This window comes from Sorghum bicolor, chromosome 4 (genome assembly GCF_000003195.3).
Source record: "Sorghum bicolor cultivar BTx623 chromosome 4, Sorghum_bicolor_NCBIv3, whole genome shotgun sequence".
Lineage (NCBI taxonomy): Eukaryota > Viridiplantae > Streptophyta > Magnoliopsida > Poales > Poaceae > Sorghum > Sorghum bicolor.
The window spans coordinates 56,513,553-56,635,448 of NC_012873.2; the positions used below are offsets into that span (position 1 = coordinate 56,513,553).

Consider the following 121,896-nt stretch of genomic DNA (forward strand, 5'->3'; position numbering starts at 1 on the left):
GCTAATTATTAATAATAATTGTCTTCGTATATTCTTCATCATGCGTACTCCCTTCGTTCTAAATTATAAATCGTTTTGTCTTTTTAGCTAAGTAGTTTTTATCTTTTACTATGCGCCTAAATATATGCTCAATGAGATAATATATGCTCCACATCACTTAGGGCCCGTTCGGTTAAGCGTTCTCGGCCTGGAACGGCCCAGAACAATTCCAGCCCAATACAATTTATCGAATAGTTCCAGGCCCAGAACAATTCCAGGCCATTCCGGGCTGCAAACGAACAAGCCCATAAGCTGGCGAAGCTTTTGCTGTTCTTGCTCATTAACAACGAACGAACTATGTGAAACGCAGAAACAGCAGATCCCACCATGGAAAGTTTGGCTCACTACATTTTGCCGACAAAACTTCTCATGAACTGCACAATTGTCATGTTCTCATCTACCAGATGTTTATAGACCTCGTAGTAATACAAGCAGAACCAGCTACATAGAGAATCAGGGGGATACGGCGACGAACAACCGGAGTAGCTGCAAAACAGGAGCATACACAAACCAGCTGCTCCCTGGAAAGTTTTACCAGTTACAATCGATATCTCATCATTGAAAACAAACTGTGAAAATCCAGCACCGCTTCTTCAACCAGCTCCTCCATTACTCCCCCCTCGAGCTCCTCAGTGATGTCAACCACCTGCGCCATCATCAGTTTCACCCACCCTCTTGCTTCGACCTCCTGCTTCACAATTCTATCCAATATGATCCCAGCATTATCTCTCTTGCTCACCACAAACATCCTGGCCCCATATATCCAGTCCTTCAGGATACTCCAGACTTCTACACCCAGATCAGGAGATGAGGTGCCTCTCCATGTCCTGGAGTGTCTTTTACTCCATGGGAATGCACTCAGTAAAGTGTTCTCACCGATCTCAATTAGAGCAACATTCACACAGTCAAATAGAAGCCTTCTGTATGAACTTTTCTCCTGCAGCTCTGATAATTTGTTGCACAGTACCGGGTCAAGAGGGTGATCAGGTAAATGCCAACCGGTGAAAACCATACATGATTGCGAAGTGCCTAATCCAGCTGATGACATTATATTTTGCACAAGGACATGGCATTCTGACTCATCATCATCTACATCAGGGAGACGAGAACTCAGCCTTGGGTTACAAGGTGACTGTGACTCTGAGGTGGTGTCATCCCATGATAAGAAACGGGTGACAGTTTCAATTGTTGAAGATCTTGATGCTGTTTCAGAGAATAGAACGGAAGACACAATCAATATATAAAACATAATGGAGAGCTTTGTTGATACAGAAAAACAAGACTTACTAGCATTCTTGGAAGTAGTTATTCCAGGTGCTTCAGGTTCATTACAACTGCTATCTTCAGATGGTGCATCGAGAACTGAGGTAGGGCTGGGTTGATCACGGTTACTATTTAGGCCTTTATTTACTCCTTGTTTATCCAGGTTTCCACTTGAACATTCCAATGATACAGATGCACCAGACGTTGTTCTCTGTCATGCAATTTCTTATCAGTTGTTTTGAGGCCAAGAAAATGGAATGCAGTAATATAGAGTTCTTATGCAGGAATAAACAGGTAGTAAAAAGTCAACAAACTCAAAAGCAAAGGCACTCCAACCGTGCGGTATGCTTCTTATGCAAGAACAGAAGAATATAACATTGTATTAAACTTGTGTGCTACTCGAGAAATGCTTACATCAGATGTGCTAGTTGATATTCGTGTCGAAAAACTATCAAATCTGTCCTCACAATGCATTGCTTTCTCAATGGCATCCATTTCATGATTGCAATCCTGTCTACTATGAAAAACACAACCTTCAAGCCTCTCAGCAAAGCAATCAGATGGATGATAAGTGGACATCTTCCTTCTTGGCCTTTTACTATTAGACAAGAAAAAATCTGAAACTCTTCCCTTGAAAGCTGATTTTCCTTTATTTGACACAACAGCCACCTTCAGTTTGAGGCTCTCAGGATTTGAAGCTTGCACATTCACCACCATGTTATCAGACGTGGATGAAATCACTGGAACAGATTTTGATCTTGGCAACTTCCTAGAAGATCTCTCCCCATTGTTATCATTCTTTCTAGAAATAGTTACATTTGTAGAACGTGTAGTCAGTTCATTTTCCAGGCCACATGACTGTTTACTGGAAACAGAAAACATCCCAGTGGTGGCCTCATCTTTCTTTGCTTCCTTAATGGAGAGCATCTCACCCAATGTGCATTTTCTCCTCGACGGTTGCACTTGGCTGTTCTCATCGCAGGTAACCATTGACCATCGCTCTGAAAGCTGTTTTTTGGCTTCCGTGATTACTGATGACTCAGAAAAGTGGGAGATCTTGCTAAAGGATGAGCTTGAGCATTGACCTTCGTATCTTCTTATGTAATTCCATGAATGTTTTGACAGAGGGCTACCTCCCTCAGAGTCACTGAGGGCATCACCATCTTCAATATAGTTGATTTCAGAACCACTGGTATAATCAACTTCTGAATCACTGAATGAGCTTTCATCTCCCCCATATCCATTTGAGTATGCAGAAGATAATAAAGAATCATCTCTTTGGTGACATCCATCTTCCCGGCACTGCATGATACCATGAACTAGTCCTGCAGATCCTATGGATGCCTGGTTACCATCTAATGATCCATTGAGACTGTTACGGTTAGTTAACTGAAATGAAGTTGCCCTGGAGGTCAGCTTTGCCTTTGATATGCCAGGCTTCCCTGGGGTAGGCCTCAAAAGTACTATTCGACTGTGCTGGGAAGGTATCTCTTCCTTTGGACTAGGAATCTGATGGAATCTTCTCATGTTCAATACATTTTGCTTACCAATTTCTGCTCTGTACCGTCTTATGCTATTAATATCAACAGATCTAATTGGTCTCAGCACTGTAATGCGTTTTGTCTGAGGCGGTGCTCGGTTTGTGTGAAGCCCACTCGACTGTCTTGAGAATGTGGGGTTATGTTCTTCAGGAAATTCAAGAAATAAATCTCTATTTGAACATGGAAAAACAAGAGCTTCAGGTAACTCCTTTGTACAAAGGACCTTCTCTTCAATGCCAAAGTGTTCTGGTTCCATGATCTTGTCTTGTGCAATGTCGAATTGCTTACTCTTGTTCTCCAAACACCATCCTTTCTGTGAAGTTCGATCATGAAAATAGCCTGTTCCTGATTGACCTTCAGATACTTCATAAACATCATTGTATTCAATTTTTTCATAACAGGATTGGTCATTTTGTGTCTTCAACATTATGAATTGATGCCGTTCTTTTCCCTGTAAGGTGTTGTTTGTGGCATTTAAATCTCTACTCAAGTCACTTACGGTATGGTGAACAATTGGTTCTTTAGTAGGTAAGTCCTCCTCAAGACCCATTAATCTGGCAATGACACTTGGAGGTCTTCTCTTTGACTCCGCTTCTTTAGACATCTCCTTCTCTAATAACATTTTTAATGATGTTGCATTAGATTTTCTGCTTGAAGAATTGTCATCAGCACCCTGTAGATAAACCCACAATATCAAAAACAATAATCAAGACAAATATCAATTGTATATATTATTTTTCCTCAGGCCCTTATGGAGAATATGATACCATAAATTCTATTAGCACTAACTGATAGCTAATCTTTACATGTAGGGATATATATTTCCCTTTCTTTTTATTTTCAAATTGTATCATATCAAAAGGTCCCTACAGTCCTTCTTATCAAATGACATTCACCAATATAAGTGTGAGGGAACAAAATTCTAAAATAATATTGTATATGACACTCACAAGTTTTTCCTCAACAGGATTGGTAATGTTCTTCAATTCTGACATGATCTTTTGAACAGATAATCCTGAGAGGAGAAACACTGAATAAGGTATTTTGATGTAAATGATACGAAGTAAAAGATTAGTGCCTCGATAAGCTTGACTTATAAAAATACACCAAGCAATAAAAAAACAGGAATGGCTATAATTTATCCCAACATAAAGCAGAATGGTGACATTTTGAATACAGCAATCCTGACAGGTCTTGTTCACAATTAATCCCATGATTATTTTGTAAAAAATAACCGCCCACCATTACATCCAAATGTCACAAAAATACAAAAGTAACACAATAAATATAGGACCTACTCAAGAAGCGCCAAAAAGATATTATAAGTGATACATACCATCTCCACGAGCGTGATCAATTACTGGCTTTACTTCAGACATTCTGGTACACAGTTCAAACTTCAAACCAATTGATCAATTTCTCCTGATAAAAGGTAGCTCACCCAGCTTAAAACAGTCCATTTGGAACATGGAATCCTGAAAAGCAAACAAAAAGATGTGAAACTCCATGAACCTTATGTGAGTTGTATACTGAAACCATGTAAATTAACCATACGATCAGACCACATCCCTTTAGGTGGCTAGGTAAACTCTAGGAGCAGGAAATTTTGAGTAGAATAGTGGCCAACTAGCACTAACATAGTAACACTCGCCACGAATGGATAACTGCAATGGATATATTTCAGGAGGCCTTAGCGTCTAAAGCCCTTAGGATTAAATGTAAGGGACACTACACTAGATACAAAATGTCTGTTGCCATTACTGTAGGAAGATCCTCGTTGGAAAAACTTCAAGAGACACATGAACATTTTGCAGGCACTTGTAGGCCAGATTAGTGCAAAAGAGAAGCACAGTTTATGGCCTCTTATTGTCCAAATTTACTTATGAAAAGAAAATCAACACAGAGAACTAAAATATTCGAGGTGGACAGAGCAGCACTTGGCAGTATGGAATAGTGACAGTCTAGCAGAGAGGCGGATAAAAGGACAGAATAAAAAGCAAGTCCACAGAGCCAATGAACACAAATAACAACGAAATGGACGCATAAGGACATGACATTAACGAGTTCGTACGTACTCCCAAAAGGAATCTTGCAGAAAAGACAACAATCTCTGAAAAAACTGCATTTTTGTCAGGTAATAGAAGGCAGAATGGCAATAAGAGTGACCTGAAAATACCAATCAAGAGCACAGATTTCGAATGTTTTACACTTACTCAGATCAGACAAGTGTGAAAACTAAAAAATGAATTGGCACAGAATATAACTATGAAGCCATGGACAACCAAAATAATGCCAAGATTTACAGGTGACAGAGGAATCTCTGCAGTCTGCACCAACACCTTCCTTAAAGGCTCCAGATTTTCTCTGGAAATCTCGTCAGCACCTTGAATCTTGACAGAGTAATCCAGGAAAAGAAAAGGGCAATGATGTTGTGATAAAGTAGAGGGCATGCACTCTACGTTGAATAAAATATGCAATCAAGAATGAGAATAACGAGATGTTTAGGTCTGTACGTCTCCATATGTGCCCTGAAACCGAGACAATTCCCCCATGCAGTAATGCTGCAGTGTCTACAGATTAAAATACACCATGAACCATAAACTTTGTCTTGGTTTGCTCATCATTCCTGACTCTTAGGCCTCTCCGGCTTCTCCATGAGCAAGAAACCCTTTTTATCTATATCTCTCTCACTCTCTCTCTCTCTCTCAAAATAAATTTGAGCAGTGAAGCCATTATTTTTTGCTTCACTGGCTCTAGCTCCGAAACCGGAGCCATTTGGATCAATGCTAAATGGCCCTTAGTATATTCTAGTACCACATTAGGCCCCTTTGGTAGGGCAGAAAAACAGCTTCGCACGAGAAGTAACCATGAAGCTGGAGCGGTTTTGTACTAAACATCTGGAAAAAAAATAGCTTCTACCGGCTCCTCCCCTTTCCCCAGCTCGTGGCAGCTGTTCTGCCAAACACTTTTCCAGACGAATTCAACTCCATGGAAGAAGCTGTTCAAAGACACGTACTGAAGCATACAGGTAACTGAAGAGTACAGTCTACAGCGCTCAAAATTATAGCCATATCACCATGTGGTACATAGATGTGCCAAAAACAGCATATGCATGTCTGAATTTTTATTTATTATCCCTTTTTGGAAAATTAAGGAGTGCATAGTGAGGTGACATAACAGGTGCCATATGCAAAAAGATGGGTACTGCATTTCACTCACTGAATCCTAACTCGGGTTTTCTTATTTCTCCGACCAAGTACTGAATCATAGCTCTCTCTCAATTTATCTTTCCAACCAAGCACTAAATCATAGCGATGTTTTATTAATTTATCTTCCAAGAACCAAGCACCGACTCATAAGTTCGCCTGAAATTACTACATGTATGATGTATCAGTATCCCTACTTTCCTAGCAAGAATTCAGAGCAAAAGGAAATGACCGGACTCTAGAGAAGACAACTCGAGCTGAACCGGGAGGTGGCATTTCAACATCAAACTCGATTGCCGTACCCCGCGGAAGTCACAGCAAGAGAGCGAACACAACCACCCTCCAAGCAACCAAGCACCGTCAGCACGTCGCGGCGAGAGAGCGGGAGCTGGAGGGGCGGGGGCAGAGGGAGAGAGTCTATGGATGATAGGAGCCGGATGCTAACCTCACGAGACGCAGAAGCCGAGCATTCGCAGCCCAGTGGCGACCGGGAGAGCAGTCGGCGGCGGCGGCGGCGGCGGCAGGTTTAAGTGGGAGGGACCGAGGGAGTGGGAGAGTGCTGGAGCACAGTTAGGTAGCGAGCAGTGTCGTTTGCGAGCGAGCCGTTCGGTTTGGCTTGTTTTCTTTCGGTTCCTCCGCGGCCGCGGGTGGGTGCGTGCGTTTCGTTTGCTTTTGCCGTTGCCCCGCAACGCGTCGAGCGAGGGCTGCATGCGTGCGCGCGCGAAGGCAGCACGGGACCGTGGGTGGCGAGTGGCGTGACGAGTGACGACTGACCGACGGCGAGTTGCCGGTCAAAGAAAAGTTGGGTTCAGTCAAGCTAGCGCAAGAGACGTGAGTTCCTAAAAAAAGATTGACAAATTTGACTTAAGGATTCCTTTAGAATACATAAGAATTTTCGAGTACTGAATTCATTTTAACAGAAAAATGGAAGAGTTTCAGATTTTATCTAAATACCATGGACCGAATACATAGGCTTCAGTTTGATACCATGGACTATTCTTCATAAGTTTAACCTTAGCTAGCATTCATTAATTGGCAAATGTGAAGTCACGTGGATTTAAAGGTGCACATGAGTCTTTGTTCACACAAACATCGAATTAAATTTTAGCAACTTAAATTTTACTCCACCTAAACTTTTAGTTCTCGGTGATCCAAACATGCCTTTAATTGTACTTCTTCCTTAAGGTCTTCCATTGAGTCAACTCTTGTAACTTTTACTAAAAAACCTGTTAGTATTTTTGAATGTTTGAAGTGATAGGAGTGGATTTGTCTTTATAGTATAATAAATTAATAGTCAAAGTTAGTAGTACATTTGCTATCATAAAACATCAATTTATCACTTACTTTTAACTAGAGAGTTATTATTCATTAATGATCATCAACCAAACCATGAACGTATGCATATTATTATTCTCCTTCCTCATCAAGGAATGCCTGGCCCTTGGCCGTACAGTCCCCCACCCAACTGGCCTGGGGTAGAGTTCTAGCGCATTCCTTTATTTAGGCCTTGTTTAGTTGGCAAAAATTTTACATTTTGGGAACTGTAGCACTTTCGTTTGTTTGTGGCAAATATTATCTAATCATAGACTAATTAGGGTCAAAAGATTCATCCCGCGGTTTACAGGCAAACTGTGTAATTAGTTTTTATTTTCGTTTAAATTTAATACTCCATGCATGTGCCGCAAGATTCGATGTGACGGGAAATCTTGAAATTTTTCGGGAACTAAACAAGGCCTTAATTAAAGGTTAATTTGGACGTGAATTGGATTTCAAAAGCACAAAAGTGCAAGTACAGAGTTTCTACGGTGCCAGATATATTGAGATTTGTGAACTTCTAGCTGGTACGATCGACCATGGAGTAGGAAATGAATATTTCGAGTCTCGGGTTTCAAATTCAAATTGCATCATTGCTTGTTTAACTAATTAACTGCAAAATAACTAATAGCTTTTTAAATTTGGAGAGAGCTTGTTGGGGGTCGCCTAACCTGGACAGTCGGAAATGGAATGTGGCGGTGAGAGACAGAAGAAACGGAGGAGGTGATGCGGTAGAGCAGCTAACATCCAACGTGCAAAAGGTGATGGGATGCAACGGCATTGGATTCGCATTCTACATTTTTACCGGGCTGTAAAAACAGAGCGTCAATATTTGCCGAACACAAGCTGGGAAATCCACCTATGACTGGAGAGAACTCGTAGCGAATTTCCACTTCACACGACCAGGGTAACTTGGGCCTTGTTTAGTTCACTCCGAAAACAATAAAGTTTTCAAGATTTTCCGTCACATCAAATCTTTCGGCACATGCATAAAACATTAAATATAGACGAAAATAAAAACTAATTGCACAGTTTACTGTAAATTAGGAAACGAATCTTTTGATCCTAGTTAGTCTATAATTGAATAATATTTACCACAAACAAACGAATGTGCTACAGTAGCGAAATTCAAAATCTATTCACATCTAAACAAGGCCGAGGATCGATCAAAGAAAGATGAGACGAACCGGTCCACTCGTTGAGCAGTAGTACGAACTGCACGGCGGTGGAGTGGATCCGACCGTAGCTGTAGGTCAGGTGGTACCCCCCATCTCCATCTGCCCAGCCTCAGCCCTCGCTCCACCGCATCCATCCATGTACCCGTTCGTCGCTGGCAGTTCTGCCCGAGAGACGCCACTGTTCCGTGCGCAGACGCCTCCGATCCGCGCGCCCCGACGCGCGGGCCGCGCGCTGGCGGTCCCGCCGTCCGTCCCAGCACACGTACACCAGCACCACCGCCGCGCAGTGATCACTGATCACTGATCAGTAACGACGGCGTGGCCGCGCGGCAGGCAGGCAGCCACGGCAGGCACGGGGCACCCGCCCACCCCACACCCGGTTCGCTCGCCAATTCGACAGGCACAAGCAAGCAAGTGCAGTCGCAGCGCACAGCAACGCCTGCGACCCACCGGGCACCGCCCTCACCAGGCGCGCAGCATGCACATCCAACCGCACCCAGTTGCGCAGGTCCGGCAGCACTGCACGCGAGTGCCACCACAGTTTTACGCCCCCGCGCTACGCTACGCGACGCGCCCGGGGCGCGAGGAGACGGGACGAAAGCACAGGCAGGGTCGACGTGCTGCTGCTCCCGGGCTGCCGGCCCCCCGGTGCACGCCGCTTTGCCGGCCCGACCCCCGGTCAGGCCAGTCACATGCTCATGCGCTATTGGCATCGTAAGCGTCCCTGTGTTGCTCGCTGAGCGGCAACAGCAGCAGCGGCAGTATAGACAGGCGCTTTCCGGCACGATCGGCGTCTTTTGGGATTAAATGACGAGCGGTCAAATCGTGAATTTTTTTGGCCACGTAGTAGCCGTTGTCGTCCTTCGCGGGCGTGAGATGCAGACAAGATGTGTGGCAGCCGGTGAGATTCGCGTGCGGCTGGATTCATACTCCACTGTCGTTTGGAGAGCGGTACACGTACTACAAGCAGCAAATCTGGTGGAACAATCACGGAGATCAAGAGCATGGAAGTTGTTGAGAATATTTTGTTCATAGGATTCTTGAAGCATGGTTGCTGGCCGGTCCGCCACCAAGAATAAAATCCCTAGCACGGAAATTCAAGTGATACGCGAGCGCCGCCGCGTGGTATCTTCTTGGGGGAGAATACAGCTGTTGATTTTGTTACATGTTTCTCCCATGATGGCATGTTGCTCGTTCTCGACAAGAAAGCGTCATGGTTTCCGTCCTCGAACAACAGATTTCTCTCATATTTTACGACTTGCGCTTTTCGCTTGGAATGATGGCATCTCGCATATGGAGATGATCACCATTCACCAGTTCAATGTCAGTCACGCTGGCGTGGATTTTTGGAATATCTCTGCCATACCAGAGCTGCATGAGGGACTGAGGATGAGAAGCGAGAGCGAGACCACGCCTTTGGGTCTAGTAAAAAGTGGTTTTGGTCGCCAGGAACTGCCAAGGAAAGCAAAGCGTTCAACTGTGCAGAGAATATGTAGCTTTTTACTGTGGAGAAGTACTGTGTCCCTATAAATAAAAATTCCTTAGAACAAAGCCTCACGTGTTTAGGGTAAAAATCTTCATCAGTCAAAAAGCTACGGAAGCAACTCCCTTCACACGGACAAAGCTCGAGATTTACCTCGATCTTGGAGGTTCTCGATGTACTTTAAACATAGCTAATTACGGTATCGATATAACAGCAAAGAAAGTAGCTAATGTCAAAAACAAAGAGAAACCTAAAAGGAAGTGTTATTTAAAAAGAGCGTTTCAGTTCAACGGAATTTTGAAATGGAAGAAGTCACTCCTTTAGCCCCTCTTTCCATTCTGTCCATCAAGGCCCATAGAAAAATGAAATTGGATTTTCAGAAGAATTTTAGAATAAAAGCTAAATAAAGCATTTATTTTATAAAAAATCTTTTGATTTTGGATTATTTCTCTCTAATATGATGGATTTCATTCTCTTTCTGACCAAACGATCGAATATTCAACTATTTTTTTTATTTTAAGTGAACATTTCTTCTCATTTTAACTTATTACATCCCATATGGAAAAAGAGGAGAAGAAAAGCATTCCATGACCTTGAGGGCCCCTAAAAAAAAGGAACTCTTAGAATTTAATTTTTCTATTTATTTTTATTTGTTTTTTGAACCCAACAAAAAATGATTCAAAGTTACTTTAATTATCCTTTCCTTTTAAGTTCTTATAAAGTTCCATTTTGCAGTTTGGTCAAGAAAGTAAGACCCAATCCAACAAACAAGACACGGATTTATTACGAATCTTGATTTGTCAAAGAATGTATTATGTTCCTTTCATAATTGATTAACCACTGTTCAATTTTCTATTTAGTAGGTATTATTATACACTGACCAATTTAATTTTCTATTTATTAGATATTATTTTATGCTAACCAATTTATTTCCTTAACACGTTTGGAATCCTTGCCGTGGTTAGCTTCGTCAGACTGGAAAGGTGCCTTATGCTTGTCAGACTGGACAAGACAATCGATATTTGGTTGATGCTTGCTACTAGCGTTTTGCACACTTCCTTGGATTCGTCTCTCCAACAAGAGCGAGCCAAAAACACTCTCGGGCCCCGGCAAGGCTGACCTTGCCAAGTGAGACAAGGGAAGCTGGATTACCAAACTTACCAAACGCGCCCAAGAGGTGACGATTAGAGCTGCTATCCTTCAGTAATTAAGTACCAAAATTCAAGTCAAAATTTTGGACCTCATGGTATCTCTTCATGTTAAAGTGTCCTTTGTCTAGTAATGGTTGTAGATATCACACATCTTTCTGGTCATTGTTTCCAACTTAAATTAAAGCTAATAACTTAACCTATACGTGCAACTTCAAATTTAAACTTTCATACAGCAAACCTGGTCTCCAGTAATACTATCAAATTGAAAAGGTTCATCTGGATGGAAATTTCAGAGTGGACCAACACAACTACCACGTTATGCCATCGGAAGATAACATAGGAGCCTCTGTGATGTTATCCAAAGCTAAGCAAGAACCAAAGAATGATACATCAGTAGTACCAAGAATGTCACTGTTCAGGTTCCCTTGGGCTAGCATGAGGCTGTGATGACGTTCCACCAAATTACTGTAAGCACTTCCATTTGGCATGAAACCAAACACAGCTCCCGAATCAGCATGAGATTGGAGTTGATGCACTGATGGCCATGTAGAAGAATCATGTAAGCTACCCAAATCTTGCTTACAAGCAGGCTCTGCATATAAAGACTGATGGTCCCAAATTCTGGAATTGTCGTTTGCGAAACTTGAAGGGATGAATTTCACAGGTAACTGATCCAACACCTGAAGAAGCCTATCAGAATTATCAGGCAGTTCTACCTCCGTAGAGTACTGCTCCAGTCCAGCCAAACAAGATATACCAAATGAAGAATCAAGCAGGCTCTTTGCGCCAACCTTGTACGACTGCTCTGGAGTTGACATGGAATTCAGACAACTTGAGTTTGAGCTGAACATGCCATTGCTTTGACTTACATGGAAGTTGGAGATACATCTGAAATCATTGTGATCCAGAATTTCATTCCCACTGTCCAAAATGCTTGAAATAGTTGGTTTCACAACTAACTGAGCAAGCCTGGTTGAAAACCCAGCATCAGAATTACCACACAATCGAACTGAACTAGAAGTATATTGTTCCATGGAGCTGCATAGGTCAGGTTGCCCAGAAGTATTTGAAATTCCAAATAGTACTGCATGCTGCTCCTCCTCATTCTGACAGGGGAAATACAATCTGTCACGAAATGACTTGGAGAGTGTTACTGACAACATAGGGTCCCATCTATGTTGATCATATGAATCAGTTTGAACATTCAAACTCAATTCATTAGCAGAAGTGCATCTTCCATGGACGTATGGATTGACATCCTCCAGTAATGAGTTTGAAACCTGGTTGTGATCAATGTCCCACTTCCGATCAGAACTCAGAGCATCATTAACACACACCCATGGCAATGTCATGCACTCACGTGCTTCACTAACCCCATCAGATAAGTCATTTTTCCGATGAACAGAGCCCTGATTGTATCCCCATGGTAAAGCCATGAACTCACATTCTTCATCACTTGCATAAGAGGATGACACTTTACCAGTTCTTCTCAGCTTAGCTAATGAATTAAAGTCACTTCGCTTGTAATCTAGCAAGTTATCAAAATGGCCTTTGGGAATAGTAAGAGCTTGTCTGCAGTCCATTTTCCTGTGCCTCATGGACCCTTCTTGCTGCAGCATTATATTAATAATAATAATCAATGGTGTAACTATAACAATAAATGTACCAGTATGTTGCACCAAGTGTTGAATTACAAAGCACAAAGCATACCTTTCTCATGATGTTGTCGGTGCCTAGTCTCTGCAGGATGTCACCTACAAATTCTGACCTGAGAAATTTGCTATAGTTATGCAACAGTATAAGAAAAAATATATATAAGCCAATGGCTTTCTGTAATATAGAATCACAACCTTCTTTGAAACAACTCAGCAGTTCCCATTGACACTGTTTTTGCTGCTATCTTCAATAAATTGCTTCTCTTTTCTGAAAAGATCTGTCCACTGACAGGCTCTCTGTCTATAAACATAAGTGTAAGTGACTAAGTGTCATGTGCTTAACATCCCAGCTTAGTGCAAGAATGTTAGTTTGTAGAGAATACTAATGCACACACATATTCTGAGATATGCAACAAAACATAAGTAGTCAAAAGTAAGTACCAATTTCAAAAGAACCTATTACAAATTAAGAAATTTTCCTCAACCAATACATAGTGAATCATCATGTCCGACGATGAGAAACTTTCAGACTTGTCAGCAACCTTTGCTGGTATCAGCCCATAGTTGCAAAGCATACGAGCATTGCAGAAATACTAATTCGTGCATGAGTCAAAAGCAGCAAGGCAAAAAAACACTTTTAAGAAACAGCCCATGATTGTGGGCATAGTTTAACTTTATTCTCATTTATCAAAATATATATTTTTATTCTCTCCTATAAACTTCTAAATAAAGAATCAGGGTGATCTTTATGATTGTCTTGTCTCGGAACCTTTTTCATGCAAGCGATATGGCTGAAAAGTTTCCAGAAATGTGAATACTAGATATGGTAAAACTTCAGCAGCAGCAACTAAATTATGTATGTATGCTGAGATCTGAGAGATTAGCACATGCTCACCAACATTTCCTGAAATCCCTGTAACATCAAATGATGCCTGAGCTATTGGTGTGAGAACATGAATCCCCAGCAGGCGATCATGTGGGCTGACTTGAGGTGTATCTTTATCGCCACAATCTGTGTAGAAGAGGATCCACAGTTATAAGAGTCTAGAACTCTAGATATGCATTATTCAGTACTCATAAACAGAGGGGCCTGATAAAGATATCAGACCAGAATGGGAGGATTCCACGCTAATTTTCTCGCCAGGAATTTCCTTATTCTTAGCTGGTGTAGCAGGAGGGTCATCACAGTACACAGTATTCTCATGGACATAGTACTTTTCCGGGGCAGTCACATTGCACGATCCTACAAGACACAGCAATAACACAGGAGTTCATTCTACTCACCCACTGCAGGTCATTATAATGTTTACAGTAAGAAGGAACAACAGAACAGCAATGAAAGAGTGTATAAACCCAATCCCATACCTTGTTTTAGCTTGGAAACCTTTGATTCAAAGCTTTGATGAGAATGTTTGTATGAACGAGAGCTATGGCCAGACTGTTCACACAGTCTCTTAAAGAATTTATATTCTGCAGTTTTCGCATCACAAACTGCATAGAATTGATGGATTTAGCATATAAAACGAAAATGTTAAAATGCTCAAGCATCTAACAGCTACAGGCAGAAAAATACTTATGATTATTACAATTTACAACTGAAAATGTTGATAGAATTTTTGTTATTACAGTAGTACTCCTGGAAGTACTGAAATGCCAAGAAGTGAAGATGAAGAAACAGATTGCTAATTAAAACGACATTGATCTAATACGAAATTCCATGGGAGGGATATTTGCATGCAGCAATGTAGAAAGGAGGCGAGTTACGCTGACACTAGGGGTGGTGCACCTTGAGGTTTGTTTTTTGCATCTTGGCGTATGTTCACAACTTGTTTCCCGCCTATGCAATGACTACCAGCTTCATTTGCAAATCGAACCCTTTTCCTTTGCCTTCCATCTGCTATCAGGTAATCATTGCATCAGACCAAAAAACGCAGAACGATTGCTAGGAGGGAGGGATGTCCATGGATGTAGGGATCAGAAGCATACGGCCTTAAACAACACCAAAATCAACGAAACCAAGAAAAACAAATCCATCTACGCATAAAATCGGTCTTCTTTCTCCTCATGAGCAAACCGCAAGAACTCATCATGCCTTGCGTTCCAATTCAATTGCAATCGAACTTCTGAGTTATCTCTAATCCAACCCAACCGAACTAATCCCAGCTCAACCACAAGCCAGTGATTTCGGCTCCGATCCAAAAACACATTTCCGATTACATACGTCAAAAGAAACTAGGGAGATTCCTGAAGACGAAACAAGAAACGGTGGGAGTTAAGCAAGACCTGGGGAGGAGGGCTCCGGCTCCAGTAGGGGCCTCGAGGCCGGCGGGGGCTGAAAGGGTGGCCCTCGCGGAGGCCGCGGGGGCTTCAGCGAAGTGGAATGGGTCCGGCTGCTAGGGTTCCGGCGCTGGAGTCGGTCCATCGACGCCGCCGCCGCGCGTTTTGGTCGGCGCGCGCCAAAACTCGGGGCGGCGTTGCGGACTTGCGGGTTGACAGTTGCGGTTGCGGCTATAGATGGCCAGATGGGCCGGGCTAGCTGGGCTGGCACGATGCCCGAAATTTTAGCCCGGCCTTAAGCACACTGACAACGGTAGTAATACGTGGAAACAAGACGTATTTGAAAAAAAAACAAGACCAAGTGTTTAGTACGACCTATTTCATTGTACTCAATCCATCCCAAATTATAAAATATTTGACTTTATAACACCAAATTTGACCATTCATCTTATTAAAAAATTTATATAAAATATCACTTCTTTTTTGTCGTTGTTTGGTTTATTAACAAAAGTTCTACAAGTATTACCTAAATTTGACTATATTTGTATAAATTTTTAAATAAGATGAGTGCTCAAATTTTTTTTATACACAGCTCTCTTGTGTATTCAAGAAAAATAAATGGAAGAACATGCAGAGAAGTAAAAAAATATACCCTCTGTATGGCAGGATCAAATGACATGAAAAGCCAGTGTGAACGCTCAGGCCATGGTTTTGTGAACATCCTATAGCAAGTCTTTGCCGTTGCATGGACCTGTATATGCAAATATGGCATTAAATATAGAACATGTACAGAGCAATTATTCAGGATCCCAACACTGAACATTAATATGAACTAAGTCAGGAAATTTGGATGGTGTTATTCCAACCTCAATACCTCACTCATTGCATCTGCAACACAGGACTTTATTAGGTCTTCATACAAATCAGCTCAGCAGTGTATTTCTGGAGCATCTGCCCAATACTCCAATGTTAAGAGTGCATATTCGCAGCACCTGCCATAGTAGCAAATAGGCATGAATTGCTAAAATATGATGCTAAAATACGAATACCTAGGCCTTGTTTAGTTCACTCCGAAATCCAAAAAGTTTTCAAGATTCTCCGTCACATCGAATCTTGCGACACATACATAGAGCATTAAATATAGACGAAAACAAAAACTAATTATACAGTTTGTCTGTAAATCACGAGACAAATCTTTTGATCCTAGTTAGTTTATGATTAGACAATATTTGTTAAATAAAAACAAAAGTGCTACAGTAGCGAAATTCGAAATTTTTTTGACCTAAACAAGGCCCTAGCACGGAGGACTGCACTGGAAGAATACCTAGCACAGGATCAGCAAGATAATACATGTCAAAAAAAGGAAATATGTAATATAAGGGGGGGGGGGGGGAGCACGACTCAATGAAGAATGTAGATGTATTACAGATTTTATGCAGTTTGTCCACAGATTCGGCAATCACAAGCACAGTTATGATAAGGGCACTCACAATGCAGACTCTATCATAGAGTCTAAAATTATTTATTATCTCGAACAATGTGGACTTGGAGTCTAAATAAGACTTGAAGTCTTATTTTTTCTACCTCTTTCTTCAATAAATATGCTGCCACGTCAGCAAAATACCATAAATAATATGTAATTAATTGTCTTGGACTCTGGGATAGAGTCTTGCATTGTGCGTGCCCTAACAAGCGCTTAAAAAGTAACTGACAATTTCATTGTATATTAACCGTAGTGAGTAATGGTTACATTAGTGGGTGGTTTTCCACCACTAAATAATAAACTTCCTAAGTCACTGCAGAGTGCTGCTTTCACCGTAGTCCTTAGCTACAAAATGTTGGTGCTGCAGTCTCCTGGCACAGTCTCTCCTCGCTACAAGCTACAGCCCCCGAGCATATCTCCGAACAGCTTCTTGACCAATGACCAGAGACTACAAACTGTTGCTCTATGCTCCTTGGCTCCGAATGATTCATATGTTGATATGTTATCTCATATAAATATTTTGTAGAACTTAAGACTATTGGATATATTATATTATTACTATTTTTAAACTTTAGATAAATATAAATATTATATTTTATATATTTTTTATACCTGGCTCACGAGCTTAACGAGCCAGCTCGAGCTTTTAACGAGCCGAGCCGAGCTGGCTTTCTAGCTCGTTAAGATAACGTACTGAGCCGAGCTGGCTCGTTATTAACTTTTATATTAGAAATCCCTAAATTTCTCGAGTTCAATTTAGCTCTTTCCATCTTTTATTTCCCTCTTGTACTTTTGCATCTGGAATAATCCTTCCTTGTCTTATATTTCTTTTTTCTCATCATTTACTCTATCTATCGTAAACCGGGGCATTTACATATTTACCATTATTATGGATTATTATGGATGACGTCTTATATTGTGTCACTGACACATTAGTCAAGAGTAGCCATATGTTAGGCCTTGTTTAGTTGTGAAATTTTTTTAGATTAATTTCGCTACTGTAGCTCATTTGTATGTGGCAAATATTGTTCAATTATGTACTAACTAGGCTTAAAAGATTCATCTCGTGATTTACAGGTAAACTATGTCATTAGTTATTTTTTTTATCTACATTTAGTGCTCCATGCATGTGCTGTAAGATTCGATGTGATAGAGAATCTTGAAAACTTTTTGGATTTTGATAGGAACTAAGACCTTGTTTAGTTCCCAAAAAAATTTACAAAATTTTTCGGATTCCTCGCCACATCAAATCTTTAGACGCATGCATGGAGTATTAAATATAGACGAAAATAAAAACTAATTGCACAGTTTGGTCGGAATTGATGAGACGAATCTTTTGAGCCTAGTTAGTTCATGACTGGACAATATTTATCAAATACAAACGAAAGTGCTACTATTCTTATTTTGCAAAAAATTTTGGAACTAAATTAACAAGGCCTTACAATCAAAGTGAACTTATGTCCAATCAAAGTTGATATTTCTGGTGGAATCTCAGATGGTCTGTGTTGCTTGTGAATATTTTCAGCAGTTTCTGCAACCAATTCTGTTTCTCTGTTTCTGAAGAACATTAAACTCAAGTCAGTAGGTTTCATCAGTACTAAAATGCATCCATAATGTCCTGACCACACAGAGCGCCAAGCTATCACTTATGTAGTTGACAGAATTAAGAAAACCTTTTATGTGCTGAGCTTGCTCTTCAGATAGTTTACCTTCAACGTGCAGGTGCATTAGATGCTACCAATGAGTCAAGATTGCTCCAGGTCAGTGAAGATTATTGTTTTAAAATCTTAAAATATTTGCATTATGAGGTAGTTTATTAAGATTTATTCTGATTGAAATGGAAATTTGTATGCATTCCTTGTGCATACATGTAATGTACTAATGTCTATAACTCTTGATTACCATTCTGCTGAATTCTTTTTCTCTACTACTCACTCCATTCCAACTTATTTAACTTTGACTAGGTTTATAACAAAATGCACAAACATCTAGAACATTAAATTAGTTCCAGTCATTTCTTCATGAAATAAATTTTATTAGAGCATTTGTTTCAACCGTAGATGTTTATTTTTTTTCTAAAACTTGGTTAAAGTTAGAGAATAGTTTGTTTGTTTCCATTTCAGACACATATTAGACGCCCCAAGCTTGTTTCAACATGGGAGGGCAAAATCTATCTCACCACTCTAGGACCCGGAGGAGGGTACGGATACCCTCACCCTCCACCCTTCTACAGGTGTGAGGTCTGTAGGGAGGAGACGGCCTTCTATAGGCTCAAGTGCTGCCATAAAGTGGTATGTAAGTGTTGTGGTTGCGGATGCGTCTCTGTTGAAGCTGAGAAAGATAAAAGGCTGCAATATCAGAGAGAAAAATTGCCTAAAGTCAAGCTCGAAGGTTCAGATCTTTTCTTGTGGCAACCATGTTCATTTCCAGATAGACAAATGTTGTGCATGGCAAGGAGGACAGAGAATCACCTTCAGTATTACTTTGCCCCTATTCACCAGCTTATGGACCCTAACTTTGATCCAGTGGAGGTTTGTGTCTACGACTTCTGTCAGCAAGGACACGATGTGATTTCTCTCTCCAAAACAGAGCAGCGCCTTGCGCGCAATCTGCTGTGCTTGTAAACATGTTTCTCCTTGATGTAGAAGAGTAGCCATATGTTACAATCAAAGTGAACTTATGTCCAATCAAAGTTGATATTTCTTGTGGAATCTCAGATGGTCTGTGTTGCTTGTGAATATTTTCAGCAGTTTCTGCAACCAATTCTGTTTCTCTGTTTTTGAAGAACATTACTCAAGTCAGTAGGTTTCATCAGTACTAAGAAGTGGTATCTTAGCCTGTACCTGTTCATTACAGCAATGCTACAGCAGGCAAAGATTCAAATTATTTAAATGCATCCATAGTGTGACATGCTACATGAATCGGTACAATACAATACTAGCACATCAGAATGCCTAAGTATAATACATCAAATTATTAATAAAACCTAGAACTGCTATTATGTAGGAGTACATTATTATACTTCACACCTTCAATGTGAAGGGCTGTAATGAGCTAACATAAACAGCTGATAGTCCTGACCACAGAGCGCCAAGCTATCACTTATCAGCGCAGAACTTTATACTTGTGCATACGAGGATAACTAACTATACTTCCCTCGTAAAGCATGGGAACAAGAGGCATAGCTTGCTCCTGTAATGGAGCTCCTTGACAATAGGCTCCTGTCATTTTATATGTACCCAAGATCTCATCAGCGTCATACAATTCCCCAACAGTCTCCTTCACTGGATCATAGAATCCCATCTTCCTTCCGGTGCTTAGCAAGATGCTGCCATCCATTGGATCAACTGCCAACGGCACTACAACATTGGAACGAAGGGAATAATCAGGCGACGCTTCCAAGCGTACCGTGTATATTTCATCCCACTCGCCATTTTCCAACTCCCATATCACTAATTCATCTCTCTTCAGGTCTGCAAGAACAACACATAGCTTTCCTCTAAGTTCTGCCACAAACAAATTACATGTGCCATGGATGCTCCAGTTCGTAGTGTTAATTTCCGGTGGGCAAGAAGCGACATCAAATTCGTTGGTGGCAATGTCGAAACACAAAATGGCATACTCACTTATTGGGCCCAACATAGGGTCACTCATCCAGAACAACATCCCATCCACATAAGCTGGTGGCATGTTATTCACAGGAAGCAATGGGACCAAACCTTCTTGAAAGAACCCAGTTCTGCAATGCCACATCGAGCATGTCAAGTGATACTGTCGGGATTTGAAGTCCTTATGTTGGTAGAGCATTATCACAGAAACATGCTCCTGTTTAAATGGGTTGAACCCCAGGCCAACATTCTTATTGCCTATAGCAAAGGCGTGGTCCTGTAATATCCCACCACCAATAGGTGTCGGTGTCTCCCATGGTGGACAGGGAAGTGACCCTGGATAGGCATTGGTCGTGCAGTAACCCGTGCATGGGTTGTAGAGATAATCCATTCCTGCAGTGATTATAAGGTTCAGGCCATGACAAGGCTTGGAACAAACCACCTTTGAGTCGAGCCATGCCCATGCGTCTTTGTCAGCAGCATCTGAACGCCAGTTTTCCAAGGGAGCAAAACGGAAGAACTTTCTTCTGCCGGTGCCGGTGCCCTTACCCACAATCATGATCTTTGCTCTGTTTTCCAAGCTCTTATGTGCAAAGTAGGAATGGGTAAAACCCGTATCCTCGATCAATCTGCGCCACTGGCTGCAGACACGCTTGAACTGTACAATGGATCTAGGAGGGAGGCGGAGCAGGATCTCCCTAGTCGCCTTGGCCACAGGAGATGAAAAAGATATCTCCTCTTGTGTTTTGTGAACAGGAGCAAAAGTTTCTTTATTAAACAAACAAATACGAATGGCAGTGCGGTTGCTTGGATAGCTTATTTCTGTGTCGTGTGCCACTGAGAGGATGGTTTCTACATTCTTTGACATGGTGTCATAGGCGTGAACGGTGTGGTTAGATGTTGCCATGACTATCTTCTTCACTGGTGATCTGCCATCACCGGTGGCACCAAGGACTCTGATAGCCTTGGGCGTAAGCAAATTTACTCCGGCATGTGACAGATCAACGCGAGTATCCGGCGACCAAATGCCACTGGTGTAGTCCTGCAGCTTCCAAATCTCCACTGCGCTATTGCAGACATCATGATCAAGTGAGCCACGGCGAAGGTCTCTAACCATGCACAAGCAGCCGTCAAGCTCCACCAACTGCACTCCTAATAACGTACCACATGGAGGTGCCTGGACCCAACCAAAGGTCTCATCGGTGACTGAAAATGTGATGGCGCCAACTGCTTTATCTTTGGGCGAAAACCTTCCGTCGATCAGCAGCCAGTGCAGCGAACCATTCGAGAACACCGGCGGGAGATTACGGGACTCAGCGTCCAAGATGACACATTGAGCAGTGGTGCAGAGGCTCGAAGGCACTCTTCCTGCGGCCAGCATCCAGCGATCGCCATGCACGCCGCCGAGCGTGTACACTTCGCACGTGACATCTTTGCCTATTCTGAGTAGCCTCGTCACCTTGTGCTTGTTCGTCCGCGCGTCGTAGCCAAGGCCAGCGCTGGAGCTGACCACGTCCCGACCAGGGGGCAGCCGCGTGACCGCCCTGGTGGCCGCGTTGACGACGTAGTACGCCGGCGCCACCGCGTCGTACAGGAGGACGAGGCCGCGGCACGGCGCGGCTATGCCGTCCACGAAGTCGCCCCTCAGGTCGCCGAGCGTGAGCAGGAGGCTCGCGCCGGGCTCCGGCGGCGAGCAGGAGTACACCGCCGTGGCCTCGCACGCCGCGGACGTGGGCGCGACGACCAGCAGCCTGGGCTGCGCCGAGGCCGCGCCTGCAGCTGCCTCTGCCCTCGCCATGTGGAGGGTGTGGAATTCGTCGGAGGAAAGGGTCGCGGCCCAGGCGCGGCACACGGCGCGGAAGCGGAGGGTGGACTTGACCGGCAGCCGCAGCAAGACCTCCATCATGATCTCGTCCGGCAGCTCTGCCCATGTGCTCACGAGTGCCTCCGTCTTCGTCCTCTTGTTGGTTCCCATATCGGCACCACGCCTCCAGATCACAGCGCTCGACAGGATAAAAAATCGAATCGAACTATAACGAGGCGATTTGTGGGCTGAACGAGAGATATGTCGAGAAATTTAGATCGTGGCCAAGCGAAGGAAGCTTTGGTTCTTGGCTGGTGCAAGGCGTGGTAAGGTTGTACTGTCATTATATTGTACCCGAATCGGAACAGTATTAAGCCCCGGGCCTAATAAATCCGATCAGGTTCAGGTTCAGGCAGGAGTTTGACCGTGGGGCGTGACCCTTTCCTACGTGGCACCGATCCCTTCCCACGCTCCCAGCTGTCCTACTCCCATCCACAGCGCCGGCACGTCGGGCTCGGCAGGTAGTCACCGACTCACCGTGCCAGGTGGCACGTACCGACATACCGTTGCTCTTCCTGGCACGATGCGCCCAGCGAGTCCGAGTCCGAGTCCGAGTCCATTGCCCGATCGATTCGTAAAGAAGCTACTCCATCCAGATCCAGGCTAATAAAAAGGAGGCGGCGCCCTTGGCTTCTCTCCACCAAACCAAAGGCAACCGTTCGCAAAGCCTTCAGCAAACGAACGCGCAAAGGTCCAAGCCACCAAACCAAGCCCACGACACGAACACTGTCTGCGGCTGCGCCCTCGAAAACCGCAGAAACCATGGCGATCAAGCTTGCTCGGGCATTGGCGATCTGGTGCCTCGCCGTCCTGCTTCTACTCCTGCCGTGCACGGCTCGCCCCATCTCCGAAACGAGCACCATCGACGGGAGCCGGAGCAAGCACCTGCCGCTCCGCGGTTCGCTGCTGCGCGGCCCGGAGAGCGTGGCCTTCGACGGCGCGGGCGCCGGTCCTTACAGCGGCGTCTCCGACGGCCGCGTCCTCAAGTGGAACGGCTTCGCGCGCGGGTGGTCGACGTACGCGTACGGGCCGGGCTACGACGCCGCGGCCTGCACGGCGTCCAGGGCTCGGCCGGCGGAGCTCACCGAGAGCAAGTGCGGCCGCCCGCTAGGCCTGCGGTTCCACCACGCGTCGGGCAACCTCTACATCGCGGACGCGTACAAGGGGCTGATGCGCGTCGGCCCGGGCGGCGGCGAGGCCACGGTGCTGGCCGCGGAGGCCGACGGCGTGCCGCTCCGCTTCACCAACGGGGTCGACGTCGACCAGGTCACCGGGGACGTCTTCTTCACGGACAGCAGCATGAACTACCCGCGGTCGCAGCACGAGAGGGTGACCGCCACCGGGGACTCGTCCGGCCGCATCATGAAGTACGACCCCAAGACGGGCCAAGTTCGCGTGCTGCTGGCCGGCGTCACGTACCCCAATGGCCTCGCCATTAGCGCCGACAGGACGCACCTCGTGGTCGCGCTCACTGGGCCGTGCAAGCTGCTTAGATACTGGATCGAAGGTCCCAAGGCGGGCACGGCTGAGCACCTCGCTGACTTGCCGGGCTACCCTGACAATGTGAGGGCCGATGGCAGAGGAGGGTTTTGGGTGGCACTGCACCGCGAAAAGATGGAGCTGCCCTTTGGTCCGGACAGCCACCTGCTCGCCGTCAGGGTCGGAGCCGACGGACAGGTGGTCCAGGTGATGAGAGGGCCCAAGAGCGTGAGGCCGACGGAGGTGGTGGAGAGGGGAGGCGGCAAGCTGTACATGGGCTCGGTAGAACTACCCTATGTCGCCGTTGTTAGGGAATAGTGACTTCGTTTTGTAGTTACGTTTTGTGTTTGGAATTTTATATGTCGTGCTATGTTTTACGTTTTGTGTTAGCGAATAGTGACTTTTGTTTTGTAATTATTACGTTTTGTAACTACGGTCCGTGGGCACAGGCACGGTGTATCTTCAGAGATACTTCCTCACCTGAGTCACATTAAAAATGTCGTTTTTAACTTTTGAACTTCTTATTTGACCGTTTTTCTTATTCAAAATTTTTATATAAATATTATTTATTTTATTATGACTTATTTTGTCAATAAAAAATACTTTAATAATGATTTATTCATTTTACTGTTTGTATAAAAAATTAAATAAATTAAACGGTCAAACAAGAATTTGACGGAGGGAGTTAGCATTCAGTTAGACACAGTACAATATAGAGTCATGTCTTTCCATCGCATTCAACTGGTGGGCTGTAACAGAAGGTCCAGAATAGCTTCAGATTGCAAGCCTTGGATCTTTACTGTTTTCTCCTTGTAATCAAACTGGAACCACTTCTCAGCCCAATGAATCTCTACCCAATATAATGTCATAGCAAGAGGAATGATATTCCTCAAGAATCTGACCAGAATGAAAATCTCCCTCAAGTGCTCAAACCATGCTGGCATCAGGCATGCTGCAGACTTAGACTAACCTGTCACATAGCCTGGCCCAACAGTAGCGAGGCCTAGTCCAGCAATCCTAAAGCGTACACACATCCTGCCAATCTTCCCCCACTGTTACTCTGTTAGGAATTTAGGATACAGGAATGCGGTTGCGCTTCAGAATAGCACGGGATATTCAGTCGAACAAAGATTTTAAAAGTTTAGTCAAACAGAGAATTCAGATGTTCAGTTGGTAAGTCGTCGCCGCTTGCCTGAAGCCGACGCCGACTTCACCGCAAGGGAAGCAGACTTCGCTACATCGTCAATGACTCAATGCCGTCATCCCACGAATTTGCATAAGTGTATGACTAATATCTCTGAAATTCTCCCGAATTTACCTGTTAATTAACCTGTTATATTGACAGCCGGGTGTTCGGCTGGCGCTGCGCCGGCTACGCAGAGCCTTAGCTAGGCGCTAACGCACCGACGCACGGTACACTCGCACTTGGTACGAGTAAAAACTCCCACTCGCACCAGCTTGCAGCAAATCATCATCCTCTGATGGCTGATGCCGTGCCAGACTGCCAGCTCCGGATCTCTGTACCGCGGCCCTTTCCTCCAGACTCCAGTGCACTGCCAGTCGTCGATGTCAGCAGCAATGAATCGCAGGACGACGCCACTTACTCCGGCATAACTCGTTGCTTGGATTGGAAAGCTTTACGACGCCTTCGATGCGTCGTTCCTCAGGCTTCCTGAAGCGGGATCAGGACCGCTTTTGGAACGGCCATGCTGATATGGCAGTAACTTTCAGGCCTGGAAGGAAGAGGAACTCAGGGCCTGATTAGATCCAAAATTATTTTAGATTTAGACATTGTAGCACTTTTATTTGTATTTGACAAATATTATCCAACTATAGCCTAACTAGACTCAAAAGATTCGTTTCACGAATTACAGACAAATTATGCAATTAGTTATTTTTTTATCTATATTTAATGCTCCATATATATGCCGCAAGATTCGATGCGATGAGAAATCTTGTAAACTTTTAGAATTTTGAAGTCATCTAAATACGGCCACAGTGTAGTTTCTCTCGTGTCCACTCGATTAAAATCACCATGGACCAAGCATGCGGAGTAGTACAGCACACGTAGCCGGGGAAAGGCTGTTCATGAGACCAGATCTGAAACAAACAAGGAATCAGAGTAATTTAGATGCCACTAGTGTGACTGACCAATGGCGATCTGCCGGTGCGATGCAAGGAAGAAACGAACAAGGAATGCCACTGTAGGTGAACAGACACACAGGTAAAACCGCCAGAGTACAATCGGAGTTTCCTGCACTGTCATAGTGCCTGTAAAGACTGTAGCACAGAATTCTATCCGGGTGACATCTGATCTAATCAGATCAGATCAGTCCTCGGTTTCACCAGTCACAGCCACCCGAAGGTGAAAACCAAAAACTGGATCCCCACCCCACAGCCACAGGTCCCAGCGTGAGGCCGGTGCTCGCCCAGTATTGGCAGTTTTTATTGCAAGGTACAGGACGATCAGTAACTCAGGACTGTACTGTACTGTTCCAATGAATGCAGATCGTTGTTCTTGCGTGGAACCACCAGTCGTCCTTCGCTACTCGTTACTCTCACTCCAATTCCCAGCTCAATTTCACCGGCCGACAATCGCTTTTCAAAAACTACAGCAGTACAAACTAACACTCCACGTACACTGTACACGGTTCAGAGAAGGTTCAGTAAAGGAGCATGAACTGGCAGCTGTTGAATTGTGAAGGGGATCGAGTAGTACAGGCAACTGTGGCACCACAGTGGATTTTCAAAGCGTCATGAGGGTGGAGTGGAGTGGCGTGGCGTGGTGGTGGTTAATTCATCTTTAACATTCTACCCCACCGATTTATGGATTTCACATGGCGTGTTAGTTATACTTTGCTCATGGCTTGGCCCTGGCAGCGTGATGAATGAAAAGCGGGGTGTAAAGTACTGAGCACGGTGTATCTTTCTGGTAAGTTCTTGATGTTAGGTGTCTGCTGAATCACCCTTGTTCAGCAAAATTGAATAGTCGAACCAAACTCGGTCTACTTGTATGAGCAGTAGTGCACATTGATTTCAGCGAGACGGTGAGATGGTAGGAACGTCTCTGACAGATGCAGTCTCGCAACTTTAATTCTGCCTGCCTGTCTGTGAATCGTTGGATTCACGAATTGGTTAGAGATGAAAAAATTAGAGAGGAAAGATTCATGGTCTCATGCTGAACCTTTATGATCAGTTCATTCGGTTCAGTGATTACTGAAAAGAACACTGGTAAATAGTGAAATACTTTCATAGCATTATGCAACAAGGGCATGGAGTATCTGGCAATTTCTCTTCTCTTAGTATTTCATAAACTTTTTTTTACAGCAATTCCCTATTTCCGGTACTACAAGTTGTACATTTGAGTAATAACTAAATGGGCCCATAATCACTGAATGAATAAGTTCAGCTGTAGTACTGTACTAGATTGTTTTAGCATTATAGATCCTTCTTAAATAACTGAAAAAATGTCTCTTCCCCAATGTTTAACAACACACTAACGACGAGCAAATCAGATTTTCGGTGGTACAGTGTTAGGAATTGCAATTAACTACTCATCATCCAAATTCGAAGCCCACTCCGGCCGTGCAGCCCATTCCGATTGGTTGTGGACAAAAGGCTTCTGCGACCTGTGCTGCAACCACAGGCTGACAGTCCTGCTGGGCTAGCTGTTGGGGCACATGATCCAAGGCTGCCGGGGGTACTAAAAGTGGCAACCACACAACCACCTCGCATGTGTGCATTTGCTAGGGGGTGCCCACTGCTGGCCTAGTGGCCTTCCTCCTCGTCAGCTTTGGTGCAATGCATGCAAAGATGGCGATCATCGCCAGCCGGCTGGCCTCTATAAAGCACACTGCACACGGCCACGGCTGGCTCACCACTCACCAGTCACCACCTCTCTACTCCGACGAGACTTCCGCGATGGATGCTGCTGCTCTCATGCCTCCGCTCGTCGTCTCCCTGCTCCTCTGCCTGCTGGCGGCGGCTGCCCCGGCGGCGTCCGCGGCGCGGGCCTTCTTCGTCTTCGGCGACTCCCTCGTCGACAACGGCAACAACAACTACCTGCTGACCACGGCGCGCGCCGACGCGCCGCCCTACGGCATCGACTCCCCCACGCACCAAGCGACGGGGCGGTTCTCCAACGGGCTCAACATCCCCGATATCATCAGTATGCATCCTTCAGAGAATGATATGTGTCGCATACGTACGCGCATGCAGACGGACGTGCTGTTGTGTTACTGCAACTGACACTTTCGCTTTCAGGCGAGCACCTCGGGGCGGAACCTTTGCTGCCGTACCTGAGCCCCGAGCTCCGAGGGGAGAAGCTGCTCGTCGGCGCCAACTTCGCGTCTGCCGGCGTCGGGATCCTCAACGACACAGGAATACAGTTTGTACGGGGAGGATGCATGCTTAGCTACTACTACTCATCGTTTCACTGCATGCCCTGTCACTCACACTCACACCGCACACATTTGTCGAGCTCCGAATTCTGACGTCCTGCCATGCATTCGCGGTGCGCGAGCAGGTGAACATCATCAGGATCGGCGACCAGCTGCAGTACTTCCGGCAGTACCAGCAGAAGCTGAGAGCCCTCATCGGCGAGCCGCAGGCGACGCAGCTCGTGAACCAGGCCCTGGTGCTCATCACGCTGGGCGGCAACGACTTCGTCAACAACTACTACCTGGTCCCCATGTCCGTGCGGTCGCGCCAGTACGCGCTCCCGGACTACGTCCGCTTCATCATCTCCGAGTACAGGAAGATCCTCTCGGTAAATTAAGTTCATCTCGTCGGTTATCCACACTCTAGCAACTACCACCAGCAAACTCGATGACTCATCACTTGAATGTCCACCAACAACTAGCACATGGTCGTCAAAGGATTCGCTCCTGGCAGGGTCGTCGCCGCAACATGTGTGTGACTACTGACCTGGTATATATGCTGCGTGCAACGCATGCGTTTGTGCAGAGGCTGTACGAGCTGGGCGCGCGGCGCGTGATCGTGACGGGGACGGGGCCGCTGGGGTGCGTCCCGGCGGAGCTGGCGATGCACAGCCAGAACGGCGAGTGCGCGGTGGAGCTGACGCGCGCCGTCAACCTCTTCAACCCGCAGATGGTGGACATGGTGCGCGGCCTCAACCGCGACATCGGCGCCGACGTCTTCGTCACCGCCAACACCTACCGCATGAACTTCGACTACATCGCAAACCCGCAGGACTTCGGTGAGATCAGACACGGTGACTACGGTCATTTGCATTGGGAATAAAACAAGCGGGGTCGATCGGTGACAATTGGAACTCGTGTTGCAGGGTTCACGAACGTGCAGGTGGCGTGCTGCGGGCAGGGCCCGTACAACGGGATCGGGCTGTGCACGCCGGCGTCGAACGTGTGCGCCAACCGGGACGTGTTCGCGTTCTGGGACGCGTTCCACCCCACGGAGAGGGCCAACCGCATCATCGTCTCCCAGATCATGCACGGCGACACGGACTACATGCACCCAATGAATCTCAGCACCATCCTCGCCGTGGACCGGGAGGGCCTGTAGAGTGGAGCGTATAGCTTGATCAGCTGGCCACGAGATGTACGTACATGTGTGATGTGTCACGTACCTAGCACGCTAGTCATGTGCTGCTGGATGATGGCAGCTCAGTTTGCCATTCGTGCCTTAATCCAATTAAGCGACAGTGTTTCCCTGATGTGTTACTATATGTTATAAACAGAATTAGTAATTGGCTAAGATTGATCGATTTGTGTCATATATGCTCGGTGCATTTGTTTTGTTTGTTCTTACTAAAAAGACCATTTGCAGTCGTGGCCTCAGTTGTCACGGTGTCAGTGTGCTTTCCTCTGTTCTCCTACTTCTCCCTACGACCCTGCCTTCATGGACGGCCGGACGGCCAGACCTGACCTTTTGGCACGGACACGGACACGGACACGGACACGAGTAGTGGAGTCCGGGAAGCCGTGCCAAACAACGAGCCCCCGCCCCGCCTGCAAAATCCACGGCACAATTTGAATCTCTTCTTCTCTTCCACCCCACAAGTCCACAACACCACAAACACCCGCGCGCTACGCTCCTCCCGCTGCGCCCAAGCCCTTCTCCAAGCTAGCAGACGCTTCTCTGATCCTCTCTTCTCTCCGCCATCTCGTCAACAGCCTCTCCCGCCTCTCGCCGCGGTCTCCTCCGGTCCGATTCCACCACCGAGTAAGTTCCCGCTCCCCCACGTACTCGTCTCCTACACTACACTCCAACCTCGCTCTGCAATTCGGTTCGGCATCCCGCCGACTCGGCTCGAAGCGACGTCGCGCGCGCAAGGTGTTCGACGATACTCCTCGCGATGGATTCCTCGCCACCGATCGCTTGGATTTTTTCGCTAGGGATTTTGATTTCACCACTGGTCACTCATTCACTCGGATAGTCGATTGCTCACCGCGATCGGTCGGATTCTGCAGGAGGCGGACTCTGTGCGGCATCGATCTCAAGTGACACCCGCTTGCGTTCAGGTCATCCCGACCGAGGATGGGTTCTCTCGCCGATCCGTACGCGCTCCGCTGTGTCTCCGACCTGCCCCCGCCATTCCGCTCCGTGTTCAGGTTCCGGTGCGACCCGTGCGCTGATTATCAAGCTACACGTTCGAATTTTGTTCTTAATACGCCGTGTTTCTGCATTATTGTCTTCGTTCAGTTGCGTGACTGCAGCACCCTCATGTAGATGGTTCGAATTGAGTAGTAGTCTCGCGTTTTGCATGGGATTATAATGCTAGGTTGATGAAATTTGGGATTATGGGATATGTGAAGTAATATTGAGATGCTGTGGTGTAGAGGTGCGATTTATTAGTAAAGTAATAATGTTTTGGTTTCTCTGCAGATACTTCAATTCCTTGCAGAGCGAGTGTTTTCATGTGTGCTTCTTCTCGGATGTGAACATGGTTATCTCGGCACCCACGGGGAGCGGGAAGACCGTACTCTTTGAACTCTGCATTCTGAGGCTCCTCTCAAGGTTCCTTTCACCAGATTGGAGGTTCAATTTGAATAAAGGAACTCTGAAAACAGTATGTGCCGATTCTGGATGCCATTCCTAAAAAAACTGGGAGTTTAGTATTCGGGTATTTTATTGTTATCGTGTGGTTCACTGGATTTATATGGCAGATCTACATTGCACCCTCCAAGGCATTGGTGCAGGAAAAGCTGCGGGACTGGAACATGAAGTTGGGCCCATTGGGGATCAATTGCTTGGAGATGACTGGTGACAGTGAATTTTACAACAATAAAGCCATACATGATGCTGATTTAATCCTCACCACTCCTGAGGTCCATGTCACTACTTACTTTCATCTGTAGAAAGTTAAGATGATAGCCTGCTAACCAATATCTTGCTTTCTCACTGGAATTGTAACACATGCAGAAATTTGATTCTATGAGTCGACATGGTATAAAAGGTGGTAGATTGGGTTTCTTCTCTGACATTGCTCTCGTCCTTATTGATGAAGTTCACCTTCTCAATGATCCACGTGGAGCTGCATTGGAAGCAGTTGTGAGTAGGATAAAAATGCTTTCGCGAAATGACAACATGAAATCTTTTCCTCTGGCTAATGTTCGATTCATAGCTGTTTCTGCTACTATCCCTAATATTGAGGACATAGGTTTGTAACTCTACACAGTAAATTCTCAACATACCACATTGCCATAGCATGCTCCAGCAAAGAAAGTTATGTTTCTATTAATATTACAAAATTTCAGCACAGTGGCTCCTAGCACCCCCAGAAGGAATCAAAAGGTGACTAACACAATTTATTTTGAGGACTTTGTGGAGTACTCCCAATAAATTTACCTTATTTGTGGTATCCACCTTTTGCAGATTTGGAGAAGAAATGAGGCCAGTGAAGTTGACAACCAAGGTCTTTGGTATGATTGAGACTTATTATATATTAGAATCAAACTGACCATATGTCAATTGTCAAGGGCTCATGTCTGTAACAAACACTGATGCAATACATTGCCAACCCTTAAAGCTGCTCCAACTTAGTTATGCTGCAGCAAACTTTTTCTGCTAATCTGGCAGTAAATGCTCTCCTATCATATGTTGCTTGAAGGATCAACACCAAGTCATTAAAGTGTTTCAGTTTTTATCAATAATGATTTACTTATGTAAAACACCTCTTGTACAAAATAACCACAATTTTCCTTTTTCTAGATAAACCTGTGTTTTTCTTGCTACTATAGGTAAAATTTATGAACAAATATACACATGGTACAAATTGCTAGCATCTTCCTAATGATCTTTCAGCTTCCACTTTGTCAGCCATTTGTGTGCCGCTAATTCGTTTCTTTTTCTTTGTGTGCTATTTAGGTTACGCTCCAGCTAAAAACGACTTCCTTTTTGAGAGGGTATGCATCTTTACTATCCAAAATATTCCTTCTTCACAGTTAGAATAAAAATTGGCAAGGAGGTTTTAAGTCAGAACTGCATTTCCCTGAGTTGTATCATATCGTGTCAAATAGTTGTACTTTATATAAAGCTAACTACTTAATTCTTTTTGTTTGTTTCAACTTGTAGAGGTTGCAAAGTTTTATTTATGGTAAGTAAAATCCCCACATCACTCAATAGCATTGCACATCATGTAAATTACAGTTTCAAAATCAGTATTAGAAATATAAATGAAATATTGATTACAGATATACTGATGCAACATTCAAGAGGGAAGTCTGCACTTATTTTCTGTTCTACAAGAAAAGGTGCACAAGAAGCAGCGCAGTGCCTTTCACAAACTGGAGCATCGCTTGGCTATTCAAATCCATTTATGAAATCAATGCAGCAGTATGAACATCTAAAGGAGGCTTCCCTAACCTGTAGTGACAAGCAACTGCAGGCTTGCATTGTACATGGAGGTTATTTGGAATCTTGTTCCCTGGGCACCCATAAATACCTTCCTTTACTTTGCAACCTCCATTTTTTTAGTAATGTCTTTTTAGGTGCCCATGTTAGTTGATACACTTAGCCTAAAAACTTTAATTGATCGCTTAACTGATGCAATCCGGTTCCATTTTCAGTTGGTTTTCATAATGGTGGTCTTTGCTTAAAAGACCGAGGCCTTGTTGAGGGGCTTTTCCTCAAGGGTGATCTTCAAGTTCTATGCACAACGAATACTTTGGCACATGGCATCAACTTACCTGCACATACAGTTGTGATAAAGTCAACGCAGTTTTTGTGAGAATCATTTTTAGATATGGCATCAATTAATTTTTTTTTTTAAAACGCATCAATTAAATTGAACTTCTAGTTTTTGACATAGATTCTATTATGCAGCAACAAGGAGAAGGGCCTATATGTTGAATATGAGAGGTCCATGGTGCTTCAGGTGTACTACTAAGTCTATATGTCCTAGGAAACTCTTCGCCTAAAAAAATCCTATAAAATTATTATCTTTGATATGCAGGAATAGATATCCCATCTTGCTTCTCATCTTACTGTGATTTTGTATGGTTAACATCTAGCTTTATTGTTGTATGTTAATTGCTTAATTTCTTTTACTTCTTTCTGAACTAATAGGTCAGATTTGATAATTTGAGACATACAAACTACTGAATTTGTTTAAAGTTATAACTTACACAGTTGTGTGCCCTTTAGCAAAAGATGGTTCTGGAATATATCATTGTCACTTTTGTTTAAGAAAGCAGGAGTGCTGTATATCTTACCTTATCTTATATATTTATATATAGGTTATGCTGAAATACTTCAAGATTTATATCTCTTATTCCTGGGAATAAAGGGTTTCACTTACCCTACATTTGCATAGGGTTCAACAAGGCTTTTAGATTTCTATTTAATTGACTGGACTCCGTAGTTTAGTTTGCTAGTGCCTCTGCCTATGCTTGTACTGTAGTTATTTTCTTTGTACTCTGTTGTTATAGATTACACATAAACAATAGTAGGGTCCTCTCCTATGGCATTTCTCTAAAATATATACAAATTTATATTTAAATGTATACCTGTCAAGGGTCTCAAACCCTAGGATAGCACGACCCTGACTACGTAGTTCGTAGTCGCGATCCGTCTTCTCCGGCGATGTTTTCCCCTCCGCCGTAGGCTTAGGTGAACGAGCGAGAGAGAGATTTTGGATAACAAATTGCTTGATCCCAACAGGTCCTGGTTACAAGGTAAATAGGCCGGTGGCCAACAAACTAAGCAACAACTTTTTGGAAATAAACTAATTATGGAAATAAACCCTCCTAATATTATGGCCATGCCAAACTAGCCACTAATCCCGGCCCTGCCTCCTGCGCGTTACTAGCGCCAGCAGCCTGGGTCGCGGCTCTATGGATGTCTCGAGCTCGCCTGCGGCGCCCGTAGTGTTGGCCCCACATGACATCTCTCCCCCCTCGAGATCCAGCTCGTCCTCGAGCTGAAACGCCGGATACTTGTCACGAAAGTCATCGAGGTCCTCCCAGATAGCCGAAGACGCCGGTTCACCGCACCAGTGAACCAAAACCTGATGGACACCTCGCGCCAGCCGAGCCTGCTGGACCTGTTCTGGCTCAGGGACCACCACGCCATGGTGGATGTCGGGCAGTGGGGGAGGAACAACCGGAGGCGTGCCAACGAACTTCTTGAGAGTGCTCACATGAAACACGTTGTGAATGCGAGCTTGTTGGGGCAGCTCAAGACGCACGGCGGCCTCATTGACGAGTTGCACCACCTGATACGGTCCCAGGTAGCGAGCCTTGAGTTTGCCTGACGTAGACGGGGACAGGGAGGACGGGGGGCGTTGGCGCATACGAAGGAACGCCCAGTCACCCACTGCATATGAGACCTGATGGTGGCGCTTGTCGTAGTGCCGGCGTTGTACAGCCTGCGCCTGTTCGAGCCGGTGACGGACATCGGCGAGGAAGGCCTCGCGTTCCTCCATGTCGCGAGCGATCGCCACGACGTGCGTCTCACTAGGCTCATACGAGCGGATGGATGGCGGGTCACACCCATACACCACACGGAACGGTGTCTCGCGGAGCGAAGACTGGTAGGCGGTGTTGTAGATGTACTCAGCCCACGACAGCCAGCGAAGCCATTGTCGAGGACGATCGCCGGTGAAGTAGCGGAGGTACATGACGATGACGCAGTTGGCGGCCTCCGTCTGCCCATTGGTCTGCGGGTGGAACACTGAGGACATGCACTGCTTGGTCACGATGAGACGCATGAGTTTCCGCTAGAACGTCGACGTGAACACCGTGTCACGATTGGACATCATGGACTGTGACACGCCGTGGAGACGAACAATGTCGGTGAAGAACGCCTAGGCCACGGTCTCGGCGGTGTACGGGTGGGCGCGGGCGATGAAGTGGCAGTACTTGCTGAAACGGTCGATGACAGAGAGGATCACCGACTTGCCGTTGACCCGGGGTAGCGCTTCAATGAAGTCGAGGCCGATATCCGCCCACACGACCGTCGGAATGGGCAGCGGCATCAAGAGGCCTACCGGGTTGAGGTGCTCCAACTTGTACCGTTGACAAGTGATGCATGCGCGTACGAAGTCCTGCACAAAACGACGCATATTGGGAAAATGAAAGTCACGGCGAAGGCGGTGTAGGGTACGCTGGACGCCCTCATGGTCGTCGTCGTGCACCAACGCGATGCTCTCCTGCAACAAACGTGACGAGGGGGGTATGTAGATGCGCCCCTCGTAGAGCACCATGCCGTCGGCCACGGTCCAGGGCACGGCGCGGGACCCTGCGCGGACCTCGTCGTGGATCGCCACCAAGGCGGGGTTGAGAGCTTGAGCGTGGCGCAGCCGGTCGATGAAGACGAAGCGCGGCGCCGAAACCGCACGGAGACCGCCTGTGCTGTCCTCGTCGTAGTCGCGGCAGGACAGCGCGTCGGCCACGGTGTTGGACGCCCCCAACTTGTATTCGACGGAGAAGTCGAAGCCGAGTAGCTTCCCGATCCAGTGGTGCTGCGGAATGGTGGCGAGGCGCTGATCGAGCAGGAACTTGAGACTGTAGTGGTCCGTCTTCACGTGGAAGCACCGGCCCCACAAATACGGCCTCTAGTGCCACACTGCGAGCACTAAGCCGATGAGCTCCCGCTCGTAGGCGGCGAGGGAGCGGTGCCAGGGCGCCACCGGCCTGCTGAAATAGGCAATGGGGTGTCCCTCCTGGAGCAGGACCGCCCCGAAGCCACACGTGGAGGCGTCGCACTCGATGATGAAGGATTTGGAGAAGTCCGGCAAGGCCAAGACCGGTGCTGACGTCACAGCGGCCTTGAGAGCGCCGAAGGTTGTCTCGGCGTCCGTGTTCCACGCGAATCCCTCCTTTTTGAGGAGAGTCGTGAGGGGAGCTGCGATGGCGCCATAGTTGTGGACAAACTTCCTGTAGTAGCCGGCCAGCCCGAGGAAGCCGCGCACCGTGCGTGCGGAGCGTGGGCGCGGCCAATCGTGGATGGCATGGACCTTGGCAGGATCCATAGCGACGCCTGACGCCGAAATGATGTGGCCGAGGTATGCGACGGAGTCGACGCCGAAGGAGCACTTGGACCGCTTCATGAACAAGCGTGCTGGCGGAGCAGGGCGAAGACGACGCGGAGGTGGCGAAGATGGTCCGCCTATGAAGTGCTGTAGATCAAGATGTCGTCAAAAAAGACAAGGACGAACCGACGGAGGTAGGTGCGCAATATGTCATTCATCAGCGCCTGGAACGTGGCCGGGGCGTTGCACAGCCCGAACGACATCACCAAAAATTCGTAGAGGCCATCATGGGTCCGGAACGCCGTCTTGTGAATATCATCGGGGCGCATCCGCACCTGGTGATACCCGGAGCGCAAATCCAACTTGGTGAAGAAGCGCGCGCCGTGGAGTTCGTCAAGGAGTTCATCGACCACGGGGATGGGAAACGCGTCCTTGACAGTGAGGGAGTTGAGGGCGCGGTAGTCGATGCAAAATCGCCACGAGCCATCAGCCTTCTTGACGAGAAGGGCGAGTCGCTGCGTCGGATGACGCCCTGTGCGATCATGGCCGCGCACTGGCGTTCCAGCTCATCCTTGTGGGCCGCTGGGTACCGGTACGGCCGAACGGCGACGAGGGCGGAGCCGGGCTTGAGGACAATGGAGGGGTCGCGGGTTCGCTAAGGTGGCAGTCCCGTGGGCTCGGCGAAGATGTCCCCATAGGCGGCCAGGAGCTCGTCTAGGAGCGTCCCACTAGCCGCAACGACGGTCCGTAGGCGGAGAGTGGCTTGTGATGGCGCCCCCGACCAGCAGACGGTGCACCCCTGCTGCTGGAAGGAGATGGACCGGGTGGCAAAGTCCCACACGATCGGCCCTAGCGTGCCCAGCCACCTGGTGCCCAACACGAGATCATATCCTGCAAGAGGCATCACAAAGAGATCGGTGGCGAAAGAGGTGGCGTCGATGGAGAACGGCGCGTGCCGGATGACGCCCGGGCAGGCCACCCATTCGCCGTTGGCTACCGTCGCCGTCATGCGCGGCCGGTCCTCAATGGGCAGCCCCGTACACCGGGCCGCGTCCTCGCTGATGAAGCTGTGCGTGGATCCGCTGTCGAGTAGGGCGAGGAGGGAGGCAGCGCCGACGGACATGGTGATCTGGATCATGTCGGCGACGGGTACGCCCGCGACGGCGTGGAGGGAGAAGACAGGGGACTCCGTATCCCCTGACTCCTCTCCTGCAGCTGCTGCGTCCTCACTGTCGTCATCGTCCTCCTCGCAGTCCAAGAGGAAGAGGCGTTTGCCCTTGTTGTGGTCGCGACTATATTTTTCGTCGCAGTTGAAGCAGAGACCCAGACGGCGGCGTTCATCTTCCTCAGCTTGGTTGAGCCGGCGCACAGGCCGCCCCTCGACGGACGTGACGGCCGGTGCTGCCTTGATTGCCGGTGCCTGGGGTTGATGCGGCCGCGGTCCCGGCACGGGTAGGACGCCCCGTGCAGCTGGCTCGAACTGCCAGGCGAGGCTCATGGCGGTCGCGAGATCCGGTGGGTTCTGTTGTTGCACTTGGAGGCTGAGCGGCGGTAGGAGACCCCCCGTAAAGAGTTGCACCCGCTGGTCCTCATCGAGACGACTGGCGCGCGGCAGCAGAGCTTGAAACCGATCCTGGTAGTCCTCCACGGTCCCCGTGCGACGGCACGACGAGAGCTCGAAGAGGGGGACCGATTGGAGCGGCGGCCCGTAACGCAAATTTAGGAGCTCCTTGAAGCGCTCCCATGTCGGTGTCTCTTCGGTCTCTTGGACGTGCACGTACCACAGCTGTGCACCGTCCTGGAGATTGTAGGAGGCCATCCACGTACGCTCCGCCGCCATGACGCGCTGCTGGATGAAGAAGGATTCACACTTGTTAATGAAGACGAGCGGATCCGATTGCCGTTGTACCGCGGAAACTCCGGGCACCAGTGCTTAGACGGTCTGTCTTGATGGTGTTCTCCCGCGGGCTCCTTGCTGGTAGACGTGGAGGACCGATCTGCAGTGAGGGCCGCTAGGGCCTGGGTGTTGGCCTCAAGCACCTTGGCGGTGGCCTCAGATGAGGCTTGCAGGGCGGCTAGGGCCTTGGCCAGCGCGTCTAGGGTGGGCTTCAGGTCGCTGTTGTCGCCCATGGTGGAGACACGCGATGTAGCAGTAGTAGGGGATGGTGGCGCAGCGGCGGAAGGGGTGGTGGTGGGCGGTGGACTAGGGTTTATGGAGGTGGACGGGGCAGCGGCAGGTGGAGTAGAGGATCGAGAGGAACGTGATACCAGGTTGTCAAGGGTCTCAAACCCTAGGATAACACGACCCCGACTACTACGTAGTTCGTAGTCGCGATCCATCTTCTCCGGCGAGGTTTTCCTCTCCGCCGTAGGCTTAGGTGAACAAGAGAGAGAGAGATTTTGGATAACAAATTGCTTGATCCCAACAGTTCCTGGTTACAAGGTAAATAGGCCGGCGACCAACAAACTAAGCAACAACTTTTTGGAAATACCAATGTTTTAAATAGCGAGCTAAGGTCAAGGTGTTTAGCGTTTTATAAACCATAATTAGCGCACTTTAACGGTAAAATAGCGGCAAAATTGTATATGAACGCAAATAGCGGCAAATTTTTTTTTCAAGCTATTTCGGGATATAGCGGCAAAAATAGCGGGCTATTTTTTTTTCCATGAAATAAACTAATTATGGAAATAAACCCTCCTAATATTATGGCCATGCCAAACTAGCCACTAATCCCGGCCCTGCCTGCCTCCTGCGCGTTACTAGCGCCTGCAGCCCGGGTTGCGGCTCTCCGGATGTCTCAGGCTCGCCTGCGGCGCCCGTAGTGTTGGCCCCACATGACAATACCAAATTTAACAGTTCAACTTAACACATTTAGTGATTTCAATTTTAAAATATAAAATGTATTATATGACTATCCTCTTGTTTTTGAGAAAGCTTCTGTTTGGGGTGATCCACAGATGTGTGGGAGGGCTGGACGTGCACCATTCGATGATACTGGAACAATTATAATCATGACAAGAAAAGAGACAGTAATCATCATTTGTTTCCACTCTTATTAATTTTGTCAGTTGTGCAATAATTTGACAGGATAGATTTCCTGGCTTATTGAACTAACATGTTTTAAGTTTTCCGTTTAGGTTCATCTATATGAGAACCTTCTAAATGGTTGTGAAATGGTGGAGTCTCAGTAAGTGCTTGATGTCTAATCAGAAATTAGTGTCTCATGTGATATTTCACCTAAAAGAAGACCGTGATATGCACTGCATATAATTTTGTACTTCTGACCAAGTAGATATACTACATAACTACCACCAGGTTGCTGCCATGTGCAGTGGAGCATCTAAATGCAGAAATCGTTCAGCTGACAGTATCTGACATCATTCTGGCAGTTGAGTGGATCAAGTGCTCGTATTTGTACACCAGAATAAGGAAGGTATGTATGCATACTCTTGTTTAGCATTTAAATTTAATGCATGGAATAACTTTGATGAAATAAATTGCTAGAATCCTGAGAACTATGGAGTTAAGAGGGGGACTCCTCAAGATCTCCTTGAAAAGCAAATTCAAGGTACCTTCTTTTGGCATAATGGTTCTGTTATGATGCCTTATGCTTTGATCCTAAGCAACCGAATATACAGATATATGTGTCCAGAAGATTCATGAGTTGGTGGACTATGGACTGATTTTGACAGATGAAGGAGCTTTCGTTCTACAACCACTAGGTAAAGTTTTCTTCTCTCTACCAAAATGAAAATGCAGAAATCACAATTGCAAGATGTCATATGGTCCAGCTCTCAATATGCAGGGATAAAACACTTTTTTTTGGTTGCAGTGTACTCTCCTCCATTCCAAATTATAAGACGTTTTGGCTTTTCTTGATACATTGCTTTTTTATTATGTATCTAGACATAGTGTAGCCTAAAATCATATGTTAAAAATATCAACCAGCCAGATCCTGAGATCCATGAAGGCTAACTCATTATATTGGTCTGGATACACTCTCCCTACCTCTGTTCCACATTTTAGGATTGTCAAACAATAAATAGTATTCTGTGAGCTGGATTTGTATATCTAAATCCCTAGGGTTCTGATCCCCCCTTCCTGCCCCTATTTCAGGAACTGCATTGTGTTACTGTATGTATCATCTAGATTTAAACAGTGCATGGATCAATTTCGCATACGCATCGCATCATGCATTGTATTTGTGAATCTGTGCCAAGCTCACTATATTTTCTGCAATGACTGCCACGTTTCTTGAGGCCCTAATACCCTGGCAGACTTACAGTAAGACTCTGACTGTTTATCAAAAGAACTCCTTTAAGATCTAATTGTTTGTCAAAAGGACTCCTTTGAGATCTAATTGTTTGTCAAATGGACTCCTTTAAGATCTAATTGTTCATTCTCAGAACCAGGGAGGCTGATGGCAAAATTCTACCTGAAGTTTGATACAATGAAGCTTATCGTGAAAGCTTCTGCCAGTTGCAGTATGGAAGATTTATTGCATGTCATCTGTCACTCTGCAGAAATAACTTGTAGGTAGCTGTACATATTTTGAATTGATTATTAAGTGTCAAGCATTTTATTTTATTTTTATTTTTTTGGTGTATCAAGGGATCCAACTACGCCGAAAGGATAAGAAGATTCTAAATGACATAAACGCTGACAAAGATGGTAGACTCCTATTTCATATTGTCACGGAGAATGGAAAAAGGAAGAAGCGTGTTCAGACAAGAGAAGAGAAAATATTCTTGCTAGCAAATGACTGCTTAACTGGAGACCCCCTAATCCATGATTTATCCCTCAATCAGGTTGTTTGCTTGTCTAGTTGCAAACACCCCTTGATTTTCTCCCCTACTATGTTGACTGAAGTGGACTCCCATGCAGGAAACAAATTCAATATGCTCAAATGGATGTAGGATTGCCAAATGCATGCGAGAATATTTTATATACAAAAAGAACTACAGATCTGCCATAAATTCTATGATCCTTGCAAATAGTCTACATCAAAAGCTTTGGGAGAGCAGTCCATTTCTGCTGAAACAACTGCCTGGGATTGGAATTGTAACAGCAAAGGTTATTAATTTTGTGGTTGTTTATTGTTATGTAGCCCCTGCTGTATCTGCAGCCAGCATAATTAATTCTTGAGTCACTTGCCACCTCAGGCTCTGAAGACTGCTGGAATTCATAGCTTTGAGACCTTGGCAACTGCTGATGCAAGAAAGATAGAACTGGCCACAGGACGCAATTATCAATTTGGGAATCATATCAAAGAATCAATGTCATCATTACCACCCAAAATTGACATAGACATAGAAGAAACTGGAAACAGATTTGGGAAAACGACCATTACTGTAACATTAACTCGTCTATCACAGGCAGTTCCTTCCAGTAAACGCAGTTGCGCTGACATGGTACCTTATTTAACTTTGCTTTGGGTCATTGGGTGCTTTAAAACCAACTAAATGTTATAACATTAATTTTCAGGTTGTGGCCTCAGAGGAAGACAATGTGATCCTCTTTCATGAGAATATAAGGTTAGTGCCTCTCCTCTCTAACTGATCTAATACTTTTGACAGTCTATTTTTCATCTGCTGATGTCGATGGTTGTTTGTTGTTCTTTTGGTTCTTTCTTCCAGGACTCGAGAATTCCACAGGTCACTTTTCAACTTTTGTTATTCTAGGATATGTTAATCCATTCTTCTTCACCAGCATATCTTATTCCAGAATTGCTCACTGGCCAATTTTTTAAAATGCAGCCCATATTCTGTAAAAGTTTTTGTGCCATGCCCCCAGAATGCACGGGTCACTCTGAAGGTTGATCTAATATTTGAAGGATATGGTAATATCACCATCTGAGAATACTTTCCTTTGATGTTGAGTCTCAATAGAGATTGTGGTTAAGGTTGTTTTTCTTTTAGCATTGGCGAGTCTGTAACCTTTTATAATATAATGATACACAGTCCTCCTGCTTTTTTTCCAAAAAAAAAAGAGAGAATACTTTCCTTCAAAAGTTTTATGCACATATCACTTATATGCTCACATAGTTTTTGTTTTCAATGCTATGGTGAAGTTGGTCTTGATGTGCACAAGAAGCATGTAGTAAGCAGGGAAGATGGTTTGTACGTGACCAAAGAGCATGTGATAGATAAGCTTGAACCTGCATACAATCTCCCTTCAGAGATTTGTTTGGTTAGCTCCAGGACAACTCGAACAAGCCGATCTCAATCTTACACTGAACAGAGCCCTCTTTCCAAAGAGGTTTATGTCATAGAAGATGATGGTGTTGCTGTCAGTGCTCTCGAGAAAGCTGATAATGTACTGGGAACCAGAAAATTTAACAACTTGGCTTCACTGTGAGTGCTTAATCTTTTTTTTGGTTGGCTAATAATATATGAATTGATTGCCATCCACCAGCATAACCTGAAATACTGATCAGACTAGGGATTATCCAACCTTCACCATGTGGCAGATCAGCATACACCACAACTTTATACTGAATGGTTTTGGTCCCTAGATGGTTTTCTTGGGGGGATTTATTACTGGATCCTTTGGTCTTTGGGATCAACCTGTTTTAAATACTCCTCTCTCATAATTGAATGGTAGAGCTCCTGCCATTTTTGTTCCAAAAAAAAAACTTTGTACTTAATCTATTGACTCAAGTCATGTTTTCTGAACCTTGGTCAGTATTTTGTAACATGCTATTTTCATGATTATAGGGAGGTCCCAAACTTTGATCTACTGCCTGAAGAAGAGTATGGAGGTAAGACAATGCTGCAAATAATATACAGTTATATGCACTTTATGCTTCATTTGTGCTCCTTAAATTGAAATCTGGAAATTTATTATTAGCTACTAGCTGAAATGTGCATTATCTTGCTTACATATGCAAGCTGCATCAGCTCCTGGACCAGAACAGGCAGAATGCAAAAGTGCCACAGACAACACAATTTTCGATCACATACGCAAGAAATCCAAAGAATTCCCCACTCTGATGGTATCGAAATCCATGGATAGCTCTTATGAACCTCTTATACTTAAGAAGATGAAGATATCAAGGGACCAGTTTGAAGTAGAGCATGGCTGTCTGCATGCGGATGAGGCCACCACACTGGATTTTGAGCCTGTTGAGCCTAGGGTCTCTCTAACCAATACTGCTGAGAAGTGTCGCGGGATCCTGGGTAGAAGTTCAGAAAAGAGCCGCATGCTGTTTGGAATAATGGATAGCCCATCTGAGAAGAGCACGATGCTGAGCACGACACCAGACAAAAGCTCTCTTCGGAATGCAGGTGGAAAGGAGAGCCCATTGGAGAAGAGCAAGGTACTGAGCACTTCAGCTGAAAACTCTCTCCAATTTGCAGTTAGGGGTGTCAACTCATCTGAGAAGAGCAAGATGCTGACAACTCCAGATAAAAGCTCTCTTGTGTCTGCGGGTGGAAAGGAGAGCCCATTGGAGAAGAGCGAGGTAGTGAGCACTTCAGCTGAAAACTCTCTCCAATTTGCAGCTAGGCATGTCAACTCATCTGAGAACAGCAAGATGCTGACAACTCCAGATAAAAGCTCTCTTGTGTTTGCGGGTGGAAAGGATAGCCCACTGGAGAAAAGCAAGATCCTTATTAGTACTCCAGTTGAGTATCCTTTAAAGAAAGGAAATCCAGGTGAAAATCCTTTCAAAACAGGAACTCCAGTTGAAAACTCCCCCCAATTTGCAGCTCAATGTGACAGCCCATCGAAGAAAAGGAAATCCTGCATCAGCAGTCCCCTTCCGTGCCTCCAGGCTGTTCAATGCATAGAGCAAGTCAGAGCTGCAGGTCAACCCTTCGATATTCAGGAATATGTCAAGGAAATATCGAGAAGCAGAAAGAACAGTCAAGGAGGCGATCCTTTTGCTGGTTACAAGAGTATCTTTTCCTTCCTATACTAGATCTGCTAAAGATCCTGAAAAATGTACAGTCAGTTCAATATCCTGCTCACAGTGGCAGAGTCAGGATTTGAGTCTTGGGTATTCCTTGTTAGTGTTTGGTGAGTCGTCACTTAGCTGTTGCCTCTAACCTAGCCGATGTGGCCCTCGTCAGTCATCATGTAGGCATAGCATAGAGATAGAGGCCGCGCCCGCGCTACATGTCCCGCGCTGCCACGAACTTAGGATACTGGGAACCAGCAGTGCCGCCACCACGTCATGCCTGGTCGGGTAGGGTTAGAGATTTAGGAATGAGGATTATGGAATTGTTTCTCACTCATGCCTCGTTCACTCACATGAAAAAATACTTTTATTATACATGCTGCTATGTGCATATTTCGATTTATCTTGGAAAAGAGTTTAGAAACAAGATATGATTTGTACTAATATTTGGTGGCATGAGTTAATAAGTATGTGGTCTGAAGATAAATAATTAGGTTCTCATTTGCAGAAACAACAAAATAAAATAATTTCGGTAATCGAGCTAACATAGAATCTGTGTAGAAAAATGAATACAAGAATAGATTAAAAAGAATGAGAGAGAAATTTTATTTTCTAAATATAGAAATGCTAATACATTTGATATACATATATATAAATATACCTATATATACTTAGTGCATAAAAAAGTTGGGTATTCCTGAGAATACAAGGAGTACCCGGTGTATCCGCCGTGCCTGCTCATAACATGCACTGTAACTGTAACATGGAAAAACATCTTCTTTTCTGGCTCTAATTTGGTTACGAATGCTATTCTGTGGTTTGCACCCTGTACACATTACTGGAGTGTGCTTATGTATGGTACATGTGCAAGCTGTTATTGGCGGCACAAACTATGAAGTTTTTCTGCCGGATGCCATGCTAGATGCTTCACCTTTGATGCCATGTTGCATGAAACTTCGTGCTTGCCGTCTGACCTCGGACCATCCTGACCTGCGCGACAAGAGATTTTCCAGAGCAACCTATGAGGGGCTTCACTGATAACCTCTTGGCTGAGACATCTCGAAGCATACATGAAAAACTTGGCAAATAGATCTTCCCAAACCTTTTCTATTAACTCCAAGAGAGAAATTTTTAAGCAGCGATGGAATCTTTGTAGGAGCCCGTAATTGTATCCTGCGTGCGGCCAAAGTGCAAGGTTCAGTAGGCGCCGAAACTCTATTCATGTATTAGTCATGAACTTAGGATTTTTGGAGTTTGATGTTATTTGGCAGCAAACCACCCCCATATAAAAACTTGGCACGGCGTGAAAACTTTGGAGTTTGATCTTATTCAGATAAACAGCACGCTAGATTGTTCTCTCAAAATGAAGAGAAAAAACATTAATCTTTGATGTAATGTATTTCCACCATCCCAAATTACAAGATGTTTGACTTTTTTTATTTTCAGTTTGACCACTTAGCTTATTAAAAAAATATACAAACATAGTCAAAATTAAATCATTTTTGAAGAAATTTTATTAATAAACCAAGCCATGACAAAAAAGTAATATATTGCATAAAATTTTGAATAAGATGAGTAGTAAAACTTGGTTTAAAAAAAGTTAAACAACTTATAATTTGAAACATATTGAATACCTATATCTAGCTGTCGTCTAAACGCATTTTTAAAATGTTACGCAACAAGACACAACTAGCACAAGTGCATTTAACATCAATGTGCATTCATGCTTGTTGCATCTCATTTTTTTTTCCAGAGTTTTTTTAAAACACTGCAGACATCGATTATAATGTTTTGAGGATTTTTCAATATATTTTGGGTATTTTCTCATTTTCTAAATATAAATATATGTTTTGAAAATTCCAGAGATAATTTTATAGTCTTGAACTATTTTATTGGGGTTTATAGTGCCCCAACTTATCTCTAGGATTTTTCTCGGGCCTTTTAAAAAATTGTGATTTAAAAAGCTTATAATATATTTACTGGATTTTCATATATATTAACTAAAAAGGTGATGAAAAATAACTTGCATAGTAAAAGATAGGCTCTAATAGTTATATTATCTAGCTTTGTAAAATAAAAAAGTTAACTATCCTTTAATTTTCGATGTTCATATATAGCCAACTGCTGACGCTAGTTATATAATTTTGTAAAATAGTATGGTGGTTGTGAATTTATTATTTTTTTTTTAAAAAAATATTTTATAAAATAGCTAAAAAATAAAATTTAGCTATTAATTTTAGCTAAGGGTCTGTTTAGATCCCAAATTTTTACATCCCAAAAGTTTTGGCTGTAAACTTTACATCCAAATAGGTGTTTAGATGCTTCCAAAAGCTTTTTGGTCTACAACACATAAGACAGATTTGCCCTTATTTAATGCTTGATTTGGTTCATTAATTGAAGTAAATGCACATGATTGCTGGGGGTATACCCGTCCAACTCGGATCCCTAGGCACTTTTTGGACAGTTTTGGGACTCAAGAGTCCCAAATTCCAAATTTTTACAGCCCATGATTTACAGAACTCTATTTAGATCTATTCTTCCAAAAAGTGTACATTTCTCTGAAACACTTTGATTTTTAACTGCATCTAAACAGCCCCTAAACTCTCGAGTCTCGAAGTTAGCGCGAAATTCCTTCTAATATTCTATGTCCGGTGAGCTGTGACCCAGCCCATCCCGTACACCCCGATCCCCGAGTGGCCCAACTAGCCCACGTATATACTCCAAACCTAACCCTAGCAATACATTTCGCTCCCCAGCGGCGGCGGCCACAGCCACACGCCCACACGTCTCGCGCGGGATCTAATTCGAAACAGCACTGCCCTTTCTTCTACGGTTCCCCAAGGGCACGCTCTCTCCCTCGCGGCGACTACTGGGCGACCGCTGCCGCTGCCCAGGTGCCCATCGGTCCGTTCGCCAGGTCTTCTTCGGGCTCTTCGCCGCCGACAAGCGCTGCCAGGTACCCGCCCTTCTCTTCCGTTCCTGCTGTGCGAAGCTGAGCACTCAAACCCTAACTTGAGCTATATGTCTCCGGATCTGATCAAATTAGAAGTGTATACTGTAGTCTTTATGCTAACTTCGTTTTTTTTTTCGCAAAAATTATCGGCTGCACACCTATGTCCTTTACTGCATTCACCCCTGCTAGTCTGTTTGGTTCAGTTTAATTGGTTAGTATTGTTGGTTTGTTATTGTGTTTTTTGCTACTGCCATATCTTATGTTATCAAAGCAAGGCCTTTCGCAAAAAATTATCGGCTGCACACCTATGTCCTTTACTGCATTCACCCCTGCTAGTCCGTTTGGTTCAGTTTAATTGGTTCGTATTGTTGGTTTATTATTGTGTTTTTTGCTACTGCCATATCTTATGTTATCAAAGCAAGGCTAGTTAATCATGTTATACTATCACAGGTTGCTGTGTTAAGTCCAAACTTGTCACATGGATTCAACACAAGATTTCCAACCCAGGACATTCTCTATAAAGTTGTGGCCACCAAGTGAGAGCACACGGCTCATGCTTGTTGAGAAGATGACAAAGAATCTGTCCACAGAGTCCATTTTCTCTCGCAAGTATGGTCTTTTGGGCAAGCAAGAGGCTCATGAGAATGCAAAAAGGATTGAAGAACTTTGCTTTGCCTCGGCTGATGAGCATTTCAAAAGGGAGCCAGATGGTGATGGGAGTTCTGCTGTCCAGCTATATGCAAAGGAAACGAGCAAGCTGATGTTGGAAGTTCTGAAAAAAGGCCCAAGCACTACTGCAGAACTGGAGACACCTGTAGCTGATACACCTCTTGTGCCTGCTGATACTGTACTGGATATATCTGGTGGCAAGCGTGCTTTTATTGAGGCAGATGAAGCAAAGGAACTGCTGAGTCCACTCACCAAACCAGGAAATTCGTATAAAAGAATTTGCTTTAGCAACAGGAGCTTTGGTATTGGTGCTGCTAATGTTGCAGGGCCAATTCTTGAGGCAGTTAAGAATCAGCTCACAGAGGTTGATATCTCAGATTTTGTGGCAGGAAGGCCTGAGGATGAAGCACTTGATGTGATGCGCATATTCTCCAAAGCGTTAGAGGGTTCTGTCCTGAGATATCTGAACATCTCTGACAATGCTTTGGGTGAGAAGGGTGTCAGGGCATTCAGTGAGCTCCTGAAATCACAGGAATCCCTGGAAGAACTCTATGTGATGAATGATGGTATATCAGAGGAAGCTGCAAAAGCTCTATCTGAGCTTATTCCTGCAACTGAGAAGCTCAAGGTTCTTCACTTCCACAACAATATGACTGGAGATGAAGGTGCTATGTATATCGCTGAGATGGTTAAGCGTTCTCCAAATGTAGAGAGTTTCAGGTGCTCAGCAACAAGGATAGGATCTGATGGTGGAGTCGCATTGTCTGAGGCATTAGGGACATGCACTCGTCTGAAGAAACTTGATCTCAGGGACAACTTGTTTGGTGTTGATGCAGGGTTAGCTCTCAGCAAAACCCTTTCAAAGCTTCATGATCTTGTTGAACTTTATCTCAGTGATCTCAATCTTGAGAATGAGGGCACAATATCAATTGTCAAAGCCCTCAAACAGTCAGCACCGCAGTTGGAGGTCCTTGAAATGGCAGGAAATGAAATAAATGCCAAAGCAGCCCTAGATTTGGCAGAATGCCTAACAGCAATGCAATCACTGAAGAAGCTGACCTTGGCTGAAAATGAACTGAAGGATGACGGTGCTGTGATTATTGCAAAATCATTGGAAGATGGCCACACAGATCTCAAGGAACTTGATGTGAGCACGAACATGCTGCAGAGGGTTGGAGCTCGGTGCTTTGCGCGGGCAGTCGCAGATAAACCAGCTTTTGTGCAACTGAACATCAATGGAAATTTCATCTCCGATGAAGGGATTGATGAGGTGAAGGAAATTCTGAAGGCTGGTAAGAAATCCCTGGATGTTCTGGGCTCACTAGATGAGAATGAACCTGACGGGGAGCCTGATGATGAGGAAGAGGACGAGGATGCTGAGGACAATGAGGACGAGCTGGATTTGAAGCTACAGAGCGTGAAGGTTGAGCAGGATGATTGACCAAGTTGGTTTTAAGGTATAAGTGCTGTTGATCCTTGGTTCCTTAGTCAGTTTTTGTTATGTAAAACCATTGCAATCTGATTATAGATTAGAACTTCACTTATTTATTCTGTTATATTCAGGTCATTGCTCCATTATAATTGGTCTGATTTATAGATGATACCTATTTTCTCAACAAGTCTTTTTGGGTAACTGTTCGCTGGTAGTTGACCTACTACTGCTCGCTGGTAGTCTTTATTACACAAGATTTTTTTTTTTTTGGGGGGGGGGGGAGGGGGGGGGGCATCACTTGTCGAGAGGATGTTCTGGCCATTCATTGGTAGATAAACCTCTTGTTTCATTGATATAAGCAGTTAAATACATCACTACTCAAAGGATCTGTGTGCTGTTCCCACATGGTAACCTTTAAATCTCTTCCACAGGCCCTGATCTGTGGATTTAATCATGAACCGTGTGTCACAATATATACTTCCAGTAAAAATGTTAGTGCAACAATTTATGCTTCCAAGTTTCAGTAAAAATGTTAGTTCAGGAGTATTAGAAAACACACACGCTGCTTGTATCGATGCAGCTTTTCACATGACATCTGGTTTGCTTTGTGTTTTTGTTATCAAATCAAGTTGGTTGTAAGATGTAAGCTAGTAGCAGAGTCTTGATTACTGTGGTTCCTAATCAGTTTTTGTTATGTAAAACCAATTATCTTGTGCGTTCTCATTTCTGATTATAGATTATAACTGCTTATTCATTATGTTATGTTCATGACATTATTTTGTTATAAATGAACTGATTTATAGATGCTACCCACTTCCCCAACATTTTTTTGGGTGACTGCGCTTTAGTAGTTGACCTACTACTATAAGGTTGTCTCTGTGACCCTGCTTTGGTCAGTAAATTCATTTGCTAAGTCTGTATTATGTTCACTTTAATCACAGGTTCCACCAGTTACCTGAATTTGACCAAGGGAAATGTCCTGGGCTCACTAGATGAGAATGAACCTGACGGGGAGCCTGATGATGAGGACGAGGACGCTGAGGACAATGAGGATGAGTTTGATTCGAAGCTGCAGAGTGTGAAGGTTGAGCAGGATGATTGACCATTCTTAGGTTAAATATCTTTAGCGCTAACTGTTTTTTGTTGCAATGTGCTGTAGAACTTATGTGGTGGATGCACTCAACCCACGCTGCAATAAAGTAGTCTTTGGCCTCAAAACATATGTTATGAATATCAACCAGCCAGATCCTGAGATCCATGAAGATTAACTCATTATATTGGTCTGGATGCGCTCCTGTGAGCTGGGTTTTGTTGAATTTGTACCTAGGGTTCTGATCTGATCTGGAAATGCCCGCCCCCCCCCCCCCCCCCCCCCCCCCCCCCCCCCCTGTGCCAAGCTCACTATATTTTCTGCAACGACTGCCATGTTTCTTGAGGTTCTAATACCTAGGCAGACCTACAGTAAGCATTGCTTATTCAAACAACAGCTATAGTATATCAGAATTCAGCCTACAGACGCGCTGCTGCGGTACAGGATTCCCCTACAGTTTCACCAAAACAAATATCAGCCTAAGAGTAAAAGCATGTGAGTCTAAAAATATGTCAGGTTTGTATCATGGGTTTAGCTCGATATTATAGCAAAGAAGCAATAGTAGAGAAATGACGTTGCATAGGGTCGGTCGACTGCTAAGATATTACAGTGAACATTCATCGTAGGAAATATTACTGTGTCGATTCCTTTAGATCATTTCGGTAATAACACAAATACATATTATCTCTTTGTCCTCCCAACTCCGAGGGTTTGGCTTGCAGGTACGGTACTTGGAGCCAAACCATATGTGATAACTATTCTACTATTTTCAATCCATCTGCTCATGTATTCCATTTTCCTACTAAGATGGTAGTATTCTAATCAGTCGCTTCACTCTCATGTGTTTGTTTTGCATATGTCCTTCAAAAGGACTCCTGTAAGATCTAATTGTCCATTCTCAGAACCGGGAGGGTGATGGTAAAATTGAGCTTGATACAATGAAGCTTATCTTCTTGTCAAAAGCTTCAGCCTGTTGCAGTTTGGAAGATATATTGCATGTCATCTGCCACTCTGCAGAGATAACTTGTAGGCAGCTGTGCATATTTTGAATTGATTACTAAGTGTCAAGCATTTTATTTTATTTTTATTTTTTGGTGTATCAAGGGATCCAACTGCGCCGAAAGGATAAGAAGATTCTAAATGACATAAACGCTGACAAAGATGGTAGACTCCTATTTCATATTGTCACGGAGAATGGAAAAAGGAAGAAGCGTGTTCAGACCAGAGGAGATAATATTCTTGCTAGCAAATGACTGCTTAACTGGAGACCCCCTAATCCATGATTTATCCCTCAATCAGATCGTTTGCTTGTCTAGTTGCAAACACCCCTTGATTTTCTCCCCTACTATGTTGACTATAGTGGACTCCCATGCAGGAAACAAATTCAATATGCTCAAATGGATGTAGGATTGCCAAATGCATGCGAGAATATTTTATATACAAAAAGAACTACAGATCTGCCATAAATTCTATGATCCTTGCAAATAGTCTACATCAAAAGCTGGGAAGAGCAGTCCATTTCTGCTGAAACAACTGCCTGGGATTGGAATTGTAACAGCAAAGGTTATTAATTTTGTGATTGTTTATTGTTATGTAGCCACTGCTGTATCTGCAGCCAGCATAATTAATTCTTGAGTCACTTGCCACCTCAGGCTCTGAAGACTGCTGGAATTCATAGCTTTGAGACCTTCGCAACTGCTGATTCGAGAAAGATAGGATCTGCCACAGGACGCGATTATCCATTTGGGAATCATATCAAAGAATCGATGTCATCATTACCACCCAAAATTGATATACACATAGAGGGAACTGGAAACAGACTTGGGAAACCGACTATTACTGTAACAGGAACTTGGGAAATCCTTTCAAAACTGGAACTCCAGCTGAAAACCAGTTTGCTTGAGCTTATCTGTCGAATCTGTCAATCATTGAACAGTGTTTTTCTCTCATAACAAATCAGCGAACAGTACTTTCAGTCATTCCCCTTCCGTGCTTCCAGTCTGTTCAATGCATAAAGCAAGTCCGAGTTGCAGGTCAATCCTTCGATAGTTCGATATTCAGGAATATTGCAAGGATATCTTGAGGAGCAGAAAGGACAGTCAAGGAGGTTACAAGAGTGAGTATCTTTTCCTTTCTATGATCTGCTGAAGATCCTGAGCAGTGTACGGTCAGTTCAATATCCTGCCCATAACATGCAGTGTAACATGGAAAAGCATATTCTTTTCTGGCATCAGTTTAGTTTTGAATGCTGTTCTGTGGTCTGTACACATAACTGGAGTATGCTTATGTATGGTACATGTACAAGTTGTTATTGGCTGCACAAACTATGATGTTTTCTGCCGGGTGCCATGCTAGATGCTTCACCTTTGATGCCATGTTGCATGAAACTTCCTCCTTGCCGTCGGACCTCGGACCATCATGACCTGCGCGACAAGAGATTTTCCAGAGCACATTATGATGAGCTTCAGTGATAACCTCTTGGAGACATAGCTCGAAGCCTCAAAGCACACATGAAAAACTTGGCAAGCAAATAGATCTTCCCTGACCTTTTCTATTAACTCCAAGAGGGAAATTGCTGAGCAGCGCTGGAAGCTTTGTAGGAGCCTGTAATTGTATCCTGCGGCCAAAGTGCAAGGTTCAGTAGGCGCCAGAACTGTATTAAGTAATGAACTTTGGACCTTTGGAGTTTGATGTTATTTACTTATTTGTCAACAAACCATAGCCATATAAAAACCCGGCATGGCATAAAAAAGTTTGGAGTTTGATCTTGTTCAGATGAACAGCACGCTATGTTCTCTCAAAATGAGAAGGAAAAAAGAAGCAGTAATCTTTGACGCAATGTACCTGTAAGGGTTGGTGCTAGCTTCCAACGTAGTGCCGCTTGTCTGCGCAGCAGCACGGGAGAAAACTTTGAAGGTATTGCTGCTTATCATAAGAACCATAAGGAAAAAGGTGTTCGAGTGTCCAAGATGGCGAGATCACTATAGACTACACTTGCGTTTCAGTAGTAGAAACCTGTAAGATCCAGTAGCGAAGTAGGCGCCATCCTTGCTTGCGCAGCAGCTGAACCTGTCGAAAATGTAGTCGTCGGTGTACAGCTCCGACAGCTGCAACGCCAGCACACAAGCAACATTTCTGAAATTACCATCTTTTCTTTGATACTCTACCAAAAGAAGGTTCTGAAATTCTGATAAGAGTTTTGATCCACGAACTGGAGAGTAAATTGTAAACATACCTTTGGGCGAAGGAACTCGTGCACTTTGTATGTTGCGACGGGTGAGGTTTCCACGCGCAGGTCCCAGAGCTGCAAAACAGTGAGGCTTCAGGGTGAGGCATTGTTGCATCGCTGCTTGCTGACAACAGCTAGCTGCACAGTTGGTACTTGGCACAAATGGAGTTTATAGCACTTTGAGGTTCATGTAGTCGCGAGTTAGAAGGTATTGTCCGTCGCCTGTGAACTTTAGATCGGTGATGCAAGATATTATCTCAGTAAAAAATGTGCTGGGCTGAGGGCGGTTCTCGCGGTCCTGGAATCTGTTCAGTAAGCGACAGTTTCAGGGGGAAAACAAAAGGCACAATAGCAGAAATAGCAGAAGCTAACCGCGCAGAATACGCGTGGAGAGTTGAGATGGAGGGGGCTGCAGAAGTCACTCACATTCTCACGCTCTGGTCGCACAGCGCCGATCGCCGCAGGTCGACCAGCCGGACGAGGCCGCTGGAGCTGCCGTAGGCCAACAGGCTGCAGGACGACGGGTGGAACTCCGCCGTGGTGATCACCTCTGCTTCGTCACACTCAGATGTCAGTGCCAGCGCTTGCTACGGTTGCCGTTCACGAACTGGACATATACGCTAGTACAATACACTTGGGTGGTAAGGAAAAAAAAAATAATAAAATGACGAAATCACCTACGAGATCCTCCATGTCCGCGGGCCTCATGTCCACGATGTTGAAGCACTGGCTCGTCACCTCCAGGTGCCACAGGTTGATCCTCACGTCGTCCGCGGACACGAACGTCTCGCCGTCGCTGTACATGAACAAGCATTGACCTCCATCGCTTTGCCAAGAATAGAATCAGTAGGGTTCAGGCAGGATGAACCAGCAATTCATTTAAATAAAGTCAGCCAACCAGTTATTCGAGACAGAGTGGATGTTGAACTCGTGAGCCCGGCCGAAGACTCTCCGGCATTTCGCAGAGTACCCATCTCCGACATCGCCTACCTGTTCACAAAATCACATCGATCAAATTAACTGAGCTCGGCAGATCGAACATTGCAACTCAGCAATGCTAGCTGCAGCCTGAAGAGAGTACTAAAAACCTTTTCAGGACGTTCGTCTGCAGGGTCTCCAGACGAACCCCTCGGCTCCATGGCTGCCCATTCAGATTCAGAATAATACGGTTCTTGCAGAGACAACGCCGCCGTGGTGCCCCAGCGCTGCGGCCGATCGCTCCCTTTCTTCGGCGCCTTCTTGTGTTCGGAGACCTGTCCCGGAGCTACAGGATCCGTTATACTCGATCCATTTCGCGTGGACACGGATCATCTGTTACAGTGGTTCGGTAGGAGTACCTTCCAGAGCTTGACCGTACGGTCATTGGCGGCGAGCATGAGCAGGGAGCTGTTGGGCCGCGCGCACCACCTCACCCTCTTGATCTTCTCGCTGATCTCCAAGCTGTGCATCACGTCAAACTGCACCGGCACTCCGCCATGGAATCAAGGTCAGCAACAGCAGAGAATGCGTGCACTAGCTTAGCTGCTGGTCACCCTGCTGGTCGTCTCGTCTGAAACTAAAAACAACAGCCCGATCGGTGGCAGGCTCACCTCCGGCACGTGGCTCTGGAACTCCGTCGCGTAGCTGTACCTCGGCGGCGGCGGTGCTCCGCCGGCACGATCCGCGCGCTCAAGCTCGGCACGAGACCGCAGCAGCGCCTGCAGACGAAGTACAGAGAAACCCCGCGTCAGTCAGTCACCCCGTGGCCGCAACAAGCACGAATTAGCACCGGGAAATTAAGCAGGGACGCGTACGCCGTCGCCGTCGTCGGTCCTCCGGAAGAGGATGACGCGCCCGGCGTTGTCACCGGCGGCCAGGTACTCGCCGCGGCCGTCGAACTCGATGGCCGAAATTTCGTCCGCTGAAGCACGCGCGCGCGAAAGCACCGATCAGTCCCAACAACAAACAAACATGGGGCGGCCTACGGCTAGCTCTGATGTTTGAGTATGCAGACATTGATCGGTAGATACCGTCGTCATCCTGGGGACGGGGAGCGCCGTCGCGGTGGGCGTCGGCGGCGGCGGGCGGCAGTTCGCCGAGGACCTGGGAAAACTTCCACTGGGGAAGAAGCCGGGACGGGGGCTGCGGTTCTCGGCGGCCAGACGGCGACGGAGAGGTGGTCGGCGAAGGGGCGACGGACCTCGTGCTCCTCCGCCTCATCGGCATCGCTGTGTCCTATAGGCTAGCCATCCTCTGCTACAATTAAACCGCACGGGCATGGGGAATGCTGCATTTGTGGCGCTGCACATTTTTGCGCGGCCGTGCAGTGATACGGTGAAGAAGCATCCGTGTCCACTCGCCTGTTATTATCGTCATCTTCTGTTCATTCTCACACTTTCTTTCGTTTTCTTCCTTCTATTATGCCCATAGCCGCACATATCGCCGTCGCAATGGACCATCCAAAGAATGTCTCACATAATCGACATAATATATGCAAATGTGCTGGGTGTGGACCTGATGGGGGGCTGTTTAGTTTCCAAAATTTTTGCAAAAATGACTACGGTAGCATTTTTGTTTGTACTCCATTTTAAATTGTAACTTATTTCAAAAATCTTGAAGAGTCAAAGCATCTCAAATTTGATCAAAATTATAAAAAAATTATGGCATCAAACAGATATACTATGAAAATATAATTAATAAAGCACCTATTGATATTTAGTTAATATAAAAAAATGGTATTATCCTACTATATAAATTTGGTTAAATTTGAGATGCAATGACTCTTTAAAATTCTTGGAATGACTTACAATTTGGGATTGAGGGAGTATTTGACATGTCTAATTATGAATTAACTAGGCTCAAGAGATTCGTCTCATAAACTACAGCACCTATTGATATTTAGTTAATTTTTTTTCTATCTATATTTAATGTTCTATGTATATGCTGCAAGATTCGACGAAAAACCTTGAAAATTTTTACATTTTTTTGGAAACTAAACATCCCTGGCTAGCAAACTATGGATAGTCTAGCCGAATCCAGTCGGCAAGCCATGGATAGTCTAGCCGAATCCAGTTTCATTGAGTTTTAAAAGTTCCCCTACGTAATGCTGCAAAATGTAATCTGAGCCCGCATTCTGCACTTCTCCTTAAATGTAGCAGTGCTCCTGCTAACTTTTCAAAACTTTTTAAAAAATATCGCAATCAAATTTGTGAACAGCCCCTGCTAAAAGCCTGCAGTTGTGTCAAGGCTCAACGCGTACCTGTGATGGAATCATATGATCATCGAAAGAAAAATAAAGAAGGTACAGCCGAACATTCTTAGGTAAAGAAACCACAAACTGGAACTGGATTCCTCAGGCTGTGACTGAGTAGGGGGGCACTGCTTAGTGCGGCCTTGTTTAGTTTCAAAATTTTTTGCAAAATAGACACGGTAATACTTTCGTTTATATTTGATAAATATTATTAAATTATGGTCTAATTAGATTCAAAAGATCCATCTCGCAAATTACAGAAAAACTGTGCAATTAGTTATTATTTTTATCTATATACATGCACCGCAAGATTTGATGTGACAGAGAATCTAAAACTTTTTGTAAAATTATTTAGGAACTAAACAAGGCCAAAGAATGATATGCATCGTCCATTATTTCCAATATTAAGGGGTGTTTAGGACTGCTCCACAAACTCCACTGTGGAGCAGCTCCACAAAAAACTGAAATTTGTAGAGTACCTCCTTAGACTCCACCATTTTTTCTCGAACTGAGTACGTGGAGCTGAAACCGTTTAGAGCTAAAAAAAACGTAGAGCAGTGCAGTCCCAAACACCATCCCAAACACCCCCTTAGTAACGTGATCCTAATAATATACAATTGCTGCAGCAGGTTCGGATGGTTCGTACTCGGTCCCGTGCGCTCACACTTACATGTCATGGACCTAATTTTACCTCTATTCATGGTTGCATGTTTCGGAAAAATGCTCAACCACGGCAGAAGAACAAAACTTTGCTAGCCTTGTGTTGCTCAAGCTGATTGATTAGCTGCTAGCCTGTTACACATTTACAGGTGTCTCTAACACCGTAAATCCTCCGGCAGAATGCCCTTATCCGCTTCCCAAAATGGTGGCACTACTAGTCCAGCAATGAGAATACCGGAATCCCCTTAGCGTTGAAACTAGAGCATTTCACTAGTAGTTCCTGTCCAACTTCGAATTCCTTTTGGCCATTTGCCTGCAAAGATGCTCCAGAACTTCAGTTACCAATGTTCATTGAGAGTATTGATGGAAAGGATGCAAGGATTAAGAATCTACTAATATAGTGTGGCCATTGAAAGGGTGGAGTACAGGGATAAAAACTGTGTTGCTAATAGCAGTATGAACAAAAAGGGCAGCTTTTTTTTTCCTCAAGAGTTTGTACGAAATTACCTCAAATTTATGCATTCCACGCGCACCATCACTCAACTCAAGTACTAGTCCAAAGGCTCGAATCTGGTAGACCTTTGCCGTAACTACATCACCTAACTTCATTGCCCCAGACTGGAAGTTCGTGGGACTCTGATTCAGGTCCAAAGTGTTGTCAGCAGTCTTTTCTGGAACATCAGAACCACTGGTTTGCAGTCCATTACTCCCAGATTCCTCAATCTTTATTTTCTTAGTTTTCTTTGTAGTAGCACTTGTGGATTTCTTAGCAGTAGCTTTCCTAACCTCATGACCTTCGCTGGCTGGTTTATATGGTCTAGGAGATGACTTTGCAGCCTTCGCCCGCTTCTTAGGACCATTTGCATCATCTTGAGCATCACAATCAGCAGCACTTCGAATTATAACTGAAGGAGTCGAAAACGCAGGTGCCTCCTCAGTTGTGCCATTTTCATGTTCGGTACTGGATGCCTCAGCATCAACATCCACACTAATCATGTTCTCTACAGCAGTCCAACCGCTAACTTCACTTGGCAAAGGATCCTTAGTTTTCAAATCCTTCTTGCTACGTGGTTGGGGTAAAGTTGCTTTAAGTGAAAGTTTAATGTTACCCCGCACATCCTGTCCAATACATCTGAGAGAGAGAGATTGGCCAACAGTTACAACATCTGAGACTTTCGCTACCTGCACAAAGAAAATAGAAACAATAATTAAAAACTGGTGAAAAGCTGGTATGTTAGTATTCAATATAATAAGTTATAATGGGGTTGATAAAACGGACTCTCACTCAATATAATGCAAGTCAACAAAAATTCAGCCTGTAGCTCTACAAAGGGAACTTTAAACTATTTGCGAATAAATATTCAACTGCCTTTAACAAGAAACCAACAAATGTAGACTTAAATGTACTGGAAGATAGTACTGACAATCTATTTCCAGATATCATTCGGAACAATCCTAGTGACTAGAACATAGCCCTATTCAACCTCAATCCCTCTATTACAGAATTTCAAGAGAAATACCGGTTCATGTGACAACTCTGAAATGTGAAGTAAGCCTTGCTGTCCACCATTGAACTCCACAAAAGCACCATACTCCTTGATTGAGGAAACAATTCCTTTGTATGTACGACCAACTTCAATTTCACGTCCCACGAGGAACTCAACCTACAGCGAAGAAAAGTTCAGAATTCGTTAAATGAAGATTATTCTTTCCTCCGAAGCACTGCACTTTTGACATTCTAACCAGCACAAACTGACATCATATGTACATTAAGCAATTACTATTGAGGCTCTCATGAATAGGTGTCATAGGCACTTGTACCTTCTCAATAGCTTTATCCATAATTTCTTGAGTTTTAGCAACAATAGTGACTGTACCATCACTGACTGATACTCGTGCACCTAAGAAAATGGAAGAGAGAGATTAACTACAACACCCAGTTCCCAGTAGCTGAACAAAATATAACCCAGCATAATTATATGAAAATACTCAGCCATTTAAATATACAAGTCAACTAAAAGGAAACTACATTTTCACAGACTCAGCCTATTCCTTTGGCTAAACAGCCTGTTGTTGAGTTTCCTAGTATCCCTTGATGGTTTTTTTGAATGGCTTTGCCTACCCTTTTATATATTCATATTTTTTTTACCATAGTAGGGCTTCCCACTACTGTACAAACCCTCAAAAAAAACCAAAGGAAACTAGTGATGAACCATGTTAATATTCTCAGTGATTTTCACAGAAATGCAAACCCATAACCCACATGAGAACCAAGATGTTTTCCAGTGCATATGAAATCCTATTAACGTACATAACCGTGTAATCACCTAATGCTATTGTCATCAAAGATATCCACTGGCTTTCTCCCTTCATCTATCTGAACTATTGAAATATATATTTATACTCACAAATTTGCTTTTAGATTCACGAAAACACTTCTCTAAACTGAAACACCTCTAGTTCATCACTCATTAGCATGATTTCCGGTACAACAAGTAATGACCAAACTATCAATAAATATCTTGTCAAATGAAATTAGTTGCTCCTAAACCAGAGGACAAAGAAAGACCATGAACAAAAGGCAGGTATGTAGATAGCTTGATACCTGTTTCTTGCTCAATTTTTTTCCTGTGGAAAAGCAGTTTCCTAAGAGAATCACTGCTGAAGCTCAGTGTAGCTGCAAATGGAGGGTCAGTTCAGATCTTAATCATATCATGCTAGAAACAAAGACAACAAAGCAAGTACATCAACAAACCTAATCGAGGGGAACTTCCATCGTTAATAGCACGTGCAGTACTTATTTCCTGGTCCATGCGGTCAAGGATTTGATTTCGAGCCTTACGTGCAGGCTCTAAACTTTCACATATTATGTCCAATGGTATTCCGGCAGGTTTTATATCCAGCTGAATAGCAGTAATACCTTTCCTTGTCCCTGCAATTTTGAAGTCCATGTCACCCAAGTGATCCTCAAGGCCCTGAAAAATATTGATTATCATGTTCACTTAAGGGATCAATATTTACAATTGACTGAAATGATTTTGAATGAAGTGCAGCAAAACACTCACCAGAATATCCGTTAATATGCGATAATTAGAAATATCTCCAGTAGCTGGGTCCACCTGACTTACAAGACCCACTGAAACACCAGCAACATGTTCTCTTACAGGTATCCCAGCATCCATTAAGGCCATACTTCCTGTGAGTCACCATTTAGAATAGCAGAACATTAAAGAACACAAAATAATAATTTACTAGCTGTTCAAGGATACCACAGTAACAATGAAAAGGCAATTTACATTAAAATTCACACATCGACCCAAGAACCTATACGAAATGAATAATAACTATATAAATTATCTTATATAAAGCATAATGTCGCTGCGTGTATGTCAGAAATGACAAAGGTGGTGCAAAAAACAAGTTCCATTATGCTAAAAGGAGAAAACTAGGCAGTCAATCTATTTCTTATCACAGTGAAGTACATAGTCTTGCAAATGAAAGAATCAAAGCATGCTGCCAACCTTGAGTTAAGTTCCACGAAACAAAAAACTGTAGACCATAGAGAAATATCAATAAATAAATAAATAAATAGCATAGTTCTCACAAAAGCATCTCCAAGCTACAGCTGAAATATGGGAGTTTCATAAGAATAGCACCATTATAAGAGAAAAATGGTTTGTGGTATACCTCCACATACTGATGCCATTGATGTTGAACCATCAGATGCCATGACTTCTGAATTTACCCGAACGGCATATGGAAAATCACTTTCTGGAGGAAGCACAGCAAGCAGTGCTTTCTCTGCAAGAGTGCCTGCACAATGGTATAAAATAAATGGCTGCAATATTGGTTTTCATTTTGCTTCATCCAAATCTAAATCAGGAAAGGATTAAATCTAGAAGAACTGAAGGGGAAAATGACATTCAGCGTATCATAGTACTCTATCATACCCAAACAACAGCAAATTGTCAAGCTTTCATCCGCTATTTGATAGTTCCCAGGCTTTTATATGCTAGGATAATACTAATAGACTATCACAGGTACCACTGTAAGACTAATTCCATCACATTGGTAAGCCTCTATATGAACCAAACTAGGTGAGGATACAGACATCCATTTAACTAGATTTCAGGACAATTCATTTAGCATATGGGGAAAAAAAGGTGCTACCATGTCCAACTTCTCGCCGATTCAGGCCTCCACGTTTGGCAACTTCATTTATCGAAAATGGTGGAAAACTATAGTGAAGCATGAAACGCTTTGTTGGAGGGCCAACAATTGAATCCAGCCGCTGAGCATCGCCAGGAGCACCAAGGGTAACTGTACAAAGAACCTACAACCATAGTACTGGTTATTTGCATGTGTATATATATACAATAACTTGATTGAAAATATGGTTAAGTCCATCCAAATTCAGACAAATAGGTACTGTGCACTGTAGAGAGAGAGCAAGGGATAGGGCACACCTGTGTGTCTCCACGTGAAAACAGGGCAGAGCCATGTAATACTGGATATGTGTTGGATTCACAATACAATGGTCTCACTTCATCAAGTTGTCTACCATCTACTCTAAGTCCCTCTTCAATTATTCTTTTACGTATAACCTGCACAATCGGACACCAAGCCAGTGTCAATTAGAGTAGCACAGGTGATTTAATAAGATTATAGCAATTAATGAAGTGGCATCAAGTGGTGTCATTGTGTCAAGTATAGCTGGGAGATGCAGATCTCAGTCTATTAAGAACCATAAACAAATTGCACAGATATTCAGAAATTCCCATAAACTAATGGATAGCAGTATCTTCAGAAATCATGATGGAATAATTTAGACTAACATTATATCAATGCATTTATTTTATGCTCAAAGCTATTTGTTTTATGTTAAATTTGGCCGAAGAAATTAATGTGGGTTACCTGTTTTCTCACTGTGTCAACTGCCTTATGAAGAAACTTCAAGCTGTCCTCATCATTTTCTTCTTCAAGCTTTGCCTTAACAGTTTGTGTGATTTTTTCTAAAGCTTCCCCCCGTTCAAACTGAAATTAAAACACCGCATAAGTTCATGCCCTGAAGAGTTAAAAGGCATTTGCTGGTGGCCCTAAAACAAATATGTGTTTAAAGAAACGATCAACACTGAATATTTTGGCTTCTCTTGACCTTGCCATATGATGAATCAGTGAAGACTTCCTCAATGGGTGCTTCTGAGAATGTTCTAATTTTCTCATAGGATGTATCTGAAATCAGTGATATCTTGTATTCTTTCTTCTCTTTGCCAGCTCGCTTAGCCAACCTTATTTGAGGGTCGATACATTTAATTGCCTGAGCATAATAATGAAAACATGAGAATACTCTTCCAATATATCAAGAAGCAGAAGACAAAAGAAAATACCTCAGAGTGTGCAAGCTTCATGCCTGCCTGAAGATCCCTCTCAGTTATTTCACGAGCTTGTACATCTATCATTAACGTTTTATCCCGTGAACATGCATAAATAAGATTGAGATCACTCGAACCTAGCTGCAAAGCACCGTACAACATACACAAAATATGAGTCAACCAGACAAATTTCTAGTAGTGTAGAATATACATGGTCAAAAAAATTGAGACGTTCAGATATGCTATGAAATGGTAGAGAAATATCAAGTCCACAAGCAGTATAAATGTACAATATCATGGGAACAATACGTGCACAACTCAGGGTAGAACACAATGATTCCTATGTCAGTAAACTGATCCAATTTACCTCATCCACTGTAGGATTTAAGATGAAATTCCCATCAATTCTCCCTACACGTATTACTCCAATCGGCCCATTCCAAGGTATATCAGATAGCATTAGTGCAGCTGAAGAGGCATTTGCAGCCATTACATCTGGATCTTGCTTACCATCTGATGAAAGAACATTTACCATGATCTAAAAAAGCAGGATATAATGTTAGCGATGAGTTCTGATGGTTTAGCCAACTTTGAGAATTTGACGCGTACTGAGAAGAATACCTGAACTTCATGGTAAAAGCCAGGAGGAAACAATGGTCTTATTGGTCTATCAATTATACGCCCACACAGGAGTTCTCTTTCCTTAGGAGCACCTTCCCTGCGCATATATGTTGTGGGGATAACACCTTGAGCATATTGTTTCTCTTGATAATCAACCTACAGCCACCCAAAAAACGAAAAACTTAGCTGAGGCAAAGAGATACAAAAATAGTACTCACAAGATACAGAATGAATGTTCAATTAAAAATGCAAGGACAAACAAAACTTCAATTTTCCATTTTGAATGTAACACAAAAGATCATTTTCTTTTTGGACAATGACATCCCAAAATTCAGTATTTTTATAACTTATTTAGAATAATAATAAATAACAAATTACATAAAACACCATACAGGACACAGCTAGTTGACCACATAACCAGATGGGGCTTTTGCAACCACTTCAAACTCAATACACATCAAACTGACAACTGGCATCAGTTTTTAGTTTCATTTTAATATTTTTTAAAAAAAAAAGCCAGTTGAGCCCCTATTTGCACAGTTAAGAACAGTTATTAATCAGCAATATAAAACAGTCTTGTGAAATATGAACCAAATTCAATATAAAACATCGAAAGCTAAAATGTGAACATGGAATGGGGGTCAATTACGGCAGTATAGAACCATATCAAATTGCAAGACTCATAAGTTGCGGTACATGAATTGGGCATTCCTTGCAGAACTCAACGCTCTCTAAAAACTCACATCACGATCACATTAAAAGAAAAAATACAGGGGGTTATCCGTACAGTTAGTGGGAGGAAGTCCCGAACGGGCTCAGAGGACTTGGCGGCGGCGACGGTTGAGAGGACATGGGTGTCTTCCATGGAGATCACCACGGAGCCGTTGGCGAAGCGCGCCATCTTTCCCGTCTCGAAGGCGATGGAGCGCCCCCCGATCTCGAACTCCTCCCGGAAGCTCTCCAGCACCTTCCGACCCGGGACAGGCGGCGCCGCCGCCGCAGCCGCTTCCGCGGCAGCCAGCGGGGCCGCCTCCTCGGCCGCGCCGGAGAGTAATGCCGCGCGGCCGCCGGGGACGACGAGCGGCGCAGCGGGCAAGCGCAGGCGGGGTCGGCGGCGCGCCAGGGAGCGGAGGGAGGAGGCCACCGCCATCGACATGGTGGCGGGCGGCGAGCGGGGAGCAGCAGGAGGGTTTTTGGCTAGGGTTTAAGGGAAAGAAGAAATGGTGGTTGGTTTGTTTGGCCTCCGTGTTGGCCCCTGGTTGCGGCAGAGTTGTGTTGTGTCGCTGTAAAACATGGCTCATAAGTCAGTTGGCGAAACCGCCGCAGCTTTTCTTTGTCTTTCCTGATCGGGTTAGAATTTATATTTAATGTTTTATGTATGTGTAGATTGATTCAATGTGACCAGAGTCTTGAAAGCTTTTTATAAACTAAACCAGGCTTTGGTACATCATCCAAGAGGATAGGAAAAGGCTTTTACCGTTGATGCTCCAAGAGATTTTTATATTTTGTTCCTAAAATATAGTGTTTGCTAACTCCTAAATCAGTATGAGAAAGAAAAAAAAAGTCATATTTAAAAGTTTTTTTATATTTAAATAGGCTACTCACCCCCCTCTAGCCATATTAGGACCTTTCAATGGGCGACAACGGCAACATCCTAGAGGGACAAGATCGGGCACGACACGCATGTGACATTGACAGCCGCCACGTCCACGGTCCCTGACGTTGGTGTCCACATCTTCGCCCGGGCGTGGCGCCTAAGGTGAGGATCGCTATGTACAAGGTGTCCGGGATGATGATGGCGGTTGCTGCGGCAATCGATGCGGCAGTGAAGGACGGTGTGGACATCATCTTGCTGTCACTCAGTGACAACAACCTAACCCAGTTCTTCAACAACTCGCTCGCCATCAGGGCGCTTAGTGTAGAGCACAACGGTGTTTTCGTTGTGCTCATGAGAGGCAACAGCGGACCCAATGCGTCTATGGTGACCAACGTCGCGCCGTGGATGATGTGTCTATGGTGACCAACGTCGCGCCGTGGATGACCACTGTCGGTGCCACCACGGTGGACCGTCTATTCTCGACGTACCTCAATCTTGGAGACGGTACCGAAGGTTGTTTTTTTTGCCCTTGAGGGCATATGCCCTCACTCTCCCACCCATTGGATTTGCTTTTGAAAAGTGTGCAAACACACATCTCAATGTGAAACTCCTTTGAGATGTGTGTTTGCATACTTCTCAAAGCAAATCCAATAGATGGGAGAGTGAGGGCACATGCCCTCAAGGGCAAAATAAACTTTACCACATGTCTTGAAGATGGTTTTTTTCCATTAAGGGCACATGCCCTCACTCTCCCACCCATTAGATTCGTTTTGAGAAGTGTGCAAACACATATCTTAGAAAAAGCAACACCGCCATGACCCCTCCGTTGCTCAGCTTATGTACCCGTCGGGTGACGGCCGAGAAGACTCACGAGAAGATACTAGTGTGCATGGGATGCGAATGTTGCTCGCTGGAGAAAGTCAAGCGGACGATGTCAGGTCCTGAACTCCGATGGTCATGATGGGCACGCTGGTATTGTCTTCATTGACACCGACGGCTGGTCACAAGAGAACGGTGGCGACAGTCTCGTACTCGTGGATACGTCTTCCCCGCCTAAGCTTGTCCTGAGCCTAAGCGCCGGTGAGCAGCTCAAGCACTACATCGCGTTGAGTGCATACCCAGTGGCTTCGTTTAGCTTCCCCTGCACCACGGTGATTGCTGAAAACCGTGCACCCATGGTAGCAACATTCTCGTCATGGGTGTCGAACCCCATCGCCCCTCAACTTCTGAAGCCTGACCTCATCGCGCCAGGGCAGGATGTGCTAGCTGCATGGAAAGGTGGCAGCTACATGATGGCATCCAAGACGTCCATGTCCTGCCCGCACGTCGCCAGCGTTGCGACGCTCATGAGGAAGAAGCATACTGGCTGGACTCTGGCCATGATGCGATCGGCGCTGGTCACGATAGCTGCGACTCTTGACAACACCGGGTGGAACATCCTCGACAATGTAGTCTTCTGAGGGCGTGGCACCACGGCCACGGCACCGTTCGCCGTGGGCACTGGGCACATCCGCCCGGAACTCGCCATGGACCCAGACCTAGTGTATGACACCTGCACCATGGACTACGTTGACTTTATGTGCGCTCTAACTACACGAGGGAGTATATGCACGTGTTCATGACTAACCCCGGCTTGGCCACGTGCACGAGGCCGCCGCTCCCTGACGGCCCCGCCGACCTCAACTACTCGTCGTTCGTCGTGGTGTTCGGTGGCCATGGCGGCATCCTCACGCTCACGCGCATGGTGACCAAAGGTGTCCGAGGGCATCGAGAGGTACGCTGTCACCGTCGAGGTGCTGAAGCACGTAGAGGTGACCATCACGCCGATGGTCTTGGAGTTCAAGGAGTGCATGGAGACCAAGACGTACATGGTGGATTTTAGAGCTAAAGCCAGGAGGGATCGGGAGGCAGCGTGGGACTTAGGCCACATCGTCTGGGAAAGCAAGAAGCAGCAAATGAGGAGCGCAGTGGCCTTCCACTTTGTTGATGGTCCTTAATGTTCACATTTAACCATCAACTAATCATGGAAAAGGATCCAAATGCAACCAACACCTAGACTTAGAGTTTTATCTGACAGAATTCCACGAGTTTTGGTGTTTGTCTATTTCTGCAGGGGGTTATCAGGAAATATGGAAGAAAGGCCCACACGTCGGGTTTACATAGAGATATTAACGTGTCGCGCAATTTTCTACCATCTAGAAGACTCTAGAAGCCACGGGAAGGAAGCGGAGGCCGAACGGGGCCAGGCACTGGGTGCCCGCCCAGTTGACGTGGGCGCCCGCCCCCTCCTAGAGTCCAAACAGGACTCTCTTTCGGGATCAATCTCCACTGACCTAAAGGATCAAGGATAACCGTTCAATCAATGTCGGTTAGATCCAACGGCCCATATTCACTTGAAGGGACTATAAAACCAGACCCCCTGACCCCTGGAGATCATACCTCTTCTACAGAATCAAAGCTAGGGTTTCAATTCTTCATCCAAGTAGAGAGGATCCTCTAGTTCTTCTAGTTCTACCTCTAGTTCATCTAGTTCTAGTTCTAGTTCATCTAGTTCTAGTTCTAGTTCTAGTTCCTCTAGTTCTAGTTCTAGTTAGTTCTAGTTGTAATCTAGAAAATAGAGAGAGAGAAGATGAGAGCGGAGGAAGAGGAGCCGGATCTGTCGGATCTTCCTCAACATTGTACTTTTGCAGCAACTGGTTCGTTCTTCATCGTTCTCCAGGTTCTTCAATTCATAATTCCTGAGTTCTTTAATTACTTTTATTTACATTCAAGTTATTTATTGGATACCCGCTTGCATCAAGTGCTCTAATCTTTGAAACATTAGAGTAGTAATTAATAGATTAGACGCGGTGTTTAGTCTTGCAGTTACCTGGAATTGCACCCAATCCTGCGGATTGTTGTGGTAGCCTTAGGGTAGTGATAGCCCTAACGGTCGACGTATTCCACCTCGTTCGGATCGGTGTTTGTAGGACCGTAGTCAGACCTTCCTAGCCCCCTTCTCATCTCTTTCTGTGGTTAGTGCTCTGATGTCCCGATATAAATAATCTTGAAGTAATTCTTGATTCCTAGATCAACTAGAGAATTTTCAGAAAACTTCCTCTCTTCCCACCAAAAATAATTATATAGTTATTCTTGGGCGATCTTGATTCTTAATTAGTACACTCACGTTCTCTGTGGAAAATCGATACTCTGGAATACTCCCGGGTGAAGGCTACATCAGTATCCGTGCGCTTGCGGATTTTTTCTGTTTGCGTTTAAAATACCCAACACACTTCGAGTAAGAAACTAGCAGCATTGGAACAAGATGATCGAACGCCTGCTTCGGCCAGTCTGAGAAGCCGACTGCCATATATGTGAAAGTCCCAGTTTGGTTTTGGATAATTGATGAAACCTATGTGTACTAACCTTTGTCATGAGTGAAATATAATGATAGGTTGGTATACACCAAGTGATGGAGCTAGATGATGGTCATGGTGATGGAGGTGACCAAAAGATGATATTCAAGTGCTCCAACTTGGAAAAGAAGAAAGAGAAAAACAAAATGGGCTCAAGGCAAAGGTATTTTTATTAGGGCCATTTTGTTTTACCACTCAAGACACCTAGCGGGTGTGAGTGGATTTAGGATAGATAATTGTACTATAAAGAGGAGAAATCTTTAATTGCAATGGTTATCTAGTGCCACTAAGTGTGAGTCTCTTCTGCATATACCTAGCGCTTAGTGACATGGTGAGTTGCATGAGAAAGCCTATAAAAATGATTGTGAAATGCTAACACACATGCACATGGTGGTGTACTCTTGGTGGTGTTGGCACATTTGCAAAGGAGAAGGTGTTGGAGTTGATTGCTTTTTGGTGTTCTCCGGACATTAGGATGATTTTTAGATTGAAATACTGCTTTGATCCATTATGTCTTGGATTGAGTATCCATATGGTTTGTATAGCCCTCTGAGTAATCTTTCTGAAATGTCCAAGATCATCGAATTTGGAGTTCGGAGTTAGAAGTTAGCATCCTAACAAGTTTTGAGATGGTGTTGAGAATGCAGGACCGGAAGTTCCGGTTGAACTTCCGGTGCCTGAATGGAAGTTCCGGTCAGCCTGACAGGAAGTTCCGGTTGGGCTGTGAGAGGTGCGCTCGCGTTTGAGAAAACACTTCCGGTGTCTGACCGATGTTCCGGTCCTTGACCAGAAGTTTCGGTCCATAACCAGAAGTTTCAGTCCATGAAAGGAAGTCCGCATAAGAGTCTTTGCAAATGGCCTCGCGTGTCAGGATTCACTTCCGGTCTCTAACTGGAAGTTCTGGTGGAACTTCTGATGGGTTCGAGTCTCTCACAACGGTCAGATCTGCTTGGACCGAGGCTCAACGGTTAGATCTGGTTGGACTGGAAGTTCCGGTCCGAGGCACCAGAACTTCCGGTGCCACACTATAAGTACTCGTTTCCTTCGTTTTTGACGAGGCAACTCAAATAGAACACATTTTTTGACTTTCATTGGCTCTTCTAAAGAGTAGAGAAAGCTCTCCCTTCCTCCTCTCTCACTCCCTAAGATTTGTGCTCCATTCAAGTGAGAGATTGAGCTCAAGTGACAGATCTGAGAGCTTCAAGAGCATCTCCTTCCTCTCCTCTCCTTCTCCATAGCTTGGTGCTCATTGGTGAGAGGATTTGGGGAAACCCTAGTGTTGTGCTTTTGTGATTTCAATCTTGTGGCACTGGGTGGTGATTGCAATTGTAGATTTCTTATTACTCTTGGTGATTGCCGTCACCTAGACGGTTGTGGATTTGTTGATTGGCGAGGGGATTTGGTGATTGTGTCCACCCCCAATCAAGGTGATATTTGTGAGGGGTTCTTGGGCTTATTTCCCAGCGGAGTGCCAAAAGCCACTCTAGTGGATTGCTCGTGTCATTGAGTTATCTCACTTGTGGATCGGTTCTTGCGGTGTCCTAGTGAGGACGAGGTTCGTGCTACACCTCTTAGCCGCCGAACCACCAAGTGTTGGTCGACACAACGGGGACGTAGCATGCCGGCAAACACGTGAACCTCGGGAGAAAAATTGGTGTCTCAATTGTGTTTGAATGACATTCTCCCGGTGATTGATTGTTCATATATTGGTGATTGGTTCATCCCCCACACGACCGTATAAATATCTCATCCTCTTCATTTACTTACCGCGAAATAGTGTAATTAGTTTAGTTGCTTACTTTGTCTTGTGTAGCATAGTTCTCTATTGTAGCTTGTAGTGTCATAGCTCTTGTGTGCCCAGTGTTTATATCAACTAGAATTGTTGGATAGGTGGCTTGCAAACACCCCATTAGAGCTAGAACAAAAAGCTTCGCTTTGTTATTTACTAACCTCTTGCTCTAGTGAGTTTGTAGAATTTTTAAATAGGCTATTCACCCCCCCCTCTAGCCATATTAGGACCTTTCAGTATGTCATGTCAAACTAAAGCGCCCTGTCCTCCATCCAGTTATGTTCTGTGGTAATTAGGTGACTTCCTCTGATCATGGCCGTGAAGTCCTATGGTAGTTAGGTGGCTACCTCCGATCACCGTCGTGAAGGTGGCTACCACTTGTTGTTATTTTTCCGTTCTCTATCTATTGTTCACCCCATGTACCTCTGAGCTTGTCTTCTCTTATGTCCTCCTGTTATGCAATGCAATGTTCGTAGCCTTGGCCAGTCAGACAAGTGGGATGGTGATGTTGTGCACGATACCATTTCAATCTCTCATCCTCACATCGTTTGCTTACATACAACAATCAAATCTCAATTCTAGCACTGCCTCAGATCACCGCCCGCAGCTCGCCGCAGCCACACCATTGTAGTATGGTCTCGTCGTAGCCACACCATTGAATGGTCGTACTACTACTGCCAACTTTGGCATTGCCATGTCGTGCTTCCAGTCTAGGACATATGAGGTGGGTAGAGGTGTGGAGAACAAGCAGGATGAGAGTTAGACCAGGGAGAAGGCACATAGAGGAATGAGTTTTTGTGGTCGTAGCACCCGCATGGGATCAACATCAACAAGAGACATGTTCTGTTGGATTTATTTTGGGCTAAGCCCATTTAGATTTAATAAATCAATAAACTCTATGATATGTAATTATGGATAATATGAGTTGTATTGAATTGGAATTTCAAGAGTCCTTGACGTCGTCACCGCTGGCCGGGACAGGCAGGGCGTGGGCGAGGCGAGGTGAGGCGAGCCAGGCAGGCAGGCATGCAGTGTGGGGGTGTGATGTGTTAATTTTTAGCACTCACTAATTATAGGAGTTTTAACTCCAAGTTAAACTCATGAGATGTTTGTCTCTTCAGCTGCCATCCCTTCCTTTCCTCTCTCTCTCTCCTGACGCAAGGCTATAAAGAGGACAGGAACCTTTGGTCTTGGACACACAACACACAACTCAGAACACTATCTAGCAGCAAAGAAGGAATCCCCATCTCGTAACTTCGCGCGCATGGAGGAGCGAGAGGGCAGGTGCCTCAGAAACCCTTGCCGTTCGAGATCTTACACGGGGGATCATCAATTAGGTTTTTGGGTAGCGTCTACGGGATTGCCCAATCCACCTTCATTGTTTGTCTTCCTCAAGCTGATACAGGCAGATTTCTACTTCTCGGTGGAAAGGTCATCTTCATCCTTTACATCATGGAAGTTGGTCATGGATCAGGATCCTCAGAGCGCAAGGAAAGGTATGATCTGTTCATCTGCCTGTTTCGTCTTCCTATCCGTACATGTTGCAATAGTGTATTCATGTTGTTGTGCATACTATCCTGGATATGTTTCATATGTTCTGTCATGTCTTTTATGTTTCTATCTTATATGTTTCTACTGTAAATCTATGTCATGTCTGCTTGTTTTGTTGGTTAAGTCAAAATGTTTCATATGTTGTTGTCTATATGTTTTAGTAGTGGTTCGGTCACGTCTTTTGATATACTATTTCACATATGTTTTAGTAGTTCTATTTTGTCATTTAACATGTAGTCTCTTGTTTATTGTTGTTTTGAAATACATGTCTTGACTTGTTATTATGTTTCATATATTATACTTTTATATTTTTAATAATCACATGTTCTATATGTTCATAGATCACATGTTCCATATTGCTATGAACATGTTTAATATTATGATTTCTATGATTAATTATATTACATATGTCATCATCCTAATGTTGCTTTATGGAATTAAAATGATATGAAAATTGCCTAATTATCTAACATGTTCTATAGCGCAGCATCGATTTCTCGTAGCATGGGCCAAAGCCATCAAAGACAGCCCATTAATTGGCTTAATTGGCGTTGTACGTGCCCTTGACGTCGGGAAATGCAAGGCCTTCCTGCCTGGTCCAACACCTGGGTGGGGTGACTGCTGACGCTACCGGTGGAATACCATCTATCCATCTCTTGTTTAGGATTAGTACAGTTATGCAGATATACTTGTAGAGACTAGAGAAAAGCATGAGGCCCAAAATATTTTATTGAAGAAGATGTCAGCATCCTCATCACTAGGATTCTTCTCACCAGTGCGACAAGTTTCCTTCGTTTTCACTTTTCAGATCAACACGATACACCTATCGTTTCAGCAAATTATGGCCCAGGCAAGTTTTTATTTGTAAAGCCTGCTACTGATTCTCGCTCTTTCAAGAATTCTATGATGAAGGTGCATTTGGCACAAATTATTTGAATTATGCAGTTGACAGCCTATCAGTTTGCACTTTGCTGGGCTAAATTCATCCTTACATTGAAGAAATTAGAGTGCCTCTGCAATGCAGATGAATCATTTGGTATCCCACATGCACAGAACATTTTGAGGCCTGCAGCCAACTTGCAATTGCAACAAGGTAAAGTTTATTTTGCTCTTGAGGGCATGTGCCTTCACTCTCCCACCCATTGGATTTGCTTTGAGAAATGTGCAAACATACATCTCAATGCGAAATTGATTTTAGATGTGTCTTTGCACATTTCTTAAAGCGAATCTAATGGGTGGGAGTATGAGGGCATATGCCCTTAAGGGCAAAAAACCGCCTTCATTGCAACAAGTGTTGTGTTATACTTACTAGCAAACATGACTGTGCATTGTGAGTCTATTACGCCTCAGAGTTCTCCGGAAATGGGCTTTGGTGCTCTGCGGACGTCGGTGTCTTGAGATCGCTATCAGAGTATGATTATGATGATGCCTACCCCTTCTAGCTGTTGGAAAGAAAAAGGCATGGAGAGCCCTCTGTCTGAATAGCATCGCTCTGTGGACGTCGGTGTCTTGAGATCACTGTTAGAGTATGATGATGCCTACCCGTTGTAGTTGTTGGAAAGAAAAAGGCATGGAGAGCCCTCTATCAGGACAGCATTGATCAAACAGGTGAAATACCATCACTGAAAAAATCACCCGTTGCTCAAAACTAGGGCTGAGTTTCCAAAAAAAATACAAAAAAATTCAGATTCCCCGTTACATCGAATCTTGTGTTGCATGCATGGAGCATTAAATATAGATAAAAATAATAACTAATTGCATACTTTGTCTGTAATTTGTGAGATGAATCAATTAGTCTATGATTGGACAATATTTGTTAAATACAAACGAAGTGCTAGAGTGTCTATTTTGCAAAAAAATTTGGAACTAAACAAGACCTAGAGTGGCATTTGACGATTTGGAGCCGCACCCCGCACCCTTCTTCCTCCTAAGCGTCTAGTAGGGGCAGTGCCGCCTGGCCGAGCGTCCACGTTGTTGTGCTCAGTGTCCACGCGCTCGCCACCATGCACGAGCTGCCTGTGCCCTCCCCTTGCGATTTCGTCGACGTGGTGGAGCTAGATCCAATAATGGATTAATTAGACTCAAAAGATTCGTCTCGCAAATTACTTTTTAGCTTTGTTTTAGTTTCGTATATAGTCTACATTTAGTACTTCATGCATGTGTCTAAACATTCGATGTGACGGACGGTAAACTTTTACCACCCGTAACAAACAGGCCCTTAGGTCAAGTCCCATAGCAGAATATATATCTGCAGAAATGCTATATGACACATATGTGTTTTGTTGTTTGGTGGCACACGAATTTTCTAGTCGTTGAATGAAAAATCCACGACGGTCGTTGTGTCTGTGCTCTGTTCGCGCCACACATGCACTGTTGCACATCATGGTTGTAGTATTCCCCATTTTGTCCTAGGGCCAATCATTCAACCCTGACGGTAGAGGCGGATCTATATAGTGAACTGTGGGTACTTTTGCACTCATAAAAATTAAAAAAACAATGGTAAAAGCCTATACACCCATAAGGTAAGTGCAACTTTCTTAAATTAGCTTTAGCTCTGCCACTGCCCGACGATCCATCACTAGGACTAAGAGATGAGAATTTCTGAGACCACATCACTAGTCTCGAGGGGATGTATGGTTGCTAGCCATATTGTACCACAACTGACTTTAGACAAGTGTGGCAAGCCAAAAAAAAGTATGGCTAGCAAATTGGTTGCCACACTTTGCCATGTCTAAAGGTATGTTGCCATACTTTTTAACTCTATGACATATGGAGCGCAAAAGAATTATGTCTAAATTTAGTTGTCAACCAAACACTTGCCAATTTAATCAAACTTGTCTAAGATAAAATATGGCAACTTATGACTAGCAACCAAACAGCCTCTCAATCTGGCCGTCCGCTGCTACTACCTGCTAGTATATAATCCAATTCCCAACTCCTAAGTGTCTAAGTAGTCCAGAGAAATCAACGTACTGATTGTATCAACGCTTTACAAATGCTTGAATGATTAATATCTCTATATATTTTTTATATATACTAGGTTAATGCCCGTACATTGTTACGGGTTTTAAAATTCACATACTTTATGTTTCTTTATTGTTATTTTATTTTTTCTGTCTATATTGTTTTCTTTTTTATTTGTTTTCAGTTTTCATTTTTTGATTTTATTTTATTTCCTGTCCTTTCCTTATTCTTTTATTGTTTTCATTTTACCTTTTATTTTCTTTTTCTTTTGGTTTTATTTTTATTGTTCTTCCTAGCTTCTATTTGTTTTTCTTTTTTCTTTTTAGGTTTTCTATGTTTCTTTATTCTTATTTTATATTTTAATTCCTTTGAATCTTCTTTTTATCCTCATTTAAATTATTCATTTATTTTATTTGCTCTATGCTCTTTTTATCATTTGTTAATCATGTTTGTTTTTATATTTTTATTCATAGTAATTTTATTTTTTTATTTTTTATTTTCTATATATATGCGATGTTTATGTAGTATATTTAGTATTCTATATTGTGTTATGTCATATTTATGTAGTATATATGTGATGTTCTATGATGTTTCTTATAGTGTTCACTTAGTATACATGTAATCTATAATAGATGTGATGTTCTATAATATATTTAATGATGTTTTATAATGTATTTAGTGATGTTAATATTCTATAAATATATTTACGATATTTGAAAAGTAACCCTTTGACATTATTTGAAAATTTTCTCCATTTTATGTTTTTATTTTTTTATACTTTTTACTCTAGATTTTATTATTATTTTTATCTATGTCATGTATTTATTTATTTTTATGTATATTGTAATATTAGTTTTATAAACCTAAAACCAAAATACTATTCTTCTAAATCGATAACATTTTTTACGAAGACAGAATATTATCTGTTGAACCTAGAATATTGTCTCTACTTAATAAAAGAAAACATTTTATCTTTATAAGATAAATATTCATTAATAAAATTTTATCTAAATATATCCATGTGTGATTTTGTTTTGAAGGATTTGTTATAAGAAATTTAATGGTGCAATCGGAATTTAATTTATATCTTTGGTATATGAGTTATGTCTTTTTTTAATTCGCTAAAACAATTTTGCATGCATAGGTGAGTGGGGCCTAGGTTGATGGGATAGCGTGTCATCGCGCAGTAAAAAAGACCACCAAAGGTATGAGAGTTGTGGACGAGTCCTCTCCATATTTTTTAATTGTAGAGATAAATATTTATTAATAAAATTTTATCTAATATATTCATGTGTGATCTTGTTTTGAAGGTTTTGTTATAAGAAATTTAATGATGCAATCGGAATTTAATTATATCTTCAGTTTAAGAGTTATGATTTTTTTAATTCGCTAAAACAATTTTGCAGGCATCGGTGAGTGGGGCCTCGGTTGATGGGATAGCCTATCATGGCACACGAAAAGGGAAGTTGTGGCTTCACTATGAGTGTGGTAGACGTGTCCTCTTCATAATTTTTAGTTGTAGAGATAAATGATGATCCATAGCATTATTTGTGTGTCCATTGCAAACGGCTTTGCTATAATCAGTTGAGTATACATTGTTTAGAGATAAACGTTATTGCAGTTTATAGATAATCGGGATATTTTGGTTGATTGATCTAGCATAATTATAGCTTTTCACTTGTTATTATGATTTTTTTTCAAAAAAATGTCAACAATATGTCAAAAAACATACATTGTAGAAGAGTTGATAGAATCACAGAGATAATTTATTGGTAATTTTTAGAGTAATAACATGTGCACTTCAAAAAAATCTATTTATTGTTGTCATGATCTTTTTTTTTTGTTTGTTTGTTGTGAGCCCATCTGCTCATCCCCCTTTCTTCGTTCGCCTCGCCAAGGCCTTCGTCAGCCGCCGAAGACCAAGGTACGACGCGGGGCCCACTTTGTGTGGGTTGGGCCATGGTAGAGGACGTTGGACGTGTTTCACACAGTTCCGATCGAGCACTTGACAGAATGCCCTTTTCAATTAACGTCCTCATTTTTCGGTGGTATTTTACATAATGGAGTTCTTTCAACGATATTATTCGATTCTTGCGGTCTTCTAATGTTATATAGAAATATTTCCCCCAAAACACATAAAACTGAAAATGACCCTGGAACATGCAGCACCATTTAGAAGAATACATTTTTTTAGAAAGAAATCAATCCAGTGAAATTTTAAAATATAAGTATTATCTAGCCAAGTATGTAAAACTTCCATGAGATTTAAATTCCATGGGTCGTTTGGATCCTCTTATTTGTGAGGAATTGAAATCTATTTATCGGGTTAGGCTATTTGTCTTGGATTTGTTCCACAACTTTTTCAAATTCATATATAAATCTATCTCAAATTCATAGGGTGAGAGATAAAAATTGATTCTATAGATCACCATGCTATATTTCAACTCTCAAAGTTATAACACGGTCTTCAACTCACTTCTCTATAGTACAAATGCAACATATAAGTATTTTCATTGTATGGTAACAATATACAAATATATTTCATATACAACCATGTTAGCTTAACTAATCTATACCTAACTTATAATTACTATTATTAGAATAAATTCAATTGCAAGAATCCAAACGGACATGAAAATAGAGAGCATGTATTAATGGTCCATATCGTACGTAATCTTCTCTGAATTTTTTTGAGCTCATTTCGTTGGAACCAAATTCATAATTTAAATCCTTGATCAATGAAACTTGCCAAACCCATTCCTCTTCGTAAGGCTGAATTCTTATTCTTCCTCTCCATTTTTGGCCCAACAGCAGGCTCAACTGATGTGCATCTTTTTCTTCTCTGTTTGGGAAAAGTTCATTTTACCTCCCACGGGCCACAACCGAGTCCAGGTTTCCTCTTCGAACTTCAAAATCAGAGATCTTGCCTACTAACTCTAAAAACTTTTAAATTGCCGTTAATTAGATAATGTTTTCAAATCGTTTTCCTTAATTTTTTTATTATATATTTAAAAAATCGGGTAACAATTTTATAGCTAGCTAGCTAGCTATAAGTCTAAAATTGCATGCTTCTTTTTGGACAAGCTCAAAACCCTAGGATTGCAAACTTTACCGAACGGAGTGAGTATTTATGAAACATTATTTTGAGAAAATAATCTAAATCCAAATGTTATATAATAAAAAGAAATTGCACGTGTCTTCTTAGTTATATACTCCATGACACGACACGACAAACGCAACAAGACAAATGTGTATATATGACCATAATAACAAAGATAATTCATATTTGCACGTTGTCCTAAGATAAGTATTGTTTTTGCTTCTCAATCAATTAGATATTTTAACTTTGACCAAATATAAGAAAATAATAATAATTGTAGTACATACTTAGTGTATTATTAGATAGATCATTGAAGTTATTTTTATAATAAAATTTTAGAAACACAACTATTAATAATATTAATCTAGTTAAATTTTAAAAAGTACCATAGCTTATGTTAAGACGGATGGAGTATATAGGAGAGGTACACGCATGCTTCTTGAGACAAGACAGGTCAAAGAAAGATTCAAAGTTGACTCCATACATGAACAAGAAAATCAAAAGACCGTAACAAAACTTTGTTAATTCTCACCACCAGGTACATATAAATTTTGCATTGATCGATCATGCCAATTATACATATATATCATCTCGCTCGCTCTGGCTCACTTTGCCGGCTTAAATGACAGGAGACTTATTCCGTCCATCCAGTCCCTCTCGTGCACCCTCGCCTCGTAGTTGGCATGCTTGCCGTCGCTGGTGGATGATGCGTCGATGACGAGGCGGAAGTCTATGCCTATACTCATCATCATCTCGCCGCCGACGACCTTGTCGAACTTGAGCCCGTCCTTGGCCTGCTTCACGTGCTCCGCGACCGCCCACCTGCCGATGTACTGGACGTGCCCCTCGCTGAGGTCTACAGGGTACCACACACCGAAGGTTTGAGCCATGGCGGGTGTTGCCATCGCAACAATGTGAATGGCAACGATGGCGATGCCCAAAACTCCGAGGAGGACGGCGGCCCTCATGGCAGGCTTGGTGGTCGCAAGTCCGTGAAGAAGCAATTGGTTTTGGTTTGCCGTGGAGTAGTGACCTATTAGGAAGATGACTAGGTGCCACTTAAATAGTAGCTTTTGGCCAGGACGCATTGCCGTCCAGATACAATTTGGAACAGCTTGATTATTGGGTTATTAGGTAACAGAATCAGCTCTTAATTACCATATAGAGTATAATCATCTAATCTAGTAGAAATTGACTGGCGTCATCTTTGGGATCCGTTCCAATTCCTTTTTTTTATTTATCTGTGTGTATTTGACGGTACGCAAAATCAATCTCCAGCAATAACTTTTCTTTCCAAAATATTCTTTTGGTGATTAATTACAAAATCATAATCTCCTGCAAATTAAATGCTTCTAAATTCATTCAAACCCAATGACGTCAATTTTGTACTGCAATAAGAGCGAGTTTGGACATTCAAACATTGCCTTAATTATTATGTTAGAGAGCGGCTTGCAACGTTGATCACATGTATTTAGGACTTAATTAATTCTTTCAATGATGTGTAAGCTGGACGAAAAACTCGAAGCTCGTTAGCTCGCTCGACTCATGGTTGGCTCGACTCAGCTCATCTTGGCTCATTATCATAATGAGCTGAGCCGAGCCAAGATTTTAGCTCGTTAGCTATTACGAGCCAACTCGAGTTAGCTCGCGAGCCAAACGAGCTATACTTTCAGAGAAAAAGTCATTATAATTTATATTAGTCTTGTATTACTTCATGTCTTACACTTTACAAATGATTGATATGTTAGCTCATATGAGTATTTTGTTCGACTTTAAACTATTGAATCTATTATTTTTAAATTATTAAGTTTTAGATAATATAAATATTTGTGTACTTGACTCATGAGCTTAATAAGCTGGCTCGAGTTAAACAAACCAGCTCGCCTCGATATCTAGCCTTAATGATGCGACATGTTTGTCGATAGTGATGTGAATGTAGCCGGACTTCCTGGATCATGGATCATAAGGCCAGTCTCAATGGGCATTTCCGTAGACTGTCATGCACATTTAATACATTGACACATCAGCACAGAAGGCATTTTTGCATGAAATGGGGAGGAAAGAGGGGGAAATCGTTTCACCATGGTGAAACGACTCCGCGTCGTTTCCCAGGCCTCGGTAACTCCGTGAAACGGCCATTGAGCCCGATTTTTGTTTCATCCTCGATCCCGTGCGCAGAGGCAACGACGAGCTCGCCATTCCCGCGCGCGCTCCTCCCGCGTTTCAGGGCCTTCTTCCCGCGCGGCGCCAGATCGAGCAGCCATGGATCGAGCAGCTATTCTCGCGCGGCGCCAGATCGAGCAGCCATGGATCCGCCACCGGTGTCCGATTCACGACGGCGCGGAGGCGGCAGAGGAGGCAAGCCGCGCTCGGGGAAGCAGCTTGGCCTCAAGAGACCGGCGGCGCCTGCTCCATCCTCGCGTCCAAGTTCACCTTCACCTCCGCTTTCGACCCCGCTGCCGGCGACTTTGAATCCAATTATTTGTTTTATTTTGTTTTGAAAACTGTGCAAATGAAATGCTCCATTGAGAAGGTTAGTTTCAATCATTGTTTCATCTTGCTACACATGACGTGGCGTATTGGAAACAGTGAAGTGAAACTCCTCATTGAGAATGACCTAATGGTCCTCGCGCATGCCTAGCTTAAGAGAAAATTAGAGATATAAAACACTAATGACGCGCTTTGTAAAAAATACATATATTTAGATTAAAAAATACATAAAATATATCAAATGTCATAAAAGGCTAATATTTGAGTTATTTTTGTGAAAACGATGTTTGTATATTTGTATAACGCATTGTTTGGTGTCTGATATGTGTAGTTTTCTTTACACAAACATAGGACTCGACCGTTGCGTTCTCTGCCCAGATTACAAAACTTCTCCTCGGCTCGCCGCTCCCGTCCCCCATCCCTACCCACGCTTCCTACCCCTCCGCGCCGCTCCTCCAGGCTCCAGACATGGCGATCGCCACCGAGTCGCGCGGCAGCGAGGGCAGGGTATACTACTGCTCCCTCTCCCCACCCCCCCCCCCTCCCCACCCCCCCCCCCACCCCCCGGGTCGGATCCGCCCGCGGATGATTTTTGTGTGTAGCGGTTGGTTCGTTCGAATCTGGGGGACTTCCCCCCGTCTCTTTCACCCCAGGACCCAACAGACGTTTCTTATTTTCCTGCGTGTGACATTAATATACCGTTGCTTTATTAGCTGTGCGCAGTCCATTTTCTCAATATCCTTTTGCAGAGTGATGATTAGGGTTTGACCTTTATTTATTGAAAAGCATTGGCATCCCTTTTGGTTGGCTGGTTACACCTTGCGCCGGTGAAGTATAATATGGGGTTTACCAGATCCTTCGCTTGGGATTCTAACTCTTCATTCTGTTCCTGTCTGGTTATCCATGAACTTCACTCCATTTGAGTGATTTTTCCTGTGTTCTAAACGAGGGTTCATGACTGATTAAGCTTCTAATGATGGTTTCCAGCTTCAGGGTACTGTGTTAGTGCTTGCGAGCTTGGTTAGTAAACGAGGATTCATGGCTGATTTTGCCTCTAACTATCATAATGGTTTGCGCCTTCAGGGCACTGTGGTAGTGCTTGCAAGCTTGGTAGCTGGCTGCAGTGTAATGGAAATGTAATGATGCATTTTGTTTTCAGTTTTTGCAGGCTTCAGCCCACGCAAACGAGGATAAGCGGTGGGTGCTGTCTGATTTTGAGATTGGGAAACCTCTTGGGAGGGGCAAGTTTGGTCATGTTTATCTGGCCAGAGAAAAGAGGGTAAATAACATGTTTAAGCTTATTTGCACTGACTATTGTGAGTCTCTAACTTTACTGAATGATGTACTGAACCGTGATTGCTTGGAGTTGACTACTTCAGCATTGTACAATGTCAGCAAATATACTACTGTAACTAATATTAATTGTCAGGGAATATTGCACTGGTTATTTTTAGTCTCTAGCTTAGCTGAATAGGTACTGTACCAAGATTGCTGTGATTTGACTAATTCAGTATTGTACCCTATTTCGTATCTACTAACTGATTTTTTTTTGTATTATTATACAGTCAGCAACAATACTACTGTAACTAATGCTATAGTCAGCAAATATACTACTGTAACTAACAATTGTTGAATGACAACGCTGGAAATGTCTTACAGAGTGTTTTTTCCGTTTATGCTTTAGTTATTCATCCCAGTGAGCAGCGCAAGTTTGGCATTGTTTATCTGGCCTGAGAAAAGAGGATAAATAACATGTTTAAGCTTTCTTTTGGTTAGTTGGACTGCTTAGTCTATAACTTCATTGAATGATTTACTGTACTGTGATTGCTGGGAATAGACTACTTCAGTATTCTACATTGTCTGTACTTACTAAATTAACTTTTTATATTATGGTATACTCAGCAAATATACTATTGTAACTGATGTTAGTTGTCAGGAAATATTGCACTGATTATTTTTAGTCTCTAGCTTAGCTGAATAGTTACTGCACCAAGATTGCTGGGATTTGACTAATTCAGTATTGTACCCTGTTTCGTATCTACTAACTGAACTTTTCTATATTATTGTACAGTCAGCAACTATACTACTGTAACTAATGCTATAGTCAGCAAATATACTATTAAACATGTTAAATGACATTGCTGAAAACATCTTACAGAGTGTTTTCTGTTTATGCTTTAGTTAATCATCCTAGCAAGCAGCTAGGGCTTACAGTACGTCTTTTTGTGGAAACAGAGCAGTCAAGTTGTGGCTCTGAAAGTGCTTTTCAAGAGCCAACTCAAGCAATCACAGGTCGAGCATCAGCTGCGACGTGAAGTGGAGATTCAGAGTCATCTTCGCCATCCTAATATTCTTCGCCTGTATGGGTACTTCTATGATCAGGTAAAAACATATCCACATTTCTAATATAGAGTTACCATAGCTTCATTTATATGGCAACAGACATCATCATTTCTCTGTCATGTGGAATTCTCAGAGCCGGGTTTACCTAATCCTGGAATATGCTGCCAAGGGTGAACTGTACAAGGAACTGACAATGTGCAAACATTTTTCTGAAAGACGTTCAGCAACTGTGAGTTGATGCTCTATACATGTACTTGGTGAATTTATCTGCAGCTCATTTTTCACCAAAATAGTAATGAAGTTTCCTTTTATTTTTAGTATATTGCATCATTAGCTAGAGCTCTGATCTACCTTCATGGAAAGCATGTCATCCACCGGGACATTAAACCAGAAAATCTTTTGGTTGGAGCCCAGGTATACTTGCATTGTGTTTTTTGGTATCCCTGATCTGGAAGACTGGAACTCTATGCTTACTACATTGTTGTATGTTTCCTTGGAACAGGGTGAGATCAAAATCGCCGACTTTGGCTGGTCCGTGCACACCTTCAACAGAAGACGGACTATGTGCGGAACTCTGGATTACCTGCCACCTGAAATGGGTACTTTGCTAACCATTTTCCTCCAGTTATCAACTAGTTCTTGAAAATTCCCACAGCTGTTCCAGTTCTCTATTGGCCTATCTGCTTTCCTTGGCTCTAAATCCTGTTGTGATTTGTCCAGTGGAGAAGACAGAACATGATTACCATGTAGACATATGGAGCTTGGGTATTCTGTGCTATGAATTCCTTTACGGGGTCCCACCTTTCGAAGCTAAGGAGCACTCAGAAACATACAGAAGGTAACTCCACAACTCTGGGATCTTAGTATGCGGCAATTTTGTCCCTAATTTGCCCATGTGAGTTCTAGATTATTTCTTGTGATTTTGAGCTATGCTCTGTTAATTGTGAGGAGACTTTAGAACTTGCATATAGTGCTACTGTAGCAAAGAGAATGCACTATATTGACCACCATAGCTCCACATGTTTTTATATCCATGTTTTTTTTCTACCTATCATTAGTATATACGTAATAGCATAGTGAATATCTATCCTTGTGGTTGTGAAACTCGAGTCTTTGACTTGCTTGTTTGTGGCTTTGAAAACAACTGCTGTTTCTAAAAGCAACTATGGGATCTTAGTATGCAGCGATTTTGTCCCTAACCTGCCCATGTGAGTTCTCGATTATTTCTTGCAACTTTTGAGCTATGCTCTGATAATTGGTGAGGAAACTTTTGAACTTGCATATAGTGCTACTGTAGCAAAGAGGGAAGCATATTGATCACCATAGCTCCACATGTTTTAGATCCATGAATATTTTTCTATCTATCATTAGTATGTATAGCATAGTGCCATAGTGAATATCTATCCTTGTGATCATGAAACTCGAGAGCAACTATTGTTTCTGAATCTGTCGTTTGTCTCTAACTTGCTCATATGAGTTCTAGATTATTTCTTGCGACTTTTGAGCTGTGCTCTGATAATTGGTGAGGAAACTTTTGAAATTGCATATAGTGCTAGTGTAGCAAAGAGGAAGCACTATATTGATCACCACAGCTTCACATATTTTCAATCCATGAATTCTTTCTATCTACCAATAGTCTATATGTATAGTCAATATCTATCCTCATGGTCATGAAGCTCAGAGAGCAACTGTTGTTTCTGAATCTGTCGTCGTTTTTACTTGGATACAGGATAGTGAAAGTGGACTTGAAGTTCCCACTGAAACCATTCGTTTCACCTGCAGCGAAGGATTTAATTTCTCAGGTAAGAAGTCTTCAGTTTTTCCCTTGTCTCGTAAAAAAAATGGTTATTCAGATTCAGATAGTCATATCCCAGAACCTCATCAATTGTTGTACACAGATGCTGGTCAAGAACTCGGCGCAGCGGCTGCCTCTCCACAAGGTTCTTGAGCACCCGTGGATCGTCCAGAACGCTGATCCTTCCGGTGTGTACAGAGGGTAGAACTGCCACCGGCTGAATACTGCCTCTCCTTCACTCTCCCCAATTCGAGGGGATTGCGCAGACACATGGAATGCCACAAGGAATCAGCTCATGCGCCCGGGCCTTGCTGGATGTGTGTACAGAGGGTAGAACCACCACCAGCTGAAGGCTGCCTCTCCTCCACTCTCCCCAATTCGAGGGGAGTGCACAGACACATGGAATGGCCACGAGGAATCAGCTCATGAACCGGACCTTGCTGGATGTGTGTTAGTGTTCTATTTGGTGGTGTGTCTGTATTGGGGTGTGCACACTGTTCCACATGGGTTTGCATGGGCAAGCGTTCATCTTCTTTAATCTAATGGCAGACAGTTGTACTGCATTGTTTGAATACAAAGTACACAAAAAGTAACTCTAAGATTAAGTGAGATTTAAAATCTGAAACAACACTGATTCGGATAAAAACGTTCAGACTGCTTGCTTGTTGGATACCACTACTGTCAGTGATCAATTGGGTCCAGAGCTGCTTCTTCAAAAAAAATTGGGTCCAGAGCTAACTCATCAAGGGGAGTAAATATAGGCAGTGATCAATTGGGTTCGATCTAGAGCTAATTCAAGGGGATTTTAAATATAGGCACTGTGGAGTAACATATGGCAATCAAATATGACGAGGACATTTTCTGTGCAAAGAACAGCTGGTTGCCCCAAACTAGCAATAATCTTTTTCTTGTCAATTGCTGAACCATTAACTTCTGCCAAAGTTAGTCCGAGTAAAAAGTGTGTAAAGAGTTGCCCCAAAATTTGTGTGTTATATCTTTATTATGCCACACCAAGCCCTTGTATAGTATTTCCTTACACTAATCGTTAGCCTGAGCACTGGTTACTGTTGGGGATGGAAGGTACAATTTTGGCCTTGTTCAGTTCGCAAAAACTTGCGAAAAAGGGCACTGTAGCACTTTCGTTTTTATTTGACAAACATTGTCCAATTATAGAGTAACTAGGCTCAAAAGATTCGTCTCGCGGTTTACAGATAAACTGTGCAAATAGTTTTTGTTTTCATGTATATTTAATGCTCCATGCATGTGCCGCAAGATTCGATGTGACGGGGAATCTTGAAAAATTTTGCGAACTAAACAAGGCCTTTGTTTCGTGGCTAAAAGCTATTAATGTGTCAGATGAGTGACATCTGTACTGCTCGATCGTGCACCCTGCACATGGTAGAAAGAACAAACCATTTATTTCTGGTGGGGCAATCATGTACCCTAAGAGTGTTGTTTACTTTATATTAGTCTGAAGACTGATAACAACATGAATTTTTGAATGGGAATGGAAGCTCGCAATTGCTTCATGGATCATTCAGTTTGTAAACAGAAATCAGGGCAATCATGTATCAAAAGAAAATTGGCTCGGTCCATTACAAGATGAACGAATTTGAAAATACTTCCCAACTTGAGTGATCTTTGGGCCGGTAGGGAGAGCAAAATAAGCTATTAGGGTTCTATTCTAGGAAGCCTTTTTTTTGTCGCTGTTTTTAATGCTAAGGACAAGAATCATTCAGCACACATAGAATGGTAGAAGTGGAGGCCATCAATTCGAAAATTCTTGATGCCTGTGCATGTTGATGCTTGGTCATGGGACACGTAAGGTCGAAAAGGACCTATTATTGGTGCTTCTCTGGCTAGTGTCCATGATGGCGATGATTAGGTGCACTTGCAACAGGCAGGCTCACTCACCACCTCCATGGCTCCTCCACCACTCCACTTCCAGCCGTTTGGAGGGAAAAGGTATTCAGAAATTCCATTGGAGGGGTCACTGCACTGGGCCTTCATCAACCATTAAATCCGACTTTTGTGGAATGCCATTCTTTGGTCGTATTGATTTTTATCTCCTTTATTGTGGTGCAGTTTCCACCAAAAATGGATGGTATATTCCCTCTGAGCTCTGAATCATTATTTGTTGCAGACTGAAAAACAGTATTTTTTTACATGGTATTTTTGTGACTTTGTTGCCTTTTATGGCCTGCGTCTGCGACAATATCACGAAGAACTAATTCAACTAGATTCATGGAAGTTTTTTTTTTTCATTCTGCACTGAAGAATTGAGAGATGCAGAGGTTGATAAACACGAAGTAGTGGCAAAACAGGAAGACCACACTCCTCAATCTCCCTGTTCCAAAAAGTGCATCTCAAAAGAGGAGATTGCCTCTTCAACTTTTTGTAAAAGGTACCTTTATTTTCTGCATCGTGGATCTGTAGATTTGGTCTCTTCGATAAACCTCAGTTTGTTGGTAAAGATTGGTTAGTTGGGTTTTGGCTTTTAGGTTGATTGTTAGAAACTTAATTGCTAAGCAATTGGGTAGCAAGAAAGGACATCTGGCTTCCAAATTTTGGCACCAAGCATGGCAAATGGTCAAAAGCTGCGCCAAATTATTACTTATAAAAAGGTTAATGAGATTAGTTTAGAGGTTGTCTTAGCTTTTACCAGCATGGATGCCTTGGGTGGGTCGCTGGATGTTGTACATTTACCTTCAGTACAAATTACTCTTGGACATCCCTAAGACAAGGATAGGAATGGAGAAGAATTGTCAGCAGCAGGAGGAATAGCTGCAGAATTGATGTTTGGTGAGACAAGAATAGCATCGATAGGGATTTCCAGACTTTGCCACGCAACCCATACAGTAAGCTTTCTTTGACTTTTCGTTATTCTTTTTTTTTCCATTAAAGCACACCACCAGCAGCCTCTTTAAAATGCCACCGTGCAAGTTCTTCCTGGTTCTCACAAGAGCCTTTGCTGCATCAACACCTGCCGGCTGCAGGCAAGTAAAAGCATCCCTCTTAGCTTCTCCCTTCTACTGCAGTCCTCTGCCCCCGGCCTGCAGATCATGGAGGAAGCATGGTGGCAGGAATGTCTGCATGGTTCTTGAGAGTTGCATAAGCAGCAAAGCAGTTCATGGATGGTTGGATGACAATGGCCAGTTGAGCACTTGAGCTGCTGGTCCTCATCAATCATCAGTTTGTATTTGTCCATGCCTCTTGTGGCCGTCTTCCCTGGCTGGCTTCCAGTTCCGGAAGGCCCGGTGAGGCGTGGACAGAGACCGGCAAGTCAGAGATCGGCAATGGTGAGCTCCTGCAGGAGCCTACTCCTTATTTACCAGTTTAAGGTTTCCCTCTACCTGTTGTTGCTCGTCTTCCTTCGCTCCTTCTTATCTGTCCCCTCTGTACCGGTGAGAGCAGAAGATTTCAGTAGAAGTCTTGCTTTCTGGAGACAGTTTCAGTGTTGGTTTTGGAATATGCTACTGTGATTTGCTCGTGTTTACCCTCGCTAAAGATAGCTTGTGTGACCTTTATTTGTGTTGTCGAATCTGCAATCATTTTGATGATCTACTTGTAAAGGACGTGATGACTATTGTCATATTGTTGGACAATTTTTAAGTGAAAACTCCACGAAGCTGAAAACATAGTAATGGACGGACATTCTACTTCTGCATGTTGGCGTCGCGGATATATGTCCTGGATCCTCATCAGTTTCTCAGAAATTTACGCACACATGTCCAGGTGTCCTGAATCCTAATAACACCTGATCAGGACGCCAGAAATTTATGGTTTCTGAAGCCTGAAATGCTGCTGGGGTATGTATGCTGACACTGGATACACCGAGTCCACCTGCGCGAAATGATTTTGATTTTCCCTTGCAAGTTGCACCGCGTGTAACTTCAGGCAACTGATACGAGAGGCATCTATCGATAATTTAGGGGAAAAGATGTCGCAAGTTTTCCTGGCGTATATGTTCTTTTTCTCGAATGCATCGTCAAGAAAGAAAAATTTCTTGGAACATTCATGTATTCAGAAAAAAAAGAAGTCTAGCCATGCCTCTTTCACTCATGGTGAATTATTCTCTCCCCGGTGAGACGTGACACCACGTCATTCCGAAGCTGCAGAACCGACCAGCTGCTGGACGACTGAAAAATTCACACACAGATAAATAACCTGAAACGACAGCTCTGGGTGAGTGCTATCACAGATATACTATAGCAAAGCCCTGTCGGCCAAGCAGCTATGAGCTCCAAAAGGCTGCATACCAATATGCCATGTGATATTAACAGTAAAACTTGTGTGCCTCCTAAGTAAGTCTGAGGGCCCTTTGAAACACATAAATTGTGCATGATTTATACAAGATTTTTTCTACATTCTGGAGGGGGCATAAATAAGTTAGGGAATAAAGGCATTTCCAGATTATCCATGAACTTTGTTTCCAAATTCAATCTAAAATAAGTTAACAAGTAAATTTGTGGCTGCATTTCAAGTTTATCATGAACTTCTGTTTGGGAGAAGTAGAAGGCAGGAATATAGATGAGAGAGAGGACAGCTCTCCATGCGTGAGACTAAAAAACTGTCATGTCGGTCTTCCAGAATAAAATTAAGGCCTTGTTCGTAGAACGGCCGGAACGTGGCCCGTTCCAAGTGGATCGGCTGGACTCAGAATTAATCTTCGTCCAATTGAGAATAGATGTTAGGTTAATTTAGAGTTGAATTATAGCTGGCTCATTCCTAGCGGTTTTTTTGTCTCATTCCACAGGATCAATTCCCGGGCTCCTACTCCCGGGGAGAAAACCAGACCCCTTTTTAATATACTAACCAAGTTTCACTGAACCACTAGGAACCACTCAATCCAGCCTAGGAAGAGAAACAGACCCGTTTTGAATATGGAAGAAACGAACAAGGCCTAAGTGTACATCATCTATATAGAATTAACCGCAAAAATAGCAGTGGATCGTTCAATAATCTACAACAAGGTGCCTAGAAAGCATATACGCTAAGCGCTCCTGGTAGTCTTTTAGACATCCCACATGATCTGTCTTCTAAGCGGATTTTACTTTTACTAACTGATTGGGTGGGGGGATGAGTATATATCATATCCAACCACTTTTTCTATGAGCACGGTTTATATACCAGTTTGTATGTTACTCACAAGTCACACTTCTAATGTATGTGCCTGAGTTTTACTACAATATCTTTACTAGGTTGATCTAGTATGTGCTACCACTCTAGAGCTCCACCTACCTAAAAAACATCTAGGGGCCGCCCCTGAGCCATTCTTAATTAATATAGGAAATCCCTTCATCGGATCCATCCCTTATTACTGCACTAGATGCTAGTAATTTATAAGCCATCTCTCACAACTCATATAAATATGGTTGTACTACTTTTCTAAGTAGTCACTCCACAAACCGATCTTCATAAGAGACTCTAGCATGCCCAACACTAACCACCTAAAACTAAAATACCATAAACATCACCATCACCTGCATAGCCACAATTGTAACATAGTCTGATTTAGTCCTCCCAAGCTTGGTGCCATATCAAACAAAATTCCCATCTAAACCACCCAGGTTAAAAAACAATTAATGCTAAAAGTCATGCAGATCAAAATCTGATTTTACACGCTAAGAAGTAAAGTTGTGCTCCGCGGATAATAATTGAGATAATAGAAGGACTTAATCGAACTATCAACGTGGTATGACTATTCTTCTAGTTCTCCTAGAATTTTAAAACCAAACATCTTACTTCGAAACTATCAAAATTATAGATTCATGGTTGGCGCCCAAGATTTATAGATTCCATTCGATTTCTATTTTGATCTTGATTTTATCCGGGCAAAACACGTCATGGTTGGCGCCCGAGATGTGGAATATGCGGACTCTATGGGACAAGGCCGATGCGGACTCAATTATGTGGGAAGGGTTTCGAACGTTTCTATCTCCTAGAAGAACTTCCGCTTTTTTTTTCAAAAGCTCATGGCCGAGCTTGAGACACTTTAAGATTATTAGGTTGGAAGAAAATTTAAAGTGGCTAAATTTTTACCTCTTTAGTATTGATAGGTTATAATCCAAATCTATCCCTACTACTAAATTGTGAAAATTTCAGTCAGCCCTAAAATTTTTCTGCCCTCCGTACCAGAATCGGCCTCGGCGTCCCTATGAATCTATCGTTGGCTTCCAACGCTGCCAGAGAGAAAAAAAAAGTTTTTCTAAGGTTCCTAATGTAAAATCTCTTTTATACATTATAGACATTGAGAATAAAGAAATTATAGGGGCTTAGATGCAAAGTGTTTATCCTATCAATTTATTTTTCTTTTATTATTTAAACCGATTAATAAATACATAGTAATTCATAGATAAATCCAAAAATTACAAAACAAATTTTGTTCAGCTCCACAAATGTAGATCTATACAGTAAACAAAAAATATCAAAAATTTTATTATATTTTCTTTGCTGGAGATGCTTGCCTATGCTTTTTAGTATAAAATTGATAGAATAGCAAAGCTGTTGTAGACCTCTTTTTTTTCAAAAAAAAGTTTTCTATTTTATAAAATGACTAAACCATAAAATTTGGCTACTAATTTTAGCCAAGCATTCAAAATCTATTTCAAATTATGAGTTACTATAAATTATTTAACTCTCCCAATGTCCCAATCACATCCGTACTTGCCATTAGTGTCTTTAGCACATTCAAAATATAGTATAAGTACAAAATCTCTCTTGTTAAGGTTACGTGCGTTATTTGAGTTACCCCATAAACTATCCTAGAATATGTCTTATTTCCAATGAACGAAGGAGTATATCTATACTTCTAATTCTAATACTAAAGAGGCAAAATTTCAATCAAAATTTTCGTCTGATCAAAATTTTCCAATTTACTTAATATACAATTACTGGTCTAATTAGGTTAGGGAAAAAAGGAAAGTTATGAATTGAATCTAACTCGGAAGCCTAACACGAGTTTAAACCAATTTTAGACCGAAATAAGCGAATAGTTGGGCTAGACCAAAATCCAAAACAATCATAAATTTTGCCTTTTTATTATAAGAGAAGGAACTACAGATTAGGACTTCGATTTTTATTTTGCCTCCAATTGACATCTAACCACATAAAGAAAGCGCAACAAAATAAAGAACGTAATTCTTATCATTTTCTATTTGACTATTAAGAGTTCTATTTAGAATACTTAGGATGTGAGGAATCTATTTATATTAGGATTTCTACTCTGTATTGGTTTAGACGCAAGTTATTTTAACTCATATGAGCACGAGTTATATACATAAGTCCAGATAAAAGAAACTCTTCATCGTTTGGTAGTTAGAGGCAGACAGAAAAAATAGATGGACAAAAGAAAGAGGTTAAAATTTTACCTCTTTATTATTAGGTAGATATATATAATTAGATAACAGAGATATAGATATAGATTTGATAGCTTTTTTTCTTCCGTTGCAACGCACGGGCATTTTTGCTAGTAGTTTTTTAAACCTGATAATCCAAATGGTTTTGACAGTTCAGAAATATGATTCATGGTTTTGAAGTTTTTTGAAAAGAAAAACAGAACTTAAAAAATTTCTGCCAGCAGCCCAGCCCATCCCGAGTGTCCGGCCTTTCTTGTGTTAGCGAGGTAGTAGAATGGACCCTTTATCTTTCCTTCCTATAAATGTCCGGTGAGCTGCAACCCAGCCCATCCCGAGTGTCCGGCCCAACTAGCCCACGTATATACTCCAAACCTAACCCTAGCAGTACATCTCGCTCTCCACGGCGGCGGCGGCTACGGCAACACGTCTCGCGCGGGATCCTAATTCCAAACAGCACTGCTCTCCCTCCCTCCCTCCCTCCCTCTCGTGGCGACGACTGGGCGGGCGACCGCTGCCGGTGTCCAGGTGCCCAGGTGTACATCGGTACCTCGCCAGGTCTTCTTCGGCCCTTCGCCGCCGACAAGCTCTGCCAGGTACGCCCACCCTTCTTTTTCCGTTCCTGCTGTGCGAAGCTGAGCACCCAAACCCTAGGGCGCGTTTGGTTCCCGTCCGAGGACAGCCAGGAAGCCAGCCAGGCCCCTGGCAGCCATGCTCGGCGCGTGCGATTCGGCTTTGTTTGGTTCGTCGTATACTGTCAGCCCGATCTAGTAGGTATGTTGTTTGTTTCCCGTGATGCACAGGCGTCAGAGTGGTGTCAGTCTCTCAAACAGATGCCGCGCGCTTGCTTGCTTGCACCATCCCGGCCTGGCTGCGTAGGAACGGCGAAAGTTCTCGTATCGGGAGAGACAGGCCCGGCGGCTATTTTTGCACCTGCTCAACCTAGCTAGAACTCCCGCACAACCAACCAATCATTATCAGATGAGCCTGGTTGGCCCTGGTACTGGGAACCAAACGCGCAACTGTACTAATATTTTAAATTGGTTCATATTGTTGGTTTATTAATGTGTTCTTTTTTGGCTACTGTGATATCTTATTTTATCAAAGCAAGGCTAGTAAATCATGTTCTGCTATTACAGGTTGCTGTGTTAAGTTGTCACATGGATCCAGCACAATATTTCCAACCCAGGACATTCTCAATAAAGTTGTGGCCACCAAGTGAAAGCACACGGCTCATGCTTGTTGAGAGGATGACAAAGAATCTGTCCACAGAGTCAGAGTCCATTTTCTCTCGCAAATACGGTACTTTGGGCAAGGAAGAAGCTCATGAGAATGCAAAAAGGATTGAAGAACTTTGCTTTGCCTCGGCTGATGAGCATTTCAAAAGGGAGCCAGATGGTGATGGGAGTTCTGCTGTCCAGCTATATGCAAAGGAAACGAGCAAGATGATGTTGGAAGTTCTGAAAAAAGGCCCTAGGACTACTGCAGAACTGGAAGCACCTGTAGCTGATACACCTCTAGTGCCTGATACACCTCTTGTGCCTGCTGATACACCTCTTGTGCCTGCTGATACTGTACTAGATATATCTGGTGGCAAGCGTGCTTTTATTGAGGCAGATGAAGCAAAGGAACTGCTGAGTCCACTTACAAAACCAGGAAATTCATATCAAAGAATATGCTTTAGCAACAGGAGCTTTGGTATTGGCGCTGCTAATGTTGCTGGGCCAATTCTTGAGTCAGTTAAGAATCAGCTCACAGAGGTAGATATCTCAGATTTTGTGGCAGGAAGGCCTGAGGATGAAGCTCTTGATGTGATGCGCATATTCTCCAAAGCATTAGAGGGTTCTGTCCTGAGATATCTGAACATCTCTGACAATGCTTTGGGTGAGAAGGGTGTCAGGGCATTCAGTGAGCTTCTGAAATCACAGGAATCCCTGGAAGAACTATATGTGATGAATGACGGTATATCAGAGGAAGCTGCAAAAGCTCTATCTGAGCTTATTCCTGCAACTGAGAAGCTCAAGGTTCTTCACTTCCACAACAATATGACTGGAGATGAAGGTGCTATGTATATCGCTGAGATGGTTAAGCGTTCTCCAAATGTAGAGAGTTTCAGGTGCTCAGCAACAAGGATAGGATCTGATGGTGGAGTCGCATTGTCTGAGGCATTAGGGACATGCACTCGTCTGAAGAAACTTGATCTCCGGGACAACTTGTTTGGTGTTGATGCAGGGTTAGCTCTCAGCAAAACCCTTCCAAAGCTTCCTGATCTTGTTGAGCTTTATCTCAGTGATCTCAATCTTGAGAACGAGGGCACAATCGCAATTGTCAAAGCCCTCAAACAGTCAGCACCGCAGTTGGAGGTCCTTGAAATGGCAGGAAATGAAATAAATGCCAAAGCAGCCCCAGATTTGGCAGAATGCTTAACAGCAATGCAGTCACTGAAGAAGCTGACCTTGGCTGAAAATGAACTGAAGGATGGCGGTGCTGTGATTATTGCAAAATCATTGGAAGATGGCCACACAGATCTCAAGGAACTTGATGTGAGCACGAACATGCTGCAGAGGGTTGGAGCTCGGTGCTTTGCGCGGGCAGTCGCAGATAAACCAGCTTTTGTGCAACTGAACATCAATGGAAATTTCATCTCTGATGAAGGGATTGATGAGGTGAAGGAAATTCTGAAGGCTGGTAAGAAATCCCTGGATGTTCTGGGCTCACTAGATGAGAATGAACCTGACGGGGAGCCTGATGATGAGGAAGAGGACCAGGATGCTGAGGACAATGAGGATGAGCTGGATTCGAAGCTGCAGAGTGTGAAGGTTGAGCAGGATGATTGACCAAGTTGGTTTTAAGGTATAAGTGTTGTTGATCCTTGGTTCCTTAGTCAGTTTTTGTTATGTAAAACCATTTATCTTTTGCAATCTGATTATAGATTAGAACTGCTCTTATCTATTCTGTTTTATTCAGGTCATGCTCCTTTATAATTGGTCTGATTTATAGATGCTATCTATTTTCCCAACAAGTCTTTTTGGGTGACTGCTCACTGGTAGTTGACCTACTACTGTAGCCTGTTTCTATGACCCTGCTTTGATCAGTAAATTCACTTGCTAGGTCGGTACTATGTTCACTCTAATCACAGACAGATTCCACCAGTTACCTGAATTTGACCAAGGGAAACATTAGCTGTGCTGATGCAAAAAAAAAATCTAAGTTCATCCGTGATCGCATATATTCCATGCTTGTTGGTTGATAATGCTGCTTTTGCTTGACTTTGTTTAGTTTGAATGAGGGTTAAATACATCACTATTCAAAAGATCTGTGTGCTGTTCCCACATGGTAACCTTTTAAATCTCTTTCACAGGCCCTGATGTGTGGATTTAATCATGAACCGTTTGTCATAATATATACTTCCAGTAAAAATGTTAGTGCAACAATTTATGCTTCCAAGTTCCAGTAAAAATGTTAGTTCATGAGGATTAGAAAACATACACCCTGCTTGTATTGATGCAGCTTTTCACATGACATCTGGTTTGCTTTGTGTTTTTGTGCATCTAATGCAAGTTGGTTTTAAGATGTAAGCTAGTAGCAGAGTCTTGATTACCGTGGTTCCTAATCAATTTTGTTATGTAAAACCAATTATCTTGTGCGATGGGCATCCGCAATGGTATAAGTCAATTACTAGCTCTAAGCCAACCTTTCCAATATTGCTAGCTCTTAGCTATGACTCATAGTATTGTTAGGCCCACATGACACTCTCACATGATCTTTGAATGTGTGTATGATCCTAGCTCTTGATCAAGAGATAGCTTTTCTCTCTCTTCTATTAAAATATGAAAAGAATGCTAAGGGCAAGCTTATGAGTCAGCCATTGCGGGTGCCCTTATAACTGCTTATTCATTATGTTATGTTCATGACATTATTCTGTTATAAATGATCTGATTTATAGATGCTACCTACTTTCCCAACAATTTTTTTTGGGTAACTACACATTAGTAGTGGACCTACTACTATAGGTTGTCTCTGTGACTCTGCTTTGGTCCGTAAATTCATTTGCTAAGTCTGTACTATGTTCACTTTAATCACAGATTCCACCAGTTACCTGAAGTTGACCAAGGGAAACGTTAGCTGCCACCGACACCTCATTGGTGACAGTGAGCGCCGGAGGAAGCCACCACCTGGACCTCTCACTTCACGATATGGCAGGCTTGCTGCATCTTGTTTTATAGAGTTGTAGACCCATACTCGTAATTTTCAAATGCATTATTCATAGATTTCTAGATCGGGAAAATCATACAGATTTTATGAAGCCATGTGCTATGGCTCGAATATGCCAATCCGTTGTTCCTCAAATCATTGTTTCTTCGGAGCCTGGTAGGTCCAGAAGCTCCCTGCTCGACTCGATTGTTTGTTTCTTCAGAGCCTCGAACGAATCTGTTGTTTCAAATGCATATGCCAATCCCCAGCAATGTCCGTTGTGTGTGGCCAGCACCTTTGAAGGCACCCCTGGTGGCGCCGTCCGTCATGGCGGGTAAAGCATTCCTCTCCTCCCCTGTACTGCAATCTTATGCCCCCTGCATATCATGGAGGAAGCATGGCAGGGGGTGTCTGCATGGTTCTTGAGAGTTGCGTAAGCAGCTTAGCAGTTCATGGATGGTTGGAGAACAATGGTCAGCTGAGCTGCTGCTCCTCATCAATCTCAGTTTGTATTTTTTTTTCCATGCCTCTTGTGGCCGTCTTCCCTGGCTTCCATTTCCGGAAGGCCTGGTGAGGCGTGGACAGATATCGGCAATGGTGAGCTCCTACAGGAGCCTACTCATTTACCAGTTTAAGGTTTCACTCTTCCTGCTGTTCCCCGTTTTCCTTTGTTTCTTCTTTATCTGTTCCCTCCTGCCTCCGAGCTGTACCGGTGAGAGCAGAAGATTTCTGTAGAAGTCTTTTGCCTGTTCGGTGGCTGATTTTTTCAGCCGCTGCAGTTGCTTTGCCTCTCACAGAATCACTGTGCTTACAGCCATCATCAGCTCCTTTCTGGACAGTTTCATTGAAACTGTCCAGAAAGGAGCTGATGATGGCTGTAAGCACAGTGATTCTGTGAGATGTTGGTTTTGGAATATGCTACTGTGATTTGCTCGTGTTTACCTTTGCCCTCGCAGTATGCTTGTGACCTTATTTGTGTCGTCGAATCTGCAATCATGTACTGTATGATCTACTTGTAAAGGACGCGATGAATATTGTCATATTGTTGGACAATTTTGAACTGAAAACTCCACGAGCTGAAAGCAAAGTACTGAACGGACTGCATGGTGGCAACGGCATCGCGGATGTATGCCTGGATCCTCATCGCGGATACACGTTTCGAAGCAATGGTCCATGGCCAGCACCTTCGAAGGCGCACCCCTGTGGGCTGTGGCAGCACCTGGAATTTAATCAGTATGTTGTTTTAATTTAGTTAATGACTTTTACCACATTTTGTTAAAAAGATGTATTAACATCTGTGATACTAAACAAATACACTATCGATAGGATTTAATGAAATCAATTTGACTATGTAGATGTTAGAGAAGTTTAATTTAGGATAAAGCTAAAGTAACCTACAAATCCAAGTGAAAAGGTATTTTCCACGAGTGTCCATGTTTATTTTGCGTTGATTTTTTCCCTCACTGGGAAATTATACTCTTATAGGTAAGTTTGTATGATGAGCTATGATTATGAACATTGAACAAGCATTATGAAACAGAGGAGTATCTACTTATTTCGATTTGTCATATAAAAATGATGTGAGCAGGTTCATCAACATCACAAGGACATATTCACCACCTTATTTGCATTTCTGCAGCCTGCATATTTGTATTTCTAAAATTTTTTTATGCATACGAGACTGCCCTATGCTAGGATGAACGTATACGTCCTCGGTGGCCAAACCCACCCGAAGGGCTGCCCAAATTCAGACCTCCGCCGCTCCGAGGTCGTCGTCCTCCGCCGCTGCAGCCCTCTCCGCATCCGCAAGCCGGGGCCAGCCCGCCTGCCCGCCCACGCCGTCCGTGCCTTGCCGCGACTTACCCGCCGAAGCAGCACGCATCGACGAGCGCCGCCCCCCGGCGGCCGCGACGTGCCCGACGCCGAGCTCCCCCTAATCCGCTGAGGACCAACCCCTGGATCTCCCTCGCCGCCCGGACGTGCTCCCACCTCTCAGTCAAGTCAAGCAGTATCGCCTGGATCTTCCTCGCCGCGAAGCCCCTTAACCGACTGTGGCCAGGTGCGGCGGCGGTTGTGGACCGCCCTCGTCAGGGTGAGGTAATCTCCGAATCCCATCGAAACAATAAATTAGGATGCTCGTCAACTCTGTGAATGTCTATAGTATTAGCGTTAGATTTCATACTCTGAGGGAAGAAATTAGTATCATAGCTACTCGAATCCTCATACATGATAGCACCACATTAAAAGCCAAGTTACAGACTAGTATCTCTGTTGGAGTTTTTGAAGAAAGAAAGTATTATAGCTTGAAACTATTTATAATTTTATATGAAGTCATAACATTAAAGTCAAAATCCTTAAAATATGTCATAAACGTTGTGAGAAATGAGTTGGAGTGCATACTGTCAGGTGCCAGTATCATGTCTTGAAAAAAGTAATAAGCACAAATAAATGGATGGAAATGAGTTAGAATACAACTTTACAAGGGTGAAGGGACATGCTTGAGCTGAGTGCAGTTCGTGCTTATGGTTATCGACCACGTTTATTACACTAAACACTTTGGACGGTTATCAGGTACGAAAAGGAAATGTCAGCGGAGAACCATTTTGTCATATCTAACTGATGCAGTTGGTGCTTCTCTCTGTCAGTCTTATTCAGTTACTCTTATCTCATATTGTAGCAGACTAGACTAGAAATACTGGCTGTCGTCTCACAGTTTTGCTAGAGTTTATCTCCAAGTGGACTTTTGCTCACATTTGCCGATGTAGTGGCGTGAGGCAACTCTGAATTTTCAGCCATGGGCAGTTGATAGGTGACTTGCAAATGGTAGAATGACATGTATCTGTTCTGGTTCATCACATCTCGTTGATGACAAGTCCTTAACTCCTTATCCTCGCATTCCTGCGAAACTCCTCCGTTAATGTGGGTGCACAAACTTGTAAGCCTTTAATGATGGAGCACAAACCAGGGCATTCTTTTTGGGGAAAAAACGAGAGCTGTTTGTCATAGATGGCCGATCCCTTTTAATATCTAGAATTGTCATGATATGTTTGATTGTAAATGAAGTAATCAAACTTGTTTCGGCTGCAAATACTGCAGTGGTAGTGCTTTCTTCCCCTTCTTTTGTCCATCTCTTGATTTCTACAGGATAATTCAATCTCTTCAATTTTATTGTAAGCAAGATTTGGTGAAACAATTGGTCATCTATCCGATGTCTGAAGCCGTGGGCTATTGACGCCTTGTTGCAAGATAGTTGTCCTGTGGTTCTTTTGGTTTCGGTCTAGACATTCTCGTTTACTGGCTATCTTTTGGCTACTTTCTCTGTTTGTTTCGTGTGGCCTGGTGGAACTGTTTGGGAGTCTTCTTGCTCTTCGGTGTGTGGTGGTTGCGCTGTTGTGCGCCTGGAACTGGTGAAGGTTGGCCTTTTTAGCTTAGCTATAGGCTTGGCTCTGACATTTGGGTTCTTCCTTAGCTCTGTCCCTTATCTGTATCTTTGAATGCTTTGTATTTCTGTTATGTCATAATGGAAATGAGATATCTCTCGGGTTGAAAAAAGATGGTCATCTATCTACTTGACGTGTATAACAACAATTCTGTGCCTATTCTTTATACACAGCAGCTCATTTCTTATTATCATATGGAGAATACCTTTTTGGATTCTTTATAGGCTGCAGAATGGGGCTCCTCTTGTTTAAATATGCATTTTTGCTGTCCTTTTTTTTCAACTTTTGTGCTTCTTGTTTATCCCTGTTTCACACATTATGCAAACCATATATGTATTAAATTATGCAAATGTCAACTTTTGAGATATTTTTTCTTATGCAAATGCCTTGTGATATCTCTATTGTAGGTCAACAAGTCAAGGTGTCGTCTCTGGAAACCAGATTGAGGTGAGAGTTCCATGTACATAGATTTTTTTGCTTCTCTATTGTAGTTATGGGATTAGTTGTATAGGAAAATTGAGAAACATCACATATTTATGAGATTAGTTGAGAAAAATTGAACCACACCGTGTATGAGAATTCTATGTATATGTAATTAACTTTGCAACGTCTAAATATAATTTTGAAGGATTTCTTGTTATACTCTGGATATATGTGGCATGAAACATTTGTGAGAAATCTTTGACAAAGTTAGGACTATTTCTATTATTGCAGCATCAGATGGAGAAGCAACTGAACACTCAAGGTGGGGAAGAACAACCTTCACCCCCATTCGACAAATTTATTACACCGAGCCCTAGTGCAAGTGAGGGTTGGGAAACTGAGTATGAGAGTGGTGAGGAGGAACTTACCTCGAGATTGAAGAAGAAACCTCATGGAGAGGGAGCATATTTCAATCCTAAGGATGATGAAGAACACCAAAGTAACGAGGTATGGTAGTGCAAGTTTAGGTCCGATTCAATCTTCATGGGCTTCCAATAAGATTTAATGTTCTTATTATGTCAAGTTATTCAATTTGTCACCTTCTAATTAATGTTCTTATCCTCGCTAGATCCCACTAAGACCCTCTCTATTGGAATTCAACGAGGAAGAGGGAACCTCTGCACCTAAGCTGATGCCTACAACGTCCTCAGAAAATTCTAAGAGGAAACGAGGCCAGCACGGCAGGCACCAGCTACCTACCAAGGTGTTTGCAATACATGAGGTCGGCAAAAAAGGGGAGCCCCTCGAGCCAGTCTCGGTGATTTCCAAGTTTAGTAATGCTTGCGGAGTGTTGGTCAGGGAAAGGGTGGACTTCAACATAGACGATTGGAAGAAGGTTGATGTTTTACTTAAGAATTCACTATGGGAAGAGATTAAGAGGAGATTCACATACCCACTGGGCACCAATGAAGAGCTCAACAAGAGCTATGCACTGAGTACCTGTGCAAAATCCCTGCGCCAGTTCAGGTGGAAGCTTAACCAGAAGTACGTTAAGAAGGGGGAGATGCCTTTTAAAGAATACGGGTTTATCACACAGGAAAGGTGGGACCAATTTGTCCGATATCACACAAGTGAAGATGCTATGGACAAGAGTGAGAAGTTCTGCTTGCTAGCAAAGAGGAATCTCTACCCCCACCACCTCGGCAGTACAGGGTATGTGGTGAAGAAAAAGAAATGGCGGAGGGAAGAAAGGGAGGCAGCTGTGGCCGGCAAGCCTATAGAGTATGAGGGACTGAACGAGAGGACAAGGGACTTCCTCAAAGCCCGTAGGCCAAAGCAACTCGCGCAGGGGAAGAGTAAATTCAATGAGCCACAGACTGAGGAAGCGGAGAAAAAGATTCTAGCATTTGTTGCGGCTGAGCAAGCTGGAACATTTACTCCACATAGGGAAAAGGATCAACTGTCGGCTGCGTTGGGCAATCCCGAGCATCGTGGTCGCGTCCGAGGCATGTCCTCAAGAATGAGCTGGAAAGATGCCTGGGCCATCAACGCGGGCTCTTGTAGGACGCAACAGGGTTACAAGGAAAAGTTGATCCAAGAAACCAGTGAGGAAACAATGAGGGAAATTGTGATGGAAGAGATCCGTAACGTTCTGACGAGTGGTGACCCTAAGATGGTGCAACTGAGGTCACAGTTTTTGGGCAAGGCTAGCTCGATGGAACTAATGCAACAAACACAACCGGACCAAGGCCTGTCAGTTCCTAGCAACTCGGCATCGACTGTGAACCAACCAGCTGATGATATTATCTCATGTACGCCGTGCTCATTGCATATCCCGGTCGGCAGGAAGAAGCGGATGATGGAGGTGGCCACAGGCATGGCAATCCCAGGCCGCACATTTCAGTGCCAACCCATCCCGATCGACTACGCCAAGGTCTTGGTGGTTGATGTCCATCCTAATCACCAGAGGCTTGAGATCGACTTGCCCACCAAGGAAGGCATCCGGTACTTGGGAGATGCAAAAAACAACTTAATACTTTGGAATAGGTTCGACATCGGCCTTGCTACTGCATCACCGCCACTGCCTCCAGTGCAGCTGGAGAGCGACAACGATCCTTCCCCAGGTCAGGCGTCGGCATCTGGAAACGTGACAGACGAGGGAGAAGCAGCAACCCCGTCATGAGACATCTCACTGTAAACGATGGAGCAGGCACATCTGTACAGGCATGTTCTTCCTCGCAATCAAATATCTTTCTGCCAGCTCCAGGAGAGCATCTGATAGATACGGAAGAAATCCAATCGATCTTACAAATACAAGCACAAAAACAAAATAAAAAAAGAATGGGCATTTTTTTAATTTGAAAATTATTAATAGAGGCGGGAACCTTCGGCCGCCGGCTGCCTTAAATCGTCTGGCTCTATTAACGAAGTGGCTTGCCTGACCGCCTCTTCTGGAAATAAAAAGATCATTTCATAGAGTCAGTTGGGTCCCCTGCCTCTGCTAATGGAAAATATGTGCCTCTGAAAGTGCATTTTGTAGTAGTAACAACATAGTTCTACTTACATCATCATTTAGACAATTCCAAGTATGTTCTAGTTTTGGTTGAGGCTTTAAGCTTGTGTAGGCATTGGGGTTTCAACAGGTAGTTATGCTATTATTAGAATCCAGAGCTGTTGATAAATCGTCTGAGATAGTGCACCACATTCAGTTAACAGGGTAATGGAATTTTCATTAATTATGGATAAGGTATATGTAGAAGTAGAAGTTTACACTAAAATGTCAGTACTGAGTACCTTTAGAACTGAATTAGATGTTATATTCTTTTCTGAGATACATGTTGTGACCTGTGGCATTCTGCCTTAATCCTTGCAATCTTTTAACAGTTCCCAAGTTCCAACATTGGTATGTTCAGATCTTTAGATGCACAAGAAGTTTGGCCTTGAAACCCATATTCTCTTGAACCCCTGGAGCTTGGCCTTAAGGTCCAAGTTCTCTTTCTCAAATGCCTGAAGCTATTCTTGTACATCATGCCTCAGCCAGCATTAACCGATATCGATATAAACATTTTCTTTCTAGAATATTATGTTTAGGTTCGTACCTTGTCACATTTTCACTTATGTTCCATTTGATATTGCAAACTGTAGTACCACAATTTTGCTTTGAGATACATGAGTGAAATTAAGAATGATCATGTTTGAATCATGGGAATAATAGAAATTGGGGTTTACTCCATAGTAGTTTTTCACAATCAGATTATACATGTCCACACAGACACTACTGTATCTTTGAAGGCAAAATAAGGGAGTGAAACACTCCAAAAAAAAAAATCTCAGATCGTGCTCTTTTATGACCCAATTTGGTTGCTTGTACGCCATCTTCTGTCAGTAGCATATAATAAATAATACAAGAACCACCCTAATGAATACCATGCTTGTAGTAGCGATTCAATTACCAATCTTGATTTGTTCTGTTTCTAGGCCCATTACTAACGATTCAATTACCGGTGTATGAACCGTCTATACACCGCTTGACAGTATGCAGCTAGATCTGACCAGATTATGGAGTGATTTATAGCAAAGACATACGTGGTAACTGAAATAAATTGGTTTTGGCAGGTTAAGGTACATCTATGGTCAAACGAATAGCAAAAGGTAAATGGTACTCAAACTACCTGACAAGTATGGTGGATCCATTAGTGAGAAAAATGTCTATTATATTAAGGAGTCTGATTTCTATGTGCATCGATGTGTCTCGTCGTCAAGACCTTATGCTTATTTCTTTAATGTTACTAATGTATGTATCAGAGTTGGACTTGGAAGTACTCCCTCCATTTCAAATTATAAGACATTTTGGCTTTTTTAGATCTGTAGTTTTTTTTTATGCATTTAGATGTACACTATGTCTAGATAGTAGATACATAGTAAAAGCAATATCTAGAAAAGATATAATGTCTTATAATTTGGAATGGAGGGAGTACATTCTATCATATTATATATAAATAATCATTGGTTAAAGTAATGAATGGGTGTGAATCATTATAAGAAATGATTTGTGGTTATATGTTGTTGATCCAGATTAAGAACATTTGTTTTATGAAATAAGAAACGATAACTTATGCAACATTTGATTGTTATATTCACAAAATACGAAAAGTCTTTGTAGACGACACGTGTGCCGCTGTCTACTAGCATTAGAGCATCTCCAACTGTTTGGTAAAATTTATTTTCTAAATTTTGTTGTTTGGTAACTCCTAAAATAATATGGGAAAAAAGATGTCATCTCAAACAGTTTGTCAAAATTCTTTTAAAAAACATAAAAACCTGTTAACGAAACGAAGAGCGACGCTAAGTGAACGAAGAGCCCTGCTAAGCAAATGAAGAGCCTCACTAAGCATGTGGAGAAATATCGATGCCAAGTATGGAGCCCACACGCATATTTACATGTTAGACAGAGAGATATGTCAAGTTAGAAAAGATGGAAAATTGGAATGTCAAACTGTTGGAGAAGATTTTTTTCTCGGTTTGCTAAAAAATTATGGATGTGAAGTTATTTGCCAAACTATTAGAGATGCTCAATTACATAAATTTTCAGAGTGTATATAAAGACTTGAGAAGACGAAAGCTGAACCAAATACATAACTTTTTGCTATGTACTTGTATATATAAAAAAATTCCCAATTATAAACTTTTTGCTATGTACTTGTATATATAAAAAAATCAGAATTATACTTAGAAAAATCAGAACGCCGTATAATTTAGAACAGAGCAAGTAAATAAACTAGCAAATCTGTTCCGGCGCGCAGTGATCAATAGCAGCCGCGGCATCCACATGTTCATGACGCGTCTGGATTGATGGATCCTGAGGCAATCAGCTATATAAACCGACACGTAGCTGATCATAATATTGACCTCCGAATTCGTAATGACAACATGTAGCTGATCATAACATTGACCTCCGAATTTGTAATGATGGTGGGATATTGAGCAGCACCATCTTAGTCGCCCATGCGCCAGCGTCGGCGTGGATCCATCGTGCTCGTCGCCTCTCACTAGCCGGCTATGCTCGCGGGGAGCAACAGCGACTTTGCTATCTTGGTAGGCAGGAGAGAGTTTTTTTTGTTTTCTTTGTTTAGTTTACTCAAAAACCCAAAAACTTCTTAAAATTTTCCGTGACATCGAATCTTACAGCACATGTATAGGACATTAAATATAGATAAAAAAACTAATTATACAGTTTGCCTGTAATTTGCGTGACGAATTTTTTAAATCTAATTAGTTCATGGTTGGATAATAATTGCCAAATAAAAATGACGATCTAAAATTTTTTCACTTCCTCAACTTAGGCCTTGTTTAGCGGTAAATCTACACGTTGCTCGAGTGATTTTTGGACTCCGGTCTCGATTTCTGGTGGTCGTCGGATGATGCTACCAACGGATTGGATGCTCAGTTGTGGTCACTTGTCACGGTCGCTCAACGTTGCATGCGGACGCTTGGCCAGGGTGCCTGCTCTCCTCTCAACGCAACTACAGTGAAGACGCAACTGTAGGCGCATCAGGTGCATGTTGCTCCAAGCCAACTACGCGCACCGGTGAAGTGCATGCAGCTACAAGCCGACTACGTGTATGTTTTATTGGGTTCTCCTTTAAATTTTTTAATTTGGCTTTCATAGAAATAATCTGGTTTTTTGGCTTTTTTGAATTTATGTATGTTTTATTTGGTTCGTTTTTTGAAATTTTCCAATTTAGCTTCTATAGAAATGATCTGATTATTTTTCTGCATTTTTTGTTTGTTGTTTGTATATGTTTTATTGTTTTTTCTTTGCATTTGTATCAATTTGTACTTCATAGTAGTTATCTGCTATTTTTTGTTATTTTATAATTCAATTTTTATATTTATTGAATATATTTTATTTGTATCGTTAGATGTAGATGGAGCGGTTATAGAAATCAAGTGATGGCAGAGATCTGAAGGCTTGATTGTGTTTGTTTGTTTGTTGGAATCGAGCGATTTTAAGAGATGTGACACTCGGGTGACATCTTTCCCTAAATCACTCAATGTCTAGTAGATACACCCTTGTTTAGTTCTAAAATATTTTGCAAAATGAATACTGTAGCACTTTCGTTTGTATTTGACAAATATTGTCTAATCATGAACTAATTGGGTTCAAAAGATTTGTTTCATAAATTATAGGTAAACTATGTAATTAGTTATTTCTTTTATATATATTTAATGCTAAAAATTCTGTAAAATTATTTGGAAACTAAACAAGGCCCAGGAGAGAGACAAAAATTTAATTTGCTTAGCAGGCCCAAAGGCTGAATCCCAGAGCCTGCTAACGTGGGGCCGAATCCCAGAGCCCATTAACGTATCATTCAGCCCATTAGGGTTTGAGAAGGTAACCTAACAAACCGCTAGGCATACACCCACGGCGGCTATAAATTGCTCCCCCCTCCGCTTCAGTTCAGCACCGCCGCCGCCGCCGCCGCCGCCGTCTTCGTTAGGATTTTCCCTTTCTCGTCACATCGGATTTCTGCTCGTTTCCTTCGATTTTGATCGCTGAGCGGCTCCTTTCTTTCGATTTTGATTTGATGATGTTTTGATAGTTTGCCTTCGATATTGTCGATATCGCGGTTGGCTTCGTCATCTGGTCGCTGGGATTTTTGGTCTTCGACCGATCGGTTCCCGGTAGACTCGTTCCCTTGAAGCAACATCACCCTGTTGTATCCTGAGCTCGCTTTCACCTTGTGCCCTCGGATTTTTCCGGCGCCGCAGGGCACGCGGCGACTCTTACATACATAACTACTAAAAAACATCCGCCTCAAATCATCGATTTCTTGTGAAAAGGAAGCATATTTTGGGGTTCGTGCTGGCAACGGTGATGAGTCCTACAGACCTGTAATGACTCCTGCGGAGATGATCGCATGGTCTCAAGAACATCTAAGGGACTGAGTTGTCTTTGTAGGAATCCATTCGTAGTTTTACTTTTGTTGCCGGTGAGTTTTTTTTTACAGATACCTCTTTTTGTCTGGCTTCTCTTGAATTCATTGTGTCTGTGAGCCTCTGTGGTTTGTGGGCAGTATCAAGAATGTGAAGCAAAATGAAATGTTCCTCTCGCTATCCAGCGCGGAATTCTTTTGATGCGATTGGACGTCGAGGAACTACACTTTTTTATTGCACTTGTTTTTTTTATTAATGCTATTCTTCATACCAAAAATTCCCTGCTCTTTCACCAAGAGAAATGGCGCTAGCAAAACAATAAATTGGATAATATTTTAAAAATATTTTATTAATTGAGCAAACATACCTAAAACAGAATGGGGCCAAACTGATCACAGCAGATGTGTTATACCTGAGCAGAGGAAATTATATATGAATACAGCTGATGTATTATACCTGAAATTCAACAGAGGAAATCAAACGAATACAGCAGACATTATACCTGAAACTGAAGAGAGGAAATCAAACTGAATACAGCAGATGTATTATGATTCTGTTCACCTGTCAATCATTTAACATTGTTCTCTCTCAACAAATGAGTGAACAGGTTTTAACATTGTTCTCTCTCAACAAAGCAGTGAATTTTCATCGGACAAGCGAACAACTACCTGAAACTGGACAGAGGAATACAAACCAGACACAACAGCTACCTGAAACTGAAAAAGAATACAAACCAGACACAGAACAGCTACCTGAAACTGAATACTGAACAGAGGAACACAAACCTGAAACTGAACAGAGGAATACAAACCAGACGCAAATCGTAAAACTTTTTAAGAAACATTTTTTTTAGATCAGAAAAAAAATCTAACTGGAAGGAACTCTTGACGGCCGCATTGCTATTCTTCGAAGTTAACTGGAATTGGACTGAGGAGAAACTTGTCTTAGGGCTTGTTTAGTTACACCTAAAATCTTTTTTTTTTCAAGTTTTTTCGGTCACATCAAATTTTGCATCATATATATAAAATATAATTTTTTGAGTCTAATTAATCTCTGATGGATAATAATTGCTAAATATAAATGAAAGTGTTAAGTTAAAAAATATTTGCAACACCTCCAATTATGTATGGCGCCAGGCCGGGCGATCGATATTCAGAGGCTGGCTGCACTGCACTGACGGCGTTGTCTTTGTCAGAGGACCCTCGTCGTCGTATGACTGAAGAATTGTGAAGGCTAGTAATGCTTGTCCCTCGCCGTACAACTAAATTGTGAAAACGAATGCTCTTGGGGTCACGCACGACGTAGAACGTAAACACACCTGCGACCATCGACCGGCGAAAGGATGCTGCTCAATTCAATCGTGTATGTGTATCTAGAATGGTCCATCCGTCGCGACTTGGACGAGAGGAAAAGAAGACGAGCCACAATTTGACCTTCTGGTCGTGCGTTAGTGCGCTCGTGGCATGGCTTAGCCATAGCGTGCACGGTGCGTCAACGCGGCAGCCGGCTGCCGGGCAAAAGAAAAGAAAATTCTCCAGTTGCCGTCCGGTTCCCACGGCAAATCGGCACCTCCGCGATCGCGTATAAATTGGACGGGGCCGGGTTCGGCACGGAAAGCACACAGCAGCCGTCTAGCTTTTTCTGGAAACAACATACCTTTCCCCATCTAGCTCCGCGCTCGGACAACTTCTGCAAGCAGAGCCATGGCTCTCGAGAAGGCCAAGGAGATCGTCGCTTCCTCCCCCGTCGTCGTCTTCAGGTCTTGCTCATCAAATCTCTGTTTGTATATTACCGCACTTGCAGACACAGAGTGCAACCATCTTGTTGGGCTATCCCTATCTGCTACATACTAGGTGATCGTGTTGTTATCTGGTAGCAGCCCTTTCAAATCTGCAAATCGTTCGAATTTGCGATTGGCTGGGACAGAACAAATAGTTTTGCGTGGTATAGACATGATGAAATGGGGCTGGGTGGATAAGAAATTGGTCGCCATTTATCCTTGCTGCTTCAACTTTGCCTCAATGTGCAAAAAACTGATTATAGTAGTTCTGCAGAAATTATATATTGGTTGTGTAGTATAGATTGAAATCCCCACTATTCCTGAATGGGTAAGGTACCACTTTTTATCTTTCACTTTTTTTTTTGTTCAGGACTAATTCTTACCCTTCCCTTTTTACTATTAATTAATATACATGCTTCCCTTTTTACGAAAATAATTAGATATTATGAATATTGCTGTGCCATAGAACAAACTCTTTGTATTATTTGAAGTGTTAGAGTTGCTCTATGAGTGTAAAATAAATGATTTTTTAAAAATAATGGCAGGAGCTAAATGAATGAACAATTTTGTCGGTATGGTTATACTAATTTAAATGATAATTATCCTTTATGTATATAAATTCCTTATGTTTTAAAATCTTATGATCACAGCAAAACTTACTGTCCTTTCTGCGCCCGAGTGAAGCAATTGTTAGCACAGCTGGGTGCAAGTTACAAGGCCATTGAGTTGGATGTGGAAAGTGAGTGATTTTCTTGTTTTTAATTAGCGTACTTCTTTATTTTTGATTCACTTCTATACTTCACAAATACTAGTTTGATTCCCAAATCTCGATATAGTAGTCATAGACCAACAAATGAAGGGTAAGGTTTATGATATCAAATGGTGATGGTTGTAGAAGCCACTGGGTAGACTTATCAGCTCATCTGTCAACTCAAAGATATTGCAAAAGTTAGTTCCGATCAAACTGCAATGCTGAAAATGTCCACGAACTTATGAACATACTGCAATTCAATCAAATTGGAGATTAGCTTAGTACTTCTGCAAACCATGTTTGTAATATTCTCTTTAATATTGTCAACACGTTGCAAAATGGTTGCTCCTAGATTGATTAGACCATCTTAACACAATGACACCAATGAATAAATGTGACCGAGCACAGTGAACAAACTTATGCGTTCTATGAGAACTGTTTGCTGAATTATCATTTTAATCACTGTGCGAAGGTGATGGCGCTGATCTGCAATCAGCTCTCGCTGAATGGACCGGTCAGAAAACTGTTCCCAATGTCTTTGTGAAAGGGGAGCGTATTGGTGGCTGCGACGGTGAGTTGTTACCTTCTGTAGCTCTGTCATTCTCTTAATGATCTCCAAGAACCCAAAGCCCAAAGCTGCGTTCACTTTGTTTGTCATTTGCATCTGAATTGTGTTTTAACTGAGCAGCAACCATGGCAATGCACGACGGTGGGAAGCTGGTGCCTCTGCTGACCGAGGCTGGAGCAATTGTCACTGCCAGTGCCACTGCAACTACCACTCCGTCTTTGTAGACATGTTTTACAGTGTCATTCCGTTTGCTTCGTGGCTAATATATATATGTTGTACGGAGTACTAAACTCATAGATACAGTAATAAAGATGAATACAACATTTCTTCATGTTGACTGTATTTTAAGCTGTTCATTTTTTTTTCTTTCTGTTGAGCCTCTCTGTAACTCTGTATACACTTCTTCATCCTCTGGACTGCGAGCTCAATGTGTATGCCTCTCAATTTCGTGTCAGTGAATTGTGCCGTGTGAGGCCTTGTTTACTTCCACCCAAAAATCCAAAATTTTTCATTGGTTGAAATTGATGAGACAAATATTTTGAGCCTAGTTAATCTATAGTTAGACAATAATTACCATAAACAAACGAAATTGGTACAATGTCGCGAAATTTTTTCCTTCGAAAACTAAACAAGGCCTGAGTTGTGTCACCTAAACTTGTCATCTGAAACAGTAGCCGTATGGGACGTTGTAGGCCTGCGTAATGCTGTGCCAAAAAAAGTCTGCCAATTCACGTCTCACTAGGCTTTGTTTAGTTACATCCGAAATCCAAATAATTTTCAAGATTTTCCATCATGTCAAATTTTATGGTACATACATGTAGTATTAAATATAAATAAAAAACAATTAAATTACACAATTTATCTATAATTTACAGACGAATCTTTTGAGCCTAATTAGTTTATGATTAGACAATAATTGGTAAATATAAATGAAATGCTACAGTGTTTTAAAAAACTAAATCTAAACAAGGCCTAAGCTGAAAGCTGACACCATCAGGTATAAACTCGTGAAAGTTGACGCCATCAGGTATAATTAAGGCCCCGTTTGGCATAGCTCTACTTCATCGGTGATGCTGTTTTTTGAGGCTTCAGCTCCATAGATAGTTTTATCGGTGGAGCTAGAGTCATTTTGTTAAACCATTTGACAAAACAACTCTTTGCTTAAAATGTGCTCTCATAGAATGTCACGTAGGATGAGGTGAAGCCGGAAGAAGTCACTATTTTTGGCTCCTTCACGCCCTAAAACTCTGTGAGAGCATATTTTTAGGAGCTTCATTGATAGAGCTATTTTATTTTACCCTATTTAGCACAAAATGGCTACTAAAGCCGCTGGAGAAGCCGTACCGGCGCTAAATTCACGAGCATATCCTGAGGACCATACAGTATATATTTTGTGTAATGTAAACCAAAGTTCCTCCTGGCCTGAAAACCTGAAACCGCAATTGGTCGACACGTAGTACTCGTGAGCTTGACACCTGAGTTGACCTATCCGCATCCGCAGCATCATCATCTCCGGCCGCTTCTGGGCTCTGGCCCATTGCCGATTTGGCTGCCGGGCTTTTGCATCTCCTCCCGCACCGGCGCACCGCAACAAACCTAGACCAGCGAACAGGCGAATCGTCAAAGATTGAACGCACAAAAGAGTGGAGTGGAGTGGAGGCCCCCCCGCGCCATGAGCCGCCACCATCGCGGACCACTCGTCTCCGATCGGCAGAACGAAAGAGATCGCCGCCATTCCACAGGGGCCACTCGTCTTCGGTCCCCAAGAGCCTCCGCCGCGGCCGCGCCGGCGAAATCTTTTGCTCGTCACGACGGGAACCTCGCGTACACGCACGCCTATAGCCCTGTAGCCAGCGCCGGCCGCGTAGTGATCCGAAACGAGGGGCGGGGAGGCGGCCATCGTGGCGCCGGCGCGCGCGAAGCGGGGCACCGGAAGGAGATGAGCTCGAGGACGTGGCGACGCCTGTGCCCGTGGCCCCGCCACCGGTCCCCTCTCGTTTCGTTCCACCATCACCCGAAATCTACGAGGCCCACCACGCCTTGGCCCACCTAGCCCGGTCTGTCCGTCTCCGTAAATAGCGTAACACGGTCCAGCAAGCCGAAGCGAAGCGTGGGCGTGGCTCCACCTTGCCCTTTTACATTATCGCCCTTTTACAATCGCACACGCACTACCGATGGCCGACGAGGATTTAGATATTTCTGCGACGACTGGGTAGCGGACACGTAGCCAAAAGCGAAGCGTTTAACGGAGGGAGGCGAGCTAGATATTTTCGCCACTGCTTTGCTGGGGCGCCTGGCCCCACGATCCGAACCGCTCTCTCAGGCTCAGCTGGCCCCACGATCCGAACCGCTCTCAGCACGGGACGTCGGCACGGGCGGCCGAGATCGCACGGCCGGCTCGCCCGAGCGCGCCCAGCCGTCGCTTTGCCTTTTATTTTACTCCGCGGCCGCGGCGCCGTGCGGCTGGCTCTGCTTCCTCCCCGTCTCTCCTCTGTTCGCCTTCGCCCCGCGCCGAGAGAGCTCCCAACCCCACTCACTACTGCGGAAAGCGGAAAAAGCGAGGAAAAATATCCATCCTGCTCCAGCGAAGCACCGCAGGCCGCCCCGCAGCAGAGAAGAGCGGACGCCATCGCCCGCCACCGCCGCCGCCGCCCCTCAATAGATTAGGCGCGGATAATGGTGCGGGCCGGACCGCGACGGGCGGAGGAGGGCGCCGCGGCCCACGGCGGACCCAGCCGCCGCCGCCGCCGCTGATAGCAGTACACCTGCTAACCAGCCATCTGCAGGCACGCGCGGTGGTAGCCCGCGAGGCGAGGGGCCCCGGGTTGACTGGGCGGTACTGGCGGCGGCGGGGATGGAGGAGGAGGCGTCTGCAGATTCGCCGACCGCGTCGTCGTCCTGCGCCTGTGTCTCTGGTTCCAGCCGGTGCTGAATCCGAGACGTTTCGGTTCGTGTCCCTAGTCCCCTTGGCGGAGGCGCGTGGTTGGTGTGCTTGGGGGTTTGGGTATGGTAGGCGGCGGCGAGGGGGATCGAGTGGGCGGCGGCGGCGGAGGCGGAGGCGGTTTGGGGGTTGGGGGAGGCCAGCAGTTCGTGGACCGGAGCAAGGTGAGGATTCTTCTCTGCGACGGTGATGCCACCAGCTCCAGGGAGGTGCTGCGGCTCCTCTGCAACTGCTCGTACCATGGTTAGTCTTAGTCAACCTTTGCAACCCCCACGTAGTACTTGGTTTCTCTAATCTAATCGTCGGGATTTCCCGAATTAGGATTGCGTTTCCTTCTCTCTGTGGGCTTAATCATTGCTAGTACTGTATTAGCAATACTTTGCTTGTGATGATAGGAATCTGTTGCGCGTCATGTGTGCTTACAGCTTTACTGCTGTGCCGTTGTGGTGGTGAACTTTCTTTTTCAGTAACTTGCGCCAAGTCTCCGCGGCAGGTGATCAATATTCTCAACTATGAGGGTGGCGAGATCGACATCATCCTGGCTGAGGTTGATCTGCCGGTCTCCAAGTGCTTCAAGATGCTCAAGTACATTGCCAGGAACAAGGACCTGCGCCACATCCCAATCATCAGTAGGCTGTCTTCCTATCCTGTGTCTTGTGTGCCGATTACTGTGATGTGCTTGCTTTGACCATCCTCCCTGTTTGCTGGAACTGTGCAGTGATGTCCAACAGAGATGAGGTGTCTGTTGTTGTCAAGTGCTTGCGGCTTGGTGCGGCTGAGTACCTGGTGAAGCCGCTGCGCACGAATGAGCTGCTGAACCTTTGGACCCATGTGTGGCGGCGGAGACGGATGGTAAAGGGCACTATGCTGATTCACCTTAGCCTCTGCGTTAGAAGCATGCTCTAAGCTGAGATGCTTGTAGGCATTGCTGTACCTGCATGAATTATTCTTTAAATTGAGTACTGGTGTTGGCAGCTTGGTTTGCCCGAGAAAAACTTCTTCCATGACAACTTCGAGTTGGTGCTCTCAGAACCTAGTGATGCCAACACCAATAGCACCACCCTCCTCTCAGACGAGACAGACGATAGGCCTAAAGAAAACATGAATCAAGAAACGGGCACCTCAAATCAACTTGAATACGAGGTAATGAACCCTGCATTCATTTGGAAGTTTGTTTTTTTTTGACACAACCATTTGGAAGTTTGTTGCGGTCCAGATATTCTTTTTGCTGTTTTAGTATAGTTCCATTTCTGTTCTTTGATGTTGCCACTAAGATCTGCCCTTTTGGCTCTATATATGTTGTGTGTTGATGCCATGCTAACAATATACTTCTTTAAATGCCCTTCCATTTCTTGGTGTGTTTCAGTCCAATCCTTCTGTTGCTGAGCCTGACCAGAGAGACAAGATGGAGGGTGTACCAGGTTCTGTCGTAGATGCCAGTCAAGCATGTAAGATGTTTCAATGGGACCTTTATTCTGCCTGCAATTACTGGTCTTCCTTTTTTATTGTTAATCACTTCTATTTCTCCATCTGTTTTCTGATTAATTATTTTATTGCCAGCCTCTCCGGGAAGAATGTTTTCACGCCCTATAAAAACTAACCTGAGGATTGCTGAGTCGTCTGCATTTCTAGCATATGTTAAGACAAGCACACCAACCACCAGCTCACTTGATAGCGAATTACAAAGAGGTGGCAGTCAGTTAGATTCTTTGGATAACCAGGGTAATTGCTCTAGTGCAACAGATAGAAGTGACACCGTTACTGATGTAAATATTCGGAATAAAGAAGCTTTTGAGATGCCTGTGCAGTACCCTATGGTGTGCTTTTCTTCCTCTAACACACATATGGAGCGAAGCAATGAAGGCCATAATGATACTTCAGGAACTCCACCTGTATACCATTTCCCATTTTATTATCCAGGGATGGTAGAGCACAACATGGCAGTTTCATCAGTGCAAAATTTTCAAGCAAACATAAACAATGCTCAAGCACATACACCACCAACGATGCTTCCCCAGTACAATGTTTATCCCCAATGCCATGGTTTACCTATGATATCATCATTTCAGTTTAATCCTGCGGGCATGAATATGCACTCAAGTCATTTACCGACACAAAATGTGTGGTCATCGGCATCAAGCACACCAATGCCTGAGGAAACATGCAATCGCTCTGAAAGGAGGGCTGCAGCACTTGCCAAATTCAGGCAGAAAAGGAAAGAGCGCTGCTTTGACAAGAAGGTGAGGTATGTGAACCGGAAGAAACTTGCTGAAACAAGGCCTAGGGTGCGAGGTCAATTTGTTAGACAGGCAAGCAATACAGATATCACCAGCACTGGAGATGATATCTCTGAAGACGAAGATGACGATCCATCGTCCAGGGAGGTAGATATCGTTTCCTCTCCAGAGTAGTGGAGAGGTCCTCTATGTTAAAAAAAATAGAGTGCAGATGATTACTGCTCACTTTGTTACAACTCAGTAGACCTAGGCAATACATTCTTCTACTGGCAACAAGGCAGCACACCCTTTTTTGCTCACACACAGTATAACCTTTTTGTCCCCCAAAACATGTGGCTGTTACTTTGATTACTTTAATGGAGAAATCATCTTTTGATTAAGTGTAATTGTAGTTTTGCTAGTTATTGATGCACAGACCAGTCTAATCATTATGGTCTTATTGCCGGATAAACTTCGCTTTTTTTTTTGAGGTAAACGGAAGTTGATTCTACAATTTGGTTTACTATTCCACGTGTGTTTTAGATGAGATCACAATGATATAGATTCTACTACCGACACTCCTCGCACAATTTGATCTGAGACAGACGATCCATTTCTGGGTCTGAGATGAAGGATCCATTTCTGGAGGAAGGGGAAACCAAGTTGATTAATACTCATCTGTTTATGTAATGTGTTCACTAGTTAGTTTATATGTATCACACAAAAATTCAGCTGAGTTCAGTTCGGGCAAATTAGCCAATGTTAAGAGCTTTGCCTTTTAATTAGGATATGAAAGAGTTCTTTTTACGATAAAACACAAGATACAATTCAGGCCGTGACGGTACACAAGTTTGGGCGGAGAACACAGCCACGGCTGGAACCTAGACAGAACAAGCAACCTTGGAGAGGCACGGGCTACATGGATAACCTGAACGTTCTTCTACATTGCTCAATGTCTTTCTTCACCTGCAACGCTACTTGTGCCGATTGTGATTCATTACTTTCGAAGACCCTACGGTTGCAATCCTTCCAAATATTCTAAAAAAATATAAATCACTGTGTAATTGAATTTGCATTGAACTTGTTTAGCTACCTCTTTACTCCTCTTCCCACCACGCACTAAGCAAGTTTCCAATGTTGATTGTGGTGAAGACGTTGAAGAGCAACATGTCAACCGGGTTACAGACCTTGCTCCATGCCCATGGCTTGGAGTCATCAAACCTGGCTCCTTGCCTATCGCTTGGAGTCACAATCGGCAAGTCATGTATGCACAATGCTCTTCTAAAATTGTCAATGTCACGCACCTGTAATTTGTGCATTTTTTTTTACATACCATTAGTCTTGTGCAAAATTGGTAAACAAGATTGATCGTTTAGCTATGAGATGCGAGTTTTCTCTTTTCACATCGTTTTATTCATGCTCCAGTTTGTTTCAGAAATCAGAAGTTGAATTTAAAAGTTTGGCATATGTAGTACAAAACTTCCTGAGATTTCATCTTTTACAACATCGGCCAAAAACCAGTTTTCATCAACCTCTGCACACGTGAATTGGCCAACTGGGAACCGTTCAAAGGCTCTTATGTTACTCACCAGTGGGCTTGCTGGTAGAGATGAAAGCAGGCGGAAACCTTACCCATTTCCGTTGCCATATTTTACCACAGGAAATAAGAACATGATAAATGAGCAATAACTGAGTATATCAACAGTCAAGACCAAAAGAGGACAGCAAGATAGCGTATTGGTCCACGCACCAAGTACATATTAAGGACACAACATGTCAATCACATAGCATTACATATAGAGCTTGAATGTGCTGGAGAGATGCCATAGTAGTGCCTAGCAATGTTTGATTTTTGTTCTCAGAATAACTTTCTACATTCCAACCAACAAACCGTGACACAAACTGAACATGCATGGTTGGACAGTTGGAGCTTCAGTACTTTGGTGCTGGCTGCTGAGTTGGCAAAAGTGCAAATCTCTTCTTCAATAGGTACCGCTGGCGAGAGTACTTGTCATCTGGTGAGAAGCGAGCTGCACCACAAAGAAATATTTCAGTAAACGATGATGCGAGGGCCATGGGCACCCAAGTTATTAAACAATCAAAACCACAAATGCAACCATAAAAAAGAACGAATTCCACATGTTTCAGTTCTGCAGGTTACATCTTTGTTTGGTCCTACACATCCACAATACAAGTGTTCACCTCAGGTAAACTAAGATAGGTTCTATCTCTCTTTACACCTATTCCAACGATACAACAGAATGAAGCTTTTAACCTGACAGACAGTGTTCATGGTAAAGCCATTCATGATTGACCAGAACTCTAGATTATGCGAACCCATAGTGAGTTCATATTGATCATATAAAGCACAGGGAATTGTCACAGGAAAAGAAAGAATGATCTGTAGCTTTGATAGGTACCGGTACTCTTACCGTGTGTTTGGTTGGGGGTTGGGTGGGTTGGGTTGGATCCAACCCAGATTTTGGGGACGGAGCCAACCCAAAAGAGTGTTTGGTTGCACTTCGATTTTGGGGACAGACCCAACCCGTTTCAGTGTTTGGTTGAAGGATTGGGGATGAAGCGGCTCCGTTCAGTGTTTGGTTGAAGAAATTCAGTGTTTGGTTGAACATCAACCCGGCTGGAGCGGCTCCGTCCGCCAGATTTTGACGGACGAGTCCAACCCGCATCTGAGAGAAATATTCCACTCTGGAGCCAACCCAACCCTCCCATCCTCCAACCAAACAGCCACGGGAACGGGTTCGCTCCGACCCGGCTCGCCCTACTCTCCAACCAAACACACGGTTACTCCATTCTTAAAAGTTGCGCAAGCAATTTTTTATTTGTTTGCTCAAAATATCCAGAAATTAAACTCAGAAAAAATTTAAGATACAACATACTATTGGATGAACAACAGAAATCGGTGAGGGATCCAAGTCTACAAACATGCAAATTGCTGACAACCATGACTCTGCATCCTTATACTGGACGAATGAAAACTATCCAACTATTATATCATCACAGGCAAGTTATAACAGCAGAAACAAATGTAACTCCAGTGAACAAAGGCGGTGTACCTGGGTGAGCAGACTGTGTCGGCACCCCAAGAGGCGACTCCTTCTGAAAAGCAAGAACAAATATACCCAAATTAGCAGTGTCTAAAAAGTAACACCCAAAATCATCATCCATTCAGAGAAACTTAAGCGCAAGCTCATACACAAACCTTGGTGGTGTAGACCTTGTCCCCCTTCTCGTTGATGTAGTACTGGAGATACATCTTGAATCAGTGTGCAGGGATGATACCTGATAAATTCAACGACAATAAAGAGAAATTACTCCCAATAACAATAACAATAATAATCGCAGCAAACAAAACCAGGACAGCCAGTGGAGGGGGTACTTAAAGTTTTTTTATCCAGTCTGGTACTAGTGTTAAGATGCAATGACATACAAAAAAAAACAGAACAAACACAATGCTTAGTGCTTACACAAGGATGCAAAACAAAGATTAATCATGTCACTAGACATGGTCATGAACAGCGAGAGGTCTGAGAAAGAAAGATGCATAAACAACCAAACCAGATCAGAACAGGCACCTTTGCACCAAAGCTTTGTGTTTTCTTATATAAATCCTAGATCCTACCTACAAAGAAATTTCTTTAATATCCCCACATTGCTACTCTCATATTGTTTGGTCCATGAACACCCTATCTTAGCATAGAAACTTCCATCAATTTTCCAATCATTAACAGGGCCTCTAAAATCTCACCGACACAATCATCCCCTTGCTTAAACAAGGACTCCAGTTGTGAACCTTACTTGCTTTCAACATACGCAGAGGCAAAATAATAATCAACAACGGGGCCACCGCGAGCGCCAGAGCCGCGCAGAGGTCAGCTGCAGCCGGCCGTACAACGCCGGCAAGAGACCAGCCAATACCAAAGCAACAGCAAAAAAAAACTCCATCCACCGATCCATGGAACAGAGGCGCAAACCCCATCGAACCCCACATCACAAGCCCACGCCTACGACGTCGCCGCCTCACAACGCACAATCGCCCGTATCAACTGTACCAGGGACAAAGGATAATCGAGAGACTTATTACCAGAGCTTGGAAGACGGTTCAGGAGTTTAGCTTCAGCACGATTCTGGCGGCTAGGGTTTACGGAGGAGACCGGGAGATGGTATAAGAGGCCACGGATGAAATCCCCTACCGTCGTCGCGACTTGCGAGCATTGGCTGCAGTCTGCACTCCCTCAGGGCCCGTTCGTTTCTGGGCTGAAACGGCCTGGAACTATTTCGGGCCTGGAACATTCTATATTTTGTACTGGGCTAAAAATGTTTCGGGCCGTTCCAGGCCAGGAATACCTAACCGAACAGGCCCTCAAGCCCACGAGGTTCGTTGAATTTGGTACTGTGGGCTTAAGCAGGAGCGCCTGGGAGGCCCGGTGGGTTAAAGTGGGCCGCACCTGCCCCCTATGCGTCCGCAGTAGCCGCGCACGCCACTGTGCTTCCTCGAGGCTCATCTCAGCTTGGCCCACCTGACTCACACATTTCACTCACATCATAACACACGTACTCCATGTTTGTACACATAAAAAAAAAGAGAGAGATTAAAAGACTCTCAGAGCAACTCCAATAGTTTGCTAAAAGTACTTGGCATTCTAGGATTTTTGCCAAAACCACAAAAAATAGTCTCCAACAAGTTGGCAAAACTACTTGGCAATTTTATGAGCTTGGCAAAATTCCCCCTTCACTTGGCAAATATGCCAAGTCCTCCATCGCTTGGCATTACGTGTATCCCAATTTGCCAACTACTTTTGCCAATTTGTTGGAGGCTCAATTTTGTGATTTTGGCAAAAATTCTAGGATGTCAAGTTCTTTTGCCAAGCCCAAATAACAAACTGTTGGAGAATGCCTCTTTTTTTACTTGGCATTTGGTTTTGAGACTTGGCAAAACTATAGATTTGCCAAATGAGTTTTAGCATTGCTCGGTATACGAGAAACACGTACTATATCATCGAACGCGCATTCCTGGTAGGTTGCATTCTATGGGACTACAGGCCCTTCCGTGAAAAACAAATTGAATCTACTTTTATGAATCAAACATTTGAGATCTACGTAGATCCACCATAAAGTAAATCTATAGAATGTGTAAATTAAATTTTATGAAGTTAGTAAAATTTATCCACCACTACTACTAGTTGCACAAAAATAGCCTTTTTTTTTTCTTTCTCCCGACTACACCGCTTCCTCATGTCAGCAGGCTAGCGCCGCATCATGCCTTGCTGCCTGGACAGCCAACCGCCACCCTCTCCATCCGACCACTTCTCGCCCAAACTTTGCGTCCTGTTGTAGCTCGGAACTGCCACAAGCTCAGGCTACCACCGTCGCTGAGGGCTAGCCCCTATGGCCGTGGCCGCCAGCCATGGGGAAGAAAAATAAACCTTTGCTTTTTCCTATTTTTTTTATTGTGCCCCATGAATATGTTTTTTACAATTACATATAGGCCTTGTTTAGTTCACTCTGAAAACCAAAAAGTTTTCAAGATTCCCCATCACATCAAATTTTTTGGCACATACATGAAACATTAAATATAGACAAAAACAAAAACTAATTACACAGTTTAGCTGTAAATCACGAAACGAATCTTTTGATCCTAGTTAGTCTATAATTAGATAATATTTGTCACAAACAAACGAAAGTACTACAGTACCGAAAAGTTTTTACTTTTCGGAACTAAACAAGGCCATAGTCTAGATCCGCACTGGAGCTCTACCAAACACATCGGTGAAGCTCCGGTGCGAATCTGCCGAAGCTCTTCTAAACAAGCCCTAAGTCGTTTGGTATGGTTCTATCCTAAAATTTAACGGCAACTTCGCCAAAAGTTAAATGAGTTGTATCAATCAAACATCTTTAAAAGAATAAACTACTTAATTGGTGCACTCAAGAGAAGCATAGCCGTTTTTCTATGCAAATGCTAGAGATACAAATCTATGACTCTTTTCTTCAACTTGGGCTCCTCTAGAGGAGCACCTTGGAGAAAATCGTACCAAATAGGCACTAAATCACACGTGACAATGTAAGCTGGTTTATTTAGCGGCTTTATAGGACACATAAAAATTCTTAATTATTGTTGACACCGTTTTTGAGCACGTGTCTAGGATGGCAGGATAAGGTGGCATTATGATGTTTACAAAGTGAGTTGCCGATGAGGATGGTTGCCGATGAGAGAGAAGTTGAACGTGACTAAGTCTACAGGCAGTAATATTGTGCCGATGGCTAGATAAGAAAGTCTGCCGATGACTATGGCAAAGGGTCTGCCGATGATGCAAAGAGGGAGTCCGGAAGCTGCCGGTCGTTATGTGGAGGAGTTTCGGTTTGTCACGAGGGATAGTTTTGTTATTTCCTTAATTATTTACATCGTTTTGTATACGGATTCCGTGTAATTTGGAATTCGAATTCCAATCGTGTCTGGTTGTAGCTCTTTGAGCAGGGTATAAATATAGACCCTAGGGCCTTGTAATCAAGATATCAAGAAATCAATCAAACACATGTTTTTACTCATATTCCAGCATCTACTTTTCGACGACTTCGTCATACTTTTTTCCTTTTATTACGAGTTCTTAGGAATTCGTCGACTTAAGCTCGGCGTGTTCTCGAGTTCCGCGTGAGTACCTCTTAGCCGTGACATCCGGGCGCATCGCTGTTGTCAGGACTAAAGTATTCGAGTTATCACCTTTGCCGATAGCAAGGTCAAATCGGCTGGCACGCCTTAACGTTTGAATCGGGTATTAGCCCTTTGTGTTTGCAGATCAGTTTTGCATCAACACATCTTTTGGCACGCCCGGTGGGACAGATTCAAGATCAAGATCAACATGTCGATCTCTGACCTCGATCAAGACAACGTCATCCCCGTGACGGAAGCCAACCTCAAGGATGAGCAAAAGCAAGCTATTGCCCAAGCCATGGAAGAGTTCAAGCAGCAATGCCTGAAGTCTTTCAGCATAAACAGGAGCGGCGAAGTGGTCCAGAAAGATGCACTGCCGGCACCACGGCAGGTCACCTTCGACGCCAATCCTGGCAAGCTTCAAGATATGGTTGACAATGCCATCAATCGAGC

The 121,896-nt window shown here is 43.5% G+C and overlaps 16 protein-coding genes and 1 long non-coding RNA gene across 24 annotated transcripts; 11 read left to right on the forward strand and 6 right to left on the reverse strand.

The window, feature by feature from the left end:
- Positions 360-6,694, reverse strand: LOC8072468. Its single transcript, XM_002454129.2, has 6 exons — positions 6,495-6,694; positions 4,180-4,318; positions 3,794-3,858; positions 1,717-3,516; positions 1,327-1,513; positions 360-1,242 (listed from the first exon to the last, which is right to left on the reverse strand). Exons 2-6 carry the CDS (start codon positions 4,220-4,222, stop codon positions 578-580), a joined length of 2,760 nt encoding a protein of 919 aa, XP_002454174.1. The 5' UTR covers positions 4,223-4,318; positions 6,495-6,694; the 3' UTR covers positions 360-577.
- On the reverse strand, positions 11,281-15,321 carry LOC8059685. The gene is made up of 8 exons (XM_002454130.2): positions 15,114-15,321; positions 14,617-14,724; positions 14,196-14,321; positions 13,939-14,073; positions 13,726-13,842; positions 13,026-13,131; positions 12,886-12,943; positions 11,281-12,785 (listed from the first exon to the last, which is right to left on the reverse strand). The coding sequence occupies exons 1-8, from the start codon at positions 15,250-15,252 to the stop codon at positions 11,484-11,486; spliced, it is 2,091 nt and encodes a 696-aa protein (XP_002454175.1). The 5' UTR covers positions 15,253-15,321; the 3' UTR covers positions 11,281-11,483.
- On the forward strand, positions 22,717-23,958 carry LOC8059687 (protein STRICTOSIDINE SYNTHASE-LIKE 10). The gene has a single exon (XM_002452406.2). It carries the CDS (start codon positions 22,825-22,827, stop codon positions 23,857-23,859), a length of 1,035 nt encoding a protein of 344 aa, XP_002452451.1. The 5' UTR covers positions 22,717-22,824; the 3' UTR covers positions 23,860-23,958.
- On the forward strand, positions 27,340-29,295 carry LOC110434523 (GDSL esterase/lipase LTL1-like). Its single transcript, XM_021458679.1, has 5 exons — positions 27,340-27,709; positions 27,805-27,932; positions 28,067-28,309; positions 28,507-28,759; positions 28,847-29,295. Exons 1-5 carry the CDS (start codon positions 27,343-27,345, stop codon positions 29,080-29,082), a joined length of 1,227 nt encoding a protein of 408 aa, XP_021314354.1. The 5' UTR covers positions 27,340-27,342; the 3' UTR covers positions 29,083-29,295.
- On the forward strand, positions 29,491-44,350 carry LOC8072470 (ATP-dependent DNA helicase MER3 homolog). Of its 3 annotated transcripts, none has more exons than XM_021458175.1 (27): positions 29,491-29,742; positions 29,991-30,137; positions 30,406-30,589; positions 30,687-30,848; positions 30,943-31,180; positions 31,278-31,314; positions 31,396-31,442; positions 31,888-31,925; positions 32,095-32,116; positions 32,214-32,426; positions 32,589-32,745; positions 32,845-32,896; positions 38,951-39,022; positions 39,131-39,180; positions 39,309-39,426; positions 39,498-39,561; positions 39,632-39,715; positions 40,400-40,525; positions 40,605-40,801; positions 40,878-41,066; positions 41,156-41,404; positions 41,478-41,527; positions 41,630-41,647; positions 41,750-41,832; positions 42,064-42,346; positions 42,710-42,753; positions 42,893-44,350. In XM_021458175.1, the coding sequence occupies exons 2-27, from the start codon at positions 30,058-30,060 to the stop codon at positions 43,912-43,914; spliced, it is 3,879 nt and encodes a 1,292-aa protein (XP_021313850.1). In that variant the 5' UTR covers positions 29,491-29,742; positions 29,991-30,057; the 3' UTR covers positions 43,915-44,350. The 3 variants fall into 3 exon arrangements, with proteins under 3 accessions (XP_021313850.1, XP_021313849.1, XP_021313848.1); XM_021458174.1 differs by having other exon boundaries at positions 29,991-30,131; positions 42,884-44,350; XM_021458173.1 differs by having other exon boundaries at positions 29,492-29,742; positions 42,884-44,350.
- LOC8072471 (RAN GTPase-activating protein 2) lies at positions 46,629-50,257 on the forward strand. 2 transcript variants are annotated; one of them, XR_002452551.1, is made up of 4 exons: positions 46,629-46,849; positions 47,297-48,972; positions 49,751-49,816; positions 49,889-50,257. XR_002452551.1 is itself a non-coding variant. In XM_021460022.1 (3 exons), the coding sequence occupies exon 2, from the start codon at positions 47,325-47,327 to the stop codon at positions 48,954-48,956; it is 1,632 nt and encodes a 543-aa protein (XP_021315697.1). In that variant the 5' UTR covers positions 46,629-46,849; positions 47,297-47,324; the 3' UTR covers positions 48,957-48,972; positions 49,889-50,257. The 2 variants fall into 2 exon arrangements, 1 of the variants encoding a protein (XP_021315697.1); XM_021460022.1 differs by lacking the exon at positions 49,751-49,816.
- Positions 51,476-55,588, reverse strand: LOC8072473 (serine/threonine protein phosphatase 2A 55 kDa regulatory subunit B beta isoform). Of its 3 annotated transcripts, none has more exons than XM_021460444.1 (14): positions 55,276-55,588; positions 55,060-55,166; positions 54,856-54,963; positions 54,604-54,723; positions 54,355-54,519; positions 54,165-54,256; positions 53,944-54,092; positions 53,693-53,816; positions 53,445-53,571; positions 53,273-53,341; positions 53,053-53,144; positions 52,882-52,959; positions 52,584-52,654; positions 51,476-52,460 (listed from the first exon to the last, which is right to left on the reverse strand). In XM_021460444.1, exons 1-14 carry the CDS (start codon positions 55,469-55,471, stop codon positions 52,321-52,323), a joined length of 1,638 nt encoding a protein of 545 aa, XP_021316119.1. In that variant the 5' UTR covers positions 55,472-55,588; the 3' UTR covers positions 51,476-52,320. The 3 variants fall into 3 exon arrangements, with proteins under 3 accessions (XP_021316119.1, XP_021316120.1, XP_021316121.1); XM_021460445.1 differs by having other exon boundaries at positions 53,944-54,062; positions 55,276-55,587; XM_021460446.1 differs by having other exon boundaries at positions 55,260-55,388.
- LOC8059688 (polyribonucleotide nucleotidyltransferase 2, mitochondrial) lies at positions 56,872-64,418 on the reverse strand. The gene is made up of 16 exons (XM_002454133.2): positions 63,936-64,418; positions 63,149-63,304; positions 62,895-63,065; positions 62,543-62,668; positions 62,311-62,472; positions 62,070-62,189; positions 61,622-61,759; positions 61,326-61,488; positions 60,843-60,968; positions 60,221-60,351; positions 59,911-60,130; positions 59,761-59,832; positions 58,977-59,056; positions 58,676-58,819; positions 57,663-58,337; positions 56,872-57,468 (listed from the first exon to the last, which is right to left on the reverse strand). The coding sequence occupies exons 1-16, from the start codon at positions 64,302-64,304 to the stop codon at positions 57,370-57,372; spliced, it is 2,952 nt and encodes a 983-aa protein (XP_002454178.1). The 5' UTR covers positions 64,305-64,418; the 3' UTR covers positions 56,872-57,369.
- LOC8059689 (subtilisin-like protease SBT1.1) lies at positions 64,920-66,205 on the forward strand. The gene is made up of 2 exons (XM_002452411.2): positions 64,920-65,129; positions 65,684-66,205. The coding sequence occupies exons 1-2, from the start codon at positions 64,920-64,922 to the stop codon at positions 66,203-66,205; spliced, it is 732 nt and encodes a 243-aa protein (XP_002452456.2).
- Positions 72,431-76,093, forward strand: LOC110434353. Its single transcript, XR_002451779.1, has 4 exons — positions 72,431-72,573; positions 72,831-73,088; positions 75,589-75,649; positions 75,851-76,093. It is a non-coding gene; the product is annotated as an uncharacterized LOC110434353 (long non-coding RNA).
- On the reverse strand, positions 78,150-78,512 carry LOC8072475 (putative cysteine proteinase inhibitor 7). The gene has a single exon (XM_002454134.2). The coding sequence runs from the start codon at positions 78,510-78,512 to the stop codon at positions 78,150-78,152; it is 363 nt and encodes a 120-aa protein (XP_002454179.2).
- On the forward strand, positions 80,394-84,818 carry LOC8064216 (serine/threonine-protein kinase Aurora-2). 2 transcript variants are annotated; one of them, XM_021458632.1, is made up of 9 exons: positions 80,394-80,541; positions 81,194-81,313; positions 82,270-82,416; positions 82,511-82,606; positions 82,696-82,791; positions 82,880-82,976; positions 83,098-83,215; positions 84,107-84,179; positions 84,276-84,818. In XM_021458632.1, exons 1-9 carry the CDS (start codon positions 80,503-80,505, stop codon positions 84,375-84,377), a joined length of 888 nt encoding a protein of 295 aa, XP_021314307.1. In that variant the 5' UTR covers positions 80,394-80,502; the 3' UTR covers positions 84,378-84,818. The 2 variants fall into 2 exon arrangements, with proteins under 2 accessions (XP_021314307.1, XP_002452458.1); XM_002452413.2 differs by having other exon boundaries at positions 80,398-80,541; positions 81,203-81,313.
- LOC8072476 (RAN GTPase-activating protein 2) lies at positions 91,924-95,975 on the forward strand. Of its 2 annotated transcripts, none has more exons than XM_002452414.2 (3): positions 91,924-92,123; positions 92,667-94,380; positions 95,613-95,975. In XM_002452414.2, exon 2 carries the CDS (start codon positions 92,688-92,690, stop codon positions 94,362-94,364), a length of 1,677 nt encoding a protein of 558 aa, XP_002452459.1. In that variant the 5' UTR covers positions 91,924-92,123; positions 92,667-92,687; the 3' UTR covers positions 94,365-94,380; positions 95,613-95,975. The 2 variants fall into 2 exon arrangements, with proteins under 2 accessions (XP_002452459.1, XP_021316013.1); XM_021460338.1 differs by lacking the exon at positions 95,613-95,975 and adding an exon at positions 94,671-95,577.
- Positions 97,411-103,445, forward strand: LOC8072477. The gene is made up of 5 exons (XM_021460337.1): positions 97,411-97,818; positions 99,569-99,608; positions 99,876-100,091; positions 100,213-101,807; positions 103,200-103,445. The coding sequence occupies exons 3-4, from the start codon at positions 99,882-99,884 to the stop codon at positions 101,764-101,766; spliced, it is 1,764 nt and encodes a 587-aa protein (XP_021316012.1). The 5' UTR covers positions 97,411-97,818; positions 99,569-99,608; positions 99,876-99,881; the 3' UTR covers positions 101,767-101,807; positions 103,200-103,445.
- LOC8072478 (glutaredoxin-C4, chloroplastic) lies at positions 108,068-110,073 on the forward strand. The gene is made up of 4 exons (XM_002452416.2): positions 108,068-108,279; positions 108,951-109,039; positions 109,524-109,622; positions 109,740-110,073. Exons 1-4 carry the CDS (start codon positions 108,224-108,226, stop codon positions 109,841-109,843), a joined length of 348 nt encoding a protein of 115 aa, XP_002452461.1. The 5' UTR covers positions 108,068-108,223; the 3' UTR covers positions 109,844-110,073.
- LOC8072479 (two-component response regulator-like PRR1) lies at positions 112,085-115,183 on the forward strand. Its single transcript, XM_002452417.2, has 6 exons — positions 112,085-112,803; positions 113,028-113,189; positions 113,279-113,412; positions 113,536-113,703; positions 113,927-114,008; positions 114,121-115,183. Exons 1-6 carry the CDS (start codon positions 112,626-112,628, stop codon positions 114,969-114,971), a joined length of 1,575 nt encoding a protein of 524 aa, XP_002452462.1. The 5' UTR covers positions 112,085-112,625; the 3' UTR covers positions 114,972-115,183.
- LOC8072480 (H/ACA ribonucleoprotein complex subunit 3-like protein) lies at positions 116,452-119,031 on the reverse strand. The gene is made up of 4 exons (XM_002454135.2): positions 118,879-119,031; positions 117,997-118,076; positions 117,851-117,893; positions 116,452-116,806 (listed from the first exon to the last, which is right to left on the reverse strand). Exons 2-4 carry the CDS (start codon positions 118,048-118,050, stop codon positions 116,709-116,711), a joined length of 195 nt encoding a protein of 64 aa, XP_002454180.1. The 5' UTR covers positions 118,051-118,076; positions 118,879-119,031; the 3' UTR covers positions 116,452-116,708.

Excerpts from the sequence above, each read along its gene's own strand:
- LOC8072468 (XM_002454129.2), bottom strand. The coding sequence starts at position 4,222 with ATGTCTGAAGTAAAGCCAGTAATTGATCACGCTCGTGGAGATG. Across the intron at positions 3,517-3,793 it reads ATCCTGTTGAGGAAAAACTT|GGTGCTGATGACAATTCTTC; the intron begins GTGAGTGTCATA and ends GTTTATCTACAG. Across the intron at positions 1,243-1,326 it reads AACTACTTCCAAGAATGCTA|CATCAAGATCTTCAACAATT; the intron begins GTAAGTCTTGTT and ends TCTCTGAAACAG.
- LOC8059685 (XM_002454130.2), bottom strand. The coding sequence starts at position 15,252 with ATGGACCGACTCCAGCGCCGGAACCCTAGCAGCCGGACCCATTCCACT. Across the intron at positions 14,074-14,195 it reads GGTTTCCAAGCTAAAACAAG|GATCGTGCAATGTGACTGCC; the intron begins GTATGGGATTGG and ends TGTGTCTTGTAG. Across the intron at positions 12,786-12,885 it reads CCGACAACATCATGAGAAAG|CAAGAAGGGTCCATGAGGCA; the intron begins GTATGCTTTGTG and ends ATAATGCTGCAG.
- LOC8059687 (XM_002452406.2), top strand. The coding sequence starts at position 22,825 with ATGGCGATCAAGCTTGCTCGGGCATTGGCGATCTGGTGCCTCGCCGTC.
- LOC110434523 (XM_021458679.1), top strand. The coding sequence starts at position 27,343 with ATGCATGCAAAGATGGCGATCATCGCCAGCCGGCTGGCCTCTATAAAG. Across the intron at positions 27,933-28,066 it reads ACGACACAGGAATACAGTTT|GTGAACATCATCAGGATCGG; the intron begins GTACGGGGAGGA and ends GTGCGCGAGCAG. Across the intron at positions 28,760-28,846 it reads CGCAAACCCGCAGGACTTCG|GGTTCACGAACGTGCAGGTG; the intron begins GTGAGATCAGAC and ends CTCGTGTTGCAG.
- LOC8072470 (XM_021458173.1), top strand. The coding sequence starts at position 30,058 with ATGGGTTCTCTCGCCGATCCGTACGCGCTCCGCTGTGTCTCCGACCTG. Across the intron at positions 30,590-30,686 it reads ATAAAGGAACTCTGAAAACA|ATCTACATTGCACCCTCCAA; the intron begins GTATGTGCCGAT and ends TTTATATGGCAG. Across the intron at positions 32,117-32,213 it reads GTTGCAAAGTTTTATTTATG|ATATACTGATGCAACATTCA; the intron begins GTAAGTAAAATC and ends TATTGATTACAG.
- LOC8072471 (XM_021460022.1), top strand. The coding sequence starts at position 47,325 with ATGGATTCAACACAAGATTTCCAACCCAGGACATTCTCTATAAAGTTG.
- LOC8072473 (XM_021460444.1), bottom strand. The coding sequence starts at position 55,471 with ATGCCGATGAGGCGGAGGAGCACGAGGTCCGTCGCCCCTTCGCCGACC. Across the intron at positions 54,724-54,855 it reads TCCAGAGCCACGTGCCGGAG|TTTGACGTGATGCACAGCTT; the intron begins GTGAGCCTGCCA and ends GTGCCGGTGCAG. Across the intron at positions 54,257-54,354 it reads CAGACGAACGTCCTGAAAAG|GTAGGCGATGTCGGAGATGG; the intron begins GTTTTTAGTACT and ends TTTTGTGAACAG.
- LOC8059688 (XM_002454133.2), bottom strand. The coding sequence starts at position 64,304 with ATGTCGATGGCGGTGGCCTCCTCCCTCCGCTCCCTGGCGCGCCGCCGA. Across the intron at positions 62,473-62,542 it reads TGAAGCTTGCACACTCTGAG|GCAATTAAATGTATCGACCC; the intron begins GTATTTTCTTTT and ends TATTATGCTCAG. Across the intron at positions 60,352-60,842 it reads AATGGCATCAGTATGTGGAG|GAAGTATGGCCTTAATGGAT; the intron begins GTATACCACAAA and ends GGTGACTCACAG.
- LOC8059689 (XM_002452411.2), top strand. The coding sequence starts at position 64,920 with ATGTACAAGGTGTCCGGGATGATGATGGCGGTTGCTGCGGCAATCGAT. Across the intron at positions 65,130-65,683 it reads GCGGACCCAATGCGTCTATG|GTCCTGAACTCCGATGGTCA; the intron begins GTGACCAACGTC and ends GGACGATGTCAG.
- LOC8072475 (XM_002454134.2), bottom strand. The coding sequence starts at position 78,512 with ATGAGGGCCGCCGTCCTCCTCGGAGTTTTGGGCATCGCCATCGTTGCC.
- LOC8064216 (XM_021458632.1), top strand. The coding sequence starts at position 80,503 with ATGGCGATCGCCACCGAGTCGCGCGGCAGCGAGGGCAGG. Across the intron at positions 80,542-81,193 it reads CGCGCGGCAGCGAGGGCAGG|TTTTTGCAGGCTTCAGCCCA; the intron begins GTATACTACTGC and ends TTTTGTTTTCAG. Across the intron at positions 82,417-82,510 it reads ATGGGTACTTCTATGATCAG|AGCCGGGTTTACCTAATCCT; the intron begins GTAAAAACATAT and ends TGGAATTCTCAG.
- LOC8072476 (XM_002452414.2), top strand. The coding sequence starts at position 92,688 with ATGGATCCAGCACAATATTTCCAACCCAGGACATTCTCAATAAAGTTG.
- LOC8072477 (XM_021460337.1), top strand. The coding sequence starts at position 99,882 with ATGGAGAAGCAACTGAACACTCAAGGTGGGGAAGAACAACCTTCACCC. Across the intron at positions 100,092-100,212 it reads AAGAACACCAAAGTAACGAG|ATCCCACTAAGACCCTCTCT; the intron begins GTATGGTAGTGC and ends TATCCTCGCTAG.
- LOC8072478 (XM_002452416.2), top strand. The coding sequence starts at position 108,224 with ATGGCTCTCGAGAAGGCCAAGGAGATCGTCGCTTCCTCCCCCGTCGTC. Across the intron at positions 108,280-108,950 it reads TCCCCCGTCGTCGTCTTCAG|CAAAACTTACTGTCCTTTCT; the intron begins GTCTTGCTCATC and ends TTATGATCACAG. Across the intron at positions 109,623-109,739 it reads GCGTATTGGTGGCTGCGACG|CAACCATGGCAATGCACGAC; the intron begins GTGAGTTGTTAC and ends TTAACTGAGCAG.
- LOC8072479 (XM_002452417.2), top strand. The coding sequence starts at position 112,626 with ATGGTAGGCGGCGGCGAGGGGGATCGAGTGGGCGGCGGCGGCGGAGGC. Across the intron at positions 113,190-113,278 it reads GCGCCACATCCCAATCATCA|TGATGTCCAACAGAGATGAG; the intron begins GTAGGCTGTCTT and ends GGAACTGTGCAG. Across the intron at positions 113,413-113,535 it reads TGTGGCGGCGGAGACGGATG|CTTGGTTTGCCCGAGAAAAA; the intron begins GTAAAGGGCACT and ends TGGTGTTGGCAG.
- LOC8072480 (XM_002454135.2), bottom strand. The coding sequence starts at position 118,050 with ATGTATCTCCAGTACTACATCAACGAGAAGGGGGACAAGGTCTACACC. Across the intron at positions 117,894-117,996 it reads ACAAGGTCTACACCACCAAG|AAGGAGTCGCCTCTTGGGGT; the intron begins GTTTGTGTATGA and ends CTTGCTTTTCAG. Across the intron at positions 116,807-117,850 it reads GACACAGTCTGCTCACCCAG|CTCGCTTCTCACCAGATGAC; the intron begins GTACACCGCCTT and ends TTTGTGGTGCAG.